The sequence below is a fragment of the Sprattus sprattus genome (genome assembly GCF_963457725.1).
Source record: "Sprattus sprattus genome assembly, chromosome: 4".
NCBI classification, from domain to species: Eukaryota; Metazoa; Chordata; class Actinopteri; order Clupeiformes; family Clupeidae; genus Sprattus; species Sprattus sprattus.
Window position 1 is genome coordinate 36,757,743 of NC_137923.1, and position 103,978 is coordinate 36,861,720.

General features: G+C 41.8%; 4 protein-coding genes across 5 annotated transcripts; all 4 read left to right on the forward strand.

Annotated features, from left to right (window-relative positions):
- The first annotated feature begins 3,161 nt into the window (after positions 1-3,161).
- pard6gb (par-6 family cell polarity regulator gamma b) lies at positions 3,162-54,706 on the forward strand. The gene is made up of 3 exons (XM_080836724.1): positions 3,162-3,302; positions 13,530-13,752; positions 53,453-54,706. The coding sequence occupies exons 1-3, from the start codon at positions 3,228-3,230 to the stop codon at positions 54,505-54,507; spliced, it is 1,353 nt and encodes a 450-aa protein (XP_080692850.1). The 5' UTR covers positions 3,162-3,227; the 3' UTR covers positions 54,508-54,706.
- Positions 54,707-57,334: 2,628 nt separating this feature from the next.
- Positions 57,335-61,509, forward strand: bloc1s4 (biogenesis of lysosomal organelles complex-1, subunit 4, cappuccino). The gene is made up of 5 exons (XM_080836676.1): positions 57,335-57,676; positions 59,825-59,896; positions 60,368-60,469; positions 60,563-60,697; positions 60,954-61,509. Exons 1-5 carry the CDS (start codon positions 57,383-57,385, stop codon positions 61,059-61,061), a joined length of 711 nt encoding a protein of 236 aa, XP_080692802.1. The 5' UTR covers positions 57,335-57,382; the 3' UTR covers positions 61,062-61,509.
- Positions 61,510-64,664: 3,155 nt separating this feature from the next.
- On the forward strand, positions 64,665-66,816 carry nutf2l (nuclear transport factor 2, like). 2 transcript variants are annotated; one of them, XM_080836612.1, is made up of 5 exons: positions 64,665-64,781; positions 65,536-65,655; positions 65,744-65,815; positions 66,106-66,204; positions 66,449-66,816. In XM_080836612.1, the coding sequence occupies exons 2-5, from the start codon at positions 65,557-65,559 to the stop codon at positions 66,560-66,562; spliced, it is 384 nt and encodes a 127-aa protein (XP_080692738.1). In that variant the 5' UTR covers positions 64,665-64,781; positions 65,536-65,556; the 3' UTR covers positions 66,563-66,816. The 2 variants fall into 2 exon arrangements, with proteins under 2 accessions (XP_080692738.1, XP_080692739.1); XM_080836613.1 differs by having other exon boundaries at positions 64,712-64,781; positions 65,336-65,655.
- A 4,537-nt stretch (positions 66,817-71,353) lies between these two features.
- LOC308363485 (choline transporter-like protein 4) lies at positions 71,354-89,696 on the forward strand (the record flags this gene model as incomplete). Its single annotated transcript, XM_080836292.1, has 23 exons — positions 71,354-71,593; positions 75,610-75,646; positions 76,299-76,347; positions 76,432-76,505; positions 76,607-76,685; positions 76,832-76,931; positions 77,550-77,681; positions 79,755-79,815; positions 79,920-80,031; positions 80,208-80,291; positions 80,379-80,491; positions 80,728-80,850; positions 80,986-81,085; positions 81,285-81,377; positions 83,164-83,263; positions 83,560-83,813; positions 84,029-84,123; positions 84,253-84,347; positions 84,753-84,826; positions 85,061-85,131; positions 85,297-85,394; positions 88,528-88,612; positions 89,596-89,696. 23 exons carry the CDS (start codon positions 71,354-71,356, stop codon positions 89,694-89,696), a joined length of 2,370 nt encoding a protein of 789 aa, XP_080692418.1.
- Between the last annotated feature and the right edge of the window lie 14,282 nt (positions 89,697-103,978).

A 103,978-nucleotide genomic window follows, 5' to 3' on the forward strand; every position in this document is an offset into this window, starting at 1 on the left:
GGCCAGCAGGAGGCCTGATCCAGACACAGGAATGTGGGTTGAAGGTTTTTTCTTTCATTTCTTCCCCTTGCATCTGTTTCCCATCGTCTCAACATACCCAGACCTGAGGAGACGAGAGAGAGGCAGTGGAGGGGGGGGGGGGGGGGGGGGGGGGGGGGTTGGGGGGCTGGTCAGGCTAGGTGGTGACTCCCTAAAGGGCGCTCTAATCCCCTCATCACTTCTCTCTCTCACACACACATAATAGAAACACAGCAAAAGGGCCTCCATCCAGTTAACACTGAAAAGACTACGAAAACCCAACATCAACATGGGAGGACACAGAAGTATCCCAATGTAATAATGATACTACATGATTTTTGCCAAACCAGCAACAATAAAAACATACTCTCTCTCTATCTCTCCCCCCCCCCTCAAACACACACACACACACACACACACACACACAATTCTATTATTTCTGCCTGTATAACCTTCACCCGTAATATCTATTTCCTCTACTAAAATGCTTATTGGTGCATCTCTGTTTAACATGGGAGACTTTGTGATGGCTGATGGCACGGTGTTACAATGCCATCTAGTGGTCATGGAGAACGATGCCTGGTGTAGCCTATATCGAGGGCCTACAATTTGCTTATGTTCTCACGCCACATGACGGCAGCAGAGGTCTAATTATCTAAGGTTCTTTTTCGAGCACACTTTTGACATTTAATCATGAGGTTTTTAACTGCTCAATTCATTCTAAAAAGTCAGAGAAGCCTGGTCTAGGCATATCATTTGTATTGATAATACAGCTAAGGGTAATTTGTGCAAGTTGGAAAACTATTGCAATGCATTGTATTTGTCACATGACCTCTTGCCTCCTAATAGCCTAATTCTGTGCTATACACTGGTCTGTAGGCCTATTCAGTTCAGTTCAGTTCAAGTTTATTATCATATACTCATAACCAGCATTTATCAGTAATGAAATTATTTTTTGCTCAATGTCAATTAAGAGAATAAAATTAATTAAATACTGGAGAATGGAGAAAAAGGGTATAAAAAAAGAGAGAGAGAGAGAAAAAGAAAATTGTAGTGCAAAAAGATATTTCAAGGACAGTTCAGCATCCTGATGGCATGTGGGTAAAACTATCCCTGTATCTGCTGGTACGGGTCCTCATGCTCTTGTATCGCCTCCCAGAAGGCAGGAGGGAGAAAAGACTGTGGCAGGGATGACTAGGGTGAGAGATGATCTGCTTGGCCTTTCTCCTGCAGCGCTGGCTGTAAAGGTCCTGAATGGATGTTAATGCAGTCCTTGTAATACGCTGTGCAGATTTGACAACTCTTTGTAGTGTCTTCCTGTCCTGGGCAGTGCTGTTGCCAAACCATGGTGTGATGCCACCAATCAGTATGCTCTCAATGGTGCAGCAGTAAAAATTGGTGAGTATAGTGCAGTCCATCCCAAATTCCCGCAATCGCCGCAGAAAAAAGAGCCTCTGTTTCACTGTCCTGGTAACCACACCAATATAGTGTCCAGCTCAGATCCTCGCTGATGTTGATGCCAAAAAATCTGAAACTTTTGACTCTCTCCACAGCTGTGCCCCCGATGTGAATGGGTGCATGTTCTCCCTGCAGCCGCCTATAGTCCACTATCAACTCCTTGGTTTTTGCTACGTTAAGCAGCAGGCTGTTATCCTGACACCAGGATGTCACTGTTGCAACCTCTGCTCTGAAGGCAGACTCATCACCATTCTTGATGCAGCCGATAATGGTGGGATGATGTTGGCTCTCTTGAAGCTATTGGGGACAACAGACTGGGTCGGGAGAGGTTAAAGATGTCAGTGAACACCTCTGCCAGTTCAGGAGCACAGGCCTTGAGAACATGGCCAGGGATGTTGTCAGGTCCTGGAGCTTTATGCACATTCACTCTCCTGAATGACTTGCACACATCAGTCACAGATACCTGGAGAGGGCAGCTGTCTTGCTCCAGGTACCTCTGACCTGTTGTGAGACTCAAATCGAGCATTAAAGTTAAATTCAAGGTTTAAGGTTGATTCGGGTGCATAATGTTATGCTGCATTAATGTTGTTTTGATATACAAATAATTTAATATAGAAAAGTGTACATTCCTTATAGGTGACACGAAAGCAGCTAATAGGCTATAAATTGTGTGAGGGAGTGGTCTGGGCTGCCCAAACTGACCATAACAGCAGGACGAAGCGGCTGCGGCGACGGCTGTCCGCCTTGGCGCACTAGGCTGCCAGAGCGCAGTAAACCTGGGGCACGTTCAATCTGAAAATGGTCTGCACTGTTTTGCTACGGTTTCCGGGTTGAACGACACGTTTCCTCGAAATAATGTGCAACGGGCTTTGAGGTTCTCTCGTTTGGTGGGTGTGTCGGAGGTGTTACCCAATCAGCAGCGACATTTAGATAAAACCCAGTATTTAAAAGGTAGTGCGCATAATGAATGCAAGTCCATTACAAATGCAAGTTAAGAATAAAAAAGTTAACAAAAAGCACGTATTTCAACCGATTTCATTAGACTCCTCCATTACACTTTTCCGAAGTTCCGAAAAAATGCAAAGAATGGCCTTTGCAGCTGCTTGCGTAAGACAACAGGGGTGTCCAACACATTACTGTTTTGATTTGCTAGGTTTTGTCGGGGCTGAACACAGCCCTGGAGACACCCAGGTGACCCGATCGTGTAAAACAATTTAGAATGGCATCTCTCAGCTAACCCATGCCTCGCGATTTTAAGTAGGCTGCGTCATAGGCTGTATTAATAGGTACTATTTAGTTATTTATTTATTTATTTAATTTAATTGTATTTAATTTGTATTTTATTTGTGCACAGTGTGGAGCGTAGACACGTTTCACTACATTTGTTGTATGTGACAAATAAAACACTTGAATAGCACATGTAAAAGCGCGTCCTCTGGTGTGTGGGAGTATAACCGCTCGTGGTTTTCTTGACCATATTGTAGGAGGGCTGGTGTGCTTATGGGGCGCAGCGATGATGTCATTTTAAAAGTTAACCCACTCCCCCAGTCCGAATCGCTGATTTCTTCATAACATTTATTTTTTCTGCTGAAGTTTCACTTACAGGCGAACGGATTCTACCACTCGTAGGTGGAATATAGGCGTCCAACACCTGCAGAGGGAAAACTTTTCCATTTACACGACGCGGGATTTTAACCGAGTAGCCCCGTGAAGCGGGCAAAAGTGTTGACTTTTAAAAAGAGAAATCAAAAATGAGTCGGATTATCGCTAACAAATCGCCGTCTTTACGACAATTGGACTGCAACGCCGTTGAAGTCAAAAGCAAGGTAGGTTAAGATTCTCTTGTCACACGATAGACTGTAGAGAAACTATTTAACAGGGAAATTCTATCCTAAAGTGCTACACGAACTCACCGATGTCCACGACTGAAGGTGGAAAATCTTAAATCGTTTTGAATTTTACAAATACGGTCTGTGAAACACTTATAGTACCATGCAACCAAGTTTTAGATAGTGGCGTTGGTGAAATAAGTTTGTTCCTTCTAGAATTCTTTGTTGCAAATCTGGAATGTCTGGTTAGATGTGTTTGCCTAGCCCATGTGATGTGATGCTCCTGTTTTCCCTCAAAAACGTTGTTACTATTGTAACAAATTCGGATGCTTTAGATGGTGTAGTGAGCGTCATGTTTTCATCTCACCCATCTATCATGAAATGCTGGATTGTAATACGCTATATCAGATGGCCTCCTAATGATCGAGTTTCTGACAAGATCTGACGTTGACGTGCTCGATCCTAAAACATGTTCCCAGGAGTTTGCCCTGACATTTTATCACCCATTAAATGCCACCGAAATTGACAAGACCGACACTTTTTCTTCCATGAAGACTCCCCTAGGCTACTATGTTACCATTCCTAGCTGTGTCTGTCGGAATGGCTTCAAATACCTTGAGTTGATGACCTGGGCTTATCGGTTAACGACGTTGTGTTACTGCTATCGAGAGGAACTGGTCTGGTAACTAAATTAATGGCCTAACACGCGAACTTTTAAAGGGTTTTTAGTTAGTGTACTTCGGTAACATCGTTTACCAAATCTGAACTAGGACTGATACATTGCAGTTGGTCTTTAAGTTCTACCCGAACAGGACCATACCGGCCTCCCTTCTGCCTACAACCATGGGCTGATAATGACATCCCATCTTGATCTAAAGGAATCGCTCAATATCTGTCACAGAGATAAAGTGTTGCTGCTCTGCTTGTCTGGTGAATACGTTCAGGCGTGACGCGGTGTCTTGGGATAGTGAAAAACCCTTGAGCAACAGAGCAATTAGGGCCTGTGACTTGGGCTTAGTATGTCAGGTACATTTTAATTTTCACTTTATTTTATTATTTTTATTTAGTAGGCTAAATACGATAGCCTACACAAGGTCCTTAAGAGTCTTCAACTTCTTGAGCCTGGCCTTGGTACACAGCCTAGCTTTACACAGAGATCATGGTTCAGGTTGTTATGTTGTACAAACCAGGTTCAGGATTGTAATTTGGTTTGGTCAGGGGTCATAACGATGTGCCATGTCTGTGAAGGCCTCCATTAGAAGAGTGCCTGGGCACACTGCCCACCTCCTCATCTCTCTTTTGTTTGAGGCAGCCAGAGCTTCAGCAATCATTGGATTCATAGCAGGGATTGGAATGTTAGGTTCCCATCATCTATGAAAGAGTCCTATGAAGACCCCACAAAACCCCCAGCACACACACACACACACACACACCCCTCTCTCCAATCTGGGGCTAGACTGGTCCCCTAAACTAGACGGATACTCCAGTCTGAAAGAAGGGGAATGAGATGCAGATTGAGCAACTTTCTCACAGTCTGTAAGAACACAGGACGGGTACGAGAGTTCTTGGCCTGCACTATGAAAAGAAGTGCTCACAAAAGAACACTGTGAAAAGCCTGATGGCTATTCAGAGCAAGCCCACTCAACCTGTGATGTGAGTGCTGGTCAGTTTTACTAGGCTGGAGAGTAAGAGGGTATCAGGCTAGTCTTTATGTAGAAGGCCACCTCATAATGTGTCATCACCTGTGTTCTCTACATTCTGGGTTGAGCAATACATGCAGAAAAGAACTGGCATCCAACCAATATGACTTGAGAAGAGAAGAGCGCCATGACTCACTAATCTTTTCACCCACGTGACCCAAGGAGTCTTTTTCCACAGCTTTTCCTGGAAACGGACTGCAGTTTACCACCGTGAGGTTGCGGGGTTCTTTGTTGTCATGGAGTTCATGTCCTCTACTGAGCGAGGCGCTGATAGGGTTGTACAACAGGTGGCCCCGATAAGATTAGCGGAGCTGGGACGGTCTGCTGTTTTTGTTTTTATTCCCCCTCCTTATCAAGAAGGGGAGGCTCCTGTGTTTTAAGATGGATCTGCTGTTTGACGTCCAGCAGCGTAAGCCTGCCTCACAGCCTCTGTTGGGTTGGCCTTAACTCGTTCTCCTGCTTTTTTGGAATGATGCCATCTTGAACCTCCAAAACACAAGCTAACATGAGCGTAGCATACCTGAATCTAGCTGAGAAGGGTTAATCACATTTGTCATGAGGCCTGGAGTGTGTCAGACCTCAGAGGTGTGTGTGTGCCTGCCCGAACATGAAATAGTTCTCTGAGGAGTGGAAGAGACAGTTCTGTCATTGTTACTGATGTGTGGATGAGTTTCTAGAGAGTTCCTGTCCGTGTCTGAGCATGCTCGGCGACAGCAGGAGGCCTAGTTGGAGCATGAAGGCGCTAGACAACAAAAAGTTAGCAAACAGCTCGATCACATTAATCCCATTACAACATGGATGTTTTCTGAAGCTGTTACACTTTTGGCCTTCAGTAGAAAACCAGGGGCCGTATTCACAAAGCCTTTTATCTTACCACTAGGAGTGCTCCTAACTCGCGCTAAAACCTTTTACGTAGGAGTAATTTCTTAAAAGTGATTCACAACGGCTCTGAGACCTACTCATACTAAGGATAATACCAACTCCTAAGCTTAAGATAAAAACTCCGTTGCTATGGATGACGTCGCTTCTCATGCACGAGTTTAGAAGGGGTGAGGACGGTGATTGGTTGTTGACAGGCTCTCTCATTAAAAACTCATTCGTGACGTCTCTCTAACAATCCCACTATATCGACTGAAAATAAGAGAATAACCTAGGCTTCAAATGAAGTCACATTAAATAGTTATGGACAGTGCAGTTAGCAGAATGCACACGCATGATGACAAGTTTGTGCATCCAACGGGAATGACACTTTGCACGTTAAGAGAAATATAAAGCGATCAATATAAAATATGGCAATTGCATGTAATCAAGGCAGTAATAATTAAAGCACCCAGCAAACTGTAAGGCTATTATATTTCCAGCCCTTGACCACTTCAAATATCAGCACATGCGGCCCTTTAAGCCCTCCAATCTTAATTGATCAAAGCGAAACGAACGCGAAACGTATAGCCTAAGCGAAAGCCTACTGGTCCCAGGACCAATAGCCACTGTCACCCCAGCGGCATCCAACTGGTAAGTTCTCAAAAACCTGCGACCGCTTTCCGTTGAAATGCACGAGTCATCGGTACATCCAGGCCACGGTGGACGAATTATTGTAATGTGTGTCCCGTCACTGGACATTCCTGCGATCGCCATGGAATTTACTTTGATATTGTGTAATAGGCGATTGTCCAAAAGCAACTGGATAGACTGTTGGATGATGTGGGGTCTACAGTGCGTTGATAGTTTGATGAATTAAACGGCTGACTGATGATTCCCAGTGTCGTCAGTTGCGTTTTCCGCGAAGCCAAATAGGCCATCTTTATGTTTCCAAACATTTCACTTCGGGACACATCGTTGTTTAAAGGCGTCATTGCATCCCGCGCTAATTCTACGACAATATTAATACCTTCACGGTTTAAGCAATGTCTTTTATCAATTCCAAGTCGGCTGCAGCCATCTTACGATTTTTTGTGAATAGGTCTTAGTGATTTAGGAGTCCTCATGAGGAGTTTTAAGCTGTCCTAGACTTAGGTGCTACTTTTAGGGATAAAATATTTTGTGAATTGCTCTCAGTAAAAAAAAATAGGAGTCCTACATTTAAGACTGACACGCCCATTATTTTTAGGAGTTTCTCCTAAATTCGCCACTTATGACCTACTTTTAGCCCTAAGATTCTTTGTGAATACGGCCCCTGATCTAAACCAACAACTAGCCTGCAGGATTCACCCTATAATTAGTTCCATAGAATTCAGAGCAGTTCCTGACTGAAATACATCTCTTGCGTAAATATTAGTCTTTCGGTTTTTGGGCAGAATCATATGACGGTGCTACCTTTACTAATTTCAATGCATACTCGTCCTCAGGTGCAATGAGTTCTGATGTCTGTTCATAATCTAACAAGCTAGTCCCCATCTCTGAAGGTTTGCTGCTAAACATAGAAGTTAGCAAAGCTACAGTGCTATCTTGGCAAGAGAAGGATCTACATTCTCAAATATATGTGGAGTCTCTGTGAGAAAGAGAAACTAAGACTCTGTCTCTCTCTCTCGCTCTCTCTCTCTCTCTCTTTCTCTCCATATAAATATATTCTGTGTGTGCACATGTAACAGAGTATGTGTGTGTCTGTTCTTTGAAACTTTGACTTAAGCACCTGTTCCTCAGCCCAATACTCCAGCTCCCACCCTGCTCGCCCTCTAGTCTGATGTGCATGTGACGAAGTGCTGCTTTAATGGTGGCCTTCGTCTCTGAGTGCGTAATTATAGTTCTACAGCACACTCACTAATTACTGCTGTGATGAAACAGAACTGCTACAGGGAGCCACTAAGCCATGCCTGTGTGTATGATTCCAGCCTGTGTGTTTCTGTGTCTGTGCATACTTCCACAAATCATACAAGCCTTTGTGTTTGTGTGTGTGCGAGAGAGAGGGAGATGGCAGAGAGAGTGCTTAGTCGTGACAACTATTACCTCTGTTGTTCACTATTTCATTCTATGTTGCCTGAACTAGGCTCTATCCATTCACTCCATCTCATTGACTCCCTCACACACACACACACACACACACACACACACACACACACACACACACACACACACACATACACATACACATACACATACACATACACATACACATACACACACACACACACACACTCATTCTCTCTCTTGCTCTCTCTCTCTCTCTCTCACTCATTTTTCTGTTGTCAACAAGCCTATGCTGTTTCCTCTTTTCACAACACTGAATCATAGGTTACCAAAAATTCACAAATAAAGCAAGATCTGTATTAATGGGCAAATTATTAGCAAAGAGACTATTCTCAGTCAAGCTTTCCATCACTCAAGTCATAGCAGTTAGCATCCTAAATGGGAAGAGCCTTTTTTAATGTTGCGTGAGTGGTTGCGATTAAGAGTTGAATGTAGAATGAGTGTAATGATGTGGGTTTGAGGGCCAGGAACCATCGAGTGTTCCATCGGGCTGTGCCTGTCTAACCCCCCAGTGTTGAGGCTGCACACACACACACACACACACACACGCACACACCTACCTCTGTGGCTGTCTAAAGGCCTCAATATACTTCTCCATCCCTCTCCGTCCTCGAAAAAAATTGGGCGGACGGTGGATTCAGAAAAATTTTAACGTACTAGTCGGCCCTACATACTACTCCGACGGCTATCCGTGCTGAAACCTATTCAGCGCCAGACCACTGGGTGGGGGTAATGACTGTTTGTCGAGGCTGTAGCTACCCCATTACCTGTTTGTTGGAAGTCATTCATTGTTTTTCCTCCCTCCTCCCAACTGTCACTGACATGACATGTGGGCTCCCTCTGGACCTGTCGGGCAGGTGTCGTTACATGGGCCTTGGAGACATGGAGCTCAGTCATAATTAGCATGTCTAATGCTATATATTCACTTGAGAAGGCAAATGTATCTCCATCGTGGTGGTAATTTTTTGGTGAAAAACATAGTAGCGATTTATAACAAAACCATATGCTTATCTTACATACAATAGATAAACTATTATAAAACGATCCAATAAAATTAATACGTTCTTATTTTCTTTGGTATTTTAGTCACATTCAGATTTGCAATGATTTCTGGGTAACCTTTATATCACTACAACGCTATGACAACGCACTCAGTGTTGGCCACGAGACGGTTGCCTTTGTCAAAAAGTGGTAACGTGAATGTGTCACTATGAAACAAAGCATAAACACTTCGAACAAAATTACCCCTCAAACTCTGAGAAAATGGCCAGAAAAATAAACCCGCGGTAATCATCATACCAATCAACATGCAGTTTTATAGTTATATCAGCCACACAGCAAGGGCATGCATACCTCAACATACAGTTGTGGGACTGCCATTTCAACCATGAATATGTTGAAAAACACATACAGGAGCACACTTACTTATGATCCTCTCCCTGGTCATCTTTAATGCCCAATTTTCAAGAAGACGATCTTAGAGAAATCGTTGTGTGTGTGGTAGTCGTTTATTGTATAAATACCCCAATCCTCACATACAGCGAACGATGGCAACTAGACAATGGTTGATTGTGGAGCTGGACTAGTTTGAGTTATTAGCAGGGGACGTGCTTGTAGCGATTTTTTTTTTTTTTGGGCGACAACTACAACAACAACAGAACAGGAGATAGAGGCGCAGGTGGTATGTACGTTTACTAGATTTTCCGCTGAATCAAGCGTTAGCGTATTCACAATAACACTCAAAAGTGTGCTTAGACCAATGCTTAGACCGTGCTGATATGCTCTCACACGCCACCCTCATTGAGGCAAAAGTAATGTTTGCCTCAAATGTCTTTCACATGCCGTTTTATGTAAAGTCAGACATTCTAAATAGGTTCTACACATACATGAAATACATTTCCTATTTAATGGATGCAAAGTAATGCTGCCAGCTGCCAGCCAAATTACGTTAGATGTCAGTTCAAGCTGGTTGGAGAAGGCACTTTCAACACCGAGCCACCAGCCAAGAGACCAACAGTGGTCGGGAGCAATGTACTTTTCGAGGGTTTATATAAAATATGGTAGCCGTAATGCCGCAAGCGGTGAGGCTTTGTAGTTTACCAAAGTCGTACTAAAACATTTTGACAGAAAACAGGAAATGTGAGGTCCTGACATGTTTGATTCCGGAAATTATGTAGTTTGGAAATGATGCCATAAGCTGGCCAATCACAGCCAAGGGGGTATCCGACTCTCTCCGACTCTTTAAGAAAAGTTAGAAAAAAGCGTTCCTCTCCGACCAGCTCTCCGAGGGCTCGGATGGGCGTTAACACCTGGGTGAAGGTGTTGCCAAGGCGTGCCAAAGTGTCCCTCTACGACTGAATCGGAGAGAATCGTAGAAGTAAAAAACGGCCTTAAGAGCTGAATTAGACTTATCCGTACAACACGATTTTGGGCACATAGGAACGCCTTCAGGTAGCTGGAACGCCTTCTCAGGTAGCTGAAACGCCCTCTCCGTGCTCTCCAGAGCCCTCGGACAGCTCTCCATGTCCCCGCAAAAATGTATGTCGGTCCGTTCATGGCGACGGATACCACTTGGCCGTGATTTGGCCGACTACATGCACTCACTCACACAAACAAGCCCTGTTAAAAGTACAACCGCGCAGGAAAGGGAGATAAGCATATATAAAATTAGAAATAAAATTATTCACATTGCAAGAATGGAATGAAATAGCCTACACATTACACATGATAGCGATCTGCAATGCCCAAATAAAACTCACATTGTATGCTACACCAGAAGAGGCACAACAAAAGGGTCTTACAATTGAAGATATTTGTTTTTTTCTTGTAAACTTGAAGTCCACGTATACAACGTAAGCACAGGATTTTTCAATATGTTGCGATCATTTTTCGAAATCTCCACTAAAAACCACTTGTTAGGCATGTCATCCATTCATATCGATGTGAATCAATCAATACTCATACAACTTTAACTGTGATGTGTTTTTCTTTCATTTCACAACTTATGTATTGTATAATTCACGATAGCAGTTGCTCCTTCGTAAACATTAGGCTACACATCGTATCGCCTCGTCACATGATCAAATAGAGATTTGACATTGATTGGAAAACAACACAAAAATTACCCAGAAATCTTTGAAAATCTGAATATGACACAAATACCAGAGAAAATAAGAACGTATTCATTTAATTGAATCGTTTTTTAATAGTTTCTGTAGTGTAAGATAAGCATATCATTTTGTTGTCGATTGCTACTGTTTCTCCCACAAAAAATACCCACCATGATAGAGATAAGTTTTCCCTTTCAGCAGTGGCGGTGCGTCAATACAAGGCGCTGGGGCGCCGCCCACCCTACAATTTTGAGATGAAAAAAAAAAAAACATTATATCAAATAATTTAATAAGAAATGTACCGTTTTAAAGCGTTAAATGTGTGCCGGAGACCGTAAGCCCCTGTCAAAAAACACTTAAATATGACCAAATATAATATATTGCCATTCGTTATCATTGAGAGAGAAGCCACTCCTCCCTGTGGGTGCCGACCAAGTGGAAGTCTATGGGAGCCAAAAAAAGGGGCAGGAACATTTGAGCAAGGACAGCTTCTCATTGGCGGATGACAGGTCGAGCCCGGGGCGCACATCAAGTGCGCCCACAGCCAATGACAGGGCTTCTTATATATCATCCTGACAGGACTGTCCAATCAGACACCTTTTGTTATTCCCTCACATCTCATTTAAATATCACATATCTACCGGAGCACCATAGCTAGGCTAGCAGAGAATTGGAATCTGAGAGTATGGCGACTGAAAACTCCTTAGTATCTATTCGTGGAATACCTTTTAATCGACGATCAGATGTCGATAAGAAAAGACTAAAAGACATGGGACCAGAATGTATGGATTTAAGCACTGACCGCGGGAGGACGTACCTCGACCGGAGCTGGGCTGTTCAGTGAGTAATGCTTGTAGCGACGCTACTAGCTTAGTAGCTTGGTTGGCAGTAACGTTGATATTTACAAAACCAAGTAACTTTTCAGTAGCTAAGCTCTTTTATTGATCAAGTAGCGCAGTAGTGTCCTCGAAAGAATGTATCCTGGACATTTCTAATGTTCATACATTCCCTGTATCCATCAAACAGACAAATTAAGCAGTAGGCCTACGTCACTTTAGTGGAGACTAGTGAAAAGCTAGGTATCATAATTTCAAGTACAACAGACGCTGCTCATACATTTAGAATTAATTAATTTTAAATGGGTAGTTTGCATGCACATTCTAGACAACCGGATAACTAGAATGCTGTGGATATTCAGATACAGCTAGAGATGATGAAAGTTAAAATAAAATAAAGTAGAAATAAAGGAAGTCCGTGCTGTCTGCTCAGGGAGTCGAATTGGGAAAATGCCAAAGAAAAGTTCCTGTCAACATAATGACATCCAACACAAACATACGAGCACACGTACAGGTGATTTAATTTAATTGACCGTTTTTATCTGACTGACCGTTGTGTTGATCACTACAATTGCATTGACTTGGCATGCAGTTTGTTTAACTGAAAGTAGCTACTAAGTCAAACTACTTTTGACAGGTTTTTGTAACTTAGCTTGCTACTTCTTTATGAGGTGTAGCTTCTGTGTAGTGAAACTGAATGTATTGTAGAGTAGCTGATAGCTTCGCTCACTACAAATATCAAGACCTTGCCCATCACTGCAAATATTCTACTCAAAACCTGTTTTCTTCTCACTGTGGAGAGCTATTTAAACTGCGCCACCAAACTGCGCCCCCCCCCCCCCCCCCCAAAAAAAATGTCACCAGCTGCCACTGCCTTTCAGGTGTATATATGACATTAGACAAAGTCAGATTGGGATGTGTCTGCTGACACCTGCTGCATTAGAGCAGTGACAGCGGTGAATAAGCAACAGTTATGGTGGAGAGGCAAGGCCAACAAATGATTTCCATTGTCTTGAAATAGCTTATCTTCGGCAGGTAAACCGCTACTCTGCCTGTGCTTTTGTGGCAGTGAATTGTTTTCAGCACCCACGGCCGTTGGAGCACCATAACCGGGACACAAATGCTAACTAGTACGTACTATCCGGCCGCCCACCGCCCGACTATCCGACGCGACCGTTTGAGTAGCTTAATGGCACCTTAACCCCCCAGTGTTGAGACTGCTCTTCTGAGGGTCCTAGAGTGAAACTGATAAATGAGCTGATAAATGAGTCCAATGTCCTGCTGGTGTGTGTGTGTGCGTGCGCATGTGCAAGTATGGACAAGTTTATACACTTGGGTGTGTTTGCATTTGTCTGCAGGATGAACACATTATTTATTGAACCCAAGTTTATGTAAATGTGTGTCATTTGATCATGTCATCTCATTCACTGCATAAGTTAGATAAATGCTGTTTAGCTAATTGTGGTGTGTGTGTGTGTGTGTGTGTGTGTGTGTGTGTGTGTGTGTGTGTGTGTGTGTGTGTGTGTGTGTGTGTGTGTGTGTGTGTGTGTGTGTGTGTGTGTGTGTGTGTGTGTGTGTGTGTGTGTGTGTGTGTGTGTGTGTGATTCTGAGCAGTATGGAGCTGAGTTCCGTAGGTTCTCTGTGGACCGTGTGAAGCCAGGCAAGTTTGAGGAGTTTTACCATCTGATAATGCACATCCACCGCATCGCCAACATGGAGGTGATGATCGGCTATGCAGACGTGCACGGAGACCTGCTGCCCATCAACAACGACGACAACTTCTGCAAGGCTGTCACCTCCGCCCATCCCCTCCTCAGGGTTTTCATCCAGAGACAAGGTATGGTGCTGGGTCTCTGTGTCTTGTCTGTCCATGTCTCTCTCTCTCTCTCTCTCTCTCTCTCTCTCTATGTGTCTGTCTCCTGCTCCCATGCCCTCTGAACAGGTCTCATTTCCTGTCTTTTCTCTCTGTCTTTTCCTAACCCCCGGACACAGTTGGTCCTCCCCTTTTAAAGTGGTACAGAAAGGCTTCATTTTCACCAATAAACTTAAAACATTGACAGTCTCCTGGACGTTTGGTCTAAAGAGTTGAATGTTGGCTGTTTTTAAGTTTTTCAGCCTTATGGGGCGCTTCGGTCCCCAGACTTCTTTCTGCAGGAAGAGCTGCTACTGCTGATGGCAGCATTCACTGAAGCACACTTCCTGTGGGAATGATCTGCTGTGGCACGTTATCATCAGAGACTCTCACTCTCTCACACTCTCTCACTCACACTCTCACACTCTCACACTCTCACACTCTCACACTCTCTCACTCTCTCACTCTCTCACTCTCTCACTCTCTCACCCTCTCACTCTCTCACTCTATATCTCTATATCTCTATATCTCTCTCTCTCACACTCACTCACTCTTCTGTCACACATGCACACACATCGGTAGTTTCACACTGATTTTCCTGTGGCTCATATTAATCAAGACATGTTCCAGACATAAGGTTTTGTTTTTCTAGTGGTTCCACAATATTCTTTTATCCCAGAGTTTTGATTAAAGACCCGGTCATGGGCAGCCTTCTGTTTTGTTTACCTCTTAGCAGGAGGCGGAGCAGGTCAGCTCTGGTAGCTGTCTGAGGCCTGTGACTGTGTCTGTGTCTGTGTCTGAGTATGTGTGTCTGTCTGATGGATAAGTCCTATCTGTTGTCCAAAGGAAGAGCCCCTGGTCTGTGTAAAGTAGGTCAGAGTTGGGGGTGGGGGTGGGGGTGGGGGAAATGTCCACTGGCACACTGGTGCATTCACCTCTAGAACAAAAGACATGTAGAGAGAGAAAAAAAGAGAGAAAGAATGACATCGACCAAGAGTAATATTTGCATCTGAGTCATTGGGTCTCATCCAACCCCTTCCCACCCAAACATGTTAAGCTAACATCTTTCTTATGCATGACTGGGCAGACTGAGACCCTGGCCTGGGGGACATTTTGGAGCCCCCCTCCACAGCGGTTGGTGCGGTGACAACTGAAAATGACAGCAGTATGAAACCTGTGGAGTACACTAGAATAGTCAGCAGACAGCACCCTCGCATCTCACATGTATATAACTCTTTAACAGGCTTCTGTTAAGTTCTCATTCTAGGCTAAACGTTGCTAATTGGAGCTTGACTAATGTCTTCTGTTTATCCGTGTGCTCGTGTCTTCTTCTACGTTTTTTCAGTTGTCTGTAGCAGCGCTAAAGCGCCACCAACAGGCGTGGGTGATGTACTACAGCCGGTTCATCCCAATCGGCTGTGTTCGTCTTTACGCAAATTTCTCTTTACCAGGCTCCATCCTTACGCAATTAAAGATTCGATCCGTGTGAAAAATGAACCCGGTTTAAGAGAAACTAGGCTCCATGTAAAGCCAGCCTTAGATTATGAGAGGCCTGTTTAGTCTACCCGGTACCTGGACACGCTTTGGGTTTGGTGTTTTTGCAGCGTTAGCGGAGGGCTTATCAGCTGTTAGGGAACAGTCCTTTTTGTCTTAGTCACAATAGGCGCTGTTATGGTCTGGAGGGTCAGCAGTTTCTGTATGTTTGGGAGTCAGACCTCCATCTTTTATTCTTTCTTTGTCTCTCTCTCTCACACACACTCTCGCTCACAGACACACCGACACAGGGTAAAAAGGTCAGCAAACACCAATCCCATTACAAGTTCTGAGTCCCATATCCCGTGTCTCCCTCAGTGATGCCCTCCTCTCAAGACTGTTGAGCAAGAGAGGAAGAGAGAAAGGGAAAGGGAAAGGGAGAGAGAGAGAGAGCAGGGGACTGCTTCTCTCGTGAACTCTTTGAAGGCCGGTTATGTGTACTGAATGGCGTGTCGGTTTCCCCCAGGTTCTTCCTGTGGCTGTTCCCCAATAGCTGTTGAAGTCAGAGACAAGCAGGGCTTAAGAAATCAATAAAGTTCCATTCATTTCAAGGCCTGTGTGTGTGTGTGTGTGTGTGTGTGTGTGTGTGTGTGTGTGTCATAGGTGGAGTTTGCGGGGGGGCAGGGGGGGCACTGCACCCCCTGGTTGCTGAAACGAGTCATTGCATTGGTTCAAAAATGTGTGGAATAATTACGTCTGGCATGGTTTAATATCTCCGCTTTTAAATTGTCTGACTTAGGTAGTAAAATGCCAGACAGTTGTTTCTCAAATGGCTGTTCAAATCGTCGAGGAGAAAAATAGGATACAATACCACGGGACATAGCCAGAACGTAGCCTACCTTATGCTCTCGAAGGCAGCATGACTCACTTCACCACCACACCACTAGGCTAGAGCCAACCGTATAGTAGATACGATCAATTTGACAGGTCATAAAGTCAGAAGAAGTCTTGTACTTTTAGCTTAACGTGCTTTTGAGATAAATACATCTACAATAAACATCATGGTTGGACAATGGCTTTTTTCATTTCTGCCAGATGCATTTTCCTTGTGTTCAAGTTTAAGACGACGACATGCATGTGTATGTCGTCTTCAAATTAGTTACGTTTTATTGCATTGCAAATTACAAGACCAGTGGCGTTTCTAGCCCTATTAGATCGTCAAATTCACACGTAACAACCGATTTAGTGAACTTAATTTGTACATTTTTTAGAGTACGAAATAAAATAGTCTCAAGTAGCACAGCCTGTTTGAGACTGTGATGGCAAGCGCCCTGCTCTATTTGGTCGTGAGTAAGTGAGCCTCGCGAGCCTGCAGACAGACGGTTATAGCTTCCATAATCAGCTGCTGGATATAACAGTAGCTCCGCCAGCTATAACTAGCTAGTGAACTCAAGCTTACAACGTTTACCTACTCACTTGAGCTGCAAATCCCTACCATGCTACAGTATAATAAGCACCTATCTCAGCAGATATCTTTTAAATGTTTATTTTTGTGCCATATTTTAAATCTAAATGAGTTAATTTCTCTTCCTAAAACCCACCAGAGGACACTATTAAAGGGATATTTTCCGAAAAAATCTTATGGGGGAGCATGCCCCCAGACCCCCTAGTTGTGCTGACTCACAGATATGTGCGTGGTGCTCAAACTTTTGTATGACAGAGACCCCCTTAGAGACAAAAAGATAATTCGAACCCTGGCTGTTACAATGAGTTTTAATTATTTTGCCCCCCCCCTGGCTCGAATGTCAAACTCCGCCTTGTGTGTGTGTGTGTGTGTGTGTGTGTGTGTGTGTGTGTGTGTGTGTGTGTGTGTGTGTTGGGTGGCAGACACACGTGTATAATTGAGCCTAATGAGAGCTTAGGTTCCTGCTGGTCAATATACTTACACATCCACACGTCCACGTCCACACTCACACATCCACATCCACACTCACACGTCCACACACAATTAAAAGCCTTAATTTCCCTCGGGATCAATAAAGTATCTATCTATCTATCTATCTATCTACATCCACACGTCCACACATCCACACTCACACATCCACACATCCACACTCACACATCCACACTCACACATCCACACTCACACGTCCACACACTCACACGTCCACACACTCACACGTCCACACTCACACGTCCACACTCACACGTCCACACGTCTACGTCCACACTCACACATCCACACTCACACATCCGCATCTACACTCACACTTACACATCCACACTCTTCCACTGCTGATGGCCGGTGCATTTGGTAGCGTGGTTCATTCGTTGTTTTATTAGCTTTGTGTGGTCGGTTGATCGTGTTGTTCTATTATGTGTAGTTTGACTGTATTGGCTGTGGTACAGTCAGTAGCATAGCAGCTGGTTCTCTCAAACTGTTCACAGACTACTGGAATATACAGCTTGCCTGGGTTTTGATGTGGAATATTCCATACTTTAAAGTAGAGGTGTAGATGGTATAAAGAAATGTCTTCTCTCTAGTCTAGTTTCTCTCTCTGTTTTAGCGACTCTGTGTTCTTGATTTTGAGGTGACCCTCTTATACCGTCCTCTGTCCACCCCATACCACTCCCAACATGGGGCTTTCCAACATAAAACCACAGAAAAAAAGTTCCCTGATAATTCCTGCAATTGTAAGACTTCATTAAAACTGTGATTCAGTTCGACAGACACATTTTGAGAGCCTAATGTATGGAGAGCCATACAAATCCATCTAATGTGCTGTGTTAAACAGGCCAGGTGCATTTCCATAGATTAGAGTCGTGAGCACAGACTGTCCTGGGCCCCCGTGTTTAAGCAGGCTCAATGAATGGCAGCCCCCTGCCCACCCTCCATGGGAGAAATCAACAGTGTTATCTTGTTCAGACCATACACACAACCCCTTCAAAATAAACACACGTTTGGTTGGAGTAGGATGTAGGTCAAGGCTATATTGACATTGCTACCAGGTGTGTGTGTGTGTGTGTGTGTGTAATACCGGATTGGTTTGGCAGCTCTGATGATGTGTTCTGCAACATCCCTAACACCCCTGATGTCTTTTTCTTGGACAAGGTTAAAAGGGAGGTAATAATCCTGGAGGTAGCCTGTGTCTATGACCTCTACATGGACATAGCCTTCCTTGACAAGTTGACCAAATACCAGCCCATTGTTGCTAAGATAAGAGACCTAGGTTATACATGTAAGCTGGTAGTATTGATATTTGGAAGTCTGGGGCATGTCCATAAGCTTTTGGTCAGTGGGCTACGACTGGCAGGACTTAGTAAGAGACAATCCAAACAACTAGTTAAGTTCTGCTCTGTATCAGCTGTTATAGGTAGTCTTGCTGTTTGGCGTAGGAGATGTTTCTTGTACCCATGAGTCACTAAGCTGTATTCAACTTCTGAGAAATGTTTGAATCCTTTCTGTAAGAATATGATTGGTGTGTGTGTGTGTGTGTGTGTGTGTGTGTGTGTGTGTGTGTGTCTGTCTGTCTGTCTGTCTGTCTGTCAGTCATTATCTGCTTCTTAAATCTGTTATTGAGGGTCAAACGGCTGGCACAGACTGAATATAAAAGTGTCATTCCTTCACTCGGCACATTTAAAGTAGCTTTCTTCCTGGGCAGCTCTCAACTCAAAAAGATTATTAAGAGGTGTGTGTAATTCTGTTCTTTCTAAAGATGTGAACTGAGCTTTGGAGTTCCAGCCAGAATGCTTCTCCTTGCGTGTGTGTGTTTCCACTTTGATCCGGCATTGAGTTGTAAATGTGTTTTTAAAGCTCCAGTCCACTCCAATTGGCCTTTCATTGTGCCAGGATTCAGAGAACAGTATGGCAGAAGTGCATCCCCTGGCAGCATTCGCTCCGACCGCCTCTCTCTCTTCTTGGCTCTATTCTAGTCAATGGTCAAACATTCCTTCAAGTCGAAAAACACCCTTCTCTTTGTTGCTTCAGTGGCATTCCTCCCCACCGCTGACGAACTGTTCCCAAGACTCAATGTGACAGCAGGCCGGACTGGCTGGAGTCTGGGTTCCCAGAATGCATTTCAGCTCTGCATGCTTGACGTGCCTCTGCCCTCTTTCTCTATGAGGCCCATTTGAAAGTAAATGCGTAGGGTAGGAGATGGAGAAGGATTTAGGGGTGGGGGTTGTCTCAGTCTGTCTGTTGAAGAGGGATGCATAGTCAAACTTTAAGTTAGCGAGAGGCATACCCAGGTTAAGTGGTGAGTAGAGAAGCAAATAATCCGGTCCGACTTTTCATACTAAAAGTCAACACCGGTTTAACCCTGGTAGAATGCCAGTATGAAACATGTATTCATCCCCTCCACGTGCACCTATTATACCCTACTCTATGAAGAAGTCGTCTAAGACCTGACACACTTAGGAATGCTGCCAAAGAGGACTCTAGCAGTAGTAGTGTTTGTCCAATGAAGCTTCAGAGTTTGAACAGACTGCAGGTGTAGCATCTGTCAACAATCTTATTTGCCTAGTCTGTTCAAACATCCCTGTTTGTGCCTTGTCCCCACATCACCATGTGTAGAATGTGCTATGGGTACAGACCACAGAGTAAGGAGATTTTGGACATTTGCTTGTTGACTCTTGTTGACTCTTTATGTGCATGCCCTACTGTCTTCTTCTGTGACCCGTTAGCGATGGGTGTTTTCTCAGCATACCTGAAAGATGCCTTGAACATGTTTTATACTCACCACATTTACAGTTCTGTGATGTGACAATATTCCCATTGTTTGTCTCTGTCTCTGTGCCTGCCTCTTTCTCTGCCTCTGTCTCTGTCTCTGTCTCTGTCTCTGTCTCTGTCTCTGTCTCTGTTGGAGGAGTGCAATGGTATTTGGCCGACCGTAACCTTGTCCTGTTTCTTTGGTCAGACGTGCCTGAGTTATCTCGGGAACCTTTTTTACTGCAGAAATGCTATTCTCCATCTTTCCCTGAATTCCTCAATAACATCTGACCACTGATCTCCAGTGTTTTGATACACAAACACATAATGCATTAACACACAGTTCAGGACATACGTCACGCACAGAGAAACACACACAAGGACTAGTGTTCAGCGTGTGTAATGTGCACATGCTTGTACACACATTCCTTGCTCTGCTTGCTATAGCTGCCAACTGTAAAGATGTGTCTGCACACACACACACACACACACACAGAAAGACAGCAGACTGCACACAAATATGTACACACACAGAAAGACAGCAGTCTGCACAGATGTACACACACACACAGGAAGAAAGCAGTCTGCACACACACACACACACACACACACACACACACGGCAGTCTGCACATCTGGTTGATGGAGTCCAGAGCCCTGAGGCTTTTGGGGTCTTTGTAGCAGGAGAATGGCTTCCTGAACACATGCAATCTCTCTCTCTCTCTCGCTCTCTCTCTTATCCAATCCTGTCTCTCTCTCAGCCCCATATAATCAATTGTACACTCACACACACATCGCAGATTAGCCGAGCAGATAGGCTCTATTTGGTCGTTCACAGATGCCCTCCTCCCATAGAGCCCTCTCCTCTGACATCACCACACCTCCTGTATGACATACAACCCTCTCCTCTATGACATCAGCAACTCTCCTCTATAACATTTAGCACCTCACAGCTTTCAGGGCTCATGCGTGTCAGTAGATCATTATGATGTTTGACCATCTCTGTGCATCATCACTTTTCTGTGCTGTTGTTGTTTTTCTTCCCTCCATCCTCAAAATTGGAGCTGCTCTTATAGTCTTCTATTTGCCATTACGCCAACAGCCCTTTCCCTCTTCCTTTCTTTCTCTCTCTCTCTCTCTCTCTCTCTCTCTCTCTCTCTCTCTCTCTCTGCTCCAGGCTTGGTGATGAAAGCACCATCTCTGAAAGCATGCATGTAACTCCAAAGTGTTATTTATAGACCAGCCTTTCTTAATTTCTTTACCAAGAAGGGTAAAGAAACAGCTGTCCACCACTTGAGCTTTCCCCTCTGTGTGTGTGTGTGTGTGTGTGTGTGTGTGTTTCCTGCACTTGCATTTCATATTTCTTTGCATTGACTGTCCCTTGATGTTGTAAAGTCCAGTATGTGTGGAGAGCTGATAGGTGAGTGCTTGTGGAGCTCCTCTCTCTCTCTCCCACCTCCCCACGGCGGCTGGCTGCTGGCTCTCCTCCGCTAGAGGTAAGGGTGCATCTTTTAGCCAGAGAGTGTGAAATAGCTGCTCCTCATATGCCAGCTGTTGAAGAATGAAGCCAAGCGAGCGGCCTCAGCCTTGTGATTTAGTACAGCATAGAATGTGCTGAGAACTCGCATCAGCCTTGTGCTTAAAACATGGGCTCCCGTTTGTGTGTGTGTGTGTGTGTGTGTGTGTGTGTGTGTGTGTGTGTGTGTGTGTGTGTGTGTGTGTGTGTGTGTGTGTGTGTGTGTGTGTCTGGGCTATGGTTCAATTTACCCTCTACTCCTGTTATTGTTGTTAGTGTTAGTAGGTAGTGTCTTTTCTTGCCTCCACAGAAAGCTCAGCTGGAAAATCCCCCTGTTAAAATAGAAGTGTGTCTGAGTGTGTGTGTGTGGTCTTCCTATTAAAAGAGTGCAGTAAAAGTAGAGATGATGCTTCTGCCTGGAGAGAGGGATGGGGGAAGGGAGATGATAGGAGGGGAAGAGAAATGAAAGAAAGTAGAGTATGGGGAATGGAAGAAGGAGCTAGATAGATGCAGAATGATGCAATGCTTCCTGTGTGTGTGTGTGTGTGTGTGTGTGTGTGTGTGTGTGTGTGTGTTATGGGGGGGGGGGGGGGTTGTGATGAAGAGTCTGGCGGTAGTCCGACAAAGACAATAGTCTGCCTATGAACTTCTTTTGCTGTATTTCCACAAGTCTCAATGTTGCCCTAATTTGTCTGTCCCTCGACCTCCACAGACACACGGCAGGTTTGAGGCAGCGTTCACTTGATCTTGGAGCGTCATTGTTTGTTGTTATTTGAGTCCTTTGAACTCAGGCACTGTGTAGCCGTAGGTCACCCACCCTTCCTCCCACCGTTACTTTGGGTTTGAAGTAAGGGTTCATGTGTTTGTGTCCTTGTCCCTTTGTGTCCTTTCACTGTGGTTCATTTCCCTCCACGTGCGCGCGTGCGCGCGCACACACACACACACACACACACGCACACACACGCACACGCACGCACACGCACGCACACACAAGCACACACAAGCACACACACACACAGAAGCATATATAAAGCCAGTCATGTTGTATTTTATGTATTCCTCACTTAAAGGCCATAGTCAGACGTTTAGCCTTTTCCTACTGCATCCTAAAGGAGACCTCTTCTGCTCTCCTGGCATTGAGCTGCGCTCTCTCTCTCTCTCTCTCTCTCTCTCTCTCCTGGCATTGAGCTGCGCTCTCTCTCCAGGGTTTTTCCTGCATAGAGAAAATGTGGGCGCGCGCCTAAGCCGTTTTCCCGAACGCCTATGAAAAATCCCGAGCGCCTAAAGGCAAAAAAAAGTCTGCGATAAAAAAAAAAAAAACTCTCATTCAGCTTAATGGTGTTTTAAGCGCTCACGTTGAATTCAAGCAGCAGCAGCAGATCCCGCCTCCTACAACCCCCTCAGCCAATCATTGAACAGAGGCGTCTCCAAGTTTGCCAGACGTTAGACACTTTAATTTGATTTTTTTTGTATGAAGCAGAGCGAGCAGTTGCCTACATTATCCTAAAAAAACAATACTTTGATAGTAGGCTTAAAGTTTTATTAAAGCAGTGTGTGCGTGAACGTATACATCCTATGTGTGATGGTAAGAATAATATTAATGCCATATATACAATAACTGATTTATGAGAGCTATCCAAAGACTGGTGGCTGCCGATTTAGCAGTCAACCTACCTTACTCTGTACGTTTAGATGCTTTACAGTTAGCTTTAAGCCATTAGATGCCTGAGAAATATTTAGTATCTATAAATAACAGCTCACCTTTATCTTTTTAACCAGATTTGTAAACAGGTCGCGATCAACAGGCTCAATAGGTACCTTGGTTAAAAATCGAATTACGGTAGTCATGCTAGCATTGCGCTAAATAATTAGGCAGCTAACATTTAATAAGTGGTGTTTACATAAAGTCACTTATTGTATATGGCATAAATATTATTCTAAAACACCTTCACTAGTTGTTTTATGCAGATTTGTGAGCAATTCATCACGTATGCGATGCACGTCAGCGAATATGTTCTGAATAGTATGTTTCAAGTAGGCTACAGCCGAACTCTCGTTCTGTTTTGATCAATATCCAGTTGCTAAGTCTGTGAGGTGCGCGAATGGACAGAGCCAATCCCAATCACTTAATTACTCAACCTGCGGATGCATCCTGACTTCATCAGTCGGCGGTTTCAATATTCATGGCTTTCAATTTATTAAAATATCTGCTATGTTGTGAACTTACACAGATGTAGGCTATTACTTGATTTGTCTACGCGTTTGAACGAGTACCAGTAGAACGCGGGGCCTCGGGAAGACAGACAACAGCATTGGTTTATCAATGAAAGCTCAACTCGTTTGTGTTGCATCTCGAATATAATAATATTAATATTATTATTGATAAACCGGTGCGGTTGAAAACTGTCGTTCCACTGCGAGGGCCAGCCCAACGTGCACGAGTACACCTGTACAAATGGACATTACATTTCCACTCAAAATACTGTCAAAAGTTTGATTATTGATTTCCAACGCAGCCTCCATTGGTGAAAATAATGGTATGTAGGTTTGTGTTATAAACATGAATAGTAATAATAGATAAACTTGACTTTCATAATTCGTGTGTTCCATTTCTGACCACTGGTTAGTTCTAGATTCTATTGATATAGATTTCAGCAGTTTGCATATACGAGGTAAACCTTGATAATCTTTGAACCATACATGATAGCACCATGGGGCTTGGACTATTGTCAATATATTAGCCTATCTATTTTAATTTAAAGTGGAAGCAAAATGATAACCTCAAGCATAGCCTCCATTATTTATGAAATGTAAAAAAAAAAACATTGATTTCTGCTGATAGGTAACACAGACTGTGCGCGCGTAGCGCGCACATTTTTTTATTGGGAGCACCGAAGAGCCATTTTGACCCAGGAAAAACCCTGCTCTCTCTCTCTCTCTCTCCTGGCATTGAGCTGCGCTCTCTCTCTCTCTCTCTCTCTCTCCTGGCATTGAGCTGCTGACTCCCTTCAGCTGGGTTTCTCCCTTTCTAATCTTGGCACTTGTGGCGGGGCCAAGCCCTTGGTTAGCCCACAGATACATATGGATCCAGCATCATCCACAAATTACACTGCTGAGAGAGAGACAAACAACAAATCCTCTGCCGGCTAGCTCAACCTCCCGGCAGCAGTGCCAGCTTCTCAGGCTCGGGGTAAGATGGCCCCCCTTAGTCTGTCCACAGGTTGTTCTCTAATTGTCCTCCGCCCTCTGGCCAGGACATGCAGGCTGCTTTCACCCAAAAGCTCCATATGCTGCAGTTGTTTATAGCCTAAGAGCCTCGGTGTGTGTGTGTGTGTGTGTGTGTGTGTGTGTGTGTGTGTGTGTGTGTGTGTGTGTGTGTGTGTGTGTGTGTGTGTGTGTGTGAGAGAGAGAGATATGTGTCCAGCCAGAGACGTGCGGGCTCTGATTCTGTTTCTGTGAGCTCTCTGAGAGCAATGCCTCGTGGGTAATTAGTTGTTGAATGTGAATCATAAGGGGGAACGGGGGGAGGGGGTTTGGTAACTGGCATATTCAGACAGACATCTCTCTCTGATTCCCCTCGGATGGCACCCTGAAGGCAGGGCAAGGCCAGACATGTGCAGACTGATATAAACTTGCACTTGGCTTTTGCTTATTGCCAGAGTTCCAAAATGGGCCTCAGAGCTGCGAACACAAGTGTGTTATTGTCTTTAGGATTAGCTCTGGCATTTGTGCCAGCAATCAGGACACCTTGTTAGAGTGTGTCTGTTTATTCATGATCTCTCTGTACACATCTCAGGAGTCTTTCCCACTGATTTCATATGGGGGCAGAAATGAAATTTTCTTTGAGGTTAAACACAATCTGCTGTATTGATAGTTGACTGTGAGCCAGGAATAAATCTTCAGATTTTTCTTGCTCTTTAGGTGATTTTGATTTACAGTAAGATTGTTTTTGCGTTTATGATCGTGTGGCATCACTGACTGCGTAAGGTTGGGGCTCTGTCCTTCCAGCGCCATCTGATGAGCTCAGAGTGGGACTGGCAGAAACCTGCTTCTTTATCTGTCTCTAGCTTTTTCAGTGTATGGTAAGGATTTATACCTATAGGAGTTATTTAGTGTTCTTAAACATAATTACACCTTTTGCTATGTTTTTGTTTGTTTGTACTTGTTTGGTCCTCCTTGCTTCCTAAAGTCTTCTTCTCTCTAAAGGTTGAGTGCCATGTTGTGTCTGGGCCATGTTTCCTGGGCTGTCTAGGGTAAGACTGCTGCAGTCGTTCATAGTTTCACTGTTTTAGAAGCGCGAATCAAGACGATTTAACTCTAATGTTCGGTCGCCACACCACATCCACGGATACCGGACCTTATATACTGCATGCGTGTGAGCGTGTGTCTGTGTCATTACCTCAATCTGTGTCTCGCACACTGCAACGTGTCTTTGAGAATCTCTGGGAGCATGAAGTGGGTCCACACTTGTGGAAGGGGCCTTATTATTGGGAAAGGGTTTAATTACAAAGTGGGCCCTCTACTGTGGCCCCTCCCTGTTATATAGCCCGCGTACAAGTACAAGCGTGCGTGCACACACACGCGCACACACACACAAACACAAACACGCAATGTACACGTACATGCACACGTACACGTACATGCGCACACACACACACACACACAGGCACAAGCACACTTAAGCACACACAGTCACACACCATAGGCAAATGGTTAAGACCGCATGGGAAGCACATGTGAAATGAAAGTGATTTATTTACTGATGTGAGTGTATATATTCACTGTTGGTTCAAATATGTATATTTCAGAAATATCTGTGGGCACTTGAATGCAGTTTCTTTATTTAACATGGACAGTTAGGTTACAATTATAACAGATCATCATGTGCCGGTATCCTGTTGACACACAGACCATAGGGCCCCGTTGACACACAGACCAGAGGGCCCCATTGACACACAGACCATAGGGCCCCATTGACACACAGACCAGAGGGCCCCGTTGACACACAGACCATAGGGCCCCGTTGACACACAGACCATAGGGCCCCATTGACACACAGACCATAGGGCCCCATTGACCCACAGACCAGAGGGCCCCATTGACCCACAGACCAGAGGGCCCCATTGACACACAGACCAGAGGGCCCCGTTGACACACAGACCATAGGGCCCCGTTGACACACAGACCAGAGGGCCCCATTGACACACAGACCATAGGGCCCCGTTGACACACAGACCAGAGGGCCCCATTGACACACAGACCAGAGGGCCCCGTTGACACACAGACCAGAGGGCCCCGTTGACAAACAGACCAGAGGGCCCCGTTGACACACAGACCAGAGGGCCCCATTGACACAGCTTCACTGGGCTCCTATGGCACTAGCTAGCTCCACATACTTTGGTGCCACCCACTCATTTGGTTAATTTGGCTACTCAAATGACATGGGTTTGTGTGTTTTCTTCTGTTAGATAGTGAACAGCTCAGATGAGCTTCTGTTGAAGTACCAGCTGCCACTGACACATACATACAAATACACGTACACACACACACATACACTCACACACACATCCATACAAACACACACACACACACACACACACACGTACACACAGTCTACATGCTGCCTCTGACACACACAGACACACAGACACACAGACACACAGACACACAGACACACAGACACACAGACACACAGACACACAGACACACAGACACACAGACACACAGACACACAGACACACAGTCTACATCAGAGGTGCCCAACCCATCGATCATGATCACATCAATTTGAAAGCTGGACCAAAGTGTTTGATTTAATTAAATTACAACTAGGCCCAATGTAAGTTCAGTTTGGAGTCTGGACAGTCTTTTTCTCTCCACGCCTCAATAGGTAGATCTTGCCTTCACCAAGGCAAAGGTCGGTGATCTTGGGCCTAAAAAGTTTGGGCACCACTGGTCTACATGATGCCGCTGACCCATCCATTCAAACACATGTACACACAGTCTACATGATGCCGCTGACACACACGCACAAATACATGTACACACACATACAAACACACACACACATCCATACAAACACCACACACACACACACACACACACACACACACACACACACGTACACACAGTCTACAAGATGCAGACTGCTGTAGTCTCGCAAATCTCCCCTACCCAGTAACTCTCTCTGTGGCAGACAGCTTGGCTGTGTGTTTACTGTATGGTGACGTACTGCATCATGTTCAGCACATTATTGTGTTATATTTGAACTACAAAAGCTATAGGCTACTGATTGTTCTTTATTTGTGAGCTACTAACGTAAGGAAATACTTACAGATGAAGTTCTGGTGTTGAACCCCTCTATCCATTCAGAATCAGGACCCGTGCGTGCGTGTGTGCGTGCGTGCGCCCGTCCATGGCAGCTGCTTGTGACTGCACATAAACCCAACACAGAGCAGTAAGGAACAGATGTTGGACTGTTGCCCTAGTCATGAGTGCTTGGACCCAATTAATTTAAGAAGAAATCTCCCAGGCTGCTGTTTTTGTGTGCGTCTATGTCTGTGTGTCTGTATGTGTATGTGTGCTTGCTTGTATTGAGTGAGCAGTTTAGACGTTAGCAAAAAGCAGTGAACATCACCCACACATGCGCGCCCCCCGTACTCTATAACAGTCAACTGGACTCGACCCATCAGCCACAGCGGAAACACGCAGGCAGGCGGACGCTTGTGGAGGCTGGACTGGGCTGTGTTTGCATGCCAGTGCCTCCAAATGATGTGTTTAGCTGTTGAACACACAGCCAATGATGCTGAGAGACTGGAGCAAAAGCTTTTTTAATATTCTTACATAGGGGGAGGGATAATATCCTAATCCTCTTGAGTTTTGATATTTTTAGCCTTGCATTGCAGACCTCTGCTAAAACAATGATTTGTCTGATCATACTGAGTACTCCCTGTGGAGTGAAACTGTGTTGCTGGATGATGGAACAATAATAATGAGGTTATTATTATTGTTACTATTATTTACTACTACTATGTTGATGAGCAAATCACTCAAAAGGGAAAGTCCATCCAATTAGTTACAATTGCCTCCAGGCCTGAAGACCATGTGAGACACCTGACTATGCAGGTCTGCAGGTATCTGGCTGTGATGTGGTGGACAGTGTAACATGATCAGCATCTGTGCATATGAGGTCAGTTTTCAGTTTGCACACAAGATGCTCTTCTTGACTGCGTGGAGAGCAGTGAGTTGTTGTGTGAGATGTGTGTGAGGCAAGGCCTTTCACTGGCGTAGATGGGCTGTCGTGTGAGGTGTGTATGAGGCGTGTGTGAGGTGTGTGTGAGGCAAGGCCTTGCACTAGCGTAGGTTCCTGCATCTTGATCCAAAGCACCCAACATCCACTGCTGACGCCTCTCTTTGCTGGGTTGACTGATACACAGAAGTCATTGGTTGGAGGGGCCGTGTCTCATAAGCACACTTCACTAGGTCAGCCATGTTGGTTCCCACAGCAGACATTGAACAAAGGGTGCCTCCCCTCCTCCCACGTGGCCAACTGACATCAGGCCAGCCACGCAGGTTAAACGTTCAGGGGAGGGGAAGGGAAGGAAAGGAAGGAAGGGAGTTTTAGGCTATACCATCCAGACTGGTAGGAAATGATAGTTCTCATCTTTGACAATCTGAGCACAAATGAAATCTTGCTTTGCATAAAGGGGGAAACCATGTGTTAGAAAAAGCTGGTATGCTGTTTTTGACAGGGCCCCGTTCTCTGTAAAATCACTGTCTGGTTCATTTTCTAGACGGTCTTGTAGCCAGTGGTGATTGGAAGAATGGGGTGCTGATTGGAATGTCTCGGTGATGAGTTCTGGGTTGTGTTTGATGGCTAAAATAAGAAAGTATTTCGGACATGTTGCCTGTGCCTGTGTTAACGCACGTGCAATGCTGAAGTGATCCACTGAGGCACAGCCGAGGGACACTGAACACCCCTTCATGGAGTCATGCTTTGGAACCGACTTGTTTCTGCATGTTACCAAACAAAAGGTGTGTGTGGTTGCTTGCTGTAGGAAGGGGGTGTGTTCTCTGTGGTTCAGGTGTGTGTGTGTGTGTGTGTGTGTGTGTGTACAGTGTGTGTGTGTGTGTGTGTGTGTGTGTGTTGTTCAGGACCGGGTGCAAGACATGTTGAGGTGGGAGGGATCCATCTGGGCCTGCACACGCCCGGAGAATGGTTTCCAAGCAACAGATCTTTGCAGGGTAGACGCAGCACAAGCACCCCCCCCCCCCCCCCCCCCCCCCAACGTGGCAGATAAACCATTTTTCCCCTTTTGTAAGTCTCCTGGTTTGAAGTGACTTCACACCAAGCCATCAAAGTTAAGAGGGGTCACTATTTAGCAGGGGTGAAATCTGAAGCTGTGGCAGAGATAATGGTTTCATGATATTTATGCTGAGAAAAAAAAGGTAGCAGTTTTGGTCTTCTCTTTTTTTTTCTTCAGTCGACCACACATTCCTGTGTGGCTGAGTGAACTGCTGTGGAGGCAGATTTCTGTGTGGCGGTTGAGAACAGACTTCTTCAGCGTAGCGCTGGGCTCGTATGAGGTATGCTCGTGCCGGCCTTGTGCATTGTCTGTTTCCAATGGAGGGTGAAACCATGAGGCTTCATCGCTATTAGTGTATAATTACCGTCCAAATCATGCAGAGACAACGGCTCCTCCTCCTCCTCCTCCTCCTCCCCCAGAGCTCCCCCACTCCTGTCTGCATCATTCACTTCAACATGCGGTCCACATGGATACCTCAAGGTCGGAACATTCTGGAAGGCATTTTTTGGATTGTTTAAGGAATGCTTCCCAATTGCATGTCTGTGTGTGTGTGTGTGTGTGTGTGTGTGTGTGTGTGTGTGTGTGTGTGTGTGTGTCTGTCTGTGATGGTTTTTAACAGTCACAAGTTGCTCGCACACAAAGATAATGCGTGATAGAAAGGAACAGACTGGTCTGTTACCATAGCCATAATAACATGCAAGGATGGGTTCATCAAGAGAGATGTTTTGGGTTAGAGTGTGTGTGTGTGTGTGTGTGTGATATGGCAGATTGACTCTAAATGTTTGAGATTTTATGACTGGGGGCATGTTGAAGGATCCATACTTTACTGTGTGTGTGCATGCATGTAGACCAAAGAGGATATGACCTCCCCTTCCACAGGGGTGGCACATTTAGTAGACCACATTCCCAACTCCTGAAAGATTCCAAGCGGTTCTATTCCTTCCCCCCACATCTCTGGGCCTGGTTGGTGTCCCCCATGAAGATGTCAGATAAAGGAGGAGGTCTGGTCCATCTCACTGACACACAGGTCGAGGGGTGTGTGGGTTGTGGGGCAGAGAGAGGTCACGTCTAGGGAGGGGTCAGGTCACCTCTGAGTCTTATCTGTTGCCTCTATCTCTGTGAGAGACCGTTTCAGAGCAAACACAGCCGATTACTGGAGATTAAGTCAAGTCAAGCAGGATGATAATAAAATGTATCTCTGCAAGAAATTCACTGCACATACCGGTAACCCATTGTGAATGTGTCCAACTCCTAGGTTGGTCTGTATGTATCGGTGAGCAGAAGCAGTCTAGAGTCTGGAGTTGATTCCCATAAACGAAAATGAAAAGAAAATGCATTCTGAGTGGCCAGTTTGTCTCCAGTGATGTCACACCACACAGGCCAATCGTTTGGCACGGCCTTGTAAAGTGTTCCTACTGGACTTGAGTAGGACTTTCTCTCTCCCTCCCTTTTTATTAGTCATCAGTCTCTTTCTCCTTCTCTCTCTCTCTCTGTCCTTCCCTCTCAGATGAACAGAATGAATGTCACAGTCCCTCTCTTCCTGCAGATGGTTTTTGGGACAGGTGGCAGAGGCCTGAGGTTCACTACAGTCACACCACCCACCAGAGCAGCAGGGTCGACTCACTGCCAAATTAGCTCACACAAGTGTGTGTGTGTGTGTGTGTGTGTGTGTGTGTGTGTGTGTGAAACAGATGCTCCCTGTTGCCTTGTCATAGTTGTCTCTGTCTTTGTGCATTGGACTTATTTGTTCTCAGCTGGATGTTATCATCTAGGCTTTGCTGGTCTTGTGTAGGCAGTGACTGAATGTTCCCTCAGCCCTGACCTCTATGTCAAGAGACACTGACTTGACTCATTTAGCAAGGGACAACTCATTTATCAGAAGGTTCTGTGTCAGCCTGTATGTTCATTATTGAAGGTCTGTGATGACCTCACTCTTATGACTTCCTGTTCTGCTCATAATACACACGCACACGCACGCACACACACACACACACACACACACACACACACACACACACACCCTTAATCAGGAAGATCCAGACAAAGTATGCACATATGTACACAATCTGCTGCTACCCCCTCCTCTACATTACTAATGAGTCCTTAGCTGAATATAAATGATATAACCCTATATGTTACAGTACGGGTCTAATTGACCTCCCTCATAACTTTCTGCCTCCAGGTTGTTCTACATGTTTTTAGAAGACCCATGCTTGATGGGTTAATATTCCAGGTTTTAGAAGAACTTTGTAGCTTTTTTTCTGCCAACCTGATCTATGGCCTAGGTGAAACTGTCCGTTCAAGATCTGTCTACGGTAATAGGCAAGCAAAGCAGACCACATGTTTTCTAGGATTTCTTCATGAGGTATTCTGTTCAAGAAATCCCAATAATGTGTTGGAGCTATTTTCTGTGCAGCTATTTTGGTTGTTTGATGTGGTGATTGTACAGTACCCAGGCCTCACCGCCGGTTACACATACCAATCCGCCCCAACCCCCACAGTCTGAACCCCATGCTGTGTAAAGAGGAGAGGAAGGCAGGCAGGGAAAGAACAAGAGATGGAAAGGTATGGCGAGCCTGAGAAAGAGACCATCTGATATGTCGACATAGGCCCTGATAGCCCCACCATCCACAGCACTCCTCTAACTCATCCCAGATGTGGAACACCAGCACTCAGGAAAAACACAGGGAGGGCTGGGAGGGAGCGATGGGGGCGGGGGAAGAGGAAAGAGATGAGGGATAATGCTCACATATCGGGATACCTCTGCCCCTTTAAAAAAATGCAAGCTTTTAAATACCTACCCAGCTGATTCATGCTGTATGGGGGAAATGGCTGGTCGGAATGTTAATGAGTGTTAAATTCAAGATGGCTTCTGAAGAGCTCAGTTTTTCTATTCTGGAGAGGAGTTGACCAAAGAAAGCTTCCTCTTGTGTTCTTTTAGCAAATCACTCCTAGGAAACGCCTGGGTCTGTTTAAAGTCTTTAAAATACTCACCCCTCACTCTCTCATTCACTGATCCCTCACTCTCTCATTCACTGATCTCTCACTGATCCCTCACTCTCTCATTCACTGATCACTCACTCTCCCTCATAATATTCCTCAGTTGCTCTCAGCTCTCTCCCATGTGCTCATACGGATCACTCTGATTGGCTCTCAGCTCTCTCCCAAGTGCTCATACGGATCACTCTGATTGGCTCTCAGTTCTCTCCCATGTGCTCATACTGATCTCTCTGATTGCTCCTCATTGACACTCTCATGCATGTTCAGATCCCTCTTAGGCCACTGCCAAACTAAGCCGATTTTCATACTTTCCGGAACGGATTCGGGGTTAGTCAATCGCGGCCAGACAAAGCTGTGCTGCGCTGTGCTGCGGCCACACACACCCATTGAAACTGGTGAATCTGCTGTAGTACATATGCAAGGCCTGTTGGTGGCGCTGTGAAGGGTGCTACCGGAAACGGAGAAGAAGACGACGACAAGTTACAACTAGTTAAGTTAGTGACAGTTCAGTTTGTCACCAAGTAGTTGACCATACTGTGCCTTATACATTTCCAATGCTTAAATCATCATTGTTCGACCTGTATGTGATGCATTATGTGCATACCTAATGAAAGTAAGGGTTTTCATGAAGTTGCTACTGTGATAGATCGTGTAAATACCACATTTTGGGCTACCTTCTAGTGCTATTAGTAGTGATTAGCATGCTAAGCGGAGATTTAGCTATGTTCTGTTCTTATGTTGATACGCTGTAATAAAGATGTGTTCAATCCTGCTAAGATTTCGACTGGATGAGATATGAATGAGATCCATGTTGCCTAGTGTAATGTCGACTATTATATGTATCTAGTAATATTAGTTGAGTTATTGCTACACAATAACAATTACACATGTTAATGTAATTCAGTGCAGTGCTAATTAGTCCCCATAAAGAAGACTGCTTTGGTAACTCAGTGAATAATACGTGCCCTTCTTAGATTGTTGTTTGCCAGCCATAAACAGAACAGAAGACTTAAATTTTTTTGTTTTTATTGCGATTGGGAAGATGAACGTGACTACTTGACAGCTTCCAGCGTTCACGTGGGATAATTACGTCATCAGATTCGCGGATTCAAACCCGATTTGTGGTCAGACAGGCTCTGATAGCAGGGTAGATTGCAACCTTCCCACTCTGGAGAGGGGATTCTAACCTTGACGGTAAGAGACGCTCCAAATGGCAGATTTGTCTGGCCGGGAGGCCAGTTTGTCAAGGTTCCGTTCCGGAAAGTATGAAAATCGGCTTAGTGTGGCAGTAGCCTTAGATCACTCACTCTGACCATTCTCACCTCAAGGTGTGTGGGTGATAGTTGTGTGTAGAAATTAAGTGGAGGTTTGATGTTTCATGTATGGCCAGTGTCCAGCTAGCTTCATTTGGAAGATGATGTGAAGTCAGTCTCCTGTTTGCCTGATCAGACTCCTTCTGCTTGGTGCATTATGGGACTGTCAAACTAGCCCAAGTTTTGCAGGAGACTGCTCACACGCGTTGCCTACAGGGTTAAAGCAAACCCCTCACTAATTCCAAACTTTCTTGCATCTGCATGTCATTGCAACATGTACTAAGTAAAAAAACAGGTCTCTCTATTGCATGTCCTAGTTGGATGCAAATTATATCTTAAGAGTAACCACAAAGTGTTTTCAGCAAGGTGTCTAAATAGGCGATCAAGTGATTGACTGCTGTAGTGATTTTGCTTTTAAATCAACGTTACTGATTTTGTGAACCACACAAAGGTAAACATTCAGTCTCAGACAGTGTGAGAATAAAGTAAGAGAAAGGGCCACACGGCTAGCAGTAAAAGCTCTTAGATTCCTGCTTTTTATTGGAGTGTGTAAAAAAAAAAAAAACCTGCAGTACTCGAAAGGCCCTTTTCAGCATAGAAGTTAATGAGAGGTGAGAAGGGAACAATGAGAGACCTTCTCCCTCTCACAATCCTATTCCCATACTTGGTACTTTCACCACATTTGTGCATATGCAGCATTGTATGATCAATTGAGCTCCACACACACCATCTAAACCTGTCCTGTGCCTTCAGGTTGCAGGGCACACTGACCCCTAACATTCCATGTGCTGGTCAAGAAGGGAGTGGCAGCCTTACTGGGAGACAGCAGAGGAGACCCCCCGACCCCGACCCTCTCTCTCCCTCCACCCCCACCTCCACCCCTTGGGAGGAATGTAGAACCTTACCACCCCCGTGACATCCCCCCAACACACACACACACACACAATCGGCCACCTTGACTCAACCCTCACCTCTGACCCCTAGAGGGCTTTGTTCAGCGTCCCTGACTAGGATTGCATAACTTCAGTTCCAGGGGAGCCTCAAACATGAGCGAGCGATCAGCTGAAATGGGCCAAATGGCAAGCATGTGGATAGCACAAAGGTTAACTCCCAACTGCTACCTTGTATTGGGATCTGATTGCTCACAGACCGTTGGTGCATGGACCCTGCGTTTACACTTGTTTATTCTGCATCTGTTGAAACATACTTAGTTTGCCTTCATATTGATTTATGATGATTTAGGACTGGGGCGGTGATCATCTGAAACTGCTCGTGTCCGTCTGCTTCAGGTGATTTATGGGTTGCCAGCATAAGGCCTATTTGTCTAGTGTCTATGTTGACATGGTCATGCTCAGATAGCTTTGTTGTTGGTTGGAAGGACTTCAATATGAAGGCCTTTCACATGGACACTGGACATGGCTTGTAAACCTGAGCACCTCTCCCTGGCTGTCGAGCCGCAATCTACACAATCCAACATAGTTCTTTATTTTTCAACCAGAAGACTTTGTTTTTGTGTCTGGGAGCCTCTGGGGCAAACCCCTGCCAAAGTCTGGCCCAGGCCTGTGAACGAGCAGCCAGGCTTTGATCAGCACATGTTGCTTTGCTTTCCCAGGATGTATCGCTCTAGCAGGGATTACTGCTGTCAGGGCTAGTTAGGGCTGGCTAGCCAAGTGGGCAGGATCGGCAGCAGCACTGCTGGCCTAGCACCTCATGATTGCAGGACTACTCTGTCTGCATTTGACCTGGACCACCTCCTCACTCACCCCCTCACTCACCTCCTGAGGAGTATCCGCACTAACTTGACTTCACCTGCATGAGCAAGGAGATCAGTGTCTTCTGGAAAGCCCTGCCCAGGCTAAAGAAGGGGGTGCAGCTATCAAGTGGTGTGATTGCGTTGGTGGAGGTTGGACTTCTGTGATCTGTGTGGAGCTGTAGGCTCATTTGTGTTTGAAGTCTGGACAGGGGCGTTGCTAGACCTAGAGCTTTACTTGGGCACAGGCCCCAACATTATTTTATTATTTATTTATTTATTTATTTATAATGTGTGCACAATATGAAACTATGAAATAGACGGCTACAGATTACAGAAGGGTATGCACAAGCTTCAAAATCATTATTGTCACCGTCATACACTATATTATAGCACAAGTAAAGATAAAATACAAAGATAGTTTCATGAGTACTGTATGATGATATTTATTTAAACACACACACACACACACACACCAGGTCACAGATCTCCTCCTCCATATTCTGATTAGTTTTACGTCTAGCCCCATGTCTCTCTCCTCCTCCTCGCCCTGCCTTGCCCTGGACTGCCCAGCCTTCTTCTTCTTCTTCTTCTTCTCCTCCTTCTTCTCCTCCTGCTCCAGCACTCTGACCCTCATTCTCTCTAGCAGCCACTAGCCAGCAACATTCAAACACAAAGCCTAAGTAAACTCACTGCATGCATTTTATAGTCTTTACTTAACATGAGGGAAGTTTACCTTTTTCAGTATAGACAAAACTGAATAGGCAAAATATAAATGTACTTCCCTCCATGGCAAATCAGTCAGATAGTCTATTTCAGGTTGTAATTTGAAAAAGATAAAACAATTGAATTTACTGTATGGTCATATACTGTAGTCATCCTGGTTCTTTGTAGTTTATCGCTAATATACTAAAGCCTACACACGTATAGTGATATAGGTGATAGGCCTACTGTAGGTTACCTTTTCAAATGCAGCAAACTTGTTTAAGTTCGCCATTATCAACTGATCAAATAACAGCACAGCATACTTTCAATTGTAGGCTATTACATTATAAATGTCAATATTAACGTTAATGTGGGCAATTATAATTGCCTACCTCCAGGGGCACTGCCTGGCGGGGAGAAGTGGTACTGATTCTAAGGGCCCAGCCCAACGCAGCACGGCCCACGGCCCGCGGATGGCAATTAATAATATAATATTAATATTCTTGCCTTTTTTTTTTTTAAATGTCTCATTACAAAGAAATGGTAATTGGAAATAAACTTATTTAACTCACAACTGTCGATTTCCATAACGTTTTCGTTAGTTATTTAACATATTGTCATTTGCCCTTCCCCCTGAGCTCTTGCGAAACGGTTCGGCCGCAACGCGCGATGCGTTGAATCGAACAGCATCCGAAATGCGAGATGCTGGCACTGGCAGGCAGCAGGTGTACAGAGCGGCTGGTTTTACCGGGACCGTCCCGGCAAAAACCTGTCGGGACGCTAATATGTCCCGGTTTACACCAACCACTATGAAATCGTCCCGGTTGTCAGCGATTACATAGCCGATGTGGTCTTATTACAGTGCATGAAATGCCCTGTATTGTTATTCCTAGGCATTTTCTTATTACAGTGCATGAAATGCCCTGTATTGTTATTCCTAGGCTTCTTCTTCTTCTTCTTATTCTTGTTACCTTTTTCTGCGATTAATTCAGCCCGAACCGCTTAACGTAGAAACTTCATTCAAACTTTGTCGTGTAGGTCTTGTAAACGACACTTATGCTATGTATTTTTCACTTTTCTAAACTTTATACTTTTTAAGATATTAAAGAAAAACGAATATAAATGTCTCCCATTGACTTACATTGGGCCATTATGACATCATAATAGGGTCTTTAAACTGGCTTGCACCTGTGCTTCACTGACAGCTGCACCAAATCAAAGGAACCTCTACTCTCTCTGTCCCTCTCAATTTAACTGTAACTAGGAACATTAAGACACCATCCATTCTCTATTTTTTTTCTCTCTCCATCTCACACTCAATCTCTCTTCTTCAATCCATTTTTATCTCCTTTTTTCAATATTTTCACTCTCTCTTTATCTCTTCATCCAGAGCCACTCTTGTTCACTATTCTTTCCTTCTTCCACTCTTCTTTCCTTTCTTATTTTCTTCTTTCACTCTTCTTTCCTTCTTTCACTCTTCTTTCTTTTCTTATTTCCTTCTTCCACTCTTCTTTCCTTCCTTCACTCTTCTTTCCTTTCTTCTTTCATTATTTCACTCTTCTTTCTTTTCTTCTTTCCTTTCTTCACTCTTCTTTCTTTTCTTCTTTCCTTCTTTCACTCTTCTTTCCTTTCTTCTTTCCTTCTTCTGCTCTTCTCTCCTTTCTTCACTCTTCTTTCCTTTTGTCTTTCCTTCTTCCACTCTTCTTTCCTTCTTTCACTCTTCTTTCTTTTCTTCTTCCTTTCTTAACCTTTGCATTTCATGCACTGGTATTTCCTTCAGGAAATGCATTTTCTAGTTCTTATTACAGTGCATGAAATGCCCTGTATTGTTATTCCTAGGCATTTTCTTCTTCTTCTTCTTCTTCTTCTTCTTCTTACCTTTTTCTGCGATTAATTCAGCTCGAACCGCTTAACGTAGAAACTTCATTCAAACTTTGTCGCGTAGGTCTTGTAAAGGACACTTATGCTATGTATTTTTCACTTTTCTAAACTTTATACTTTTTAAGTTATTAAAGAAAAACGAATCTAAATTTTCCCATTGACTTACATTGGGCCATTATGACATCATAATAGGGTAATTAAACTGGCTTGCACCTGTGCTTCACTGACACCTGCGGCAAGCCTCCAAGGGTCCTCTTCTCTCTGTACCTCTCCATTCAACTGTATAACTAGGAATATTAATAGACACCTTCCATACTGTACTTTTTTTCTCTCGCTCCTTCTTTCTCTCTATCACTCTCACTCTACTTTCTCTCACACTCCATCTCTCTGCTTCACTCTTTTTTTTTCTCCTTCTTTCAACATTTTCACTCTCTCTTTACTGTCTTTATCCAGAGCCACTCTTGTTCACTCTTCTTTCCTTACTTTGTTTCTTCCTCTCTTCTTTCCTTTCTTCTTTCCTTCTTTCTACTCTTCTTTCCTTTCTTCTTTCCTTCTTCCACTCTTCTTTCCTTTCTTCTTCCCTTCTTCCACTCTTCTTACCTTTTTCCTTTCTTCTTTCCTTCTTTCACTCTTCTTTCTTTTCTTCTTATCTTCTTCGGCTCTTCTTCCCTTCTTCCACTCTTCTCTTTCTTCACTCTTCTTTCCTTCTTCCACTTTTATTTCCTTCTTCCACTCTTCTTTCCTTCCTCCACTCTAATTTCCTTTCTTCACTCTTCTTTCCTTTATTCTTCCCTTCTTCCACTCTTCTTTCTTTCTTCCACTCTTCTTTCCTTTCTTCACTCTTCTTTCCTTTCTTCTTTCCTTCTTCCACTCTTCTTTCCTTCTTTTACTGCTCTTTCCTTTTCTTTTCTTTTATTCGTTCTTTCTTAACTTTTGCATTTCATGCACTGGTATTTCCTTCAGGAAATGCATTTTCTAGTTACAGTGCATGAAATGCCCTGTATTGTTATTCCTAGGCTTCTTCTTCTTCTTCTTATTCTTGTTACCTTTTTATGCGATTAATTCAGCCCGAACCGCTTAACGTAGAAACTTCATTCAAACTTTGTCGCGTAGGTCTTGTAAACGACACTTATGCTATGTATTTTTCACTTTTCTAAACTTTATACTTTTTAAGATATTAAAGAAAAACGAATATAAATTTCTCCCATTGACTTACATTGGGCCATTATGACATCATAATAGGGTCTTTAATCTGGCTTGCACCTGTGCTTTACTGACACCTGTGCCGAATCAAAGGAACCTCTTCTCTCTCTGTCCCTCTCAATTTAACTGTAACTAGTAACATTAAGACACCATCCATTCTCTATTTTTTTTCTCTCCATCTCTCCATCTTTCTCTCTCAGTCAACTTTCTCTCACACTCAATCTCTCTTCTTCACTCCATTTTTATCTCCTTTTTTCAATATTTTCACTCTCTCTTTATCTCTTCATCCAGAGCCACTCTTGTTCAATCTTCTTTCCTTCTTCCACTCTTCTTTCCTTTCTTATTTTCTTCTTCTATTTTTCTTTCCTTCTTCCACTCTTCTTGCCTTTCTTTTTTCCTTCATCCACTCTTCTTTCCTTCTTCCACTTTTCTTTCCTTTCTTCACTCTTCTTTCCTTCTTACACTCTTCTTTCCTTTATTCTTTCCTTCTTTCATTCTTCTTTCTTTTCTTATTTCCTTCTTCCACTCTTCTTTCCTTCCTTCACTCTTCTTTCCTTTCTTCTTTCATTATTTCACTCTTCTTTCTTTCCTTCTTCCACTCTTCTATACTTTCTTCACTCTTCTTTCTTTTCTTCTTTCCTTCTTTCACTCTTCTTTCCTTTCTTCTTTCCTTCTTCCACTCTTCTCTCCTTTCTTCACTCTTCTTTCCTTTTGTCTTTCCTTCTTCAACTCTTCTTTCCTTTCTTCTTTCCTTCTTTCACTCTTCTTTCTTTTCTTCTTCCTTTCTTAACCTTTGCATTTCATGCACTGGTATTTCCTTCAGGAAATGTATTTTCTAGTTACAGTGCATGAAATGCCCTGTATTGTTATTCCTAGGCTTCTTCTACTTCTTCTTCTTCTTCTTATTCTTGTTACCTTTTTCTGCGATTAATTCAGCCCGAACCGCTTAACGTAGAAACTTCATTCAAACTTTGTCGCGTAGGTCTTGTAAAGGGCACTTGTGCTATGTATTTTTCACTTTTCTAAACTTTATACTTTTTAAGATATTAAATAAAAACGAATCGAAATTTTCCCATTGACTTACATTGGGCCATTATGACATCATAATAGGGTCTTTAAACTGGCTTGCACCTGTGCTTCACTGACAGCTGCACCAAATCAAAGGAATCTCTTCTCTGTCCCTCTCAATTTAACTGTAACTAGGAACATTAAGACACCTTCCATTCTCTACTTTTTTTCTCTCCATCTCTCCATCTTTCTCTCTATCCCTCTCAGTCTACTTTCTCTCACACTCAATCTCTCTTCTTCACTCCATTTTATCTCCTTTTTTCAATATTTTCAATCTCTTCTTTCCTTCTTCCACTCATCTTTCCTTCTTCCACTCTTCTTTCCTTCTTTCACTTTTCTTTCCTTTCTTCACTCTCCTTTCTTCTTTCCTTCTTTCACTCTTCTTTCCTTTTCTTCTTTCCTTCTTCAACTATTATTTCCTTCTTTCACTCTTCTTTCCTTTCTTCACTCTTCTTTCTTTTCTTCTTCCACTCTTCTTTCCTTTCTTCACTCTTCTTTCTTTTCTTCTTTCCTTCTTTCACTCTTCTTTCCTTCATCCTCTCTTCTCTCCTTTCTTCACTCTTCTATCCTTTCTTCTTTCCTTCTTCCACTCTTCTTTCCTTTCTTCTTTCCTTCTTTCACTCTTCTTTCTTTTCTTCTTCCTTTCCTAACTTTTGCATTTCATGCACTGGTATTTCCTTCAGGAAATGCATTTTCTAGTTACAGTGCATGAAATGCCCTGTATTGTTATTCCTAGGCTTCTTCTTCTTCTTCTTCTTCTTCTTCTTATTACAGTGCATGAAATGCCCTGTATTGTTATTCCTAGGCTTCTTCTTCTTCTTCTTCTTATTCTTGTTACCTTTTTCTGCGATTAATTCAGCCCGAACCGCTTAACGTAGAAACTTCATTCAAACTTTGACGCGTAGGTCTTGTAAACGACACTTATGCTATGTATTTTTCACTTTTCTAAACTTTATACTTTTTAAGATATTAAAGAAAAACAAATATAAATTTCTCCCATTGACTTACATTGGGCCATTATGACATCATAATAGGGTCTTTAAACTGGCTTGCACCTGTGCCTCACTGACAGCTGCACCAAATCAAAGGAACCTCTACTCTCTCTGTCCCTCTCAATTTAACTGTAACTAGGAACATTAAGACACCATCCATTCTCTACTTTTTTTTTCTCTCCATCTCTCCATCTTTCTCTCTCAGTCAACTTTCTCTCACACTCAATCTCTCTTCTTCACTCCATTTTTATCTCCTTTTTTCAATATTTTCACTCTCTCTTTATCTCTTCATCCAGAGCCACTCTTGTTCACTCTTCTTTCCTTCTTCCACTCTTCTTTCCTTTCTTATTTTCTTCTTTCACTCTTCTTTCCTTCCTTCACTCTTCTTTCCTTTCTTCTTTCATTATTTCACTCTTCTTTCTTTTCTTCTTTCCTTCTTCCACTCTTCTTTCCTTTCTTCACTCTTCTTTCTTTTCTTCTTTCCTTCTTTCACTCTTCTTTCCTTCTTCCGCTCTTCTCTCCTTTCTTCACTCTTCTTTCCTTTTGTCTTTCCTTCTTCCACTCTTCTTTCCTTTCTTATTTTCTTCTTTCACTCTTCTTTCCTTTGTTCTTTCCTTCTTTCACTCTTCTTTCTTTTCATATTTCCTTCTTCCACTCTTCTTTCCTTCCTTCACTCTTCTTTCCTTTCTTCTTTCATTATTTCACTCTTCTTTCTTTTCTTCTTTCCTTCTTCCACTCTTCTTTCCTTTCTTCACTCTTCTTTCTTTTCTTCTTCTTCTTCTTATTACAGTGCATGAAATGCCCTGTATTGTTATTCCTAGGCTTCTTCTTCTTCTTCTTCTTATTCTTGTTACCTTTTTCTGCGATTAATTCAGCCCGAACCGCTTAACGTAGAAACTTCATTCAAACTTTGTCGCGTAGGTCTTGTAAAGGGCACTTGTGCTATGTATTTTTCACTTTTCTAAACTTTATACTTTTTAAGATATTAAATAAAAACGAATCGAAATTTTCCCATTGACTTACATTGGGCCATTATGACATCATAATAGGGTCTTTAAACTGGCTTGCACCTGTGCTTCACTGACAGCTGCACCAAATCAAAGGAATCTCTTCTCTGTCCCTCTCAATTTAACTGTAACTAGGAACATTAAGACACCTTCCATTCTCTACTTTTTTTCTCTCCATCTCTCCATCTTTCTCTCTATCCCTCTCAGTCTACTTTCTCTCACACTCAATCTCTCTTCTTCACTCCATTTTATCTCCTTTTTTCAATATTTTCACTCTCTTCTTTCCTTCTTCCACTCATCTTTCCTTCTTCCACTCTTCTTTCCTTCTTTCACTTTTCTTTCCTTTCTTCACTCTCCTTTCTTCTTTCCTTCTTTCACTCTTCTTTCCTTTTCTTCTTTCCTTCTTCAACTATTATTTCCTTCTTTCACTCTTCTTTCCTTTCTTCACTCTTCTTTCTTTTCTTCTTCCACTCTTCTTTCCTTTCTTCACTCTTCTTTCTTTTCTTCTTTCCTTCTTTCACTCTTCTTTCCTTCATCCTCTCTTCTCTCCTTTCTTCACTCTTCTATCCTTTCTTCTTTCCTTCTTCCACTCTTCTTTCCTTTCTTCTTTCCTTCTTTCACTCTTCTTTCTTTTCTTCTTCCTTTCCTAACTTTTGCATTTCATGCACTGGTATTTCCTTCAGGAAATGCATTTTCTAGTTACAGTGCATGAAATGCCCTGTATTGTTATTCCTAGGCTTCTTCTTCTTCTTCTTCTTCTTCTTCTTCTTCTTCTTATTACAGTGCATGAAATGCCCTGTATTGTTATTCCTAGGCTTCTTCTTCTTCTTATTCTTGTTACCTTTTTCTGCGATTAATTCAGCCCGAACCGCTTAACGTAGAAACTTCATTCAAACTTTGACGCGTAGGTCTTGTAAACGACACTTATGCTATGTATTTTTCACTTTTCTAAACTTTATACTTTTTAAGATATTAAAGAAAAACAAATATAAATTTCTCCCATTGACTTACATTGGGCCATTATGACATCATAATAGGGTCTTTAAACTGGCTTGCACCTGTGCCTCACTGACAGCTGCACCAAATCAAAGGAACCTCTACTCTCTCTGTCCCTCTCAATTTAACTGTAACTAGGAACATTAAGACACCATCCATTCTCTACTTTTTTTTTCTCTCCATCTCTCCATCTTTCTCTCTCAGTCAACTTTCTCTCACACTCAATCTCTCTTCTTCACTCCATTTTTATCTCCTTTTTTCAATATTTTCACTCTCTCTTTATCTCTTCATCCAGAGCCACTCTTGTTCACTCTTCTTTCCTTCTTCCACTCTTCTTTCCTTTCTTATTTTCTTCTTTCACTCTTCTTTCCTTCCTTCACTCTTCTTTCCTTTCTTCTTTCATTATTTCACTCTTCTTTCTTTTCTTCTTTCCTTCTTCCACTCTTCTTTCCTTTCTTCACTCTTCTTTCTTTTCTTCTTTCCTTCTTTCACTCTTCTTTCCTTCTTCCGCTCTTCTCTCCTTTCTTCACTCTTCTTTCCTTTTGTCTTTCCTTCTTCCACTCTTCTTTCCTTTCTTATTTTCTTCTTTCACTCTTCTTTCCTTTGTTCTTTCCTTCTTTCACTCTTCTTTCTTTTCATATTTCCTTCTTCCACTCTTCTTTCCTTCCTTCACTCTTCTTTCCTTTCTTCTTTCATTATTTCACTCTTCTTTCTTTTCTTCTTTCCTTCTTCCACTCTTCTTTCCTTTCTTCACTCTTCTTTCTTTTCTTCTTTTCTTCTTCTTCTTCTTATTACAGTGCATGAAATGCCCTGTATTGTTATTCCTAGGCTTCTTCTTCTTCTTCTTCTTATTCTTGTTACCTTTTTCTGCGATTAATTCAGCCCGAACCGCTTAACGTAGAAACTTCATTCAAACTTTGACGCGTAGGTCTTGTAAACGACACTTATGCTATGTATTTTTCACTTTTCTAAACTTTATACTTTTTAAGATATTAAAGAAAAACAAATATAAATTTCTCCCATTGACTTACATTGGGCCATTATGACATCATAATAGGGTCTTTAAACTGGCTTGCACCTGTGCCTCACTGACAGCTGCACCAAATCAAAGGAACCTCTACTCTCTCTGTCCCTCTCAATTTAACTGTAACTAGGAACATTAAGACACCATCCATTCTCTACTTTTTTTTTCTCTCCATCTCTCCATCTTTCTCTCTCAGTCAACTTTCTCTCACACTCAATCTCTCTTCTTCACTCCATTTTTATCTCCTTTTTTCAATATTTTCACTCTCTCTTTATCTCTTCATCCAGAGCCACTCTTGTTCACTCTTCTTTCCTTCTTCCACTCTTCTTTCCTTTCTTATTTTCTTCTTTCACTCTTCTTTCCTTCCTTCACTCTTCTTTCCTTTCTTCTTTCATTATTTCACTCTTCTTTCTTTTCTTCTTTCCTTCTTCCACTCTTCTTTCCTTTCTTCACTCTTCTTTCTTTTCTTCTTTCCTTCTTTCACTCTTCTTTCCTTCTTCCGCTCTTCTCTCCTTTCTTCACTCTTCTTTCCTTTTGTCTGTCCTTCTTCCACTCTTCTTTCCTTTCTTATTTTCTTCTTTCACTCTTCTTTCCTTTGTTCTTTCCTTCTTTCACTCTTCTTTCTTTTCATATTTCCTTCTTCCACTCTTCTTTCCTTCCTTCACTCTTCTTTCCTTTCTTCTTTCATTATTTCACTCTTCTTTCTTTTCTTCTTTCCTTCTTCCACTCTTCTTTCCTTTCTTCACTGTTCTTTCTTTTCTTCTTTCCTTCTTCCGCTCTTCTCTCCTTTCTTCACTCTTCTTTCCTTTTGTCTTTCCTTCTTCCACTCTTCTTTCCTTTCTTCTTTCCTTCTTTCACTCTTCTTTCTTTTCTTCTTCCTTTCTTAACCTTTGCATTTCATGCACTGGTATTTCCTTCAGGAAATGCATTTTCTAGTTCTTGTTACCTTTTTCTGCGATTAATTCAGCCCGAACCGCTTAACGTAGAAACTTCATTCAAACTTTGTCGCGTAGGTCTTGTAAAGGACACTTATGCTATGTATTTTTCACTTTTCTAAACTTTATACTTTTTAAGATATTAAATAAAAACGAATCGAAATTTTCCCATTGACTTACATTGAGCCATTATGACATCATAATAGGGTCTTTAAACTGGCTTGCACCTGTGCTTCACTGACAGCTGCGCCAAATCAAAGGAACCTCTTCTCTGTCCCTCTCAATTTAACTGTAACTAGGAACATTAAGACACCTTCCATTCTCTACTTTTTTTCTCTCCATCTCTCCATCTTTCTCTCTATCCCTCTCAGTCTACTTTCTCTCACACTCAATCTCTCTTCTTCACTCCATTTTTATCTCCTTTTTTCAATATTTTCACTCTCTTTTTCTCTTTCACTCTTCTTTCCTTCTTCCACTCATCTTTCCTTCTTCCACTCTTCTTTCCTTCTTTCACTTTTCTTTCCTTTCTTCACTCTCCTTTCTTCTTTCCTTCTTTCACTCTTCTTTCCTTTTCTTCTTTCCTTCTTCAACTATTATTTCCTTCTTTCACTCTTCTTCCCTTTCTTCACTCTTCTTTCTTTTCTTCTTCCACTCTTCTTTCCTTTCTTCACTCTTCTTTCTTTTCTTCTTTCCTTCTTTCACTCTTCTTTCCTTCATCCTCTCTTCTCTCCTTTCTTCACTCTTCTATCCTTTCTTCTTTCCTTCTTTCACTCTTCTTTCTTTTCTTCTTCCTTTCCTAACTTTTGCATTTCATGCACTGGTATTTCCTTCAGGAAATGCATTTTCTAGTTATAGCCTGATCATTATCTAAACCCTTGTAGAAATACTAATAAAGTGTCCAGCGTATGATTTGAACAATGTGTGCGTGTGTCAGTCAATCAAAGTGGTCTGCGTCTGCATAACCTGTGCAACCAGCGTTACAATGTATTTGTTTCTGCCTAGTAGTAACGTCTCTTCAAGACAGCCAGGATTATAGCCATGGAGTTTAGCTCAAAGTAAACGGTGCAAGGAGTGAAATTGTAAGTACAGGTAGTTACAGAATGTGGCTGTAGCCTATCTGTTATCTGTAGTTGTTAACGATTGTTACCTGCTCAAATGTAGGTTTACTTGAGGTTAATGAAAGGGAATATTGTAATGTAGTGGGCTATGTTAACACTAAGCTAGCAAGCTAGCTAGGTATTTTGTTAGTGTGAACGAGCAAATTCGAAATACAAGAAATAACTATCGACATCTCTCTATTCTTTGCATTAATATATCTCTCTAGTATTTCGAAACAATAATATCAGTCCCTACCTATAGAATGTTGGTTTTTATAATCAGTTATTAATGCTAGTGAATCTTAATTTGACATAATTAAAGTGAATGCATTGGGTGCCTTCCATTTCAGCCCATTATACAATATATTTATCATTGATAATGAAGATTTATTTCAAATGGGCACCCCAAAAAATTGCCGCGCGCAAACATGCCTCTCCCCTAGAATCTTTAATAGGGCCCAAAAATCCTGGCAGCGCCCCTGCCTACCTCCCTCGACCTCCTCATTTCTCCTTGCTCCTCTCCCTCTGCCTGTGTTTTAAAAGAATTTCCTGATGTCCATCTGAATAGTTGTGCAGAGGGCTAATGTTTAATCACAGGACAGCTTCACAAAACAAATGCTTATACATTTACAGGGCTCTCAAATCTTAAAGACAGGTTACTAATAGTGCCAAACAGGCAGCTTCTTCTTCTTTTTCTATTTCTTCTGCCTAGCTAACCTTACAGCATACATGCTAGCGAGACCTGGCATGCCATAGACATGTATAGGTAGACGCCGCCTCCACTGCTTCAGCCCGTTGCCTCGGCGAAACGCGTCGCCGCCATATTGTTACAGGAGCTCTCTGACGCCAGAGGTCTGTCAAACGTGTCAAACAACCGCAAGTTGCCAGGAGCTGATATCTGGATACAAATCATGATAACCTTTTACATTTCGCAACCAATTTCATGGAGTATTCAAGGGTTTATGCTCTACGTGAAGTGTGTGAAAAAGATTTGCCTCTACATTACTTTGAATCTCGCTAGTTAAATCGCCAGTCATTCATGTGCATGGGTCTATGATAACCTTTCTTGCACAGCTTGTGCACTTTGAAAATACTGAGAAGCTCTATAAACTATCGAAATAGTGCTTCTTTAGTTACTACGTATTGACCATCATTAAGAGAAAGAGCATACATCAAATAGTGAAATACTGGCAGTCAGTGTGTTTTTCATAGTTTAATAGTTCCTTTTCAAGTATGTGCATTAAGAAATGAATGACTGTGCATTAAGAAATTAATGACTCCGTATACTGTGCAATGGAATAACATGTATATGATATATATAATATGTGATACAATATAATATAATATATTTTAAGTATAGGTATGTATTCATATTCCACAAAATCAGGCTGCACCACATTTCAAAACTGAGCACGCTGCAATTACAGACTGGCAACAGTCGAAAAAAGCTCAGCAAGACAATACTTTTTAAAGGGTTCTAGCCTAGATTAAATTATTATATTATATTATATCATATATTGTGTGAAATTCTATATTGTGTCAATTGCACTGCATAGATCTGAAAATGTTATGAGCATGATTGTATATGTCAAATTGTACAAATGTACAAATATATATATATATATATATATATATATATATATATATATATATATACAGCCGCGGAAAAAATTAAGAGACCACTTCAAAATTATCAGTTTCTCTGGTTTTACTATTTATTGGTATGTGTTAAAGTACAATGTACATTTTTGTTTTATTCTTTAACCTACTGGCAACATTCCTACCAAATTTCAAATAAAAATATTGTCATTTAGATCATTTATTTGCAGAAAAATGACAATTGGTCAAAATAGCAAAAAAGATGCAGTGTCTTCAGATCTCGAAAAATGCAAAGAAAACAGGCTCATATTCATTTTTAAACTACACAATACTAATGCTTTAACTTAGGAAGAGTTCAGAAACTAATATTTGGTGGAATAACCTTGATTTCAAATCACAACTTTCATGTGTCTTGGCATGCTCTCCACCAGTCTTTCACATTGCCGTTGGGTGACTTCATGCTACTCCTGGCGCAAGAATTCAAGCAGCTCGGCTTCTTTTCATGGCTTGTGACCATCCATCTTCCTCTTTATCACATTTCAGAGGTTTTTTATGGGATTCAGGTCTCGAAATTGGGCTGGCCATGACAGGGTCCTGATCTGGTGGTACTCCATCCACACCTTTACTGGCCTGGTTGTGTGGCATGGAGCATTGCCCTGCTGAAAAAAACACTTCTCAGAGTTGGGGAACATTGTCAGAGCAAAAGGAAGCAAGTTTTTCTTCCGTGACAACGTTGTACTTTGCCTGGCTGAGGTTTGTAAAAGACCATAAGGATTGAAAAAGCGGACTGGAGGTTCTTCTAAGTTCGTCTTCTCTAATGAGTCCGATTTCACAGTAGGCGCAAGACTCTCTGGCTTGTAGGCCTCTCCAGGTCTCCGTCTAACCATCAGACGACCATGTGTTGGGCAAAGCTGAAAATTGGACTCATCAGAGAAGACGAACTAGAAGACCCTCCAGTCCGCTTTTTTCAATCCTTATGGTCTTTTACAAACCTCAGCCAGGCAAAGTACAAAGTTGTCCAGGAAGAAAAACTTGCTTCCTTTTGCTCTGACAATGTTCCCCAACTCTGAGAAATGTTTTTTCCAGCAGGGCAATGCTCCATGCCACACAGCCAGGCCAGTAAAGGTGTGGATGGAGTACCACCAGATCAGGACCCTGTCATGGCCAGCCCAATTTCGAGACCTGAATCCCATAAAAAACCTCTGAAATGTGATCAAGAGGAAGATGGATGGTCACAAGCCATGAAAAGAAGCCGAGCTGCTTGAATTCTTGCGCCAGGAGTAGCATAAAGTCACCCAACGGCAATGTGAAAGACAGGTGGAGAGCATGCCAAGACACATGAAAGTTGTGATTTTAAATCAAGGTTATTCCACCAAATATTGATTTCTGAACTCTTCCTAAGTTAAAGCATTAGTATTGTGTAGTTTAAAAATGAATATGAGCTTGTTTTTTTTGCATTATTAGAGATCTGAAGACACTGCATCTTTTTTGCTATTTTGACCAATTGTCATTTTTCTGCAAATAAATGATCTAAATGACAATATTTTTATTTGAAATTTGGTAGGAATGTTGCCAGTAGGTTATAGAATAAAACAAAAATGTACATTTTACTTTAACACATACCAATAAATAGTAAAACCAGAGAAACTGATAATTTTGAAGTGGTCTCTTAATTTTTTCCGCGGCTGTATATATATATATATATTATATAATATGAATATATACCTATACTTAAAATATATTACATTATATTATATTGTATCACATATTATATATATCATATGTTATTCCATTGCACATTATACTGAGTCATTATATTATATTGTATTATATATATGCTATGTTATTTATATTACAGTTCAACTATTGAGAAGTGTATGTATATATTGAGATGTGTATATTTTTACTGCTATAGAAATATATAGCTTTTTTTGTAATGTTGATTTGTGAAATAACTGTGTATTGCCAATTGCACTGTTCAAGGTTTCTTAATGCACATACTTGAAAAGGAACTATTAAACTATGAAAAACACACTGACTGCCAGTTTCTCACTATTTGATGTATGCTCTTTCTCTTAATGATGGTCAATACGTAGTAACTAAAGAAGCACTATTTTGATAGTTTATAGATCTTCTCAGTATTTTCAAAGTGCACGAGCTGTGCAAGAAAGGTGCGCGTTTATCATAGACCCATGCACATGAATGACTGGCGATTTAACTAGCGAGATTCAAAGTAATGTAGAGGCAAATCTTTTTCACACACTTCACGTAGAGCATAAACCCTTGAATACTCCATGAAATTGGTTGCGAAATGTAAAAGGTTATCGTGATTTGTATCCAGATAAACCGCAGCTCCTGGCAACTTGCGGTTGTTTGACAGACCTCTGACGTCAGAGAGCTCCTGTAACAATATGGCGGCGACGCGTTTCGCCGAGAAGCCGTGGAGGCGGCGTCTACCTATACATGTCTATGTGGCATGCTATTAACGGTTACTGCCTGGGCTCTCAAGTTATGAAGACGGGTAAGTGCCATACAGGCAGCTAGCAAGCCTAGCTAACCTTAACGCATACATGCTAGCGAGACCTAGCATGCTAATAACGAACAGAACCAAAGGTGTATTTTATACCATGCGACACGATCATATTAATATGCAATATAAGAACAACTCACCACCTTAATAATCATATTAAAATGTGCATATGTGCACATTTGCAATGAGCATACCCCAAGCTAAATAGCCACAGGTTTATTTTATACCATGCGACACTATCATATTAATATATGATAATACTAAGTCACCACCATTATAATCATATTAAAATGAGCAGTATTATTAGAATAATCAGGACAGAACTTTGAATAGTGGTGGATGTCAATTTGTAAAGGGGACAGTTATTAGATTTTGAAAATAGAGAGCATATCATACCTCTTCCTCAGAAAGTAAGAACTGAGAAACGGGGAGAGATGACCTTGAACAACGAAACTTTCGAAGGAATGACGTGACCAATTCCAGAATAATTGTGCTTTTTTTCATTGGTTGTTGCGTTAGATCTTCCCCAGATACAGTAGTACTATTATCTGATTAGCTATTGTGTAGCCCATTTATTTTTTTGATTGGCTTGTAAGTAGCAGGCTCATGGAGATGCCTTGATGATTCCTGCCGGTTCCGTAATGAGAACGGCGCTACTGCAGGTACATTTGACACTGGAGTTACTGGGGCACTGGCGACTTTTACTGGGGCACGTGCCCCAGCAATATAGGCCTGACGACGCCCCTGAGTCTGGAAGATGTGTGTTATATGGAGTGAGAAAGGTGTGTGTGTGTGTGTGTGTGTGTGTGTGTGTGTGTGTGTGTGTGTGTGTGTGTGTGTGTGTGTGTGTGTGTGGTGCTGTTGTGTGAGCTACACCCACCATTTCTCATTAGTGTTGGGGGCAGGGTAGTGACTGTAATGAGGAAATAACTAACTGCTCCCCTCCTCTCTCTCTCTCTCTCTGTCTGTCTTTTTCTCTCTCTCTCTTTTTCTCTCTCTCTCTGGGTTTTCCATCAGGAGTTGCACCAGTGGCTTAAATTCCAGAGCTGGGTAAAAAGGCCTGGCTGGCTTGAATCAAACTAATCAGGCAGCAGGCTGGGCCCAGACTACGAATATCTGTGGGCAGGCGGCTTTGATGAAATTCAGAAGCCTTTAAAAGCATGTACTGGAGCTGGCATGATGGAATGTGTGTAGGGGCATCGCCCCGGCACATGGCCAGTTGAGGAATACTCGCCTGAAGAGGTAGCTTATTAAAGCATTGGATGGTCTGCTTGTTAAAGCCCATAATTAGAGGAACACAGAAACAACAGTGGAGATTTAGCTGTGTCCCCCTTAGATGGAATTACATTTTCACATATGCGTGTACACTAGAAGAGCTGGCAATTCAACTTGAGGAGTGGGCTGGGTGCTCCTAGACCTAGTGCGTATCTACATGCTAATCCAGATGTGGCTCTGGATGGTTTTAGAAGTGGTGAAATACCTTAACTTGAAATGTAGAGAATCAGTGCGGATGGCCACTCTTTGGTCTGTTCCTTGAGCAAAAGGAGCGCTACCATTTTGATAGTTGCCATGGCGAATGACCCCACATTCAGACTGTCGTGGTCCTCCCACATCCTCCCCACCTCTTTCCAACAGAAAGAGCAAAAACAAAAGGACAAGTTTAGACAAGTACTAATGACGAGCACACTTACCTGAAACCCAGCTGTTCTAGAATAGTTACATATGAGGGTGGAGGTTTGTCAACTCCCCTTGAACTTCCATTTGCCATGAATGGATCAGGTGGTTGCACACCAGGCCATATTTAGGGGGGGGGGGGGGGGGGGGGGTGCGGCGGCATGTGGGCTGTGGGCTGTGGGGGTCCCAGGCTGTGAGGGTCAGGACTGTTATCTTGGGATCACTGACCCAATCTGGAATGCAAAATGAGTAATGACTTTTTTTTTTTATGCTGAAAACCAAGCATTCAATAAACGCATTAGTCCCATCTTGTGTTTAGTACCTACTTCTTCAAACACAAATGATTCTAATGTGTTTTTACAGTTGAACTGTTAAGCTATAGAACTAGCCATTCAGCACAGCAACTTTTGAAGTCTCCCAAGCCACTGGCTAGTACTGCACCACAACACGATTGCGTAAAGATACAGGATACTCCATCTACGGGATCCCTGGGACTGAAGCAATGGTGCATAGGGCTTTGATATGGAGGTTATACAGGCTAATAGAGATCCTAGTAGAGGTGGAAGGGTTAGTGCACTTAGCTGAAACTTAAGAAGGTTGTTTTGAGTAAAAGTAGTTTTAGCTGTAGTTTGAACTTCAGAAGAGTCTGTTTGCAGCTTGGTTAACAGTTTCAAATCCAGTCAAATCCAGTGTGATTTGTTTGGTTTAGCTTCAGTGGGCCGTTTCGTCTTGTTTTACGTTGACCTTTCTTCTTTCAAAAGGTTTCCAAAGGTGGACAATAACTAGCTCCAGGGGCTACTTGATGTGTGGAGCTGGAGGAGATTGATCTTTATAGTTGGGAGCTACTTTAGGGTACAGTTATATCATTTGAGCAGTGATTTGTGACACTTGTCTGTCTTCTCTTTGCAGAGGAAGTGGACTACAGTAGCTTTGGCAGCAGCACACTCACGCGGAAGAAGAAAGCTGTGGTGACACTCCGCAACGACTTAAACCGAAAGCGTCCTCACATCCGCATTGGCATGCCACAGGACTTCAGACCGGTGTCCTCCATCATCGATGTAGATATCCTGCCTGAGTCCCACCGCCGGGTTCGGCTCTACCGGCATGGATCTGACAAGCCCCTTGGCTTCTATATACGGGATGGGACCAGCGTTCGGGTCACACCCCATGGCTTAGAGAAGGTTCCAGGCATCTTCATCTCACGGATGGTACCAGGGGGGTTGGCGGAGAGCACAGGGCTGCTGGCTGTCAATGATGAGGTACTGGAGGTTAATGGCATAGAGGTGACCGGGAAGACTCTGGATCAGGTGACGGATATGATGATCGCCAACAGCCACAACCTTATCGTCACGGTGAAGCCTGTCAACCAACGCAACAATGTGGTGCGTGCCAGCCGCACATCCGGCAGCTCAGGCCAGAGCTCGGACAGCAGTGCGGGCTCCTGCGGCTACCCTGCCCTTCTGCCCAGCAGCCACGTGCCATCCTCACCCATCCCCGGGGGCGCCCACAGCAACTACGGCGGTGACGACCTGGAGAGTGACGAGGAATCCGACATCGTGATCGAGAGCAGCATTAAGAGGCCATCGCGTCGCTCCAACGCATCCGTGGCCTCCACCTCATCGCGTCTGCAGCCCCAGCTCCCCTACATCCCACCTCATGCCCTGCCCAACACACCCCCCAGCCCCCCCACGCGCCCCCCCTCTATCATCTCTACGGCATCATTCCACTCACAGCCCAGCCTCAATGGGTCTGGCCCTAGCAGCTTGAGCTACCAGCTCCACAGAGACCTAAGCCTGCAAGGTCCCCACATCAACCCCCACTCCCACCATGCCAGTACTCCTGGTCTTCGCCACAGCAATGGCAGCCTGCACAAAATCCTCAGCTCACTGCGCACAGACCCACGCCACAGCCTTGCCCTTCCCAAAGGAGGGGTGGAGGAAGATGGCACTGTTATCACACTATAATGCCCTACACCATACCTCAGACTGATTGTCATTTCCTTTCTACTTTCTCTCTATCGTTCTCTCTATCTTTCCTTTTCCTTCACGTTCACTGTCTCCACACACAAACACCTGATTGCCCAGAGACTGAGTTGGAACATCACCAGAATGGAGACTTTAAACCTTCTAAATGCAATGATGTCAGGAAAAAAGTATTTTTATATAAAAGGAATAATTTAACAGATACTTAATACGATGATGAAATGGCAACATCTTCTCAATGCTTATTTTTGTTTTGTATTTGTTTTTGCATTTGCCAGACCACTAAACAAACATAACTGTTGATTTGTCTTTTCCCACTCACTTTAAGCAAGTCTCTGTAGCTCCTCAATAATGGGACCAAATTGGAGCTTTTGCATTTTCTAAGTTTATTTTGAATTTATTTGTGTTGATTAGAGTTGGTTTGTGTATCTGGGGACTGGCTAGTCCACACATACATTTAAAGAAACAGTAACCAGAATTTAAATATTGTTTACCCTTGATACAGAAGAGTTCTAGGCAACTCCACTAAGAATTGTAGAATTTCCCACACAGTTCAATTTAGTCTTCCCCACAAATGGACCTTTGCCACTTTTTAAGACTTTTTTTGTCCTTTTTGTGTACGTTACAAAAGTGTTCCATACATTCTGGAATTTCTTATTGGGAGCTGTTACATTGAGTCTCTTTACTATAACACTTCAACCAAACATTTTCTTTTTTAAGTAACATCTATTTGCTGAGTGCATTTTATTGTCTTCACGACATAAGCTGAGGAGATACACAACGTTTGTTTCACCACACTGATGTTGGCTTTAATGGCTGCAGAACACCATCTGAAGGCCATGCGGTCAGTCAGTTTCCCTGTCACTAAACTCTCCACCCCAGAGTCCTGTCTCATCTCTGGTAACACATCTCACTGTCCTATCTGTGTGTTGTTTCCCACTCTGAACAGCCTGGTTTGCATGGGAGGTACAAATGCATCACGGATCACCACTAATGACTGGGTGAAGGGATGCCTATTGGGATTAGTGGTAGCCTACTGAAGTAGCCTACCCTTTTTTAATCGTTTTCAACAAATGTAACCCTGGGAATAATGTCACATTTAAAGAGCAAGTGAATCCTTTCATTTAGAATCATGTACATGCCTGTGGAGTTTATCTTTCAGAATGAAGCCCAAGCTGCACACCTTTCGTGTCAATACCATGTTCGATCCCTGGAAATATATCTGATCTGCACACGTTATTTTTAATATTAGTTTTTTGTTACCACTCGGGAACGTAGACAGGTACTCATGCTGCTCTTCAGAGACACATGCGGTACCATCCCGTGCGTTGTTGGCCTATTTTGTGATTTAGCACCACCTGCTGGCATATGCAAGGTTTTTGTGCGGCTCAATCATCATTGCCAGCTTCCATCATACACAAATGTTGCGTTGGTATTATTTATTGCTAAGATTTCTTCAAATCTCTTTCTGGAATGTCAGGCTGTTGTCCATTTTTGTCCAATCTGTGTTCATATCCATTTTTATTGTGAATAAATTGTTTAAAAAAAAAAACTCTAATCCTCTCCATTACACCATAAAGCACTGGTTGTTTCATTTTCATATTTCATAATTTTATAGTGGTGTGTATTGCATTCAGATAAGAAACGATTGAGATTGCTTTGATGTATCTGTTTATTTTATAAAGAAACATATTTTTATATTATTTTTAATATATTTTTATTTAAAAAAAATAAAAGCCTTCACACGCATGACTGCCAGCTATACTGCCAAAAGAAACTATTTAGTGTGTTGGCAAGCGTCTATCAGTGTCAGCTGGGCTGTTGGTGGTGTTTGCAAGGTTTTCGCATGCCTTTTAGGTAGTTATCTTGCTAGTTTAGGAAGAGAACTCTGTATTGCTGCTTTAAAGGAAGCTGACTGCACTGACTCTGTCCCCTTTTAGTTTTCAGCCTGGCCTCTGGAACAGACAAAAGACCTCTGCCTGGGGATCTTAAAGTACGTTCCGCTGCGTAGAGGCGGAGAGGTCAGAGAGCCAGTGTAGAGAGTACAACACTGAGAGGTCAGAGAGCCGGTGTAGAGAGGCTTAAATAGGAGTGATATCACGTCTCTTGGTTTTGGTTCGAAGCCTGGCAGCTGACTTCTTAACACATCAGGTGGTGAGGTTGGCCACAAAGAGCCCAGCCATCCCCACAAAATAAATCTATGAAGTTGAATGGCTGGAACTAGAGTGTGTAGGAGTCAACAATGTCCAGATCAATCTTTTATGGGAAGTGAGCAAAAATAATACATTGCTTAATAGGATTCAGGTTGAGGTGCATGATCAGATGCCGATCTGGATATTTTCTTGGAACCTTTTTCTGATATGCATTTGAGTCACTGTCTCTTCCGTGATGTGCTCATTAATCTTCATTTTCTCTGTGGTTTCACAACCCGGTTAATGACGTGATTTAAATATAATAATCTTTTTTTATTATTATTATACAGATTTTTTCAGATGTAAATAAAGTACTCAATCAAATCAACCTACATCTAGGAAAGATGAAACATTGAAACAATAAACCTATATGATGTATTTCAGTGTAGCCTTCATGGGCAGCAACCTTACTTTTAAGTTACATATACTTCGCCTCTACAAGTATTTCTTAACAGACTGTGAGGTTATGGTTAATAAATGCAAAGAGAAATGCATTTTAACGTATGGTAAACTGCGTTTTAGCCTTAAGTTACTTCGAAACGCGGTTGTAAAAAAAAAAAAAAACGTTTTGATTGACTCCTTTGAGCCACTGTCATCATGTGATCAGACCACAAAGACAACTACACAACCATTTTTCATAGAGAAAACAAATCTGTGGTGTGAGTATGGCTCAAGCCCATCGTCCCGACAGGTTTGGTGTTCTGTCTCCGTTGGAGGAGTCTAGTGCGGAGGTCAGCCGAGATAGCGGGATCGTTTCCCAGAGCGCCAGCAGCTTGTCCATGGTCAGCGAGGCCCTCAGTAGCGGAACTGTCTCTCAGAGCCCCAGCTTCGGCGCTGCGGTGTCTCAGAGTCCAAGCTTCAACTCCGGGGAGCCCGTGCCAGATTGCGTGGACGATGAGATCCTGAGACACACCGCCCAAAGTTACTCTGCGTACATCAGAGCCAATGCAAGTGATGAGGTTAGAGTCAAAAAATGTTTATTAATTACGACTTTTTCTTCGATAGTGAAAAAAAGCTATCGCTGTCAACTGTGCACCCATAACCGTTAACGCTAGCTGTCTCTCCGCTAACTTGTACTGTGTGACAGTAGTCATGCAGAGACAGTGCCTCGTTTGTTGGTCTACTTAATAATTTACCAGAGAATTTGTGTTTGTCGCGTGCACTCTCATTAGCCTGCTGTTATGTGCACATGTATTCTGTGAAGAATTTTCATTCGAAACGTTCGAGTTGTGAACAGACGGTAGGTACATAATTTCTTTATTTGTCAATCCTGTTCCTTCCTTCCTTTCGTTACGTCCTAAACCCTGCCTCTGATAAAAACGTGAAGGAATCGAGGTAGGAAGGCAATGAGGATGGAGGAATCAAGGACAGACACTCATGACAAATGAGATGTTCTTGATCACTCACACATCATTTTACGCCAATTGCCTCTTGGTTTGTCGTTATATACAGCATAATAAACTAAGGATTTTAACACCAGTTAAAACACGTATTCTACAGTACTTAATTGATTTGATAGTGGAAACAAATACTCATAAGGTTTGTTGCAATTATTTGTACTTGTATTGACACAGGTGTACATTTAATTTAATTATTCATAATCATTATTTTCTTTGTTTTTAATGCCAAATTAAACAACTGCTGAGGTCTCAATTTAAATTCACAAACTGGGTTATGTGTTATTACATGAATTCGAACCTAAATAGAGAACAGTCATTGCAAGTTATTACAGTGCAGAAGAAAGACATGATTGCACACCATAAGATTGTTCATATAAAGTGACTTTTTAAAAATAATTTTAAACAAACTCTCTATTGAATTAAGCCTACTTTAGCAAGTTTGTCCCAGGAGGGCAATTGGTTTTTCCTCAAGACATAGACAACAATAAAAAAAACACAACAGACAACAATACAACAATAAAAAATATAGAAATGCAGGTATCAAAAGCCAGAGGGTGGGAGTGGAAGTGGTGGGCACGACCTGTCTATTGTGTAGATCAGTCAGGGGGTGGGCACGACCTGTCTATTGTGTAGTGGTGGGCACGACCTGTCTATTGTGTAGTGGTGGGCACGACCTGTCTATTGTGTAGGTCAGTGAGGGGGTGGGCACGACCTGTCTATTGTGTAGTGGTGGGCACGACCTGTCTATTGTGTAGTGGTGGGCACGACCTGTCTATTGTGTAGGTCAGTGAGGGGGTGGGCACGACCTGTCTATTGTGTAGGTCAGTGAGGGGGTGGGCACGACCTGTCTATTGTGTAGTGGTGGGCACGACCTGTCTATTGTGTAGTGGTGGGCACGACCTGTCTATTGTGTAGGTCAGTGAGGGGGTGGGCACGACCTGTCTATTGTGTATGTCAGTGAGGGGGTGGGCACGACCTGTCTATTGTGTATGACAGTGAGGGGGTGGGCACGACCTGTCTATTGTGTAGGTCAGTGAGGGGGTGGGCACGACCTGTCTATTGTGTAGTGGTGGGCACGACCTGTCTATTGTGTAGGTCAGTGAGGGGGTGGGCACGACCTGTCTATTGTGTAGGTCAGTGAGGGGGTGGGCACGACCTGTCTATTGTGTATGTCAGTGAGGGGGTGGGCACGACCTGTCTATTGTGGAGGTCAGAGAAGAGGTGGGCACGACCTGTCTACAACCTGCTTATTGTGTAGGTCAGTGAGGTTACTTTCCTGGGCACCTAAGAAGTTTACTGCTGACCTTTACTATTTTAGAAAGAGCCTTGACACTAACATTGCCATACCAACAGATTACAGAAAATGTTAATGTAAACTCAATATAGGATGTGTAAAAAGGGTTATGAGGGTCTTTAACATGAAACTTAACGAAGGCAAAATAATCGTTGCTGGCACTTTTTGCAAAGTTAAAAAGAGCAGAGTCATCAGCAAATTATAAGATGTCTCCGTTGTCTTGCCGGCTGTGGCAGTCGTCAGTATAATAAATGTAGAGGACGTCTATGCCACAGGCTGGAGGAACGAGGACGGATGAAGCATGCCAATAACGTAATGGACTGTACCTCTTGTGTACAGAATATGTAGTGGATGTAACACTTTTACCTCCTATAGCTGAGCTAATGTTCATGTAAGTTTTCTGTCATCCACAGATCCTTCACTTAGAGAAGAGTCTGGAGGAAATGCTCACAAGAGTAGATGAATTCGTAGGAATGCTTGATATGGTAAGTGATATCTGCCCTAACTAAAGATGAATGCTTGATATGGTAAGTGATATCTGCCCTAACTAAAGATGAATGCTGGATATGGTAAGTGATATCTGCCCTAACTAAAGATGAATGCTTGATATGGTAAGTCATACCTGCCCTAACTAAAGATGGATGCTTGATATGGTAAGTGATACCTGCCCTAACTAAAGATGAATGCTTGATATGGAAAGTGATACCTGCCCTAACTAAAGATGTTATATTGTGTTATATTAGGTCCTACTCATGTTTTCTGATCGGTTTTGTTAAACCAATAGCAGTACTCTCTAATTTATTGATGCATAGGTTTTCTTGGTAATCTTTAGGTAAATATAAACCCTGTAGAGACAGTCAGATCCAAACATATGTGAAGTGAAGTCACATAACTGGTAAATGAGACAACATATTGAGATACCACCTTAGTGTTATTTTTGTATCTGTTTTATCTAGATCCGCAATGATACATCACAAATCGTCAACGAGAATCTACCTCAAATCCACAGAAAATCGGAAGAGATGAGACAAATCTATAGAAAGATTGACAAGTTGGAGGTACGGATGCACTGAGATGGTCATTCATCTGTCCCATATCCCCTTCTGTTTGGTACTGTGCTTAATGCAGGTGCTTTGTTCTTCCCCTGAAAGACTTTTGTGAAGATGGTTGGTGCCAATGTGAATGCAATGGAGGAGCAGGTAACCCAGGCTGAAGGGGAGGTGGGGACCTTACCTGGAGCCTTCAAAAAGATCTTCCGCACCATGAGTGTTCCAGGATTCTTAAATGTAAGGCACAACACTGGAATATTGGCATAAGTATGACCAGTAGGCAAATTAATGGATCACCTTAATGAGTTGCTGAGTTTAATGTTATACATTTTCTGTGACATTTTGTTATGAGGATATGTAGAATATTTTAGACTCTTGAAATGTGTAGTCAGACTACAAGTAATAAATGGTTGTTAGTTTAAGTCTATAATGTTGTGCCCTCTTACTGTCAGTGTCAGACTGTCACATGTTAGCTCTGTCATCACCCCTACAGAAACCCTCCAGCCCCAGAAGACCCCAGCATCACAGTCAAGAGCTCCCTGCGGTGTTCCGTACCGATGACTATTTCCCTCCTCATACAGACCGCTCAGGAGGAGTGTAGACCCATGCCAACCGTCTCATACCCTGAACATTTGGAATGGCTGCAGGGCTAAAGAGAGGAATAGTTCATCACACAGCAACTGCTGTGGAAAGACCCCATGGTGCTCCAGCTTCAAGAGCAATATGGACCCAGGCGCTAGGTGTTATCTGGATTTTTATCTTTTGTTTCAGTTGCCGTTTGAACCAGTACAACTTTGTAGCCAAATTATTTAGGTTTTTTTTAAAGATGGATGCCCAAGTGCCTCTTTCTGTTAAACTGTCCTATGTGTCTGCTGGGAGGTTGTCTGGCGTAATGGGTACTGCATATCAACTACTGTAAATAGATTTATACAATAATTATATTGCATATAGTACTTACCTTTTCTTGCATTAAGGGGATTTGCGTTAAAATGATGTTATAACATATACATTGTTTTTGTTCAATTTGCTATGCAGTCACAAATGACCAAATGCTACTGATTATATTTCTGTTCGTTTTCCAGAATGGACAACATGACTTAACACATTCTGTTTATACCTCTATTCGCCAACTGTAATAACATAACTGAATTTATTAAAGAAAAAAGTTTTTAAGTAAACAACATTATTACTTTGCCTTTAATTGCAGCACTGGGTCAGTATAATGCATTTTGAAAGTGTGTCCATCATTTGATTGAGGTTGTAGCATGAACGCCCCCACCCCATCACTATAATATCCTCAGAGAATGTGCCGTGTCAAATTACACACATTGTTCAGGAAGGTTTGAAGATCATAACAAATAGACCAATAGACCCGATCCCAAATAGCTAGACTAATTAAGTGTGTGTCAGGCACATTAGTGTATGACTCATTAAATACATGACTGCCTGTGTGCCACAGGCCATTCAGGTCTTATCATTTATACTGTTCGTAAGAATCTTAGACATGTGCTACGGGACTGTTAAAGATGCCTATAAATCCTACGCGATGTCACCCCTTGGATCTTCTGACCATAGTAGTGACTTTTTGGCCCCGATCTATAAATCAGCCCTTAAGAGAGGAAAAGTTGAGCGTAAAGAGGTCCCAGTACGGACACATAGCGCCATTAAAGAGTTGAATGGCTGCTTCTATAGTACCAATTGGGATGTTTTTAAAGACTCATGCACAGATCTAGACGAACTGACTTTTACTGTGTCAAGCTATATCAAATTTTGTGAGCAAATGATTATTCCTACAAAGACGATCACATTATACCCCAATAATAAACCCTGGGTGAGTAGATCACTTAAGCAGGTTCTTAATAAGAAAAAAATTGCTTTTCAACAGAAAGACATACACCAAAAAAAAGATACTCAAAGGATGGTGAAAAGGGAAATAAAATTGGCCAAAACCCAGTTTAAGAACAAGGTGGAAGATCAACTGAAGAACGGAAATGCTTATTGTGCTTGGAAAGGGATTAAGACTATGGTGGGAATGAGTAATAAGAAAAAAGGGGTGGCTGCATCTGATAAACCCAACACTGTCTTGGTGGAGGAGTTGAATCAGTTTTACTTAAGATTTGACTCTCAGGATTTTAAGGATGATCTGGCCGAATTTAGATCTGAGTCTGAGGGAAGTCAGATTCTGATTGACGAATATGACGTCTGGAAGACTCTTGAGCGGACTAACATAAGGAAAAGCCAGGGGCCTGACCACATCAGTGGACGATTGCTTAAGGACTGTGCTCTGTTTTTGAGCAGTATTTTCACATATATTTTTCAACTCTCACTATCACAAAGGAAAGTTCCAGGGGTATGGAAGGAATCAGTAGTGGTCCCAGTGGCAAAAGTTCCCTCTCCAAAGGCGCTGAATGACTACCGCCCTGTGGCCCTGACCTCTCTGGTGATGAAAGGTTTTGAGCGTATTGTGAAGAGGAGCTTACTTGTCATGACTCAGGACAGAATTGATCCACTCCAATTTGCATACCTACCAAATAAGGGGGTTGAGGACGCTACAGCAACACTTCTGGACTTTGTTACTGGTCACTTAGGGGGTAAGAAGACACACGCACGCCTGTGTTTTGTTGATTTTTCATCAGCCTTCAACTGTATGCAGCCCCATATTCTTGCTCAGAGACTATTACAATTCCCTGATATTGACTTTGGTACCATATGCTGGCTGGTTGACTTCCTAACGTTGAGGTCACAGAGAACCCGCATAAATAACACCTTATCTGAGGTCCTCATGTGTTCCACAGGGTCACCTCAGGGATGCGTTTTGTCACCACTTCTGTTTGTGCTTTACACCAATGACTGTCAGAGTATGTTTGAATCAAGGCATATCATCAAATATGCTGATGATTCTGTGATTATTAGCCTTCTGCAAGACCAAGAGGCCGGCCATGGCCCAGTTCTGGACAATTTTATTTCATGGTGCAAGGACTCCTATTTACCTCTCAACACCTCCAAAACCAAAGAGATGTGCATAGACTTTCGCCGTAATCCCCCCACCATCATTCCAACTCAGATTGATGGCACAGCGTTGGAGGTGGTAGGCCAATATAAGTACTTGGGCACCATTCTGGATGATAGACTGAACTTTGACACCAACACAGACTATATATGTAAAAAGGCCAATCAGAGACTGTTCTTTTTAAGAAAGTTGAAAGTGTTCAATGTCAGCAGCTCACTTCTAAAAACTTTTTATCTATCTTTTATTGAGTCAATTTTAACCTTTGCTATGATCTGTTGGTTTGGCAATCTGAGTGTGACCAACAAAAATAGGCTGGGTAAGACTGTCAAGATATGTCAGAAAATAATTGGCACTGACCTCAACAGCATTAGGCATGTGTATGAGGCCAGAGTCACACAGAGGGCAATGGCCATTTTGGCTAACATCACTCACCCACTACACTCTGAGTTCTGCCTCCTACCATCAGGGAGGAGGTATACCTACCGAAAAGATAACAGGTCCAACAGATACCTGCGATCTTTCATACCATCAGCTATTGGGCTTCTCAACAAGTGATAGGTCATCTTCTATCCCTGCCCATGTTACAGCACTCATCTTTTTAAGTACAGTGTACTGTAGCATGGTGGTTTATATGTGAATTTATGTTCTTAACTATTTATTACTTCATGTTTTATGTGTCCTCTTATATGTGCTGGCTATATGTTGTAGATCAAATTGCCCCTTGGGGACATTAAAGACTTTCAATCAATCAAGAAAATGATGTTATGAGGGTTTAATTTTACCCCCATATTGAGGGTGCAAGCGACTGATTTTCTTCACTAAATTGAATTTTATGAGCGAGTATCTTTTGATGTTTCATCATGTTACTTGATATGTGTAAATTACAGACTTTTGATTGGAAGTAATTGTAGACATGAATATGTTATACGACATTTTTATTTTTATATTTAGCTTAATTATCTTTAAATTATCTTACATGTTACCCTGTTTTGTTATTAATGCATATCCAAAAATGTTATCCAAAAATTATTAAATCTGAGACGAATCTGTTCGACTGTTTCATAAGTATTTTGTTGTTATATTCCGGGATTCTCCCTTTCAACTGTTGCGTTCTTGGGGACCTTTTTTTTAAATTGTCGGCGAACTTTTATCCCTCATTGAATATCCGGTTCTCTTCCTTATTGCCGCTATTGTGACACCGACACGGTAAACTATATTTTACCTTATTGCCGCTAGTGTTACACTAACTGTTCGCGGGAATTTTGGGGAGCAAACCGGCCCGGGCCGTCTTTCTGGATTTTGTGCTTGGCGGTGAGTTGCTACTTTCCTCTGGGGTACACGCCATTTATTTAATGCTCTTATGTTTAGTTAGCATTAACTTGTCCATGCGCTGTGAGTGAAATGATTGTGTCCCACGTGATTGCCTGTTTCTCAACTCACACAGTTTTTAAGTTAGAATGTCGTTTTCATTTCCTGCTAGCTGGCTAGCATACATATTCTGATCAAATCAGAATCAGAATCAGCTTTTATTGGCCAAGTTAGTTTGCACAAACAAGGAATTTGTCTTGGTGCAGTGGCTCTCAGGTGTGCTTACACATGTTACACAAATATACATACATCACAACACAAAACAATACAACAGTGCAAAACAATACAGCAGTGCAAAACAATACAATACAACAGTGCAATGGTCAACAAGTCTTAAAAAATATTTACAAACAATAGTGCAAAGTAAAGAGTCCAGGAAGAGCAGGAATAAATAAAAATACAATATGGTATGAGAATGACGGTTATATAGGAAGGGTGGAATAAATAGATATGGTTGCAGGGGTAATTGTACAATGAGTTATTTTTTTTTTTTACAGTGCCACAGAGGGATTAGTTGTTCAGGAGAGAGACAGCAAGAGGGAAGAAACTGTTTTTGTTTCTGGAGGTCTCACAGAGATCTCAATATCTTGCTAGTTTAGCTAATGACGTTATCGCTGAATGAAAGTCAGAAGTGTGGGTTTTTAGCTGAGCAGACACATGTTCAGAAGCAGTGACACGTGTTGTGTTGTTGCTTTAGCTAGTGGACATCGAGTTGGAAATGGAAGACAAACCTTTGTGGGAACAGATAGGCGCTGGGTTTGTACAGCTATACTACCAACAGTTCGACACGGACCGCGTCAAGCTTGCGGACCTCTACGTGAGTAAACAAGCACTTTTTCCTAGTGCACTACTTGTATGAGCACAACTTGGGCGACGCCAAAAACGATTTTGGTTTCTTTTCTCAGTATGATGACTGCTTTATGACATTTGAAGGAACCACTGTGCGGGGGAAAAACGACGTCATGGCGAAGTTAAATGTAAGTCAACTTGATTGCATCAAGATTTCCAACTGAAATTTTCATAGCTTCCAATGTAACATTTTGTCCTTATTCACCCCTGTTGCGCACGTGGTTACTTTTGTAATTAAACTAAAACTACCGTCAGGTTGTGTAGCTATACATTTGTCTCTGGGGCCACTGCCCAAAGTGTCAAGAGTAACAGCTGAATGTGTACAGCTACACCTATGTTTGAGATGGTGTCCTAGTGGTTTGTACATACAAGGCGATTTGTGATTCTGATGGAATGCCCGTTTCCTGCTTCTGTGTAGAGTCTGCCATTCCGATCTATCCAACACATTATCACAGCACAGGACCACCACCCCACACCCGACAGCTGTGTCATGAGTATGGTGATGGGACAGCTCAAGGTAAGGTTGCTTATATACGTTTGATTGTCTCCTCATCAGTTTAAGGTGATTTCAGGGGAACAAGAAACACAATTCCCCCTCATAGGAAATGTCAAATGTAACCATTAGTCTTCTCTTTGTCTGGTTATATCCCAGAAATGTAGAGCTGTTTACATTGTACGTTTTGGTTCTGAGGAGGCCGTATGTGTGTGGTCTTAGCTAGCTCATGGGCAAGTATATTTTAATATGCGTCTTCCCTTTTCAGGCAGATCAGGACCAAGTCATGGGGTTCCAGCAAGTGTTCGTGCTGAAGAACATTGGCACCAAGTGGCTCTGCACTAATGAGATGTTTAGATTATCCCTACATAATAACGCATAATGCAAATAAAGTTTCTTAAGAGAGCTCCAGACCTTGATTAGTTTCATATATTTTGAAGAATGATGTAGTGTGTCAGAATACAAAGTTTCCATTTATATAATAAAATAACCCATTAATGATTCCATCTTTAGGAATTATCTTTAAAGCCTGGGCAACAATGTTTTTAATCCCCCAACAGCTAGTTTGTTAAGTATCTTTCATTTGTATAACTCAAACTTATGTATTTTTTTCCCATAACTAAATATTTACATTTCCTTAAGTCCATGTGTGTTTTTTTTATAGCTTTTTTGAGCATACATGCACACTCTATTCCTTTGCAATGTAATCCACCTGAGAAGCATTCTCTTTTCCTTGCCTATCTACCTCCCTTCCCCTCTTCGTCTCTTTACACCCTCCCTCTCATACACACTTTGATAAACCTTTATTGTGGTCCTTCTCTCTCCTACTTGCTCAAACCTTTCTGTTGAGGTCCAATCAGCAATTCTGGGGAAAAAGTTAGTGATATTTTAGCTCAACAGCCAATCAAATGACACCCCTCCTTTATGTGCTTATGTAGCACTGTGTTGCTAGACAGCCACAGGAATAGTGTGTGGCTTGGTCCATTTACAGAGCCAAGACTACAAACACCTCGGACACATTCAATCTGAAAACACTGCACCATTTTGCTACGCTTTCCAGGTTGACTGAGTTCCAATCCCAATGTCCACTCTCACCGACTCCCAGACTTTGAGGGCCGTTCCTGCTAAATCCATGAGGGCTTAGGGCTGCTCCACCTGTCGGGTTGTCAAGTGCACAAGGGTACCCTCTCAGGCATTATGTATGTGATGTGAAACACGGGGTTACCAGGGAAAGTGTGAAAGCTTAAATAGGGAACTATATGAACAGGGATTTAAGATGTTAACAGAAAACACATGATAACAGGAATGCAAGCATATGCTATATTACATACCTATTAGATTTATCAACCATCCAGCCAACCACAAAATCATCAAGGCATGTCAGTTGGGTTTCTGGCATGCCTTGATGTTTTTTTTTTATATATTCCCTCACTAAAAACTTTGAGGCAAAAGTGACATGTATGATTATATTTTACAAGACCTCAGCAATAATAACATAAGAGTAAAAGGAATGTAGTAAAACATTTTTTAATTTAAATCAAGTCTAGACATACCCTTACAAAAAGCACAATATTCCCCACGGGGAAGAAGAGACTTCAGCAGAACTGAGGCCTATCTGCTTGAAGCTGGCCGGGGCGGGCTTGTAGCAGGGGAGGGAGAAGATACAGATGGGAAATAAATAATCAGGAACATAGCCGAAGAAATCATATACAGCCGCGGAAAAAATTAAGAGACCACTTCAAAATTATCAGTTTCTCTGGTTTTACTATTTATTGGTATGTGTTAAAGTAAAATGTACATTTTTGTTTTATTCTATAACCTACTGGCAACATTCCTACCAAATTTCAAATAAAAATATTGTCATTTAGATCATTTATTTGCAGAAAAATGACAATTGGTCAAAATAGCAAAAAAGATGCAGTGTCTTCAGATCTCGAATAATGCAAAGAAAACAAGCTCATATTCATTTTTAAACTACACAATACTAATGCTTACACTTAGGAAGAGTTCAGAAATCAATATTTGGTGGAATAACCTTGATTTAAAATCACAACTTTCATGTGTCTTGGCATGCTCTCCACCAGTCTTTCACATTGCCGTTGGGTGACTTTATGCTACTCCTGGCGCAAGAATTCAAGCAGCTCGGCTTCTTTTCATGGCTTGTGACCATCCATCTTCCTCTTGATCACATTTCAGAGGTTTTTTATGGGATTCAGGTCTCGAAATTGGGCTGGCCATGACAGGGTCCTGATCTGGTGGTACTCCATCCACACCTTTACTGGCCTGGCTGTGTGGCATGGAGCATTGCCCTGCTGGAAAAAACACTTCTCAGAGTTGGGGAACATTGTCAGAGCAAAAGGAAGCAAGTTTTTCTTCCGGGACAACGTTGTACTTTGCCTGGCTGAGGTTTGTAAAAGACCATAAGGATTGAAAAAGCGGACTGGAGGTTCTTCTAAGTTCGTCTTCTCTGATGAGTCTGATTTCACAGTAGGTGCAAGACTCTCTGGCTTGTAGGCCTCTCCAGGTCTCTGTCTAACCATCAGACGACCATGTGTTGGGCAAAGCTGAAAATTGGACTCATCAGAGAAGACGAACTAGAAGACCCTCCAGTCCGCTTTTTTCAATCCTTATGGTCTTTTACAAACCTCAGCCAGGCAAAGTACAACGTTGTCTCGGAAGAAAAACTTGCTTCCTTTTGCTCTGACAATGTTCCCCAACTCTGAGAAATGTTTTTTCCAGCAGGGCAATGCTCCATGCCACACAGCCAGGCCAGTAAAGGTGTGGATGGAGTACCACCAGATCAGGACCCTGTCATGGCCAGCCCAATTTCGAGACCTGAATCCCATAAAAAACCTCTGAAATGTGATCAAGAGGAAGATGGATGGTCACAAGCCATGAAAAGAAGCCGAGCTGCTTGAATTCTTTCGCCAGGAGTAGCATAAAGTCACCCAACGGCAATGTGAAAGACTGATGGAGAGCATGCCAAGACACATGAAAGTTGTGATTTTAAATCAAGGTTATTCCACCAAATATTGATTTCTGAACTCTTCCTAAGTGTAAGCATTAGTATTGTGTAGTTTAAAAATGAATATGAGCTTGTTTTCTTTGCATTATTCGAGATCTGAAGACACTGCATCTTTTTTGCTATTTTGACCAATTGTCATTTTTCTGCAAATAAATGATCTAAATGACAATATTTTTATTTGAAATTTGGTAGGAATGTTGCCAGTAGGTTATAGAATAAAACAAAAATGTACATTTTACTTTAACACATACCAATAAATAGTAAAACCAGAGAAACTGATAATTTTGAAGTGGTCTCTTAATTTTTTCCGCGGCTGTATGTAGCATGATGAGAATGCTAGCATACATGTGGTATATTTACATAATACATACAAAGTATGGAATTTACATGATGCATACAATATTGGTTATGGAAAAGATGGGGGGAGAGTATTCAAGTATTGTAGAACAGCTAAGTGGGTTTACAGTGTGCTTGTAAGGTTACTATTACAAGGCAAGGCAAGGCAAATGTATTTATATAGCACATTTCGTACATTAAATGCAATTCAATGTACTATTACAAGGGTAAGTAGGGGAATGAAAAAAAAAACTGTCGTTGGTCGCAAATGTTTACATTGCCGGAAAATGCTAGAACAGAGAACTGGGTAGAATAAGTGCAGGCCCGTAGCCAGGGGGGGTTCGGGGGGTTCAAAAAAATTAAAAATATCAATCAAAATGATCAAATCATCCTGCTTGACAGCCCACTGGCTATAGTTCTCAGGCGGGAAGCAATGGACCCTTCCGCAAACTCCGCCCCCCTTAGCAACGGTTGCTATATCAGTCAAGCATTCACACAGATTCTCAGCATTGGTATGAATGGCGTGGCAACATGTTTTCAACCGTGTCAATTTCAGCTCTACCCAAAGAAATCACAAGCATTTTTTGGAAAAACGGCAAGATCTCAGATCGAAGCAGGCAAAAGGGTCTGCAATATGCTTATATAGGCTACAACCACGACATTACATGCCGTGTTTGTAGACAGACAAATGCTTAGGCTAACAGGTTCATTCCAGCTATGTTTATGTGTTCTATTTTCTACACAGTCGCCGCTACGCAAACATGTAAGGTGGTAAAACTGAATCGTATTTTAAGTAAGGGTTTTCTCTTTCGATGCAGTGGGCAGATTTTAGCAACATAGCTTCTTGGAACAAACGTAGGTGCTTCTGTTTACGTCGCTGACATTCAGCTGATGGGGGGGTCGTCCACATTGTTTGATCCACAGCAGGCATTTCTCTCTCTGGGTCTTGGGTTTCGGGAAGGGATAAAATGTTACCCCTCCCTCCAGCCTTTTTGGATATCGGCTGTCAGAATTACACACTCCATAAGCGCAACGTTTCATTTTCTCTTCTCGAGCAGACGTCTCTCTCATTGACTTCCATTCATCAAAATGGCTCGCTTGACTGAGGTCCCGAGCTTAGTAACCGTTGCTATGCTATGATTGATCAGTTACCGTTTTGGGGAGTGGTCGCGGAAGGGTCAATTGGGAGTGGATCTGAGACACGTGTAGGCCTCCTTCCTTTGCAAACAAAACAATATACTACCATTGAGGAGAGCGCGATGCAACATGCAACATGTGCTCTTGATTAGGGACAGTGTTATATATGGCGGGGAAAGGGCTGGGAAGGGCCGGTTGTCTCGGAAGCCCATAGAAAATTCTCTTGACCCGGGTAATTTAAAAAAAATTGCACTAAAATGATTCGGGTTTAAGTTTGAAGTTCAGTGTTTTGCGACTATAAAAAATTACTCTCATTCTATTAATCTTTTCAACAATCGGGACCATGAAATTTTGTCTGGGCCAGGGATTTTAAATCATTAAATCATTTTCATGGGAAAAAAAGGGATCAGACCATCTGATGTCCAGCCTCCCCCCTCTAATTATTATATCGTACAGTCCACACCTGAGTTCACGCATCATCAGACTCCGATTTGAACAGGTGTCTCCACACAAGAGGTGTCGAGAAGCGTCACTTTCTGGCCTTCATCCTGTGTTAGTGATCAACCAGTTGCCTATAGTCCTGAATATTTAAGTGAGTCCGTGTCCGTGCACAGGTACAGCCTTCTATTATTGTTAATTATTCCGGTTGTGATATCTTGTCACATGTGAATCCTCATGGGGCGGCGAGAGAAGAGGGAACAAGAGAGGAAACGGGCAGCATCTCAGTGCTACAAGCTCGACAAATTCCTACAGACAAAAACAAGGAAAGCTGATGACCACGATTTTGATCAGCCGTCAACTTCGGAAGCTCAGCCGTCAACTTCAGAAGCTCAGCCATCAACTTCGGAAGCTCAGCCATCAACTTCAGAAGCACGCGAACTTGGGCCTAGTGATATCGACTTTGCATTCAGGGAAGTGAGGTTAGAGTTTGGAAAGTTGAAGACTGAGAAGTGAGCCATTAAAACTGTTCAAGAGCATCCTTGTCTCCCTTCAGACAAAAGGTTACATGTATAAAATAACATACTGCTTAAGACAGTTATTGGCAGTCTCCATTTCTTGCTTTGAAATCGTCTCAAAAACGCAGGAAATGCCATTTCAAAGGGTTGAAATTTCAAAATGTGTCCCAAATTATTAAATTAAGAACCCCCCCATACAAAATCCTGGCTACGGGCCTGCAGTGTATGACAGTGTGGTGGGTGTGGGTATATGTAGGCCGAGGGTTTCTACAAATAGATCAGATGGAGAGACTTCAGCAGCAACCCACAGCAAGGAAAGTCTATACTTTGAGGGGAAGATAGAAACAAAGTGAGGGGATAGAGTTCAGCTGCCAATACGTGTAGATACTTAATGGATATGGTGATGAACAATGTTTCAATCAACATTAGAGAAAATTTGGTTAGTAGACATCAATTTGATTAATAGATAAGGAGATACATTTAGGTTAGCAATTAGCAGTAGGTAATATGGCCACTTTATCAGTATTAGAGTTAGCAATATGATTTAGAGGGAGACAGAGAGAGAGACACTGCCTGGCAAGGTGCATGGGAATTTGATTTATGTTCAGTTTTGATGAGGTATGTTTAGTGATGGTTGTCTGACATGGTGCATGAAAACATTAGTTAGGATTGCAAGGGTCGCAGGATACACAACTGTGCCCAACTGGCTAGTGGTTGCTGCAGCACGTGTCGCGTCGTGCTGTACACACGATCCGTAAAGGCACTCATTTAGGGTACAACATGTTCTATCTGTGTGTGCTAAGCTATGTGTTTAGTTGTGATGAGATATGTTTAGTAATGTTCGCTGGCCTGTTGCATGGGGAATTTTAGTTATACAAGCATAGTTACAGTGGCAGGATACAATAGCAGTGCACATCTGGCTGGCAACAGCCGCAATACCTGCCGTATGCTGTACCCGGGATTCATCAAGGCACTCCTTTAAGACAGGGGTTTTCAACAGGGGGTCCGTGGCCCCCTGGTGGTCCGCGACGGCATTGTAGGGGGTCCGCGACATGAGCCTATGTTGATCAGTTCACCATTGAATTTTTTTATTTTTATGAACTCACTTTTCCAGATTACTCTTGAATATAGTGAAAATATCGTGTTATAGGCAGGCGGAGGGGGCGTGGCGGCGGCGGTTACAAACATGCATGTGCGTGCAGGCACATCATTGGGCCGCAAATGACTTTCTTGTCAGAATGGTGGTCCCTGGGAAAAAAACTGTTGAAAACCCCTGCTTTAAGTTACAACCTGCGCTGTCTGTATCCCACTCCTGCTATCGATTTGAATATGGAAAGGGTCTCTGCATCTCGGATTGAAGCAGGAATATCATTCCACAGGAGGGGGGCTCGATAACTGAAGTCTCTGCCTCTTATTGTGCTTTTAGATATTCTTGGTATTACAAGTGTAACGGAGGTTATCTTTCCGTCGTTGTCTAACTCTGCGTTGTGTATTTGAATCAGGACACAGCCACCGACCTGGTGTTCACACGTTTATTGCTCTGTCTGATACATGCAGTGACGAACAAAAAGCAGTTGGACAGAGGTTAGCAAGATGCTCAGCTCCTCTGTCTCATGCATCCAAGGAAAGAGCCCAAGCTAACATGTGCACAAAACACACAAGTGCAAAACGTGACCAACCTGATGCAATGACGAACAAAAAGCAGTTGGACAGAAGTTAGCAAGATGCTCAGCTCCTGTCAATACAAATCAGGCAAGCCACTTAAAACAATATGCACAAAACAAACTCAAATGTATGTTAGCTTACACGCTAGCGTGTGTGTGTCTGCAGGACATATACCTACCTCTGTCTCATGCATCCAAGGAAAGAGACAGGAAAGGAAGAACACAGAGACAACCTCTCAATCACACCCACTTAAAACAATGTATCAAAATAATACTCGGAAACCAATCATCTGCACCTTAGTCGTGCAAGAGAATTAACCCATGAAGGTAGGGGAATTCAGGGAAGCATAATAAACCATGTTACACAAGGAGGCCTGTACTGATCTTAGTGGGCAACAGGGGACAACTATCATTGAGGTATTTTGGAGCTAGGCCATTTAGGGCTTTGTATGTTAGAAGGAGTACTTCATCATTATAGTACTGAAATCAGTTCTACCCTTGACAGGGAGCCAGTGCAGAGGCGAGTTAAGGTGAGATATGTTTATATTAGCAGCAGCTGATGGTATAAGCGTGAGGCTCTTTATTAAAAATGTATTGAAGTGTTAAAGTGTCAGTGTCAACTTCAACAGGGACTTACGACCTCCAGTCAAGGTAAGTTGACTTACTTGCATTGCAATTAATCTCATTAATTAATTAATCATAGTTACAATTTGGGGGCGTGATTGGTTGATTTGTCAATCTCACTATAAACATCTCCGTTATCAACAGTCTCATGCGCCAGACACACCCAATGTCATCCCTCATGCAACGCATGCTGTCTGAATGTTCCATTAAGTTACACACAAAGGTTCGATTACATAATAGTCAGGTGGAAAATGAGTGGCTGGTTAGATTTTATTTCACTTTGGCTGGTGAAAGAAACCATTTATTTCAGCAAACAAGTAGTAGTAGTAGAGTATGGGAGTCGAGTATGGGAGTAATGTTTATATTAGCAGCAGCTGATGGTATAAGCGTGAGGCTCTTTATTAAAAATGAATTGAAGTGTTAAAGTGTCAGTGTCAACTTCAACAGGGACTTACGACCTCCAGTCAAGGTAAGTTGACTTACTTGCATTGCAATTAATCTCATTCATTAATTAATCATAGTTACAATTTGGGGGCGTGATTGGTTGATTTGTCAATCTCACTATAAACATCTCCGTTATCAACAGTCTCATGCGCCAGACACACCCAATGTCATCCCTCATGCAACGCATGCTGTCTGAATGTTCCATTAAGTTACACACAAAGGTTCGATTACATAATAGTCAGGTGGAAAATGAGTGGCTGGTTAGATTTTATTTCACTTTGGCTGGTGAAAGAAACCATTTATTTCAGCAAACAAGTAGTAGTAGTAGAGTATGGGAGTCGACCAGAAGTATGTCGTTTTTAGATATAGCATTTTAATACTTCCTGGTTCCAAAGAAAAAATCCCTGGAAAAATGAATGAGTTTTCGCAAAATCTGTGAAAATAAGGTGTGAAGAAACAACGCCTGCAGAATACCCAGACAAACGGGTTGGATAGTAATAACGTAACTGGTATAGTAACAAATTGTTGTCTTGTCTCGTTATGATGTTGTTACCAATATGCTAAAGCAGAAAAAGAATGGACTACATCGTGTAACTAGCCTCAGGCAACACCAGGGACTCTTGAGTGGTATCCATGGCTACAGACAACTCTAATTCACACCCCGAAGTTTCTTCTGAAACTAAATGTTACAGCTCTAGTGCCAAAAAAAATGCTATCAAATCCTTAGGTAATCGATGTGGTTACGTAAGATGACTTCGTGGTTGTTGTGAGAACACTTGCCATCCCTGATTGGTAAAGCTAGATAGGGTTAGCCTATGTTCACCTTGACATTGGTGATACATTAAGCTAGTGATGGCTAAACTTAGCTCGTTAGCTTGCCGCTAGATGGCATAACAAACACTATTATAACAAACGTATCAAAGATATATATACAACATTCCAATGAAACATACACTACACGACAATTATGTTACAGATACATTTATATTCGCTGATGGAGCTCGAGTTTCCACTGTTACTATTTTTTGAAGCCTAACCGGCTGTGGTAAAATTACGCATGCGCCTACTTAATACACGTCACATAACTATGTTGGTACACCTATGACATCACAATAAACTACCCAGGTGCATCAGTCGCGGTCACATAGTGATTGTATCTTATGCAGCAAGGTCCATCCACCAGGCTGAAAGAGCATTTTTGTTTCTCCAACAGTCATTTTTTAAGGAACGGCACATTAATTAGGTGCTGTTACGAATGACGGACACAAAAATGGAAGAGGGTATGTAGTAGACATTTGAGGCATTAGTTCTACAATGGCATTATGATACAAGCACATGTGTATATGATTTATGTTTGTATGTCTGTGAGGTAGTGTATAATCCCTATGTGTATGTGATTTATGTATGCATGTCTGTGAGGTAGTGTATAAGCCCTATGTGTATGTGATTTGTGTACTGTATGTATGCCTGTGAGTAAGTGTATAAGCTACTATGGATAACCTAAATTTACCTTGCGATTAATAAAGTATCCATCTATCTATCTATCTATCTATCTATCTATCTATCTATCTATCTATCTAGTTCGATTTGACTATTCTTAGCCTAATGGACTTTCTTGATAGGACTAGATAAAGATTGTAAGTTATGACAAAGGAAAACCATTGAAGAAAATATGGTTGGTAGTTTGATATTTTTAATCTCATAATTGGGCCATCTGAGATCTGACTGTAACTAACAATAATCCTTCAAATACACTTAGACCTATATGTTCATGTTTTTGTGAAAGAGGCTTGTCTAAGCTGCAGAAGTAACGCACAACTATAAAACTATTAAACACAAATCTATGTTGGCTAGGCTAATTTATGACAAACTTGATTAGGTAGCCAGTACTAATAATCCTCTTTATCAATCCAAATCTCTGCCATCTCTTAGGGCACGTGGCTCCCTATGACCCTGATTTTGATGGACCAGTCCGTCAAAGGTGAGTGCTTCTGGGCCGTCCTTACTGTGTCTAATTCATTTTGCAGCAACTCCAGCCTGCTAATCATTTTGTCTCTTTTCAAAGAAATTGCACAGATCCTATTTGTTTCCTGTTTTTCCTGTCAGCCCTGGCTTGTTACATGATCCTTGGTGTGACAGGTAAGCTTATAAGCATTATGATGGCCTTTCCAACTAAACAGGCCTACATTTGAATTGCACATCAATGCAACAATTATGAACGGCCCATCTTTCCCTTCCAGCATGGCTCCTTGGGGACCCTCAGAGCATCCTGCATGCACGCAACTCCACAGGGATGTATTGTGGGGCTGGTGCCAATAGGTGAATAACTGTAAAACTTTGCCATTTCCTTTTTTGTCTGTATTCATGATTTGAATTTAATTAATTTGACACCCCAGAGATATCAAAGTACCTTGAAAGACTTGATTGGAAGTGACAGGATGTTAACCTCTCTTCTTATGAACCAGACTGAAGCCCAGTGTTTTCTACGTTGACCTTCTGAAATGTGACGAATCGAGAAATGCTATGGCTGCTGTGCTGGGAGGTGTCCAATGTCCCACCACTCAGGTACCAATCCAGCAGTGTCTCACATGATCCACTAACATCAAGCTATGCCTCTCTAATCATATATCCAATTAGTGTGGACATTATCACATATCCCTTTGATATTTTTGATTGATATTTTTCCAAGCTGGGCCCTATTTTTAGATCTTTTTGGATACTTTTCTACAGTTTATTTACAGTTATTGAGATAAATAGACAGACGAGTATCTCTTTAGGTATACTTTCATGGTGTCAGACCCTTATAATAACATTTACATCAATGGCCAAAACAAGCGGTTTACTTTGACATGCTGCCTCATAGGATTAACAAATTTTATGGGCGTTTTGCGGTTGCTGGTTTTAACATTCTAACTCGATCGATTTAAATTGTTTATTGTCCATGATAATAAAAGTTTGGACACCAAAAGAGCTAAAGATAAGGCCCAGGTTGAAAAATCCCAAAGTTTACCTTTGAATATTCACACATTGCTGACATAGCCTTGCTCCACATCCCATAGTTTCATCCATATGGTCTTGGAAATGATTATCAGAAGGCTGTTTTGGTTTCCATGTCATCAGGTGACATCACATTCTGTTTTTCCCTCTCCATTTTGCCCCCTCTTTGGTCTCTCTCATCTGTAGGTTTGTGTGGAAGAGTGTCCCTCTCAGTACTGGATGCTGCCCGCTGCTGCCTATGCCCCTGGTGCTCAGCCCAAAGACTATTTCCAGCAGGAATACTGTGATCTCCGCCTGGATTTGCAAACAACCACTCTGGTAATACAAAGGCTAGTGCAGTGGTTCCTAAAGTGGGGGGCGGGGTGGGCGGGGTGGGCGGGACGGGCCCTAAGGGCTTCAGCAGGGGGGGCACATGTGGTGCTGGGAAGCGCCTCCCTTCCATAATCAACTAATCTGGATGTAAAACACTGACTGTACAAACAGTCATTCTCTCCCGTTTCTTTAGAGTTATTGAAGTAAACAGATGCAGGTGTACCTCTGTAGGGATCCTTTCCATGTTTTCACATCCTGATAGTAACATTTACGAGTCTGTCAGTGGCCAAAACACGTGATTTACTGTGATATACTGCCTTGCCTCATAGAATTACATTTTATAGCCATTGTATGGATGCCAGTTTTTGCCAGCGTTGTAGTTCAGTACTGGACAGATAAAGATAGTTTTTGTCTCTATTAAAAATGTGGCCCCGGGTTGTAAAATCCCTAAGTATCCCTTTAAATCCCTAAGTATCTATCTATAAATCCAGGAATCTCTGTGTGTCAGGGTGTCAGTCTGTCTAGGGCGTATCTCCCTGACGGTAGTTAGGTTAGTTATGAGATTTCGCATGTAGCTTACGCGTGTCATGAACCTGTGCATCCTTGATTTTGAAGATTTTTGAATTTATAGTTCGCGAGATATTTGTATTTTACCGTTTCCCATAGGAAACAATGGGTTATCGTTTCCCGTCCCGTCGGCACTATGGGTAGTGACGTCACAATCAAACGCGTAGCGTTATTAAACTATCCTGCCTTCACTCAAAGTTCAGAATAGCGTTGGATATGATACAGATATGATACAGGAGGATATGGATATGATACAGGAGGTTCGCATTCAAATTCTTCTTGGTGAACAGATACAGACTTTTGCTCAGGTAATCTTAAGACAGTGATTGATTTTATCTATTCGTTTATTTTTAAGCTTCTTTATATTAAGTTTCAAAGTAATGTCTGTTGTACAGTCATCTAACAGACAGGGAATAGTAATCCATCAAAAATATTCATATTGTTTATTAGTATACCGTTTGCCGTGCATTGAAATGCATTGGGTTTAGCGACGCGATTTCTAAACCCAATGCATTTCAACGGGAGCCAATACATTGTGACATAGACCAGCGATTTTGGCGTAAAATGTCCTATAGTGTGTAGGCTATTCATGAGGAACACACACTTCGATGAACATACACTTCGACGTCTGGAGTAGGCCTGCTCATCTGTAAGTAAATTTAACCTGTTCACGTTAATTGCTGTGAAATTAGCTAGCCTATTGGCGTGCATCGAACGTGCACTGTGCACTGAATTCGGGTGGGGGATAGTAACGCCATCTCCAGTCAGCGCAAATCTCGCTGTAAATTATGTTGGCCCACGTTGTCATGTTATCCTCCCAGTCCTGCACTGAATTTGGGTGGGGGATAGTAACGCCATCTCCAGTCAGAGTATTTAAACTGTGTTCCCATTGTAAGGACATTTATTAGCTTACGATCTGTCTGAGAGTGGGCTGTCAAAGCTAGCATCATCGAAGTCATACAGTACTGTAGGCTACATACATTCAGGAAATTTGAGTCCAACTGCATGACCATTCTTACCCTACACTTACCCTTACAATAAAGAAGTGATCCTATTTCATGACACTTTATGACATTTAGTTTATAGTTTAGACAGTAACGTTGACATCTATATTCAACTGCATCCACTACATAATCTCAAACTTTATTTGTTGGTATATCTCCAAAAAGGCTAACATTAAAACATTTCTTAATGAAAAGGAAACATGCATCACAATAACACTTCAGTGTAACCTGTAGCCTACCTATGTGGAGTGCAAATATGTCTTGCTATTACACTACCCAACAGCTACACCTACGTCTGCTAACACTACAGAATGCATAATTCCTACGGGCACTGCACTAGTCCCTTTAAATTGCCATTGAGTGTCCATCTTTGTGGTTGTGGGGAGGGCGCATATTTTTCCGTTGTCAAAGGTGAGGTTTGGGAACTACTGGTGCATGCATGCTGCTTTAAACCGTTCTTCATTTGTGCTCTCTTCGTTTCTCTTTTGATTATGTTTCCACAACAAAGACTGTCCAGGAGATCCTTGATGAAGACCTGTGTCCGTCCTTTTATACTCCAACAAAAGCAGGTAAGTTGTGCGTAAGATTGAGTATACTCATGGAGTATATGGGAATATGGGAATATTCACTCAATCGCACACACATATGTGTTTCTGTTTGTTTCTCTCCCCAGTATCTGGAAGGTGTTTCACAAACTCAGTTTTACTGGATAAGTCCCCTAACTTCACCATAGCAGATCAACAGTCATTCAATCAGACCGCTAGTGGCATAATGAACGCCACCAGGTAAAAATATCGATTCACTCCACCACCAAAAACACTACAATCAGTTAGTGCAAGTCAGCACAATGTCCTAAACAAAACAAGACTTTGAAGCACTGATGAAAAGGTACAGCTCTGCCTCATATCTCAGACATCTCTGCCATAAACCCTCTATTCTGTGTTTCCTTTTGTTCTCACAGTGACATCATGACAGTCATCAATAACAGAGGGGTTTGGGTTCGAATCTATGAGGACTTTGCCATGTCCTTGCACTGGATCTTACTGTCAGTTCCCAGTCCCTGTTAACGTTAATCTGTTAATTTCAAATGTCTATGGGGTTTGTCACCCCAGATATCCTCTCTGTTTTTCAGAGGTCTTGCGGTAGCCATGTTGGTCAGTGCTGTCTTCATTCTGCTGCTGAGATACTTGGCCTCTGTACTGATCTTGACTGTCATCCTCGGAGTGATTGGTGTTGGAGCATACGGTATGAACTGTGCTGCTGACAATATTTTTGATTATAGAGTAAAGGACCTGATTACATGAATATAAAACAGAGGAATCGGTTACAGAACCCTTAGCAATATGTGCAGAGCCAGTATTTGAATGAAAATACAGTATTATTTGCAAAAGCATTTTTGTCATTCTTCAATAAAGTCATTCTTCACTTTAACATAATGTATCATTATATATGCTATATGTGTATCATAACACTATTTTCAGGAATATACCAGTGCCATTTCGTGTACAAGCAATACCTCACCTCTGAAACGTCCCTCGGTAATCTGAGCTTCAACTCATCTTTTGGTGTTTACCTTCAACTCAAAGAGACCTGGCTGGCTTTAAGTGAGTAATATGTATAAAATTGGAATATGTATATATTAACAACTTTAATATACTGTTTTGTTTGCTTACAGAACAAATTTCATATACCCCAATACAGGGAATAAAATGACCTAAACAAACTTTTTTCCATGACAGTGATCATCTTAATAGTGATGGAGGTCATAATTCTTCTGGTGCTCATAAGCCTTGGGAAAAGTATCTACTTTGCTGTGGATCTTCTAGAAGAGTCCAACAAGTACGGTGGCTCTTTCCTCATTGAATATCAGGGATATGTCTATTAATCTGATCCTAAATCGAATGAGTTGGTTATGCTGTTAGGGGGGACACAATTTGACTTTGATTGCGTTAAATAAGACTGATAGAGGTTCTACTGTAGATGATTAAAAAGTTTCAGTGTGCTGTATTTAACTTTTCTCTCACTTTTTGAACTACAGGGTAGTTAGCTATGTGTCCTCAACAGCATTGTATCCATTCATCACCTTCATGCTGCTGGTGGTCTGTGTGTCCTACTGGGGAATGACCTCCTTGTATCCTTTCACTCTGGAATTATATATATACAGCCGCGGAAAAAATTAAGAGACCACTTCAAAATTATCAGTTTCTCTGGTTTTACTATTTATTGGTATGTGTTAAAGTAAAATGTACATTTTAGTTGTATTCTATAACCTACTGGCAACATTCCTACCAAATTTCAAATAAAAATATTGTCATTTAGATCATTTATTTGCAGAAAAATGACAATTGGTCAAAATAGCAAAAATGATGCAGTGTCTTCAGATCTCGAATAATGCAAAGAAAACAAGCTCATATTCATTTTTAAACTACACAATACTAATGCTTACACTTAGGAAGAGTTCAGAAATCAATATTTGGTGGAATAACCTTGATTTAAAATCACAACGTTCATGTGTCTTGGCATGCTCTCCACCAGCCTTTCACATTGCCGTTGGGTGACTTTATGCTACTCCTGGCGCAAGAATTCAAGCAGCTCGGCTTCTTTTCATGGCTTTTGACCATCCATCTTCCTCTTGATCACATTTCAGAGGTTTTTTTATGGGATTCAGGTCTCGAAATTGGGCTGGCCATGACAGGGTCCTGATCTGGTGGTACTCCATCCACACCTTTACTGGCCTGGCTGTGTGGCATGGAGCATTGCCCTGCTGGAAAAAACACTTCTCAGAGTTGGGGAACATTGTCAGAGCAAAAGGAAGCAAGTTTTTCTTCCGGGACAACGTTGTACTTTGCCTGGCTGAGGTTTGTAAAAGACCATAAGGGTTGAAAAAGCGGACTGGAGGTTCTTCTAAGTTCGTCTTCTCTGATGAGTCCGATTTCACAGTAGGTGCAAGACTCTCTGGCTTGTAGGCCTCTCCAGGTCTCCGTCTAACCATCAGACGACCATGTGTTGGGCAAAGCTGAAAATTGGACTCATCAGAGAAGACGAACTAGAAGACCCTCCAGTCCGCTTTTTTCAATCCTTATGGTCTTTTACAAACCTCTGCCAGGCAAAGTACAACGTTGTCCCGGAAGAAAAACTTGCTTCCTTTAGCTCTGACAATGTTCCCCAACTCTGAGAAATGTTTTTTCCAGCAGGGCAATGCTCCATGCCACACAGCCAGGCCGGTAAAGGTGTGGATGGAGTATCACCAGATCAGGACCCTGTCATGGCCAGCCCAATTTCGAGACCTGAATCCCATAAAAAAAACCTCTGAAATGTGATCAAGAGGAAGATGGATGGTCACAAGCCATGAAAAGAAGCCGAGCTGCTTGAATTCTTGCGCCAGGAGTAGCATAAAGTCACCCAACGGCAATGTAAAAAACTGGTGGAGAGCATGCCAAGACACATGAACGTTGTGATTTTAAATCAAGGTTATTCCACCAAATATTGATTTCTGAACTCTTCCTAAGTGTAAGCATTAGTATTGTGTAGTTTAAAAATGAATATGAGCTTGTTTTCTTTGCATTATTCGAGATCTGAAGACACTGCATCTTTTTTGCTATTTTGACCAATTGTCATTTTTCTGCAAATAAATTATCTAAATGACAATATTTTTATTTGAAATTTGGTAGGAATGTTGCCAGTAGGTTATAGAATAAAACAAAAATGTACATTTTACTTTAACACATACCAATAAATAGTAAAACCAGAGAAACTGATCATTTTGAAGTGGTCTCTTAATTTTTTCCGCGGCTGTATATACATATATATATATATATATATATATATATAACATGTATACATATTTTATATCAGTTTTTTGTCTCTGTGAAGCATGACTATTGTGTTTTGCGTTTACGACCCTTGACCTTTCTCAGATATCTGGCCACTTCTGGGGTTCCTCTGTACAGGGTGGTAGCACTCAGCACCAGTGGAAACTGCAGCTCTATTACAGGCCTCCAGAGTTGTGCTCCGGCTGTGAGTCCCACTTCCTTTCTGATACTATCCTTCTAGCATGGGATGGAAGCTGATGACTCACTACAGTTATGCTCATGGCAAGGCCAGGGGGTTTATGGGGGTTCATATTTGACACAGTCATTGTTTAGCATGCTCATACACATCATGAAGTCAGGCACCTATTGTAGAGATGTGTGGTCCATAAACAAACAACTTCAGGAACCTATTGTAGAGATGGACACTCAACGCCTCCACCACTTAATGCAACCTAATGGAGTTCTCCTTGTTTTGTCTTTCCCACAATCCTCTCTGTCCAGACCTTTGACTCTTCAGACTTCCCCCACTGTCCAATGGCAAACTGTATGTTCTACAAGTATGATGACTTGTTTCAGAAGAGCATGGTCTACCTGCAACTATTTAATTTGCTGGTGTTCCTGTGGACTGTCAACTTCTTCCTCACGCTGGGGCAGTGCACACTGGCGGGCACGTTCTCTTCCTACTACTGGGCCTTTACCAAGCCTGCAGATATCCCACCCAGCCCCCTGTCCCAGGCTTTTATCCGCAACTTACAGTAAGACCTCAAAACTATCAAATGGGATGTTAAAAAGAGAATTAAACTCGACATTGACAAAAATACATAAGTAGTTTAGAACAATGTTAGTTAATAATGTAACATAAATAAAATTACATTATGTCTACATGAGAACGTACGGATTTTCCGTTATAGATCATTTTTGAGCCATGATATAAATGGCTGATAATTCAACTTTTTTCTACAACGTGAAGGTTCCATGTAGGATCCCTGGCGTTTGCCGCTGGTATTCTCCCACTGTTCCAGCCGCCTCGGATCTTTCTGGAATTCTTGTCTCATAAAAGCAAAGGTAACTACACTTCTCACCCCATTGTAAAATGAAAAGTAATACAGTGAATGTTTAGGATATTTGCAAACTGTGAAGATATTAACATGATCATTAGGTTGTGCTGTTTATTCTTGATGTGTCTTCCAACAGGATCTTCTAACCCAATCTCCAAATGTATCAGCAACATCACCTACTGCTTCCTAAACTCCTTTCTACAGATCATGAGCTCAAACGCCAATGTTATGGTCAGTTTTTCTGGTAACACTTCCGCCTACAGAAACATTACAGATGGTTTGTTGAAATTCAGGTTAAGTCTTTCTAATTGTTTATTGACCATCACCAAACACACCGCCAACCCCACCTAACTGACACATTGTCATTAACAGAGTTTAACATTTTGTTTCTAATCTGATCATCTGTAGATAGTCTGTAGGGGACCATCCAAATAAAGGATGAGCATTTTTCTTTGTCATGCCACATTTCTGTTGTAGCGTCATGCCAGTGATATTAAATGTTAAGCCCTAGTCTGTAAATGGCATGATCCTGTCAATGTTCTACACTACAGCCTTTAATAGAAATGCCCTGTGACAGTTACACAGAGCAAAGAGATATTTATTTGGAAAAGTAATTCAACTTCCCTTGCTTTACAGATTTCTGTGTATGGGGACAGCTTCTGGGTTTCAGCCAGGCAAGCACACAGGCTCCTGAAGAGAAATATCCTACGGTAGGGTTTCTTGTTTATGTTATTTGAGCACCTAATGTTAATGCTGCTTGTTTCAGGGTCCCCCTGTCTCTTTGGGTCCATGCCTTGAAGTGTGATGTAGGTAATATGAGCCCAATTTTTCAATGAAGAATGTGTAGATGCATCTCGCTGAAATAGGAGCATAACTGGGCATCAAAGTTTCACACCAATGCTCAGAGGTTAACAGCACACTTTAACCTCCTGTTCTGTTCACAGTGTGGAGGCGTTGGATAGTGTGGCAGATGTGCTGCTTTTCTTTGGCAAACTGTTAGTCATGGCTACAGTAGGTAAGAAAACATTATTCCCTTGTAAAGAGAAACTCTGCTGTTCTGTCAGCTTTTCTAAAGCAATCACAGCAAGTTTCAGTTACATAAAGCAAGGTTGGTGAGTAAACTTGGACTGGTAGCTGTTGGTTCCTGTTAAAAATACTGGAAATATCTTCCTCTTTTTAGGGGTGCTGGCATTTTTGGTGACATTTGGCATCATCGCAATCCCAGGTGATCCCATTTTCCAGGCGAGCAAACTCAACTATGGCTGGGTGCCAATCATTGTGAGTGTTGCTACTCCAAATGCTTGTTTCAAAATGCAATTAAATTAAAAAATACTGGAATATGTGAATGGGAGTTGATGAGGTTATAAATAACTCTGGTTCCTCACAGCCAAACCAACCAGGAATCTTTACAGGTTGTGAATAGAATAATTTACAAATAATGTACAAATGTTCTTCCCATGCTATTTGTTGTAGAGCTCATGTGATAAAATGTGAGTTCTCCTAGATGCAGTCATAATTCATGTGTATATCAGTCCACATTTAAAACTCTAATATATACCAGTCCAGTTATCAAAACATTTAAAACTCTTAAATACCAGTCCAGTTATGAACACATTTAAAACTCTTCTATATACCAGTCCAGTTATTAACACATTTAAAACTCTTATATATACCAGTCCAGTTATGAGCACATTTAAAACTCTAATTTATACCAGTCCAGATATTTACACATTTAAAACTCATATACCAGTCCAGTTATGAACACATTTAAAACTCTTATATAAACCAGTCCAGTTATGAACACATTTAAAACTCTAATATATACCAGTCCAGTAATGAACACATTTAAAACTCTAATATATACCAGTCCAGTTATGAAGACATCTAAAACTCTTATATATACCAGTCCAGTTATTGACACATTTAAAACTCTTATATATACCAGTCCAGTTATTAACACATTTTAAACTCTGACACATATTGAGGGGGAGGTCCTCATCACTGATAATTTTCCTGTCCTGATCTGTTTGCATAAGTTCATCTTATACATTCAACCGCCTGGCTGAAAAATGGCTGTGTATCCCCATAGTCCATATCTGACCAATCACTATCACGATCAGTGAGCACAGAATCTTCCTCATTTGGAGAACGACTGCAATGTTGCATGCCTCTTATAGGCTGTGACCTAGATCCAACTTATATAAAGAACTTGACTAAATGTGAAACTAAAAGAAAAAGAAGTAGACTAGAAAGTTAATTAGACCAAGAACTATGTATGTGTATAAATATGTGTATATCTAAATGTGCCTAGCTGTCATACCATTTTATATATATATTAGTGCTGTCAGTTTAACGTGTTATTAACGGCGTTAACGCAAACCCATTTTAACGCCGTCAATTTTTTTTATCGCTCGATAAACGCATTGTACATTTTTTTTTTTAGTTTTTTTTAGATTAACGTTCTTTTTGCCCACCCAAACTGTGTAGTAGGCTAATGTAACGTTTGAGTGAATGGTGAGCGCGATACGGCGAAATCAGTGGTTAAAGTGGGATTTGGTAGGTGGGGGTACTCTATTTTCCGGTGTGGTGGCGGCGGCGGGGGGGTATTTGGTGGATCTGGCGGCGGCCGTGGTGGGGGGTATTTGGTGGATCTGGTGGCGGCGGCGTTGAAATCACTCATTCCTATATTTTTTTTAATCACAGTGATATAAGGAGGTCTAACCAAAGACCTAAACCAGGGATGGATCATGAGCCTTTGGGCCCCTATTTGGTTCCATGAGAAAATTTTTAATTTGGTAAATATGATTTCCTGTATTCTGGTGCATTTTGGGGATGGCCAGCTGGAAATGAACAATTAGTGCTGAAATCTGTTCTGCATCAGGCCAAATCTTAGTCATTCTTACACAGTAATCACAGCGCAAATTACACAGTGCCTACTTAGTTCCATGGCCTGGACTGTCCACTCACACAGCCATTAATAAACAACACTGCAGACTTCAGTTATTAAATTAAAAATATTTTACTGTTAAATGAATTATCAAAACATGACATAGCAACAATGCTTTAGGCACCATTTCCAGACAAATTCTTACCCTTGGAAATAATCAGTTATTTTTCGTTTACACCCTCTCTTATTTCGATCCTCCTCCATCTTTAAGAAGGAAATTATGAAGACATAACATTACCAACGTGTTTTCCAATTAGGAAACAAGTACCGGTACTCAAATTTTTTGTCTTTCTGACAAGCTGACGTGCTAGCTAATAACCAACTAGTTGCAGTTAACCATTGTTAATGTTCGTCATTCTCAGTCAGGGCCAAAGTGATAGAAAACTAATAACTAAAAGCCTGGTTCTTTCTTTAAGTTGTGTTTGTTGCCCTATTTAAAATATAGACGTTAGACTTTAGTTTACTACTTCACCTTGGACTCCAACATGCACTCGCTCTGACTGGAACAGTCTAGACACTTACCGCAAAGCGTCGCGCTCTCAACTGAACTGACGGTGCAAGGTTAGCCTACCTGTTTTTTTTTTTTTCGCGCGAAGCGTGTTTGTCAGAGGGATGAACAAGGCGGGGCTAGGGGATGATATTACGTTTTGATTTGATCGAGAGATCTTTGGTGTGGACTGGCCTTAACATTAATTTTTCTTTTCTTTTTTTTTTTTAAGAATCTATTTATTTATTCATTTATCTGAGGTGCCGGTACTGAGTACCGGAGCGTTCCGGCCCACTTTAACCCCTGGGCGAAATGGATGTTAAAAAGCTTCTGAATAGAAAGTTTACCTTTAAAAGTTGTGTTGTGCAAAAGAACCGAGCTTAACTGTTGTCTGAAAATGTCTACAGGCAGCTGAATGAAAGCACAGAAGTAGTAGGCTTACCTTTTATTGGTAACCTAACTGTTACAGTTCATTGTTTTTGAAATAAGAGGCCTGACTTCTATGTTCACAGCAAACTAGAAAAAAAGAAAATATTAAGCCATGGTTTAACTGCACTATAGGCTGAGTCCTTGTTTATCTGAAATGTGCACTTTATAATTTTATTTCGTACCGCCCTGTTTGGCAATGTTGTTTTTCGAATAAAGTAAAACATTGCATAAAGCAAGCCAATCCACTTTTCCATGTTGATAAGAGCATTAAAAAATTATAAAAATGATGGAAAAAAAATTATTGAAGGGACATTTAGAATAGATAAATATTTGCGATTAATCGCGATTAATTTTGAGTTAACTATAACAAAAATGCGATTAATCGCGATTAAATATTTTAATCGTTTGACAGCACTAATATATTTATTATATTTTGTATATTATGTAATATGTATAAATGTATAATTATACATGCCAAATCTGCCAAAGTCTGCAGTTGACGTTCATATTTCAAATAAGTGGTTTTCATATGGGTTGTATGTTTTTAGGTTGTCTTTGTGGGAGCTTACCTCATTGCCCAGGCCTTCTTCAGTGTCTACACAACGAGTGTGGATACACTGTTCATCTGCTATAGTGAGTTCCTGTGTTAGTATCTATTCATGTCTATTATGTTCAACAAGTGTGGATACACTGTTCATCTGCTATAGTGAGTTCCTGTGTTAGTATCTATTCATGTCTATTATGTTCAACAAGTGTGGATACACTATTCCTCTGCTATAGTGAGTACCTGTTTTAGTATCTATTCATGTCTATTATGTTCAACGAGTGTGGACACACTGTTCATCTGCTATAGTGAGTACCTGTGTTAGTATCTATTCGTGTCTATTATGTTCAACGATAGTGGATACACTATTCATCTGCTATAGTGAGTACCTGTTTTAGTATCTATTCATGTCTATTATGTTCAACGAGTGTGGATACACTATTCATCTGCTATAGTGAGTACCTGTTTAGTATATATTCATGTCTATTATGTTCCTCACCCTTTTCTCACCATAACAACCACATTCAGCACTAGCCATTCTGTCCACACAAACATTCTGTTTAATTGGGTGAAATTGCCCTTGAGTCTTATGTATGTTAATCCAAATTAATCTGAACCATCAACATCACAACAAATCTGCTTAGATTTCCATGACTGTCTACATATCTTTTGATTCAGTGGGTATATATGTCGATATAATCACATTTAAAAAAATATTATAGCCTGCCACTTTTTTAGATAGTATAAAAACAAGTTTTCCTAAAGAACTTGTTTCCACAATACGGGTAAGAACAGAAAAAGCTTGCTTACTCCTCTTGTGACCTTACTGTTTCATTATCTCTTACTGATAACATGGTCATACATCCCTGAGTTAAGCCTTTTAATAGGAACTGGCATTAAAAGGGCATTAAAAGGGCATTCCCTCTATAATTTCTATAAGGACATTTATGTATTAGGCCTTTATTATTGTTTTTATACAACTGTACATTGTATGCACATTTGTTTCAATGCTCATGTGTTATTATGTTTTATGTTATGTTATTAAGTTATATGAATGTTTTTTCCCACACAGTGGATGACCTGGAGCGTAATGATGGCACTGTTCTCCGGCCATATTACACAACTAGGAACCTCATGAGGATCCTCCACAAGACAGACTCCATTAACTTCTGAGCCTACACAACACAGACAATCCCATGGCATGTCTGCCATATTCTTTTCCTTCTATATCATTAAAAAGCATACGAACATAACTGAAAATCAGTTGGCTCTATTTTACAAATTGATCCCATTACCTTTAGCTGTTGTCGCTAAGATGACAGTACAAACTGATAGGAACAGGAGGCCAGGAAGTGCAATTGCTAATTAATGTACCATTGTGTATATTAACATAAAAACTAAACTTTTGTATTTTTTGTTTTTGTTTGGTTATGGTAGCGTCCATCTACGATATCACAATAAATAAAACTATGCAGAGTCATATTTGTGTGAAAGCTTGTGATATTAATCTATCTTGTCAAAGTCATATCAAATTCAAAGTAGCTTTATTGTCAATAACTTAGGGCATGATTTACTAATATGCGAGCGCTTCTTAATCTGCGTTCGCAAATTAACGCACGCATTTTACTTGGTATTTATCAAACCAGATCTGCACTGGGCAAACTGTGTTTACTCCGCCCTATATAGGGCCTGATTTACTAACATGGCGACCGCTGCTTAAACTGCGTTCGCACATTAACGCACGGTGTTTTTCCGCATTTTCCGTGGTATTTATTTAGGAAGAGAAAATGACGCTTCAGCGAATTGGAGATAGATATATTGGTTCACGTTCGCTCAATCACTGAACCTGATTCAATGTGCTGCTATATTGTTGTTCTGCCCGCCATCAGCTACAGCAAGATGTTTAAAAGAACACGATTGTAAAGAATATGCTATTGGTGGCATTAATGCATAAACTGTCTATTATAGGCCAACTGATTGAATGGAATATGATCTCCGGTTGGAGGGTTAGATGTCGTCTCTGATCTGGTCCAGTAATTGAAGTATTGCGTGGCTGGTTATCCTGTACCGTCTAATGATTTCTGGTTCCCTTAATTGAAAAAGTGTTATACGAGTTGAAAAAAATATTTCTGTGCGCTGCCTCTGTCTATGTCTTCGCCTTGCTCTTAGAATATGAATATCAACGTATTCAGACTCAGTGGAAATGCGCTTCCTTGTTAAGACGTGCTTTTATGAGGCGGAGAATTATCCTGCAAATTGGAGACGTGCGCTCGACAGGCAGTTTAGTAAATACCACGCATGACATCATTAGGCGCACTTACCTTGTCTCCTCCCATGTAAATTGCGCCTCACACGCCTACGTTACCACCCACCTCCACGTTACCTCCCCTGTTTACACCCACAGGCGTTAATATGCGCTGCGGCCCCTTAGTAAATACCGTTTTATGTTTACGACCGCTATTTTACGCCAGAAATGGGCGCAATCCTGTTAGTAAATCAGGCCCTGATTATGTCAAGACATACAAAGGAATCGATAGGACGTTTCCCACTCTCCCACGGTGAAACATATAAAGGCTTGACAGCTTGGTGTTTGAAGCCATTTCTGAGTCTGGTGGTGCGGCAACGGAGGCTCCTATACCTTCTTCCAGAGGGTAGGAGGCTGAACAGACTGTGTGCGGGGTGGCTGGTGTCACTCGCAATGGAGGTAGCTTTCCGGGTGAAGCGGGTGGTGTAAATGTGTTGCAAGGAAGGGAGTGGGTCACCAATGATCTTACCAGCTGTGTTCACTATGCGTTGCAGTGCTTTCTTTCTGTGTTCAGTGCAGCTACTACCCCACACAGTGATGCAGCTGGACAGGATGCTTTCAATGGTGCCCCAGTAGAAAGTGTTTAGGATGGGAATGGGAGCTTTAGCTCTCTTGAGCTTGCGGAGGAAGTAGAGGCGCCGCCGGGCTTTCTTCGCCAGTGATGCAGAATTGGTGGCCCAGGAGAGGTCCTCACTAATGTGCACCCCCAGGAATTTGGTGCCGCTCACTCGCTCCAAAGCAGGGCCATCGATGGTCAGTGGTGGGTGTTCAGTGTGGCTTTTCCTGAAGTCAACCACAATCTCCTTTGTCTTGATGACATTCAGCTGTCAGTTTACATGCTGCACAAAAGTCTCACAACGGGATCTGCTATGGTAATTGTCGGTTCCATATCCTTCAGTGCGGTTTGTTTTTATAACAGGTGTGTAAAAGTAAGTTCAACAACACAACATTTTTCTGGAATGGGGCTTTAAGAGAGTGGAGCTACTTCGACGGATAAAGTAAAGAACAAGCTAAAATTGCATTCTTCAAGTATCCATTTAAGCTTGTGAAGTCTTAATTCGAGAAACGAGAAGTTTGAGAATAAAAAGAAAGGACTTGGAGGAGTATCTTCAACATCAATTGGAGATATACGTAGGTTCAACAATGAACAATGGCCAACCCATGTGGAGAGATGTGTTGCATTGTCTCTCGGCTCTAACCAGGTATTGTGTCTATTAAGGAATCTAAAATATACACAAGACAAGTAACCCCTGTAAGCAAAATTACGTCCCCTCGACGTCCTGTAATGGTCTCTCTGAACGTTCTAAAAACGTAAATGTGTATGGTTCCCTTGACAACTCAAGGACGTTTTGCACGACGTTCCAAGACCGTCCCGAGGACGTTGTGGTGACAACTGGGAAACGTTTTCTATAGGTCCTGGGGACGTTATGCAGGACGTTGCAAGCACGTCCCGAGGGCATTGTGGTTACGTCTGGGGAACGTGTTTCTATAGGTCCTGGGGACGTTCTGCAGGAAGTTGCAAGAACGTCCTGAGGGCATTGTGGTGACTTTTGGGAAACGTGTTTTAGACGTCCTGGGGACGTTATTCAAGGACGCACCGTGGACGTAGCAGGCACGACCGTTTTTGCTGAGCTAAATGAAGAAAAGAAAATAATAACAGATCGCGGAGCCGTCATTTTGCTTACAGGGCGCATACACACACAAGTTCAAGTTCATTTATATTACACATTTCATATGATATACATAGACACACACACAGAAACACACGCGCTTACAAACTTGATTGCGAGGCATGAGAATTGAACCGTTAACCTTCCTGTTACTAAACCACTTCGCTACCTACTGTACTAACACTGTCTGATTACTATTTTGTCACTTTAACACGTTTATCACAGTGTGAGACAGCCAACAAACTTAGTCATTTTTTCCGAGGGTTTGAGGAAAAGCATATTGTAGCGATCTCAGTCACTACGCATTGAGGGTTTTCCGTAATGATTCCTTTTTTAATTAACATCCATGGCACGTCACGGACGTGCGGGCAGGGAGGCAGAATAACTAGCCAAACTAAGAATGATGAAATAAAATAAATATGAATGCTTCTCTACTGATCTGTGCTATATTCCCTAAAAGTCTGATTTAAGGCTCATGCAAACGTCACGCAGAGGACCTGCAGGTAAAGGTTACGGGGACGTTTTTAAAGGACGTCCTGGGGACGTGTGCTGAGTGACCAAATTATAAAGTTCCCTAATAGTCCGTTTTAAGGCTCATGCGAACGTCACGCAGAGGACCTGCAGGTAAAGATTACGGGTACGTTTTTAAAAGGCGTCCTGGGGACGTGTGCTGACAGACCAAATTATAAGGTTCCCTAAAAGTCCGTTTTAAGGCTCATGCGAATGTCACGCATGAGGACCACAGGTAAAGGTAACGGGGACGTTTTTGAAGGACGTCCTGGGGACGTGTGCTGAGAGACCAAATTATAATGTTCCCTACAAGTCCGATTTAAGACTCATGCGAACGTCACAGAAGGACCAAACATAGACTTGCTACGAACGTCAAAAACTTTCTGGTAACGTCCTCTAGCGAACGTTGTGGCGGGGACCAATTGAGGACGATTGGGGACCTTGCAAATGTCCTGTTAACGTCCTGGGGACGTTCCCTGTTTGCGGGGACTACACCACATCCTGGCAGAATTTGGAGACTGGTAGGATCATGGCAGGATGTACCATTTCACAATGGAGGTAATTATAAAGGTATCTAAAACTATTGTTGGTGGTGAAAGGCTGCAGGATGACACCCAGTTACCTCCCATCTGAGCTTATATTGATGACAACCACTGCTCCATTAACCTGGCTGTCAGCCAAGTTGAATGACATTTTTAATTGGGCAAGGATTAAAGTGAAACCTTAAACTATAGAAGTGTTTCTATCAGTATTTCAAATCTGGTGGAAGAGAGGTTTTATATTGACTGAGGTAATTCCTTCTATTGTAAAATAACCTGTGAGGAGTTTAGGCAGGTGGTACAACTCCACATTGAATGACCAAGGACATGTTTCAGAGCTTAGAGAATTCATTTTTAAGGCTATCTTTTATTGCTAGACTATCGATATAACCTTCTTGCGGTGGTGTTTGCAGTTTGAGCTTTTGCCCTCCGTAAGGTTACCTTTTGACTATATGAAGTTGGTATTTCAGAGGTGGAGAAATTTGAGAAAGTCATGAATAAGGCAGTTGAGAAATGGTGTGGGGTGCCACATTGTGTGAGTGCTATAAACTTGTATGGAAAATGAATATTTGAGTTACCAATGACCAGCTTGGTGGAAGAGTTCAAATGTGCCAAGACCAGCCTGGAGAGTTTATCCATCTCAGGGTTCCATTAGTCAAGAACACAAGAAAACAGGGAGGAAGTGGAATCCATGAGAAGCGGTTTAACATGCACAAGACCCATTTCAGCATAGGGATATTGGGCAGGTGGAAGAGCAGGGTTTGGACTTTGGGGTTAGGCTACATTTCTGCAGAGGAGACAGATGATAACTAGCTTTGTTTGCGAGCAAGAACTACAAGAACTGTCTGATAATAAACAAGTTGAGTGAACTCTTTGGCGGTTAATGAAAGGGAGAGCACTGATTTTTTTTTTGTGTTAGAGAGGCAGTGAAGTGGGCACCAGGAACGGTCAAACAGGACTGGAAAATGGGGAAAAGGGCGGGACTGGAGATTGTTGGCAGATGTTGGTAGACAAGTTACACACTGTATTGTTGTGACTGCTATGAGACAGACATGGTGTTGTATTCTGGGTGTGAGCGCATTTTTTACTTTATTGAGTTAACAATTCCATTTGAAGATGTAATTTGAAAGGAAGAAGCTAAAGTACTCAGAACTGGTAGCGGAAGCAACGAGGTTGGCAAGCCCACACAAGACAAAATAGATAGGAGCTACAGGCTTTGAAGCTAAATCAACCACAGCACTTCTGTTGGATTCTGGGTTTTGAGTACGGTCACTCAAAGGACCCCTAAGTTGTTGTTTTAGATTGCTGAAAATGCGATCCAGTTGTTGTGGCTGAGGCGCTGGCAGACTACTTGGGGTAGTGAATTAACCTGAACTGTAATATGTGAAATCTTGTGGAGGCTTGAGGTATATCTGTTGCGATTTCTTGAAGTGACATTTCTTCTAACCCATCATGAGTATGGAGGGGGTGGCTTTAGGACGCCAGACACCACTGTTGAGCCTTGTGGAGGTGTCCTCGGCCTAATTCAACTTAACAATGATGGAGGAGGTCCCTGCTTGAATTCCCCAGTGAAATGTTTACAAAGACAGCTTTGTTGAAGTTGTATCTGTGAGCTGTTCTGGTTTTATAGTTTGGCAGACATGTTATAGTGTTGAGCACTTGTGGGCTACAGACAGAGCCTGTTGTACTGTCATCTGCTAACCTCACTCTGCACTATGTCAACTAACATTGTCATTGTCAGTGACTTTAATATCCATGTCGACAACCCCTCCTGTCAGTTTGCAGCAGATTTCCTGAGTGTGCTTGAGGGTCTTAGCCTGCAGCAGCATGTTGAGGTTCCTACTCACACCAAGGGGCACACTCTGGATCTGGTTATCACTGACTCTGCTCCCATCAGTCACCTACATATATGATCTCGGTTTGTCCGACCACAATGTGGTCTCAGTGGGCTTGACTTTAATGCTGCCTACTACTAGACCTAAGCGTCAAATGTCTTTACGGAACCGGAAAAGCATTGACACAGCCACTATGACCATGGATCTCCAGCTTATCACCTGCCCAGCTTCTGCATCAATGGTTGAATTAGTGTAACTTACTCTATAATACACCCCTGAGCAAGCAATCAATTTGTCACTCTCTGCTCCCTGTTTCACATATGAGCTGCGGAAAATAAAAACAGCTGGGCGTGTCCTGGAAGGGCGCTGCAGACACTCTGGGCTCACTGTCCATAAACTGGCTTTCTGTGAGCATCAAAGGGCCTACTACAATTCCCTTAAAGATGCTTGGGCACATACTATGGAGGACCGAAGGTGCCAAAATTCAATAAATAAATACATCATCAATAATTATTTAAATATGTCATTCATTAATTAAAATTGGAATTAAATACATAAATGTTGTATTAAATGTGTCATTAATTCATTTAATACAATTCATTTTATGTAAACAAAAAACATATTTAAATATTTCACTATTTCATTAATTATGTCATGGTACTGTGTTGCAGTAGTCTGGGAAGTCCCGCCCCTCTTCTTCCGGCCAATTTGATTTTGCCTCTGAAGTCGGTCTGGCAAACTTTGGATAGCAGTTCATTTCCACATTTCCAGAATCTCTGGAACCAATCACAAACTGGCTTTTGGCTACCTGGCGCACCATTGGCGGATTTAAAATAACCACGTCTACTTTAACAAAAGCGAAAGCAAAGAGAAAAGCACAGCAAAACTATATACTGCTCTCGCGGCTGTCTTGGATGATTTCAAAGGCAAGTTTTCTTTGAAAATAGAACAGAAACCTTAGCCTGGTGACACCAGCCTACGTATTTCCGCCTGAATTGATTTCAAGCTCATACTCAGTCTGGCCCAACCCCGTTGACAATCGTTTCCCGGCCTCAAAATCCAACCGCACCAATCAGGGAACAGTTCAGAGCTGTGACGCAAAACTCGCCTTGGAGGAAGAGACACGAAAAGCTATCGGGAAAGTTGTCTCAACTCTCGAGAACAGCAGAAAATTAAAAGGAGAACAAGAGTATTGTCTTGTAAGTTTTATGATTGGAAAGGACGTCGTAGCTCTTCTCCCAACTTTGGGAAGAGTTTAATCTACCGAATGCTTACCAAACGTTGCTGATTGGTTAAGGGAACTCCAATGATTTTAAACCTCAAGCTAAGCACCCGCCCATCTCGGAAACGAAAATGCACGGGGTTAGGCCAGACTGACTGACGGAATGAAATGGAGTCACAGGCTGGTAATGGCCAGGCTACAGAAACCTGCTCTGGAACAATTCATACAGAAAAAAGATGTGTTTGCTTTATTACCGATCGTTGTATCGTTGTATAGTATTGTTGGTCTGATTGGTTAAAGGCGTGTCCAATTACGTGACTGAAGTGGACCTCCATTTAGTACTTTGCCAGACTAACTGAGCAAATGAAATGCAGTGAAGGGGCGGGGAATTCCCAGACAAGTGTTGCAGCGCATCAATAATTAATTGTATCTGTCAAACTCACCCATCAAAGTCAGTGGGCGGATTCCTAATACCTGATTGGTTACCCTGCACATCAAGTCAAGGCTTATCGATTCCAGAAATTTGGATTGACGCAGGCCTCATTCCTAAACACTGGGTGTCGGAGCCGGAGCAGATACCAGCTGTTACTGACTCGATTTCTACTGCAAGTTCAACCTCAACTTAACACGTACGACCTCCTGTAAAGGTAAGTGCTATCTTCTGCTATTTTATGTTTTGCAGTTAACTTAGACCTGTTGTTACATAGGCAAAGTGTAGGGGCTTCTCCTCTTTTACCCGGACGCATTTAGGTCTCGAAAAGAGGACATGTCCGGGTAAAAGAGGACGTCTGCCTTAGTGCCTTGTCCTATGTTGCAGTTGCTTGATGTTTGACTGTGTTAGGAAAGTTGTTGACTTGCTAGTTTGTCATAAACAGCCGCTAGCAAGTAGCCGCTAGCAAGACATCCCGTTAGCTATGTTAGCAAGCTTGTTTTAACACTCTTGGACATTGATGCTAGTATTAAGGTTTTATTTTTTTCGTTTTTCCGCCTGATGCTAGTATTAAGTGCTCTCGCGTTAACTTCTTTGCAATGTTATTGTGATAGCTTTGTTGGTTAGGTTGCAAACAACTTCCCCAACACAGTCAAACATCAAGCAAGTGTCAATTTGGCTGCAAGAACGTAGCCAAGTTCATTGTCAACATTTAAATCGCTATACATGCTAAATAACCTACAATTTCACTTATGTGGGCCTATATGATCATGAGGTCACAATGCACACAAAAGTGTACCAAATAAAACACACTTGATGCAATAGGCTACATGCTGTTGGAGCCTGAGGGTGGATCTTGAGCTAATTCTTTTATTTTTAGTGAAGGAAAAATTATTATTCCATGAATTAAGATAAAACATGAACGTGAATAATTTTACATCTGTCAAATTATGTAATTCATACTTATGGAAATAACTATGTAGTCATATAGTCAGATACGGACAATAGGTCTACATAGCCCTGTATAATCAATGCAATGATGTCACCATGTAGTTTTCATTAATATCATTAATACTGATACGAATGCCATTTGTTAAGTGTTCAAAAAGCTGGGCAGGAACAAGCTGATAAAAAAGGGAACCTTACAGATGTTTTTTTATTACTATCATAGATAAATATACCAGTAGCCTATCGTATCGTATTTTTGGTATTGTATTGTGGTATCGTATCGTAAGTATCGGGTTTGGTGATATTTTGGCAGGTATAGTATCGAAGTCATAATTTTGGTATCGTGACAACCCTAGTGTCAACCATATACTTCATCAGTTTCAGTGGAATTGCGTTTTTGGTATGGTGAAGATTGGCATTTTGTAAAATGAATTATTGTGTGTTTCTTTTTTCCTTCAGGTTTACCTACAGAGAGGCAACACTGGGAACCATAGCAACATCCATACATCCATCATCCAACGTCCATTTGTAGTTCCACGTTTGTGGTATGAACTGCCTAGCACTACCAGAGCAGGGGTTAAGATGTCATGCCTTATTTGAAAAAAAGGATGTTCTGTAAGGCACTGCCGTTGTAACACAGCTCTGCTGGTCAGGAACTACCATGCTTAATGTTTCAGCAATAGTGAGGTTACGGCTGCGATATAAATGGTACACTGCTCTACGGTGTCCTCGACATCGCCCACACTGAGGAGTGTGAGTGGCAGAGACTAGGCTGCTGAGGTTAATGTCCCTGTGATCCTGATTTTTATTAGAATATTATGTCTGGTCCACTGTTTTAATATTGTCGTCTCCCAAAACTATGACACACCATGCATGCTCTACCTCCAAATGATGATACTGATCTCACTTCTATTGAATACTAAGATATTAATTTATATTTTTTTATGTTTGCATACTCATTCATGAAGAATGACCTGTTGTATTTTATTTGATAGCTATATGAATGTTCAGAAAGGGTATGGGGTGGTAGTAGAGTAGTTCAGTAAGAGGATGACGGTAGTGCCAAGGATTATTGTTTGTTCATATTGACTGACCTCAGCATACAGAGACCCTCCACCTGAAGACTGGCACCTATCTTCCTGCAATCACCCCAATGTCTTACATTGAAATAAAAGATAAAACAACCCTGTACACTGTCATTGTTCTGCAATGTTTCTATGTGTATTTGTTAAATGTAATTTCAGCCAAGTTTCGTTGAAACAGAGGTGGTGACATACAGTACTGTGCAAAAGTTGTGAAAAAATGCGGTAAATCATCGACTGCCTGGGATTACATGATGAAACAGAAAGATTTGAGGAAGCCTGCATCGACAGAACATCTGTGGTTAGTTCTCCAAGATGCTTGGGACAACCTGCCAGCGGAGTTCCTTTTAAAAACTGCAAGTGTACCTAGAATAATTTATGCTGTTTTGAAGGCAAAGGGTGGTCACTCCAAATATTGATTTGATTTAGATTTATCTTCTGTCCATTCACTGTATGCTAATTGATGAAAATGAACTGTAAACACTTCCATTTTGAAAGTATTCTTAGGTTACAGCATTTTTTCCCCACCTGCCTACAACTTTTGCACAGTAGCCTACTGTATAACAGAGACAGTGTAATTATCAAAGAAAATGTATTTGAATAAAATGATATTGGAGAAAGTATTGATGGCAAACGTGCTGTAATAATCAGAGGTAATAGTTGGCCAAGCGTTACATTCACTCACGTAAAAACACGTTAGTAACATTTTCTTAATCTACCAACCGATGTATTTATCAAGTGAGTTATTAGCTACCGCTGTATTCAAAATCAGGTTTGGTTTAAGGTAGGTATTGTAGCTACAGTCGCTAAGTATCAGATGAATATGTCTCTCCAGGCACTTCAGACTAAAGCAATGGATCAGACTAGATCAGCGTTAGCCCCGCCCACTGACTTTGATGGGTGAGTTTGACAGATAAAATAAATTATTGATGCGCTGTAACACAGGACCATGAAATAATTATTTAAATAGTGAAATAGTTAAATATGTTTTTTTTTTTTTACATAAAATGAATTGTATTCAATGAATTAATGACACATTTAATACAAGAAAAGCATTAGAAAAAATATATCATGTAGTTATGTGAATGGAAATGGAAAATGAGTCCTTTTTATTTACTGTTACATTTATTTACGCTTACATTAATTCCCAAATACATTTCTTCCTCCTTTTATTTTTCTATTTATTTACACATTTTTTACCGTACTATTTTCCGTACCGTATTTATTTCTTCTCGCGCCTTTTTAGATTTCTTTCTCCTACATTTACATTTCTGGCTGCATTTATTTCTAGCTGCATTTATTTCTGTATTCATTCTTGTCTCGGTATGCAAATGTGGTGGGCTATCATTGGCCAGCGCACCGTGTCGCTCATTGGTCTCGCTAGGCCTCTGGCCTAAGTGTAGGTGAGAACTGAGAAGCTGTATGGAGAGATCGGAAGAGATTGAAAGCTATTTTGATGCAATTTGAATCAAAAAATTTTTTTTTAATGAATCCACCGATCACTTGGAGTATGGTGGCGAAGGAGCTTCGAGGCTTCGCAGAGATGGCTGAGCGTAATAGGATGTCTATGTGGCTGAGACCTTGACTCCAGATTTCTTACCCTGCTCGTTTGCTACAATACGCCATACTCAAACTAAGATGCCCGCTACCTGTTGTGCTGTGGGATGTAGCAACAAAATAGGGGACCCAAACGTCTCATTTTATAGCTTTGGTGTATAGTACTTTAATTGTAGATGCACGACAGTTCATTTCCACGAGGGATCAATAAAGAGACTATCTATCAACTTTTTGAGAAAGTTAAAGAGCTGCACACATTGCCTTAGAGTTATTACAATCCTCACGTTATGTGTGGCCTGATTTCATGAGTTTGGGTGACAAATCCAGCGATTTTTTTCTCACTTGTCATTAGGGGGAATATTGTGTTGACAAAGCTCTGCAAAAGCTATATATCACGTCCTGCAGTTCACGTTACAACCGAGCTGACGAGAGCGGACAAGGATCTCAACTGCTGATGTGCACTGGTTGCGGTTAACATGCTTAGCTTCTGTTAGCTAAACTAACAGTGCACTGTTTAACTTGGTTAGCTTCCGTTAGCTAAACTAACTGTGCACTGCTTAGCTTCCGTTAGCTAAACTAACTGAACCATGACAAACAAAACGATAAACCTCATACGTGTAAAGTTGTGGTTGACAGCTTGGGTATGATCAGTGTGTGTGAAGGTGACATGTGTGTTTGAAGGTGGTAAGGTGACTAACGTGAGTTAGCTGGTTAGCTTGCATAGCTTTGGTTATAAGAATACAGATGGGGAGAGTGGGGTAAGCAGCTCGACCAATGAGAGAGACGGTGCGCCGGCCAATGATAGCCCACCTCATTTGCATACCGAGACAAGAATGAATACAGAAATAAATGCAGCCAGAAATAAATGCAGCCAGAAATGTAAATGTAGGAGAAAGAAATGTAAAAAGGCGCGAGAAGAAATAAATACGGTAGGGGAAATAGTACGGTTAAAAATATGTAAATAACTAGAAAAATAAAAGGAGGAAGAAATGTATTTGGGAATTAATGTAAGCGTAAATAAATGTAACAGTAAATAAAAAGGACTCATTTTCCATTTCCATTCTCATAACTGCATGATATATTTTTTCTAATGCTTTTCTTTGGTGCATTTTAAGTCATTTTATTTATTTATGACACACATTTTTACATATGTATTTATTTTTAATTATGTCATTTTTGGCTTTCCATATACCTTGCTGTCATGGAAGACATAAAAAGGGCAATTGCCAGAGACCTGGCCAGGCTGGCCGATCTCGTTGAAAACGAAAATGTATATCCAATCATACCTTAGCAACAGCTACTGAGAGAAGAAGTTCCGACAATTTTGAGGTCTGAGCAGCATGGTAAAACAGTGTGCCTACGGGAGTAGTAGTTCTGACACAAGGTACCTTGAGAGATCAGAGGGACACGTCGTTTTTTTCCCCGCATTTCCCAAGCCCAAAACACAGGAGAAAAGTTGCCAGCTGTGGATTAAACAGTGTGGGAGACCCCACTCCCAACTCAATATATCGCAAAATACACATATGTCTGCTCCAAAATAAATGAAGCTGCGTGCAGTTAGCTAGCTATCTATCTAGCTAACTGCGCTATCGCTAGGTATGATGACTATCTAGTTGAGAGACCATCCCCTAACAGTTATGGTTCATGGCAACTAGTATTATTACCATCAGAAGTACATAACTAGTCTCTCCAACAAATGTTTTAATGTTAAAATCAAAATGTTAATGTAACCGTCAAAATGCTCATTTTGTGAATGGGCAACCACTCCTGAGTATCCCAAGGTATGCATAATGCTAACCCTGAGAGCAATAACCTGGCGATCTGATACAAAGCCATAGCATTACATCAGGATCATCAAGGGTCTGGATTGATTGCAAAATGTCTGAACGTCAGTTTCCACGTCAGTTTCCACGCCTACTGGCCTGCTCTCATTATCATATTGGGAATAATGAATGAATGAATACATGAATGGATGAATGAATACATGAATACATACATACATGTAAATTATAACTAACTATTGATTGAAAATTGTTTATTAATTAATACATTTATTCATTTATTTCTGTCTAAATGCATGGATGTGGACATTTATTTATTCATTCATTAATTTGTAAATATGGCAGGTTTGGTCCTCCATAATAAATACATCAGTCAATCAATACATGAATGAATAAATAAATGAATACATAAATGAATACAGAAATAAATACATACAGAAATGTAAATGATAGGTAACTATTGATTGACAATTGAGCATTAATTAATACATGTATTCACTTATTATGTCTTAATGCATGGATGTGGACATTTATTTATTCATTCATTCATTTGTAAATATGGCAGGTTTGGTCCTCCATATCGGTGAGCTGATTCTGAGAAATTTTACTTTTCAGGCTTTGCAGTAACCTTGCCTAGTAATCACCGTTTGTAAAAGCAAAGCAGGCAGGGCTAGTTGGTGCTACTACAAGCTGTTTGTCTGCTGCTGCTAGCATTCGCTAAACTTGGCTCGGCAGCATTTGAAACATTATCAGATGAACTTGAAAGATTATCAGAAATGTCTTCCACTTTCAAGGACGAATTCCTTGATTGGACATGTGTTACCTTAGGTAATTTCTCCCTCAACTTCTCATCCTCCCTTTTTCTCTTTCCGTTTGTAAACGCAAAGCAGGCAGGGCTAGTTGGTGCTACTACAAGCTGTTTGTCTGCTGCTGCTAGCATTCGCTAAACTTGGCTCAGCAGCATTTGAAATATTATCAGATGAACTCGAAAGATTATCAGAAATGTCTTCCACTTCCACAGACGAATTCCTTGATTGGAAGTGTGTTAACTTAGGTAATTTCTCCCTGAACTTCTCATCCTCCCTTTTTCTCTTTCTTTTCTCACTTTTAGAAATCGATTCATCGACACGTCACCCCGCGAAAAATTGTCCGTGACAGAAATGCACGTGACCTGGAATAATTTGTTCCTTGTGAATTTAGTGAAAGTGAAAGTGATTTATTTTAATTATTTAACAAAACCACAAAAGAAAATCGTGAATACGACGAGGCCCCCTGGTGGCCGAGGCCCGGGGCAACGGCCCGACTTGCTAAATTGGACACACTGCCCCTGTTGGTAATAGGAGGGAACGAATATTCAGTCAATTTACCATGGACGACAGCTAAGTGGGAATGAAAACAACTGGTGTTGTTTTTACCCAACAATGTCATAGCTTTCATGTGTGAAAGAGACTATACTAAAAACTCATCATGGGTTTAACCCTGGTCGAATGCCAACTGCCAATTGGTGTATTACGGTTGTGGGCTATTTCTAGCTAATGGATGTGTTCACTCAGACCTGAATTATATCAACCTGTGT

What these genes read in the sequence shown, in the direction of transcription:
- pard6gb (XM_080836724.1), top strand. Translation starts at nt 3,228, where the DNA reads ATGAGTCGGATTATCGCTAACAAATCGCCGTCTTTACGACAATTGGAC. An exon ending in CCGTTGAAGTCAAAAGCAAG is followed by an intron (nt 3,303 to 13,529) that starts GTAGGTTAAGAT and finishes GATTCTGAGCAG; the next exon opens with TATGGAGCTGAGTTCCGTAG. An exon ending in GGTTTTCATCCAGAGACAAG is followed by an intron (nt 13,753 to 53,452) that starts GTATGGTGCTGG and finishes TTCTCTTTGCAG; the next exon opens with AGGAAGTGGACTACAGTAGC.
- nutf2l (XM_080836612.1), top strand. Translation starts at nt 65,557, where the DNA reads ATGGAAGACAAACCTTTGTGGGAACAGATAGGCGCTGGGTTTGTACAG. An exon ending in TCAAGCTTGCGGACCTCTAC is followed by an intron (nt 65,656 to 65,743) that starts GTGAGTAAACAA and finishes TTCTTTTCTCAG; the next exon opens with TATGATGACTGCTTTATGAC. An exon ending in ACGTCATGGCGAAGTTAAAT is followed by an intron (nt 65,816 to 66,105) that starts GTAAGTCAACTT and finishes GCTTCTGTGTAG; the next exon opens with AGTCTGCCATTCCGATCTAT.
- bloc1s4 (XM_080836676.1), top strand. Translation starts at nt 57,383, where the DNA reads ATGGCTCAAGCCCATCGTCCCGACAGGTTTGGTGTTCTGTCTCCGTTG. An exon ending in GAGCCAATGCAAGTGATGAG is followed by an intron (nt 57,677 to 59,824) that starts GTTAGAGTCAAA and finishes TGTCATCCACAG; the next exon opens with ATCCTTCACTTAGAGAAGAG. An exon ending in GTGTTCCAGGATTCTTAAAT is followed by an intron (nt 60,698 to 60,953) that starts GTAAGGCACAAC and finishes TCACCCCTACAG; the next exon opens with AAACCCTCCAGCCCCAGAAG.